Consider the following 138,708-nt stretch of genomic DNA (forward strand, 5'->3'; position numbering starts at 1 on the left):
TTACCAAATATTGACTAATTAGGAATGAATCTCTTCAGAAATCTCTTGATGTTTACCCAAGGTGTTTGTGAAATCCTTGTATAAAAGTGAACTACAGTATATTTCTCATTCATATGCTAACACACAAATGGCCAACAAATTAAAGGAAAAACCAACATAGTCGTAGAGTTAGTAAGGTGTTGAGCCACTACATGCCACCAGGACAGCTTCAGTGCACCTTAGCACAGGATCTACAAGTCTCTGGAACTGTACTGGAGCCATGAACACTATTCTTCCAAAAGATAGTCCCTCAGCTGGCGTTTTGATGGTGGTGGAGAGCTCACACCTTATAAACTTCCATAGGTGTTGAATTGGGTTGAGATCTGGTGAGTTTGAAGGAGTGCGTCATCTTGAAAGAGACCACTCCCATTAGGCTAGAAATGTATCACCATAGGATAAAGGTGATGAGTCAGAATAAAAGACAGTGTTAACTGGTGTCATTGTACACACTGATAAAAACTACGCAGGGGACTTGGAAGATGAAAACCCTCACAGTAGCCATTTGTAGGGTCATTCCAAACCCACATGATGAAAAGCTTTTACTTCAAAGGGCCCTTCTAAATGCTCAACACTGAAGATGTAGACTTAACGCCTGAAATGCTTTGTGCTGTAATTACTCTGAAAGGAGAAATGGCGGTGAGAACCAGTGAGCTTACCTACACTGGACTTGATTTGTGAAGCACTACAGGGGCAAACATACCTTTAGTTAAAAAAAAAAAAAAGACAAAAATCATCCCCCTTGTGAAACTGAAATCAATTGTCCATTCTCTTTGGATTAATGCTGATACAGTATATCACAGTATACTGCAGGTGGGTGCAGTAAAGGCCTGGCAAAGCATCTCAAGGGATGAAACTCAGCATTTAGTGATCTCCATGGGATCCAGACTTCAGGTAGTCATTGACTGCAAAGGATTTGCATCCAAGTATTAAAAATAATCCTAATATTTAGGATTATGTTAATTTGTCCGATTACTTTTGAGTGGAGGGACTCTGTAAAAAACTGGCTGTAATTCCTAAATGGTTAATGCAGTATTTTTTTAAACCCCTTGAATTAAAGCTAAAAGTCTACACTCCAATCACATCTTGATTGCTTCATTTCAAATCCATTGTGGCAGTGTACAGAGGCAAAACTATGAAAACAGTGTACCTGTCCAAATACTTATGGACCTGACTATACTTAAGTGCAGGATCAAAGTCAAGCTCTCATAAGCTCTCATAATGTAAATTCCCCATTTTTACCACTAACATTTGTATTTGTTAACTTCTTAAAATTAGCATACTTTATGAAATAATTGTAGCAGGTAAATGAAATTGGTGGAAGCATGGGGAACTTTTGACTCATTGCTTTTTTTCCTATTGATTATTGTAGTTGCATTTCAGAATTTCTCAGCTGAGCATTAAATCCTGTCTCCATCCCCACCCCATGTCATTATCATGAAAATGCAGCATGGGTCCTAAAGCAAGATTAAGCAATTCCTGATACAGCGTATTAAAGCAGAGGATGCAGGTGCAATAAAAGAAACTGCAACACAATTCAAAGCTGACAGAAATAACAGGGTCAGTGTTTTACACTGCAGCATTATCAGTTCTGGAGGAAACGCAGGAGGAAATAGATTGTAAGTGTGTAGCCAAGCAAATCGCACAAGCCAAAACAGTGATCTGCTTTAGGATACTCAAGGAAAGAAAGAGGTATTGTTCAATATGTGCAGAGTTTCAAGTAAAGTTCACAACATCTTGCTCAGGTCTGCTCAACCAGTCACAGCAAACCCAGAATATTTTTTACACAATAACGATAAATCAATATAGTAATGAAAGTCTAGCATTCAAATCTGCTTTACATAAATATTTTATGTCTTTCTGAGATTCTTGTGAGACTACATATACTGTACGTTCACCCCCCTTGAACTTTTCGAATTTTATAGTGTTACAACCTGGAACTGCGATGGACTTAATTGGAATTTTTACTTGGACGTAATTTACTTGGACGTAATTACTTGCAAATAAAAAAGTGAAAGTTGTGATTGCATAAATACTCACCCCCCATTGCTGCGAAAACCCTAAATTAGTTCTGGTGCAACAGGTTTCCATCAGAAGTCACATAATTATTTGAATGGAGTTCACCTGTGTGCAATTAAAGTGTTATATGTTCTCACAATAAATACACCTATTCCTGGAAGGCCCCAGAGTTTGTTACAGAACATACCTATACAAACAGCATACCAAGTCTGGGACAAAATTCTGGAAAAGTATCATTTAAGGTTTGGTTATAAAAATGTATCCGAAACTTTGAACTTTCAAAAAGCACCATTAAATTTATTATTAAATGGAAAGATTATTGCAAAGCCACAACTCTGTCTAGAGGAGGTTATCCACCAAAAATCAATGACAGGGTAAAGAGGGCATTGGTGTAAACCAAGCACTGCTCATTACATAGAGAACACCATCCCCACAGTGAAACATGGTGGTGGTAGCATCATGTTCTGGGGTTGTTTTTATCAACAGTGGTTTAGAAACTGGTCAGAGTTGAGGGCAATATGGATGGAGCCAAATACACTGCAATCCTTGAAGAAAATCTGTTCCAGGAGCTTCAACTTCCAATAGGGCAATGACCCTAAGCATACTGCCAAAGCTACACCAGAGAGTAAACCCTTGAGTTCAAACCCAAGAACCTGAATCTGTTTGAATTTCTAAGAAAAAAAAAAAAAAAAAGCCCCGACATCGATCAAAATAAGAATCTGTGGCAAGACTTGAACACTGCTGTTCATCATTATTCCTCATCCAGTCTGACAGAGCCTGAGCAATTTTGCTGAGCAGAACAGGCAAACATATCAGGATCCAGATGTGCAAAGCTGATAGAAACATATCCCAGAAGACTTGCAGCTGTAATTGCAGCCAAAGGTGGTTCTACAAAGTGCAAGACAGTGTATATTGCTGTTTGTACCATGTAACCCCTGATAACTATGACTTCAAACACAATGAGGTTTTAATATAAAACTTTAATACTGTTATGTGTTGTGTTTAAAAAAATGAGATGTCTGCACTGAAGAGAATAGAAAATCAGGCACTGCTTATACACTCCACACAATGGTGAGGTAAACTGCGGAACTTTGTTTTCCATGCCCAGAGACATGCTTGACCTCTGAAACCAGCTTTGACCTTTGACCTTGACATTTCACACCCACTAATAATGAACAAATCAGCTGCAAAAAACTCCACATAGTAATTAAACTCTTCATGACAGACTGGTGTAAATTCTTATTATTCACACACCTGGTCTTTTACAGAAAGAATAATAAAATGAATAATAAAATGTTGTGTATAATATAGGATGTTTTTTTCTTTTGTAAGATTTGCAGAGTTATTTATTGCTACCTTTGGCAGAGCAGTCAGATCTTTGCAAACATTTACAAAGCACTGCTGAGCACAGGACATGGATAAACACCTCATTTCCTCTAAGATCTGCAATGACACATTTGACCTGTCAAAAGCTGTAAGAGAAAGAGTCTGGAAAAATGCCTCCCTTTAAACAAAGCGGCAAACAGTGCACAGAGACCTAAGATTACTTTTTCGTTAAGCCGACTGGGAACATGCTTCAAACAATAACAGTAAATGAATATGTTGATTTAAATTAAAAGTCTACATATGTGCTTTGCGTTCTGCTGAAAATGTACTTGCTGTTTGCTTTTATTTGGTTTGATGGAAACTAGGTAATGATTTAATTTCAAACATTATTTAAAATTGTAAAAAAAAATGTTTTTTTTTTTAATCCCAAAGGATCATAATGAAGGTATATCATTAAGATGTTTAGAGGACTGCTGGCTGACTGCTGGCTGTGGCGGATCCTGGCATAGGCCATATAGCAACCCCTGAGCACCGGTTGTCCTTCCTTGGACCACTTTTGGTAGATACAAACCACTGCATACCAGGAACACCCCACAAGACCTGCCATTTTGGAGATCCTCTGACCCAGTCATCTAGCCATCACAATTTGGCCCTTGTCAAAGTCACTTAGATCCTTACACTTCCCCATTTTTCCTGCTTACAACACATCAACATCGAGGACTGACTGTTCACTTGCTGCCTAAATATATATATATGTATGTATATGGGATATAGGGCTTTGTAACTTAAAAAGAAATACTAGAGTGATTTGTGCCATGTGCAAAATATGGTCAGAAAATAATATAAAAGCTTAGCAAATTATCTAATTTTATTTTCAACTGCCTGAAATGGACTTCACCAAATATAACACCTGCTTTTCGGTAGTACTAATTTTTGCCAACAGTCGCCATTCTCAATGGGACTTTCAGGCTTAGTAAATTATTAGTAAAAAAAGAAACACCACAAGTTGCATTTTCATTACGACAGTTTTTTCATGAGGAAGACGCAATTTTCTTTGACATGGTTTTAAAAAGTGCCTTTGATAATTCCTCCATTAAATGCAGTTTGCGTTCCTTTGGTAATTTAATCGGTTTAAAAGCTCACTATGATTCTGTATCAGCCCAGCCACTAAAAATGGGACACCGTGCTTGAGGGACCACCTAATGAGGTTTCCCACACTCCACTTCAACCACCTCATCCTGGACTTGCCCAGAGGAACAAAAGAAGTAAATCAAGCCATACTGCTTCCCACAGATGGGCTGCCTCCTTTTGTCAACGAAAGCATGCAAAATAGTATTTACAGACGACAGATTGAGCATAAAGGGGTTCCTTTTGAAAGCAGACGTATGGAGTGTGTGCAGCCTGCATGCTCCCTGCATCCCTTACATTGCTGTGCTCTTTCACAGCAGCATGTGGATTTCAGAGCCAGCTGGCCCTCCAGAGCAGGCAAGGCTATAAGGTCAAGAAGAGGATGTGACATGCGAGTCATGTTCAGACCCCAAACAGACCCGCACAGATGCAGAATACGTCAACCAGAGAAGCATAACTGCTCAATAAGTATGTGTGACATTTACTTGGATTCTCAGACTTCTTGTGTCATTGCAGTAAAGCACGCAGCAAAGTTGCTGATACTCAGGTCAGAGTCTTTTTTTTTCTCAGCCTTTGTTGTGTTTCTTCTATACTGCTGGTGACAGAACTTAAAGATCTGGCATGGTTCATTGGCAGGTTACACACAGTTGCACAAGATTACACATTGAGATAATATCCTCAGGCAAATCACATGTTTGGGAACTTGAACGAGCATCAAACAATATTTCATGATGTTAACTTAAAACTTGAATGAGAATCAAACAATATTTCATCATGTTATATTAAGACTATAAATGTCATAGTTAGAGGTTTTTAAAGTTATGGGATGCAGGTAATAAAATACATGCAAATAAAGTATATTGGTGTGAACCTTGAGATCATGTGCATTAAGGTAAATTCTTATACGGTTTTAAGTAAGGAATAAAACCTACTGAGGCATGGTGGTATAATAAATAATAATAATCAATAGTAAACAACTGAAAATAATCAATGACAGGGTCATGTGATGCACCCTGATGTGTGGCAGAGTTACTGTTATCATCCTGAAGTTGATTGTTTTCCAAAAACGGTATGTCAAGGAGGGTTTTATTACTTTTATACCACAGCAATTTTCTACAGATCACAATTTTTTTAGTTATTACAGAACAACAGGTCATAGTTATTAACTGCTAAAAGTTACTTTTAATGCTATATAACATCTACAAAACAAGTTAGTTCCAATTATCACTTACATTATAGCAGTTACAAATGATCATTTCACCATCCTCGCTTTTTTCTTTCTTGAAGTTAATGAGACGAAAATGCAGCTTGTCATGAATGCAGAATGCAACATTCTCCATTCTTTGACTTTCTCATAGCAGAAAACTTTAAAGAACAAATTTATCTCTGACTGATGCAAAAGCTTCACCATATCAACGCTTGATATTTTTCTTCATTAAATAACATCACATTTTAAAAATCTATTTTTTCTTATTAGACTTAGACCTGTGCTTAGATCATGTAGCTCGTTTGCCATTCAGGTCCCTATGAATGAACTGTTACTATAGAAACAGTAATGTATTAAAACACACACATTAATATAAACCCGTGATTTGAATTACAACTGGAACTACTGTCAAGGCTGCTCTTATAGAAAATGAATAAACACATTCAACAGCACTGTGGTGTACATTAATTAAATAACATTTCATAAAATGTTTGCAGAGATTAAACAAACTTCTACAGCACATTCAGTTTTGTAAGAAAAAAATTCACCTGCTTTACATGCCATGGTTAATACCCTTAGGCATTGTTAAAAATCCCAAGATGTTCAAATTTTCACACACCTGACTTTCAGTTTCCGAGTTTATTTCGTTGTTTTATTTACAGCGATGATGCCTTCAATGTAGGTTCTGGCCAGGAGGTCTGTGATTTTTTTTATTTTATTATTTGTTCCAGTAATGGAAATTACAACCCATCATTGTTAAAGTTATCATATTTATGACTGAATTCTTATAGTTATTATTACCCAGTTTGACTGGTCCCTTGAATTAAATTCGTTTAATCCAAATTTCAATAACTCAAAAACAAGTAGGCCTATAAATAATGGCAACTTCGACCAATTTGCTCTTTATGGCTATTAATAAATAGCACGAATATTATTGTACAATTTAAAATAATTAGCATAATATTTGAATAGTTGTAGTATGTTCATTAAAATAAAGCACAACGCTAGTCACTGTGCCACCCCCAGCAGAATTTTTTCATATTTTTCCACTTATAGCGTAGAAGGGATCATTTCAACATATAAAGCGTAGAAAAGCGTAGAAGGGATCATTTCAACTGGAAACGAGAACAATACTTAATATCTTAAACTATTTTAAAAAAGAAAAAAAGACCGGACTCTTTCTGAGAGCCTGACATGTGGCAGAACTTCCTGCTAAGTGAGTGTCACTGATATTGCAAAACCTTGGACGAAGCCTGAATATTACTACAATATTCCAATGAGAAATAAGGAAGTGTAGAAGATAGCATGCTTTATGTAGTGGCATAAAAGCATAGTAAGACTGTGTAATGCCCATATAAGAGTTCATCTTTGAGAGCTGAACTTCATGACACAGTTGTAGATGATTAATGCAGGCTGTCAAGAGCACAGGGAGCAAAGATAACAACCTGACAGTAACCCTATTGTGTAAACTCATTGTGTGCTCTCAGAAAAATTAAGAACAAACAGGGCTTGGTAGTCATGGGCTCATTTGTTTCCATGCAGATGAAACAAGACGTCCAAGACTGATTTAGTAACAAGATTTACGCAGATTTACGAAGTGTTGAGCAAACATGGGGCCAAGTACAGTACTGTGGAGGTCTTTATTCTGTAACATGTGTCTCAGGAAACCTCGTCTGACCCGTCATGTATTACTGAGTTCTATACTATACTGTACATCTCACAGTACACCAAGCATTCATAGGCTCAGCATTGCACGACAGGTCAAATTAAAGGCACATACCATGTTTACAAAAGATGCTAAATGAAGTCAATGGAAACTACTTTGGCAAACTCAAGCATAATGTTGTGCCATTACATGTGAAATTCAAAACATTTTGCATCTGGAAAAAGTACAATGAATAAAAATAATGAAAGAATTTTGTAGTTGTTTTGTATCAGTGAGGTCCAGCTCTGTCTGCTACACTATCATGCCACGTATATTATTGCACTTTGATGATTTGTGTGATTATTATACTGTGATTAGATATTATACACACCTTACATATTGCCATGCAATAAAACACTTAAGGGAAAGCTGTTACAGGAAAATAATCAATGATGGAGTGGTGTGATATGGCTTGACTTATTTTCCAATAACAACACATCCTGAAGTATTTGCCAATGATTTTTTTTTTATTCTTTATTAAATAAAGAACATACTTTTTATTTGTTTATAGATACATTTAATGCTGTAAATCATCTATGAAACAAGTTAGTTCCAATTATCACTTACATTACAGCAGTTACAAATGATCATTTCACCATCTTCGCTTTTTTCTTTCTTGAGTTAAGTCTTGAGTTTTTCTTACCTATCATTTAAGTTATAGAAGCTATAAAACAGTTGTTCCCTAACCAGCCTCCCTTTTTTCTCTCTCTTTAAGTTAATAATAATAATGGTAAGAAAAAAAAAATCCTTAATACAAGAATTGCAGCTTGTCCTGTTACTGAAGACTTTCCTGTGTTGGAAGACTTAAAGTTAGAGCTTTACCTCTGACTGTTACAAATTGCTGACACTGGAGACTCTTTAAAAAAAAAAAGTATAAGGTGGCAGTAGCCTTTTACACACGTGTGGTATCATCCTTGCAGGTAGGCACATGCATAATATACACATGCACAAACACTGAGCTATGTGAGGGTGTGCCAGCATATGGATGACATTTTTATAGCTTGTCACATGGATTGTGGACAAACAGGTAGATGGCAAACAGGCAAAAATAATGAGTTTCCTCACCCATGCTTTAAACATTTACATGTTTAAATAAAACCATGATTCGCACAAATGAAAAGGATAATGAGAGGTTTCTTGTAAAATGTATCCATGTGGTATCATTTCTGATGTTAACTGATGTTATTAAGTTGCATTTCAATGAATTCCAGCTGTATTATGACATACACAGAGAAAAAGGTTATAATCAAGCTCGTTCTCTTGATAGGGCTTCTAGCTATTCTGATAATCCCTTTAAAACAGAAAACAGACAAATTCCACCCAACAAACTGTGCACAGAAACTTGCTCTCATAGCATGCCAGATTTGTTAAGCCATAGTGGAGTTGAACAGGTTTACTCAGATAAATTGCTCTGATGACTAGCCCAGGTCATAAAAATCTTGTCACATTTGTCTTGTTCAGGCAAGCTGCTTGGTTTTTGATATATTGATCTAAATGTAAAGATGTTTTGTGTCACAGTACAGCTTGTTCACAGAGAGACAGATTTTAAAATATTTCTGCCAGTCATGGAAATTTTATTATATTGAAAACATACGAACCTGCTTTCTTATTTCCTAGTTGGTCTGGAAAACCTGTCAGATATCACTGCAGCTCAGTTTTGGCAAACAGTCCAAAATTAATAACAGGCCAAAATTTGTTTTTTGTTTCTGTAACCTACCTTCATATCTCAATTTTAAGAAACATAAATATATTTTACCAAAATTAAGTGAAAATATTTTTTATGTACTTTCTAACTTTGCCTTGGCTGTCTGCCTGCAAAGTTCATGTTGGGTAAAGAGCCAGTAAATGGAGCAGGGAAGCCAATGGTAAATGCATTGTTTGCCTAAAGATGTCTAGAACCTTGTTGTTGGATAGCTACATGCCTTAGCAAAATGGACATAAGCCTATCAATTCAGTTTGTAATTTCATACCAGCTGTTAAACTGTCCACGATGCTCCACTTTCAATGTGGTTGAAATATTTCTTATACGTTACTGAGCCTAAGTTTAGGCATAGCATCCTGGAGACAGTGTTGGAGACTGTGTTTGAAACTGTTGGAGACTGTGCTTGAGATTGTGATGGAGACTATGATAGAGAATGTGATGGAATCTGTGTTTGAGACTGTAATAGACTATGTATGAGACTATGTTAAAGACTATGTTGGAGACTGTGCTTGAAACTGTGCTAGAGACTGTGTTGAAGACGGTGTTAAATGTTGTTGGACACTGCCTTGCAGACTGCGTTGGATATTGTGTTTGAGACTGTGGTGGAAACTGTGTTTGAGACTGTTGGAGACTGTGTTTGAGACAGTGTTTGACATTGTGTTTTTGAGACAGTGGTGGAAACTGTGTGGGAGACTGAATTTGAGACTGTGCTGGAGATTGTGTTGGAGACAGTGATGAAAATTGTGTTTGAGGATGTTTGACATTGACATCTAGCATGTTTGAGACTATGCTAGTGACTGTATTGGAGGCTGTGTTGTAGATTGTATTGGATAATGTGTTGGAGACTGTATTGGATACTTTGAGACTATGTTGGATACTGTGTTAGTGATTGTATTCGAGACTGCGTTAGGGAGTTTGAGACTGTGTTGGAGACACTGGGGGAAACTATGCTAAGCTGTATTTCACTAAGCCATGTCTGAAGTGTCTTGCCCAAAATCTGATTTATGATAGTACATTTACCATTAGCCATATATCTTTAGTGGAGGAGCTGTATAGGAAATGTATTTGAAAAGATTAATTATAGAGGTGCATTTGCTCAGATGCCTATAAAATATAGGCTATTTAAACATCGCCAAAATTATAGTACTAAACATGCCCTTTTTAAAAGAGAAGCTTTTTGGCTAACGCCCACAGCAATCACAGCACATGTCATTTATGGTCCCATTTATCTGTTGTTAACAGCATTTATAGGTTTTTACCCCAGTGCTGTCAAACATGTGCAATAACCCACACAGTAATAAATCACTAGGGGAAGTCTTTAAAATGCATACCAGAACTAAGGTAAACTTGGATGAAAGAGAGTTTGAAAATACTACTACATCTGCAGGTTGTCAATGCTACAGTCCCTGCTGCATCAATCCACCCCTGTTAGCCCCGGTATGTCCATTTCTAGCTATGCAAATAGTAGTCTCTTTTTGTATATTTTATCAATATACAGTATGTGGCTACTACTATCTACTTTCACAGAAAGAGGTGGGTTGACTGACTTGGCAGATGTTAGACATTCTGTGGCAAAAGGATGGCACATTTAAAGCTAAGACTATGCAAACAGAAAAGCTTACAGCCAACCAACATCATAGTATGCCATCATTATACCATTAATTTATACTACTTGTGCCTGCATGAAAATACAGCCCTTCAGGTGCTAGTGTATATACATTCCCCCCTGGAAGTACTGGAATGGCAAGGCCAATTCTTTTTATTTTGCTATACACTGATGACAAGACTTTTATTTAATGATATTTACATCTAGAAGTGTTAAACAACTTAGAACATGGCACCTTTGATGGTGCACCACCCAATTGTATATCCCCTGCATCAAGCCAGCAATGCACTGACATTACCAAATTGTGCATTGCTCTTTTGTGATGCTTTGTACCAGGCGTGTACTGCAGCTTCTTTCAGTTGTTGTTTGTTTTGTGGAGTTTCCTCCCTTCAGTCTTCTCTTCAGAAGGTGAAATGCATGCTCAATTGGATTAAGGTCTAAAACCTTCCACTTTTTCTTCTGATGAAGTCCTTTGTTGTTTTGGCAGTGTGTTTTGGGTCATTGTCTTGCTACATGATGAAGTTCTTCCCAGTAAGATTGGATGGTCTGTAAATTGGCAGAAAGAATGCTTCTATAGGCTTCTGAATTCATTCTGCTGCTGCTATCATGAGTTCCATCATCAATAAAGGTTAGTAAGCCTATTCCAGAAGCAGCCATGTTTTGGATCATGATTAGATCCTTTCTTTCTCACACTTGGCCAAGCCATCACTTGGTAGAGGTTAATCTTGTTTACAGAACTTTTGTGGCTCATCTCTGTATTTCTTTGCAAATTCCAATGAGGCCTTCCAATACTTACTGCCGATGAGTGATTTGCATCTTGTGGTATGGCCTCTATGTTTCTGCTCTCGAAGTCTTCTTCGAATGGTGGATTGTGATACCTTCATACTGCCCTGTCGAGGTTGCTGATGTCACTGACTTGTTTTTTTAGTTTTTTCTTCACAGCTCTCACAATGTTTCTGTCATCAACTGCTGTTGTTTTCCTTGGCCAACCTGTTTGATGTCTGGTTGTTAGGATACCAGTGGTTTCTTTCTTTTTCAGGGCATTCCAAATTGTTGTATTGGCTATGGCAAATGCTTGTATAATGGCTCTGGTTGATTTTTCCCTCTGTTCTCAGCTTCAAAATGGCTTGCTTTTCTCCTAAAGACACCTCTCTGGTCTTCCTGTTGGTTTATCCATTTTAACATCCAATGCAGTCTTCACAGGTGAAACCCTGGACTCAAACCAGAGTAGACATTCAGAGCTATTAATTTTGTAAACAGTCAATCTACCAGGGCACACACTGGGCAACAAGAAACACCTGTCAGTCACGTGCTCCAATATTTTTGATCACTTGAAAAAGGGATTGGTTCTAACAAAAGGTGCCATGTTGTAAGTTGTTTAACACATCTAAATGTACATATCAGGAAATGAAAGCTGAAATACTGATCTATTGTCTTATGTTCATTTTTTGACCTCAAACCCAAATATCTCTAGTATATAACAGAAACAAAAATAATTAGCCTTGCCATTCTAATATCTTCGGAGAGAATTGTATCATATGAATCATTACATATTAAGGTGCAGTTTTTCAGACACAGATTAGGTGGAATAAATAACACTATCAGTATCAAAAGCTCCATTGAAATCCCTTTCCAAGTAGCCCTATGCCAAATACTCCTGACTGTCTGACCACCTTCTATGGTAGACGGTCAGAGCGTTCCGATCTCTGCTTCTGTTTAGCCCCCAAACGTGGTATCCTTATCACAGCATCCAGGGCTAAACTGAAGCTCAAACAAAGAGAGGGGGATCTTACACAGAGACTTCAGCATGGCCACCTGTAGGGCATGAGCTTGCTTTGAAATTCAAGCGTCCCATGCTGTGTTGTCATACTGGCGCTATGAGAACAGATATGGCATGTTAGTTCCATTTTCTGGAGCCAAGTATAATGGATGAAATACAGTGCATGCCTGTGCGTGATGGTTCTTGGCATGTTGATAGTACAGAGGCCAGTGGTGGTGCCAGTGTAGGTGGTGAAGTGTCATGTTTGATATAATGATGTCGCCTTTTCTCATACTTCTCCTTATATATCTCTGCTAGTTATGATGTGTCACATTAGCAGTGGTTTTGGTCATGATAGGGCCACCTTGGATTTCATTTCCCATCAGCCCCATCAGATTACATGACCCTGTCACGTGCCTTCTTACTCACATTCACCTGTTTTGTGTTTCACCCTTAAATTGTGTCCCTATTTCAGTTCTGCGGTTTCTCTTTCTGTGAATAGACTAAGCTTCTGTTGCTTGTAGCTTGGTGTGGGCATTGTGCCACATTTCCCTAGCTCTTGTTTCATTCAACTTATAATTCTTGTTTTGGCTTCATTAGTTTTGTTTGTCTTTTGCTTAATAAAAAGCCTGCTCCTGCATCTGTCTCTATCTCTACCTGCTGTCTATGCCATATTTATTTATATATGCCTAATATTCTTCTGGCAATGTGGTTTCAAATTTTTAAAAGTCTTTATTTTATTAAAGATCTGTTACATAATCTATTATATTCCCTGTACCCACCATATTGGCTATTGAATGATTCATAACAGTTACTAAATAATTTATTTAATATTTTTATTATATTTATTTATATTATTTAATTCTAAATGAGGTTTTTTGAATAATAACTAAATAAGTTTAGGTAGGAAGTTTAGGTAGATAATAAGAAATAAATATTGTAATGAATGAAGTTGTATGAATTGTTACAAATTTGCAAGTGTGTGACCGTGGTTGATAAGTACTGATCATTCCTGGGATACTCTCATAAAATACATTTTTAATGTTGTTACAATTTTGGTAAAATTAAACTCACATTAAAATGGTAGATTTTAAACCAAATTTAATATAAAGGTTAATAAAACTGTTTAAAACGATCTTTGCCAGTAGTAATTTGACTAAAAAATGTTTAAATATTAAAGGAAAGTGAAAATACAAAGCTCAAAATGCTTCTCCAATTTCTTTTCCTCCTCACACATGTATACCCTGTGGTGCTAAATGGTGTCGTAACATGATGCAATCTAATCTCCACTCCTGTGTGTGTTCAGCATTAATCACAGGAGGGTAAGGTCAGCGCTAATGTGAGGCTGAGCTGCTATTGCTAACCCTGGAAACCCTGGGAGAAATTAAAACAGGTTAGATCAGCACACACTCCTACAGTCAAAACTGGTACGTATGTTTAAACATAATGCGATTCACAGTGGTGCAGCTCAACACGATGCTGTAAATATAGTGAGTGCTACCAAATCCCACCACCTGCTGCACTATGCACATCAAGCTCTCACTTTCCGAGAGGGATAGCTATTAAATTTTAGATTTGTCCACTCCTGTATGTAGAAAATATGCTATAAATAGTCACTACAGCACATTAACATCAGTAAGAACAGTGGGACAAATAATGGTGAGCTGTGATTGGTCATTGGGAACAGTGGTGATCAGTTATTGCTTATTGGAAAAAAAAAAAACAGGGCTCAGTGATTAGTCATTGGGAACATCGGCTCTCACAAACACAACTCAGTCAGCCTTTCCACTTTGGTGGCGATTCAGCTGAACCTGCTCTTTCAACTCATATAACCAGCAGCTGTGACGTAAGCTGGGGAGCCATATTGAGTGCAGGATAGTCACTAAAGTCTACTCAAAAAGTCTCTAGATTTGTCTTTAGGCTCTTTTCTTGTAATAAAGTTGCTAAAGGAAACAATGCATATAAATATTGCAATAGTGCTTCAGTAACCATTTGGCACAGCCATCCTCACCATGCTCCTTTGACCAGAACAGCTGTTCAAGCAAACTGTTGCAACAGGTTCCATGCAGAAGGACTGCTGCAGATCAAAGATCAACTGGGAGATTTATTTATCTCCATGCACATGTGCCAGGAGCCATGAAGACATCTCTCTTCTTGTTCACCCACCAAGCTCCTGATAATGTGGGCTTTCCTCCTCCAGAGTTGCTGTGACTGGGTTAATGCACGTGTGTTCATTAATTAAGGAGCCTTAAAACCTCCTTTCGGCATGCCACCACAGGCCCAGCAACACAACACATTCTCTTTAGGTCAGATTTTTGACAAGCCTCAAACACAACCGTGTTTAACTTAAAAGCATGTAAAAGTCAGAATTTTGGAATGACATTCAAAAGCGTTGAGCTGTAAATCCTACAAACAGTACTTCTATTTAATATTTGTGCTTACTAGAGTATAATGGAAGACTATTCAGACTTGGTACAAGGACAAATTTACAGGGTTTTGTCTCCTATTATGCAGCAGTGAAGCACAAACAGTAATGGGAACTCCCCAGCTGGGACACACAGCACAGTAAAACCCTCATAACACAGTTGCTGAAATATCCCAGACTAAGCAAAAGCCCAAAAAACAACACAAGAAGGTGAATGTTGCCTAGCACCCAGCAGTTCTTTGTGTTGAGCACAAAGCTCTTAGAAACCGTTATTATGATAACACCAGATGATAGGCTTTTAATAAGGTATTTCCATAACACAAAGTCAGTTCTGAGGTTTTGGGAAGATTGTTGATCATTTTTTCCCATAGCACAATTCTTAAAGATCTGTACTCTGGAGCTTAACTACTAAAGCAGTGGAGAGTGGATCATTCTCACCTCCAGCTTGTAAACCGCATAGCTAAATTCTCTATTAAACAAAATACGTGTCTGCATACAAAACATACTCACCAATTGCATTTTATTTATTTTTAACAGTATTTTTAAGCTATTTTTCACTATTTGCACTGGCTAAGGATAGCCATTCAATTTCGTTGTACTGTACATGTGCATTACAATGACAATAAAGGTCTATCTAATTGAACACAGCTGAAAGTGATGTAGCCCAGGGCATATGGTCATGGTCACTTAATCGGAGCTCTTAAAAAAGGATTTGTGACATCAAGGATAAAAGAAAATATGCATCTACATACATACACATTTTTTTATGTTAAGATCATACCTCTGCTTTTGGTGAATGTTATACCACTTTGTAGTCTTTAAGGGTGAGCAAAGACACACCTGTTTATTTCACTGGCACATAGTCATCAGTAATGGATAACTCAACATCTTGGCACCATTTCCTGAGAGAATTTTTCCTTAGAGAAAATTCTTCACCCACATCCTTTGGATTTAATATTCTTAATGTGTAAAAATGGGTGGTAGAAATAACCAATGGAGCCAATGTTTACTTGCATGGGGGTTGACTTGCATGTGTGAATCTCTAGGTCATGGGTTTTCAACTTTAAATTTGGTCAAGTTACATAAAATTCCTTCCTTACAAAGGTCTGGTTAAGCAGCTCAGGACCGAATGACAACAACAGTTATCTTTTAATGCTTAACCATTAGTGATTAGTTCATTGCTATAAATAAGACACATCAATTTGACATTTTTTTTTTTTTTGGCACCGGCACTGAGATATGTTTTGAATTTCTACAATTGTCTTTAAGCATTTTGTTTTTATCATCAACTTTCAATGACAAGCCATCTCATTGGTTTACTAATCAGAGGGTAAATAATTTTTATTAAAGAATCTTTGAAAGTCTATGAAAACTCTTTCTTCATGAGATTCCTTCATCTAAAGAATTTACATAAATGCATGTTATTGACTGCAGGGTAGCAGGGTTTGCTACAGGTCATGTTTTAAAAACTAGAGTGGCTGAAACACAGGCGGTTTTTCCTCGGTTAATCGGCTCTGCTACAGTACTTTTTGAGTGCTTGCTTCTTTCTTCTGAAATACTTTGCTGTTTCCTCATCCAGACCACAGTCGGCCATTTGACAACCCCTGCTCTAGGGTACCAGATGGCAAGAAATGGGTTTTTAAGCCCTTGTTTCTAGATTTCTGTCACCATTTGATCCATGCATTTGGGATTTCTAGAAGTGGTAATGCAAGCACAAATATGATTCAAAGTGGGTCTGTACAGATTTCAAATGTCAGACCCCCTGTTGCAACACTTCACATCAGCACAGGTGCTTTCATTCCTGAAAAAAAGAGACTAACTAAAATATTCATTCATTCATTCAGATTCGTGTCACTGTAGATCTAGAACCTGTCCCAGAAACACCGGGCATGAGGTAGCAATATACCCTGGATGGGACACCAGTCCAACACCAGGTACACACACTCCCATACACACCTAGGGGAATTTTGGAATATCCAATGCACCTATCGTCATGGTTTTGGGAGGTGGGTAGTAACTGGAGAACATGGAGGAAATCCATGGAGACACAGGGAGAACACGTTATACTCGACACCGACAGTAACCCGAGCTCAGGATCGAACTGAGGACCCTGGAGCTGTAAGGTGGAACACGGCAGCATGATACCTGCAAATTATGCTTACACCTGGAGAAAAATAGGTCCATTTTATAGGCTTTTTTTTTTTTGAGAAATCCGAATATTGTTATATACCTACAAACCTGTTATTTTGTTGCTGATCAAATCACTGGAATCAGCGTTGGAGTATTCAGCCCCTTCATTGCATGACAGAAACATGTTTATTACTTCTTCACTCTTATTCCTTTGATGTAATAGGAATCAAGCCCATTGTCCTTTGAGAAACTGATTTGAAATTGGAAAGCGTCTCTCGTCAGCCTCCAGCTAAATAGCAGCTCAAGTGGACTGCTTTGAAAGGTGATGAAGCCTGTTGCCAGTCACAGGGAAAATAACCGATAGCCTCCATGGTTCTTCTCCGTCATACTGCTGCTTGAGAAGTGTCTGGTAACACATTAAGCTGGTCTGAATGCCTCAGTTCTCCATGCTTGGTGCCTGTGTCTTTCTCTCTTCTGGTGGAAAGAACTTGAAAAGCGTCAGTCGGCACAAAGGGGTCTAGGGCATGACGTAGGGGCTATTGTGCACCATTGTGCTGACTGGCTCTGATGTCTGTCAGCAGCAGACCATCTCTACCTGATCAGTCCACTGTCAGCTAGGGGCTTTGGGTAGCATCAATCACCATGTCGTTTCTCATCTCCCCCACGTCACTAGTTTAGTCACAGCAACACAACCCTGAGTGACCTGCATGCCTCATTCAGGGTCCCACTGCTGATAAGGGATATTTCTCCTCTGAAAAGGGCTGGTTTTTTTTTGGTTGTTGTATTTTCACAATATTACCAGAAAGAGGTTTCATGGATCTGTGTACTAACTACTACATCTCCATGCACTTGCAGTGCAAATATACATGACACAATTTGTTTTGTTGGTTTGTATTTGTGCTCCAGCATATGCCATTTGCAATGAGATTAACTCATGAGGCTAAATTATAGATCTTTTTCTGGCAAGATTCATTTATCTTGCCAGATGATGGTGGACCCAGAACCCTTCCTGAGAACACTGGATGAGAGGCGGGTCTATATCTTGAGACACATGCACACCTATGGCCCATTTAATGTAGCCAATCAATCTTACGGCATGTTTTTGGGAGCTGGGGAGGAAACTAGAGAACCTAGAGGAAACGCCACACAAATAGTAACCCCAGCTTAGGGACCATGAAGCTGTTAGACTGCAATGCTAACACCTATTTTTTGTTTTGAGAGCTAACATTTTATTTTCTTATTCTTTATTCTTATTTATATAACATTATATTTTAGTCATTCTGTAGTTAATTCTGTGGTGATGTAATGTTCCCGGGATAGGCTTCGGATCCACCATGACCCTGACACGGTTATAGCGGTTACTGAAGATGACCTCACAACCGCTGCAGCTATCTGATGCTGCTAATTTATAGTTAGCATTTGTCAGCTATCAGTTATTTAATGGACAATAGTCTAATTGTATTTAATATTCCAAATGAAATGCTGCTTTATTTACAAATGAATATTAGCCAACAAGATCCTAGACTGCTGCTGTAGTTATAAAGTATTATCTGTGTTAGTTCTGTTTCTGATTCTTCAACAGTTGGACTTGAAGAATCTAGTCCAGTCTAATCCATTTCTAAAAAAAGATTGCGTATCACTGTTCACTGTGCCCCATTTGTTTTAATTAGAATACATCACCATTATGTATTTCACCTGTATTTCATCAATCCCCCAGGACTGAATCCTTCACACCCCAACAAACAAATTTTGTCAGTTCTAATCCGACTCAAGGGTCCAACGTTATCTTTTGGGAGATTTGAGTACTTTTGGGAGTAGGCTTTAGCAGCCCACTTTACTCCAAGCCTTTGTTTGTCGACTGCACTTCTCTATTTAGAGCTTAAGCCAGAATGGCCTTTGGGCCTAATGAAGGTCATCTTACTGAGCCGCAGATCAAACCAGAATGGCCAGTATCCCTAGAGGAAACTTAACAGAAGAGCATCGCTTGAGGCTTAATGCTTCTCTGACTACAGGCTTTTTCTTTGCAGTAACATTCCCCAGTGAAAGGCAATGCCAATTTTTCCCTGTCCTCTGCAAATACACTATTGGGCATCAGCATCTATTCACTAAATGTTCAGGTGACACAAATTTGATGTGACAAATTAGCATTCAATCCAACATACCCAACATATCCATCAAATTGTGTACATGAAACAAGTCATGTGTAATTCTGTAAGTAATATGTGATCACACACGAAAGAGCACTTCATGTGAATAATATGTGATAAATAAAACATAAAATATTATTAACGTAAAATATTAACATTAATGTAAAAATTGAATGATGTGGAAAAAAATCACACGTGAAACTAAATTAATCATTTAAAAAAATATTAAAATAAATTAGTCATGTGCGGAAAAAAACATGTGAAAATAAATCAATAATTTAATTTAATTTAAAAAATCAAATAAAAATAGTCATTCACATGTAAAGTGTAGTGTAACAGAAAGAGGTAAATAGTGATATATATTGCAAATAATACAAACTCTCATATAGCGTCCCAAAATGTTCATACTAAATTAACAAAGCCACTAGAAATGTTGAATTTTAATTTGAGAGTCTTTGGCTTTAAATACACATCACTGGAGTTCAGGTCTCATTCCACCTCATTGTGAGTGTGACATTGGCATCACTTTGAAGGTCAAAAGGACCCACACTCCCCTCTGGTGCTATTATGCACATGTTCTGCCTCTTAACAAGAAACGTGTGATTATCTTGAGCTGCTCTAAGGCTTCACAGATCTGCACTTTCATCACATCTGAGAGACACACTCCCGCAGGGCAGAGTGGAACACCAGGAGGACCCAGCACGCCCACTGCATTTACACCATCCCACCTACAATAGAAGAGCAATTAACAAGTCAATTATTCACATGTCTCATAAGTGACTCCTAAGTGTGGTAGAAAGTTGTGGTGAGCAATTTTTAATGGAAGACACATTACTTCATTACTTTTTGATCTTTTAATCAATAAAAGTTAATATATAAAATAAATATTACTCTTATTTTAATGTTCCATGCAAACAAAATGAGAACTTTCAACAAGAAGTTTTCTTCTTTTTTTATGAGTGTAATTATATTTTACATATAATATATTCTAAACAGATACAAGGATGTTTTAGAAAGCTTACCTGAAAGGTTCGGAGGACTTTTGGTTGAAACTAGAGCTGAGCATTGGGACTGGGATCCCACAGGACACAACAAACCAGTCTAGTTATGCATGAGGTTTTTACTTTCATGCGGCCGCAGGTGAGCGGTCAGATATGAAGCTTGCAGGACAAACATGCCACCTTCATTACGTGCATTTACAGTGCTCATTCACTCGTTCTTAGTAACTGGCTGATGAGTGTTACAGTGGTTGAAATTACACTACTAGTTTGTTTTGGGAACTAAATTCAAAATTTATTTTGGGAAATAAATACTGTGGGCAGATGCAAACTAAAGTAATATCTTCATGATTGGGAATTAACAAATAAATAAATAAATATCTGCGCACATCCAAATCCAAATATAGATGAAGATACGGATACAAATGTTAACAGATGGCTGGTTGCTTCATGTCATTATTAAAGTGTGAATACACTTATAAGTACTCATTTAATCAACAAATCATTAGTTATTTAGAACTTTAACATTAACAAATGTTTATTGATAACACTATATGCAGTTGCTAATGTGTCTATACAGTATATAAGGAATAAATATGTAAGGTCAATAAACAAGAATAGCATGTGCTTAAGTGTTTAATTCCTCTTATACCACAGCAATTTGTCAATGTAATATTTTTTTATTTATTAAAGACCAACACATCATACTTTTTCATCTATTTAAAATTTTATTCAGTGCTGTGTAACATCCTTGAAACAAGTAGTTTCTGTTAGTACTCATATTATAACAGCTATAATAGTCCTTCCCTCACGAATCTCTAGCTTTTTTCTCTCTCTCTTGAAGATAATAAGACAAAATTGTGCAGCTTCTCATGTTATCAAGAAACAGGAACGTGCAAATCCCACTGTCTTGAAGACTTTCCCATGACTGTATGTAATGCAAGCACCTAGCTTAGGTCTCTGTTACAGAGCTATACCTCTTACGGAAATGATTTTTAAACACTGACTTATCTTTTAAAGCCCATTTAGTACTGAGTATGGAATATATTCTAAGAGTGCAGGAATACATGTAAATTGTAATAATAATTACACACAGGAGCAACTGCACAAACTCTCATTTATAAACACAATAATTTTCAAGTTTGGTCATAGTTAGTTATGATCCAGTAATAATGTACACACACATATAACAATGAAATCAGTATCACAGTATCATTTTATAAATTTGTTAACTGTCAAATTCTCAATAACTAATGATTTGTTCATATATATTAATGACAGATTAATGAAAGGTGTTACTGACCACATTATAGAAGAATATAAAGGCGATTGAGATGGTGTATATGTATGTTGTGAGTGGTCCAAGATCCCTCTACAGCCTTGTTACAAATTACAAGGATGAGCCTCAGTGCTCTCATTCACTCCATGGAGGAAGGCCTCATTAAATATTTGTGGAGGTGCCAATCATTTTGAAACTAGTTTTGCAGAAAACATTGCACTGTTATTTGTGCTTGATAGTTTTGGGGGGAGATGGTGTATAATTTCAAAACACTCTTGCATTCATGAACAGCACAGATGTCATTTGATGTGCCTAAGGTTGACTCATAGAAAACAAAAAAGGTGAGAATTTATTGACAGACTTATCTGTCCAGTGTGTTTTGAAAGTTGCAAAATTTATGTGTTTAAATTATCTCAGATGATATTTCAATAAGTGGTCATATCTTGTTATAGATAGTGAGCACAAATCATGTTTGTCAACGTCTTGTAATTTGATCTAGCATAATCACACTTTATTCAAGCTTGAATTGCACAACAGGTTTGTGAACTGCTAATATGATTTCAGTTCCCTTTAAGAAACTCATTCCTGCATTTTCAAAATAAAAACTGTTAATATAATTTTTGATACATTCTTGTAGCATGATTTCATAGTTTATTATGTTTTTTTTATGTATTTTTTTTAAATGCATTTTAGTGTATATTGTCTTTTACTGATTGACTATTTGTCAATTGACTACTTGTCACTTTGAACATTGAAGTGAAATGAAGTGACATGTAGCCAAGTATGGTGACCCATACTCGGAATTTGTGCTCTGCATTTAACCCATCCAAGTGCACACACACAGTAGTGAACACACACATACACCGTGAACACACACCCGGAGCAGTGGGCAGCCTTTTATTTTGCTGCGGCGCCCGAGGAGTTATCTTTTACTGATGTTCCCTAATTTGCAGAAATTTCCATGCAAGAAAGCAGACTATTGAATTTGCCACTTCGGTGAGCTGATTGAAGTCAATGTACCTTAAATGATACAATTAAACTAGTGATTATAGCTTATTATACCTCCTTTTGGTGCTCTGCAGTTCCTACAAGTATCGTCCCCTAGCTTCTGATAAATTAGTCCTGTCGTGTCTTTTGGATTTTGGAATAAATAAACTACTTATCTGAGATTATTATTATAGTTAATCTAACTGATTTTACGCTTATTATGTCATCTAGGTGATTTTGATAATTATTATATTTAATCTGTAATATACTCAGGGCTTGGTTGTGAACTTAAATGTCCTAAATAAAAAGAACTGTTAAAAAAAAACCCTCTCTGTGGTCTGAGTAAACCACTACAAGCTCTAATTAACCGTGTGTACACCTGAGAGGGGATTATCTGGGATCAGGTTGTGCTTTGGCATGAGTCTGCTCGTTGCACATTCGTTTTGATCCATCGGTGTGATATGGCTCTCCCTGGCCCGAGGTCAGACACATACACAATAGCTGGGCTGAATCACAGTCTGTGTCGAGACAGAGTAAGACAGCAGAGATTTTGGCCCTTTGACCAAGGTGCTTTTTTTGCAGTCGAGATTCCAACAAGACCTACAAACGTCCCTGGACCGCAGAGTCCATATCAGGGCTAAACAGAATTTCTTTTTATGCTGGAGACATGAGTCACAAGATCCAGACACTGCTGTGTGAGTGTGAGCGTGTGTGTGTGTGTTTGCTTGTGTGTGTTGCTGTACTCTAGACAAAGATAGCGGGGAATTCAGCTTATTCTATTCATTGACCGTATCAAAATAGTGGCAGCGGGGGAGAGGGTTATCTGGTGGAACGTTTCTTTTGATGTAGGGAGTAGGAAATCACAATAATAAACAATAACAGTGAATGTGCCTCAGGAATGTTAGTTCAGCAGTGTTAGATTACCAGTGATAAAGGCCCTTTATTATTTTCCCTATAGAAAGAACCCTAATGTTTTATTTATATACTGTATGGTATAGCAGTATGGCCAGATTCTTGAGCACAGCTAAGTAAAATGCAAGATTATATCAAAGATTGTATGAAAGCCTGGATGCGTTCTTCTCCTAAATTATGATAAAATTGACATGCATATGCTGTATATATAGCTATTCTGTGAAAGCAAATACTAGCTAAAGACCTTGATATTATTCTTGCTTCCCATAGAAGTAACATCTCTAAAATGGTTTATTATAATCACCTAAGAAACATTAGCCAAAACAAGACATGATGCTGAGAAACTAGGGTGTGCTATTATAGGAAAATAATCAACTCCAGGGTGGTAATGGCCCTTCATGTTGCAATCGACCGCATGACACCACCCCGTCGTTGATTAGTTTCCTATTAGAACACATTCTGCTGTGTTTTATTGCTTACTTAACCAGTGTCTGCTGGCTGTCAAATTTCATCTTGACTACAAAATCCTACTTTTAATTCAATTCAATTTTGTTTGTATAGAGCTTTTAACAATGGACATTGTCACAAAGCAGCTTTACAGAAATAAATGGATTCGCAAAAAATATATTGTAAGTATGTGAATTTATCCCTAATGAGCGAGCCAGAGGCGACGGTGGCAAGAGAAAACTCCCTGAGACAATATGAGGAAGGAACCTTGAGAGGAACTAGGCTCAAAAGGGAACCCATCCTCATCTGGGTGCAACAGATAGTGCGATTATAAATAAATCTAAATTTACAACTTATTTGAAATCCTACATTTAAAGCTCTGAATGATTTAGCTCCAGCATATATTACTGTTCTCCTGGAGCAGCATAGCCCATCCTGAGTACTTTGCTCAGGTGATGTAGAGCAGGGGTTCTGAAACTTTTTGGATCCAGGGACTCCTTTAACAGATTTATTTTATGAACACAATCCACACAATCCAATTGTTCAAATATTAGGCTCCTAAATGTGTTACTATTTGTTAGAGTTTTTACTCACAAACTTTCAACTGAGAACACATTAGGTCCAAGTTGACATTTTTTTATTGGCCTACTAGTTTTTGAGTTGAGGTTTGGATTAAACACTTTCAATTCAAGTGATCAAAAATTTACTTGTTGAAGCTTCAAAGTGGCACAAAAGAAACACTATCCTATCATCGAGAGATCACGAGTTTGAATCCTGATGATACTACAGGCATACATGGCTGGGAGCCAAGGGAGCAAAACTGGCCATACTCTCTCTCCCCTGTCAATCACAGTGACACTGGCCAATCATGGGCATCTATGAGCTTATGTATGTGGAAGAGGGCAGATAGTGCTTTCCACAAATTGTGTTACACTGTCCTGAAATGCAGCAGGAGAAACAGGTTGAAGATTGCATGGAATGATAAGGGAGAGCTGGCTGATGGCAGTTGACCAAATTGGGGAGGAAAAAATGGGACATTTTTAAAAAAGAATTACTTAACCTGATTCATTCACAGACTGTGCTTCAACATAAATACATACAGTAGCTTAAACTTTCAATCATTAATCTATAAGCTACTTTGAGATCTTGAACTCAAAACAAAAAATGCTACATAAGATAGTTTAATATTATTATTAGGGCTCGAGGAAAAAGCAGAATTACAACAGCAAAGTTGGACTGTTTGCTTAAATGCACTTGACTAAATCAGCTGAACTCCTTTAAAAACAACTCCTTCTTTCTTTTCCTCCCTGATCACTTCTCTGCCAACATTTTAAAAGCATATCCCCAGGGACAAGAACAATGTGTGAGAGCTGATGCTATCTGTGTTGCTGAGGTCTGCAGCAGAAGGAGAATGGTAGCATTGTACACACTTACTGTATAGTGGAGATGGAGAACAGTGAACAGGGACTTGAGAGAAACCAGAGAGATCTGCCAGATCACACCAATCCCACCAGACCGGACCTTTATTTCTCAAGTAGTGGCAGAAAAAAAGTTTTGAAAAGCTTTTTAAGGTCGAGAGAGCCAAGTCGAACTGGGGGATATGTATGCATACATACCTGCAGGATTTTCTAGAATTGTTACTTTTTGAAAAATGAACATGTTGAAAATGCATATTTGCCCTAATATAAACCGAAATGAAGTGTGTTGCTGCTGTGCTGATCACACACTAGCCTAGACGTGCACACAGAGAGGCAGCATTGTAGTCTGTTCCCTAGAGGCCATGCCCAAATAGATGCTGACATTTCTCCAAGAGAAAAAAAAGCCATGTAAAGAAGTGAAAAGAGGCCACTGAATGCACTACTTGACTCTTCTAAGGTATGGTCATTGGAGGATTAGGTGTGGATGGTACACACATTTCTCCTGTTACACACTGTCAGACTTACCAGACCTGATGTTTGTGGGTCTGGTTTCATCTTGTGTTGAGCCTGTGGATGCAACACAAGCCACTACAATACACAACCTTACAGTCAGTGATACTCAGAATTTTTTTTTAAAAAAGTAATAAATTCACTGTATGGTAATTGTACCTTGGAAATAGTATCATGGTATTCAACATATCCATCGCAACATCCTAAAGTGTCAGTAAAAATCCATATGTTTCTGCAAGGGACTTATTACACATATATTCATATTTCTGGAGGTAGCCTCATGTAAACCACAGCATCCCTGACCAGGCAGTTACTAAAGATGCTGTAAATACATCACACAGTGCCGCACCGCTCTTTGTCTGTCCCATAAGCTTCATATCTGACTGCCTGCTGATACCTGCATGAAAGTCAAAACCCCCCAATTGCATGATTTGTATGTCCTGATGGTGACTTTTAGTCTCAACCAGATTTCCTGTAATCCTTTCTGGCAAAAAAAATAATAAGTAGTCCACCTAATACACATTATCTGTTCAAACCACATAACATAACGTATATAATGATGTCTGCTATAAGAGGCTGGTCTTATAATGGTTTCTGCTCACAGCTTAACCATTTATGGGATTTTATTATTAATTGGTTAAATACTGGGGTGCACATAATTTTTAAAAAAAATTCTCCTATTTTCAGGACTTGGGGTGCCACAGAGAGCAGTGTTTCCTCTTTATTGACAGTTGCCTGTACATTAGGAGCATGCCAGCCAATGTGTGGCGGAGTGAGAAAATCTGTCAGATGTTGGATCCATATGATATACACTGTCACCTCAAATATAAGAAACCATAAATATATTTCACACAAACTATGTTGTTTATACACTTTTCAATCTTCCCTAGCCTTTCTGCAAAGATCATGTTGGTGAAGGAGCCAGTTTAAACAGTCACTCTGCCTAAAGATATCTAAAACCTTAATATACTTTTTATTTAGAGAATTTTTATATTCTTTATATAGCACTGGAGAGAGCTCGTCATTGACCAATGCAAACTTGGTTTGTCAAAGAAGATTCCTCCCACTCTTTATTCTCCCAGAATATCCCATTACTATTTGGAAGACGATACTGATACTCACACTGATACACAACAAAAAGTACAAACAACTTTTATCTCTTGCATCAGACCATTGAGCAAAATAAAGTACATTTTGCAAGTATCTTAAGCCTTATATGTTTGTTTTTTGTGTATGTATTACGGAAGTAATCGAATATGAATACATTATCAGAATGAACAAATAATGTGTTGTAATACACAGATACAAACACAGATAAGAAACAGGAGGCACACTATTCAGATTTTTTTTTTTTTTTTGAAATCTTGCCAGAAAGGTTCTTTGGGAAAAGGTATTATGGGAAATAGAATAGAAACCAGGGAGGATGAAGTCTAACATGTTCTTCCTCCAAGACAGATGAAGCCAGCCAACCACATCTGTTCAAACTGCTGCTCATGCTGTCTCACAGAGAAAGTGCAATCTACCCTCTTCTGAATACATTAGCTCACAAACACCCATGATTGGCTCGTGTCGTTGTGAGCTACAGGAGAGAGAAAATGCCACCCAGAAAACACAGCCAAGTTCGTTCTCTTGAAACCCAGCCACAGATGGCTGTGGCATTGTTGGGATTCAAGAACCAGCCAAATTTGTTAGAAAATATCACAGACAGTTAAAAACAAAAATAAAAACTGCAAAAACTGGATTAAGGATCAGTCCTGCACACATCTCTAGTTGAGATCAGTTATAAACTTGAGTGATGTAGCTGAGGTTGCGGAACTGAACCAGAAGTCACACATCATGCTGACAGTGCTGGCATTTCTACCTCTGGGTCTTTTTTCCCAATGTTTTCTAGTGTTTCTGAAGGCAAAGTGGTAGGGTTCATATTTAATTTAAAAATTAAAAAAAAAAAAAAAACCCTTTTCAGCTTAGAAAACACCTACTTTGGGTTTAAATCCAAATACAGTTACGGATATTTGGAGCACTAAACAGATACAGATAGTGGCATTGCATTACACCATTCATATGTATGTAGCTATAATTGATGTATTATGTTTTTAAGCTAAAGTTAATGCAAGACCAGTTTCGGTTTAATGAAAGATTAATCATAATGTTTGGAAATCACAGCCCAATTTCAGTGTTCATATTACAAGAATTTCGTAAGCAAAGCTTTCATGGGAGCAGCAGGAGACGTTTGTTTGTCTGTATGAAAGGAGGCTTTGTAGCTTGTGTTTTTTTATTCAGGCTTTTGCTGGGCATCCAGCTGAGAGTCCTGCTGCCAAACACCAAGTAAAAGCTGGAACAATGAGACGAGCTCTGGGTCTCTGCACTTTACCCCAAGAGCCCTTCAGAGGACACAAGCGGCGTCTGTTCTAACCTCAGAAACAGAAGATTCCCTGAACCTCAAAATTGATGAGAGGGTTTTTGCCAAAATTCAAATCATACAACATTCAACATAGCAGTGTTTACATTCAGTACTTTTGTATTACTGAATTTCTGATAGCCCTTTAAACATCAATCAGAAACTGATTGCAACTCTGAGATTGGAAATAGCTTTCTTTATATCTTTAAAAGCGAGCTTACAGAGATCAGAGTATATGGTCGGAGAGATCCTTAGTCTGCTTACGTATATGCTGTTGCTCAGTGTAACAGCATAATCTTAGAAATACTGAACGAGATAAGGGGGCATATGATGGTAACATGCATGTTAAAGACCTGAGTCTGATTGTGCAAAATGATTATAGAGAATCATCATTGTACACAGAGTCAAATAAGAAAAGGTCATAGGTTTGTAACTCAATCCTGGTCTTTTTAGAGGAGAATCCATTTATCCATCATGACTGCTGCTTCTCTGAAGTATAACCAGTGTGTCCATTCTCGTCATCTGCTGCAATACTACTCGTATGTATGTGGGCTTTTGTTATTATGTATACCACTCCAGCTGGAGAAACATCCTTTTCTCCAGTAAGGTGTTTGGATTTAAATCAAAGGCAGTAGTTCATTTAGTTTTAATTCCATCAATGTACAAAATGTACTACAGTAAAAATCTAAAAATACTTGGCATCCTTCAAGAGAATGGGCAAATGCAATGGTATGTAATCAGTGCTATGCACATTGATTTAATTTACCACGTCTACCACAGTGCTGCTGAATTTTCCTTTCTGATTGGTCAGAAGGTCTTGAATTTTTCTGTAACAGCAGATTGGATAGTACTTCTGACTGCAAGCTTTATGTTAATGTGCTCATTTTAATACACTATAATTTTTTTCATTATAGTAACATCTTGTGCAGGGATTTAAAAGCTCATGTGTAGTTCTTGATAAGGTAAGTTTTTCTTTGAGGAGATGTTTATTTTGGGTTGGAGTCTCCAGTGTCAGGACTTGCTGTGGTCTAAAGGAATAAAACCGTTTAGGATAGTGTTGTTTTTTAAATAATTATTATATGATTGTATGACTATTTATTATAACAGTCCTGTTGTGTTTTATTCCTTACTTACTGTTTTGCTAAGAAATATTCTCAGTACATCCTTTTAATAATACTATTTTCTTTCAAATAATTGCAACATTACAGATTCTCATTAAGTTTCTTAATCAGTTATTCAAAAATACTTCCATGACAACAAGCTGTTTGGGAAAACTGCACTAAATAACTGAATGAGCCACAAAATACAGCATCTAAACATCACCAAGTGAAATTGTAACTACAATTAGCATCATGTTTTGTGGTCAGATGACAGAGAAATCAAACATTTTGGCCATGAACTCCAGCAGCATGTTGGGTAAAAAAGAGGACGTATAAGGACAAGCCCCCAGACCCATTGTAAAATATGGGAGTGGAGGAGTGAGGCTTTGAGGCTGTTTTGCAGCTGGTGGTCCACGGGCTCTTGTGAAGATTTATGCATCATGAATTCTGTTGAATTCATCATGAACAGGATTGTTTAGGACAAAATCCTCGGCCAAGAGGTTAATGTTTGGCTGTGGAGGAGTATTTCAACAATGACTCCCAAACATATATCCAAATCATTGCAAAAATGGTTGCAAGCAGCCTTCTCAGTCTCTGGATTTGAAGACATCAACATGCACAAACCACAGAACATAAAAAATCTTGAAATGTTTTAGAGGAGTGTTCAAAAGCCTCTAAAACTGTCAGTACCCTTGTCCGATATTACCGGTTTTGCTGTTCATTTTTAGGAGCACAGTGCCATATATGCAGCCATTTATTCTTTCTAAAAAGTAACATTGACTTTTAGAGCTTCTCACAGATCCTTTTTTCCATCAGAGTTGGGCTTTATATCCACCAAATTCATGCTTTTCCAATTAGTTGAGTTAAACTGCGGATGTAAGTGCACCCCTCTCCATGAACAGCTGCTGTAGAATTAAATCGCACCAGCAGAGAGCATTAAGTCTGAGAGCTTTTCAGAGCAGGAGGAATGTTAACCTCATTAGATGCCCATCTATGACTCTGAGGAAGTGGAGGAGTGTCTAATGGGTCCTGAGACTTGATTATCCTTGTGTGTGGCTCACTCGGGTGTAAATAACTAGAAAGGATCAATTTATCTTCACTGGGAAAACCTTTCGGGTTCACGGTTGAAAATGTGCGTATTAACAGGCAGGAAAAGAGCATCTTAAACTACCTCAACTGTCGTCTGTTTAATTTGTTCATAATAACATACTGATGACTTTCAGAGTGTGTGAGTTCAGCTGTGCTAAGAAAGCAGCTGGGTACTGTGTGTGTATGTGTGTGTGTGTGCATGCATGTGCATGTGCGTGTGCGTATATGAGGCTGTGCATATGTGTACATGTTACCTGTGTTGTAGCTGGACACAGCTGGCTTTTCCTCTTTTCTTTCAGTCCATTTCCTCTCATTCACCCATACACTGACCACACACACACATAAACACACACACACACACACACACAATGTAGTGCCTAACAACATCAATATGTTTCTCTAGTCATACACTTATTGAAACAAAGAATGACTGTTTATCTCTTCTGTAAAATTCCCTCTGAATCATTTGAGCCATAAACATGGGTTTCATAGAAGCAGCATTAAAACTGCCGTTCTTTAAGAGCAGAGACTTTTAAACACAGATTTATGGCTATTTCAGTCTAAAACCAGACTAAAATGTGCCCTGAAGCATCAATACTATCACATCACATATTCTATTACTATTGTTTATTCTGTTACTATGTGGCAACATCTGATCAGTTGTGGTTGTAATGGAAACAGAAATCCACACCAGTGAAATCAACTGGGCGTTTTATCTTCAAATATATTGCAACTATATTTTTAAAATATTCAGAATTTTGCTGCTTTTCATTCATGTAAAGAAGAAAACACTTGGGGCCGTGATGTTCTAGGAGAATAGTCAATGACAGGGTGCTGAAATATGTGGAGTGCTGCTAAGTTGATAATTTTCCAAAAAAAAAACAGCAATTTGCCAATGATTTCAGTTTAGTATTAACTAAAGAACATCACCTCAGACTCTTTATCAATTTATAGTTACACTTAATGTTGTGGAATGGCCACAAAACAAGTTCTAATTTGTGTTATAGCAGCTATAAACAGCCGTTCTATCACCAGCCTCACTTTTTTTCTCTCTTGAAGAAGATGATGATTTAAAAAAAAATTTAAAAAATCAGCCTGTCATGTTACTGAGGAACCGCAAAGCCCTCCAACCTGTGTTGGAAAACTTAGTTACAGTGCTGACAGTAAGGACTCCTTACTCAAAAATGTTAAATAAATGCCTCCTTAAAGAAAACTTCACCATATCAACTATTTAATCACTTAAACAATGAAACACTTTTTATTGCAATTTGGAGCATCTGCCATACAAGTTCATGTAAGTTGTTACTATAGAAATAATGCACTTGCTCTGATACATTTTAACATCAAGCTTACAGCCAAAACTAGTGCCAGAGATGCTGTTATAGAAAACTAATCAACACCTTCTGACCTAACAGAATCAAGCACTGTAGTATAAGGGAAATATACAGTATGTAAACCATTGTTAGGAAGCTAAGAACCCTTAACTATCCAAAGTGTAAGCTATCATATGCTGCAATTTATATCATTATGATTAATGTGACATGCACTGGGACAATGTATATTGACATAATGGTTAATCTATCACAGTATATTTCTGTTGCATAAGAGCTGCTGTTAAGAAACCGATGAGTTTTTCCCCAAAAAAAACAGACTTTCAATACAATTAAATTGTATAGCACTTTAAAAAATCATAACAACAGAGGTATATATATATATATACCAATATAATAGCATATTGGCAGTATATCCTAAAATATGACTTGATTTGGACGTGCATTAGATCTGCCCCTGATCTGAACTCTATAAAGACATGTGTGTTTTCCAGCCTGGTCCATGTTTTTTGTTCTAAACAAGCACAATGCTGATTTCCACCCAACCAAAGGAAGGTGAAATTCCTTTCTGCATCATTACACCTAAATACCTCGAGCCTGGGTGGCCACACTAAACTCATTCACTGAAGTCCTATAAATGCTCACACATGCTCTGAGTCCAGTGCTCTTTGTTTAATGCATTAAGAATCTGATGACACCAAGATGGTTCTGTCCGGTTCTGGAGAAGTTTTAAACCAATATTTTATTCACCCCATTTTTCAGATATTCATCTACAGTATATTTTCATATAGTAAACAATCAGAAGATGACAAATGTGTGATGGGAAAGAATGTCTTAATAAATACCCCACTTTAATTAACATAATGTTCACTGGTGGTGTTTTTTCAAATTTGCTTTTTATTTAAAGCATCCAACTTTCCCAGCATACTATGTTTGGTGTTATATTTGCAAAAAAACAGAGTACACAGTGCTTTAGGGCTTCGGGGTGTGAATGACAATGTACTCTATGTGAAATATAATACTTTCTGTAAGACAATCCACTGCACCTGGTCTTTGCCAAGCGAAAAGACATGCTGATCACAGATACAGAGACTACTGTATATCTATAATCACATGCAGATTCTTTCTTATTGCCATTTAATAATAAATGGCAATAATATACGATATTTATACTGTAGTGATATAAACAAATATGGAAACATTATTCAGAATGAACAGATAATGTTCTCTAAACAGATACAAATAAAGATATGAATAGGAGATCACTTTTATTTATTTGTTTGTTTTTGTTTGCAGTGCAGTGCAATGCATTTGCAGCATCCTTAGTTACTGCCTGATCAGGGCTGTGGTGCTTTAAATTAGGCTACTACTTTGTTTATATTTTGGAACCAAACAGAACCAAACAAATAGAACCAAACAAATTCATTAGAAAAAAAATGAAGGGAGCTACAAACAAAAATAATAACTGCGCAAACGAGATTTTAAAAATGGTCTAGAGTACTTACGAACTGAAGTGATGTAGCTGAGGTTAAGGAACTTTTAGCGCTAGAATTCACACACTATGCTGACATTTCTGTCATTTCTATCTCTGGGCTTTTTCTAGTGATTTCCAGTGTTTCCAGTGGATAGTAGTAGGGTTCATATTTAACAACAATAATAATAAAACAGCTTCTGGTTTAGGCCACGCCCACTCCAGGTTTAAATCCAAATACAGACACAGATATTTGGAGAACTAAACAGATACAGACACAGATAATGTCATTAAATTACACTCTTATATTGTATTGTATTGTGTTGTGTTGTATTGTAGGTCTGGGGAAATAAAATGAATATTCATCTACAGAACTTGATACTCCATTCGGAGAGACTGCATTTTACAGAAAGTCAGAATACAGTTGAGTGCAAAAGTTTAAATCTCCTTAGGACAAAAGATTTTATAGCAATAACAATATAATAATTATTATAGCAATAGAGATTTATAGCAACAAGATTATTTTGGTGTGTGTTTTAGGTTTTACAGACATTCCTACTTTATCAAAATATCATAAATGCTCAAATATTACATATTTATAGTGAAAAAAATTCAATTATGTTCAAAATGTTTACAGTTTTGCATATTGTAAATGTAATATACTGTACATATTCTCATTGTATGCCTGTGCTTTGCCTTTACAATTACATCCAATCCATTTCTGAGGAAAAAAAAATCAGTAATAACTTACGCTTATATAGTTTTCTTGCTGCAAAGCACTCACACCTTTCATAAATAAATTACAGGTACATTTTTCTTTTTTCACCTTTCAAGGATGCATGGAGATTTTCCTAATGACTGCAATATAGTTAGATCAGAGAGTTATTTTATCCATGCACATAGTGGTTTGCTTGTTAGTTGTTGTTTTTTTTGTTTTTTTTGTACACAAAACTAAGTATTGGAGGATGATTGTGTGCAGAGTCATTTCTCACTCAGGTTTATTTCCCCCAAGTCACTACAGTTTGTGTTTCTTCATTTAAAAAAACCTGCATGACAGAATCAAATTTACCGATCTGACACTAAGGTGACCTGCATGTAATGAGTCTCTGATGTTGCAATTCAGTCAGCGGAGTGTGTGTGTGTGTCTGTGTGTAGTGCGTGGGTAGTAAGGTACAGGCATGTGAAAGAAGGTGTGATAAGAAGTTGCATAAGAGTTTGTCTTGTATACAAACAATTAAACAGAAGATTATAGACTAGATAGAGAAATAATAATAAACAGTCTGTTATCACTGTTATGGCAGGTTTATTGCTCAAAGCAAGGTTGGGTAAGAATTGTGATAACAGGAGAGCCTGAGAAATGTTTACAGCAGTCTAGAGAATCTGAGTAACCATGTATTTCAGGATCAAATTTGTGGATGCACTAAAATGTTGGAAATTCATTCATTCATTTTCAGTAACCACTTTATCCAGGTCAGGGGTTGTGTTGGATCCACAGCCGATACCGGGAACACTGGGTGTGAGATGGGAATACACCTCGGATAGGATGCCAGTCCATCATAGGTCACCATGCACACACATACACACCATCATTAACACCTAGGAACAATTTAGCATAGCCAATCCACCTACCAGAATGGTGAAAACATGGGGGGACGCTGCAAAACCCTACACAGACAGTAATCCGAGCTCAGGATCAAACGAGGGACCCTGGAGTTGTGAGTTGTCAACACTACCCACTGCACCACCATGCTACCCTTGTTAGAGGTGTGAATGTTGAAATGGTTCTTGAATGTTGAAAATGTTGGCAATTTCATTCAGACAAAAAAAAATCAACAAGCCACATCAACCACTGCACATTCAAAAATAAAACCCTTCCCAAATGATCTCTGTTTGCTTAGGTGTTCGGATACTTTTGCCCAATAGACTTCATTAGAAATGAATAACACAAAGCAAAGTGATGGAATTGGACCAACAATTAGCAACTTTTAAATCACCTGCTGAAATTAGACATAACCTGTTGGATATAATGGCCATATCCCAGACCATCCACATCTTTAGAAAACTGAGAAAACCATTTCAAATTCCACAACATTATTACAAAATAAAATAATATTTAATGAGGAAAAAAATATCAGTTGAAGTTATACAGTCTAGGTACAGTAGAAAAGTACAGTATATTGCAACCGTGAAGTAGATTTATTTGGCTTTCATTGTCTAACTATCAAAGGTGGACAAAATGAGTAGTTAAAAGGCATAATTTAACTGTTGGATAGTGCAGCTTCCACAGTTCAGAATAAGCAGTGGCTATTGATCCACATTATTTGAACCACTGTGCCTAGCCAAACAGTACTGAACAATTCTGCAAGTTCCTGCCTGTTGGTATTGGTGCCATTCTTGATCAGGTACCAAAAAATAAATCCGGAACCTTCGGACTGAACTGGTGGCCAATGGAAAACGCACAGCTCAAGGTTTCTAGTAGCAAAGGTTCCAGTAGATTATGTAGTGAAAAAAGCTCAATGTGTCCCCTGTTACTGATAGGAGGATGCGGGTAAAATCACTTTATCTTCCTGCAACTTTTAGTGCATTCCTCCCTGCTGCACCTTCACAGTTCTGTGACTTTACTGTGCTTGAGTGCACGAGAGGCACCATGTTACACCCCAATGATCCTCAACAAACGTCAGAGAGGAAATAGAGGATATCTCAGCTGCCTTCATCAAAAAAAAATTTGTTAATCACAACAGAGTGCCCAAAATCGTATCACTCTTTGTTTCCTTATGAAAAATTAAAATGCACCTCTATGTTATGCACCACTTGGATTCCAGGAAGAATTCCAAAACGGTAAGAAGGAAATGTGGGTGTATCCTGCAACAAGTCAAAGAAAATATAAAACAACATCAACAGAGAAATAGTTAAGCTCAACATTTTACCATGATCCCTTGGACCTGAAATAGTTAAGCTCAGCATTTTACCATGACCCCTTGGACCTGAAATAGTTAAGCTCAGCATTTTACCATGACCCCTTGGACCTGATTTGAAGAAGACAGTGTATGACATGTGTCAGAGCTATTTCATGGCATGAAGAATGGGGGTTAATATCACAACTAAGAGCATGCAAAAGCAGTGGATATGAAAGCAGTTGGAGGCACTTACAAAGGCAAAGGCTGAGCATACAATTTATATGAGAATATTTAAATTACATTCATTCCGTGCGTGCTATAATATTCATTTTCTTCATTATTATGATAACATACGCTCTAACCATGTTTGTTACTTCAAATAATGAACATACATCTGTGAAAGTTCTTCATTTTTTCATAAGGTTGTGCAAACTTTTGCACTTAATTTTACACTTTTGTGACTAGGTGTTTTTGTGTGGTTTGTGAGAAGACAAGACAGCCTGAAAATGCCCTAAATCTTGGAGAGATTATCAGTGTGTTTATAACTTTATGTCTGATGTTGTTAACATGGGAGTGGCATGTGCCATTTCCTTATTGAGATCTTAAATGTCTGAAGGACTTTATACTATATAAACAGAGTATGAGGTTTAGTAACATGCACCATTCTCATAAATCTGTTGATATTTTATATTTAATCTGTCCATGAAACAAGCTGGAATAAAACAAAAGACAAGAGGATCATCCACTGGGTTATAACTGTAATCCATGTACACTTTTGGAGAAAAGAGTACTAAACTGTACTTTACTCTAAAAGACAAATTACGGTCCATTTATGTGCCTTAAATCTTTTTAAACACTATATATATTTATACACTATATCCATGTTTCCATATGAAAGTACATATTAAAGGTACAAAAACTGTACCCTAGCAACAAGGAAAGGTACAAATCAGTACTATTTTTTTTCTAAGAAAGAATAAAACAATTATTTCTAAAATAAAAAAATAAATAAAAAGAATAAAACATACATTGCAGAATAACGCTACCACTGCAGGTCCTATCCTTTGGTTGTGTAAAAACACATAATTGACAAACGAAAGGCAGCCAATCACAGTGATCTCCTGACCTCCACCTACTGTGTATAAGGTTTTAGAGCACAGCTTGCTGCAGTATATCACTACACACCAAAATGCCAATGCTGTAAACTTGAACCATGGCCTTGTTTACATTTACGGCATTGGGCAGACACACTTATCCAGAGCGACTTACAATTATCTCACTTATACAACTGAGCAGTTGAGGGTTAAGGGCCTTGCTCAAGGGCCCAGCAGTGGCAGCTTGGTGGTTGGAACCTTCTGATCAGAAGGCCAACATCTTAACCACAGAGCGACCACTTCCCACTGGTTGATCCTCAGGTCCTTTTCCTTTTGTTGATGGATGCCAGCTTGTTACAGTGCCATAGTGGCAGGAATTGCACAGTCAATCAGAGATATTGCTTATAGATTCACCTTTTTTTCCTGAGAGGGTTGGGTACCACCAAGAGTACATCTACTGTACCATCAGTATGTATCTTTTCCCTGAAAAAGGTACCTTTAAATTGGACATTACAGTAGAAGCTAATTACCTTTCCAGGTAAAAGATACATCTGAAAAGGTACAACCAACCACAGTGATAAGGAAAAGTACAATTTGGTACCTTTATATCTGAGAATTTATATGCAATGCACTTTAGTCTTTCTCAGTTGTGCTGTTCCATTCTTCGTGTAGGATCACATGATGCCATCTTCTTTACAATCTGAGTTTTGCTAGGACCATGTAATTTGTCATGACCATATAATTTGACCATGCAACTGCCAGTACTAATCTACTTCCAAACTCTTGATAATGTTATAAACACAGAACGGTCTCAGAAATAAAAGTACCAAACTGTACATTTCCTCAAGTTACATCTAGTTTGTATCATTTACCTGGGAAGGATCACGAAGTATACCTTAAATTATCTCTTAGAGTAAAGCTCTAAAGATACATCAGTGATCTTCAGGACCAAACGTACTAATGTTACGCTGGATGTACTCTTGGTGGTACTACCCCACACTCTCAGAAACAAAGGTACCAACTCTCAGAAGCAAACATGATGCTGCGGTGGTGTCATCAAGGGCTACCTTTTGTACCTCTATTTTACCTGGGAAGGTTTATGTGGTGTACCTTTTAATTAGCTTTTAGACTAAAGGTACATTAGTGGTCCTTAAGGTCCAATTATACACCTTAAATTATTTTAAAGGTACTCTATAGTCACATTTCCAGGTAAAATATACATACTAAAGGTACCACAATTACAAGAACAGTAACATCTGGTACCTCTATTTCAGAGAATGTGTAGATGTACCAAGAGTATATCTATTGTACCATTAGTATGCATCTTTTACATGAAAATGAGAATATAGAGTACCTTTAAATTGAACCTGAAGGATTATTGGTGTACCTCTAAACACTAATTTAAGGTACTCTTCATGAACCTTCCCAGTGAAAAGATATACTGTATAAGGCTTTATCTTTTTATATATAAGATATACAAAAGATGTAGCCTTGATCGTTCCACCTCAGCAACAAAGAAAATAATTTTTTAAAATATTATTTATTTATTTATTTATGCATTTGTTCCTTGGTAGGGTTGAAAACTTACTTATGAGGCATATAGTGGGTTGATTTTCAAAATCAACATGTATTCAGAAATCCATAAATGTTTAAATTACTTTCCAAATTCTCCTCCTTTCAAACCCATGTGTGCTTAATGGAATGGAAGTAATGAGCTGCAACCTGAACTGGCTTCCTTTCCCAACCTTATTATCCTGTTATCCACTGACAGATACAATTACAGACACTTTTCCTGGTGCTGCTGTACAGTTTCCTCCATCTGCTTCAAAATAGCTTAGCATTGTATGTTCTCTCATCTCATCCCTTAAAAACACTTATATAGGGAGGTAACAGGGAGTGCTGAAGAGCTCAGAGATCTCTGTACCTTCTTCCAGTGGGATTTCCAGACACTCCCAGTACCAACCCTCCCAGCTAATTCTGCGAAGAACCCAGATCGTTCTCCCACTGGGTTGTTCCCAGTAGACCAGCAGGAGGCATTCAGGGGGTATCCTCATGCGCAAACCATCTCAAATAGCTCTCAGTTAACATAAGCAGTGGCTCTTCTCTGAGCTATTTGAAAAGTGAGCCCAGACAAAACGGAGAAAAGAAATCATTCCGGTTTCCTGACTTCATTCTCATGACCGTGGGTGAGGACGGGGATGTTGACTGACTGATAATTTAAGAGATTAGCCTTATGGCTCAGCTCTCTCTCCAATACTATGGTAAGGAAGATAACCAATGTCACGCTCCCACCTCCTGTGACTTGTAAACAAGATGCCAAGATATTTAAACTCTTAGGAACATGCCATCTTTTTCTGGGAGAGAAGCATTAAATAATAATTTGATAATCAGGCTTGTACATTAAATGTACCAGAAGCCTAATTGTCAAACTCACTATTCCTGTTCTTCCATCACTTTCGACACTTTTATGACACATAAAAAAGAGGCACTGCTGAATTTCCAATATGAAAATAATGTAGGTACAGAGCCATGACCACAATCAAAATTTTAGTGAGGTCCTTTATATCTCCTTTATATCAGATAAATAAACATTAAACATTTTCACTCACTGTCCGCTTTATTAGGAACACCTGTACACCTGCATATTCATGCAATTATCCAATCAGCCAGTCATGTGGCAGCAGCGTGGCATGGTTGTTGGTGCCAGATGGGCTGGTTTGGGTATTTCGGAAACTGCTGATCTCCTGGGATTTTCATGCATAACTGAAACCAGAGTGACGCCTGGCGTTCTCCTGATCTTCAGCTTTCAGTGACCCTCTGCCCATTGTAGACTCAGATTCCTGTTCTTGGCTGACAGGAGTGGAACAAGATACGGTCTTCTGCTATTGTACCACATCAGCATCTGAGATGCTTTTTCTGCTCACCACGGTTGGAAAGAGTGGTTATTTGAGTTACTGTCAGATCGAACCAATCTGGCCATTCTCCTCTGACCTCTCTCGTAAACAAGATGTTTTCTGAACAGAACTGCCGCCCACTAGATTTTTTTTGTTTGTTTTTCGCATGATTCTGTGTAAACCCAAGGCACTGTTGTGTGTGAAAATCCCAGGAGATCAGCAGTTTACGAAATACTCAAACCACACCATCTGGCACCAACAACCACGCCATGGTAACTGAGATCACATTTGTTCCCCATTCTGATCGTTCATGTGAATATTAACTGAAGCTCGTGACCTGTATCTGCATGATTTTATGCATTGCACTGTTGCCATATGATTGGCTGATTGGACAAATTACATGAATGAACAGGTGGACAGATGTTCATAATAAAGACGATAGTGATTGTATATCATAGGTATGTCAAATGTTAGTCTATAATATGTGCATTGCATAATTCTCAACAAGAAGTTAAAAATTTGGTAGCAATGGGTAACTAATTCTGTGGGCAAACCAAACTCAAGCGTCCTCAGTTGGAGCTGCTGTCCTAGGCTGCTCTCAGGTCAGTTCAGGACCAGTTACCACTGCTGATTCAGTTTTTCTGCACAGTAGACTACATTTTACCTCAGTTGAAAACAAAACCCCAAAACTGAGGTCCGGACGTCATCAGAGCTAGTTTAATGGCTAACATTACTTAAAACTTATTTTTTTAATAAATTAATTCATCTATAGTGGAACTATATCTGGAATTTTAGGATTTATTTAACTTAAAATATAGCCTTGTTAAACATTCTACCAGAAGTTGTTTGGTCTTTACAATTAATATTGGGCTTTAATTATTAAGCACAAACTGCACCAGCCTTTTAAAATTGGAATAGTTTAAAGGAAGTGTCTGTGATGTAACCTTAAGAATCACCCTCAAAAATATATACAAATTAACACTGATTTAGTCAATAGTACGATGTGGTACATGTACAAAAAAAGATCTAAGACCTATGCAGCCACCTAACACTAATGACTAAGTGCACATTTGTCAGCAATAGTATAATTAGTGTTTTTATAGTACATAAACAACAGGTGAAAGGGGTCCAGGTGGTGATTATACACAATACAGCAAAATCTCCAGTGGTTTATTAAATCATACAGTGTCTATATTAGTCCAGCTGGATATAAATACAAAAACTCTTCATGTGTTAATTCAACTCTGGGGAATGTTCCTGTCCCCCTGTGTGTTGCTATACAAGAGACTCGAAAACAGGGGCAATGTCCGAGTCCTGGCTGTGCATGGAGCTGAGTCCTGTGTCCGAATCGTCATCATTAGTGCTACATGCTTTAGCTGCAAGTCCTCTGGCCTGCTCGACCCATGCACCATGTCTACTCTCTGAGTCTTCATCCACTCTATCAGTGTCCTTAAGCATGTCGCACCTTTCCTCCTCCTCCTCTTCCTCCTCCTCTTCCTCTAAATCGAGTGAGTCCAATTTTTCAAGCAAATCCCTCAGCTCTTTGTCTCTCGCCCTCCAGATCTCCTGCACCAATTCCAGGTCGTTTCCAACAGTCTCTAAATCTGTGTTGAGCCTCAGGCCAATGTACAAACTCGTGTCCAGTTGAGTCCTAATCCGCTCCTCCTCCAAGAGCAGATCGTCCTCAAGTGACGCGTCCACCTTTGGAGACGTTTCGCATTCATTTATCTCCCACGTTTGATTTATAACCCTGAGTGTGCTATCATTTTCTAAATCCTTGTTAGCCAGCTCCTCCTGCCTCCGCTTCATCCACCTCTGGTTTAGCTCCTCCTGGATATCTCTGGTGATGCTGTCCAGCAGAACCTGGCGATCATTTAGGTCCTCCTGCAGCCTGATGACCTCCTCACACTTTCGGGCGTACTCCTCCAACTGAGCGAGCGTCTGTTCTCCATCGCTGGGGCGAGGATGCCTGGATGCAGCTCCCTCCACCAGGTAGGTCTCCTGGACATAGTTGGCACCATGCGCTCTTACCCTGTCCAGGTGTACCTTGGCTTCATAGAGCTCGATCTCGCGGTCCAGCTCCTGGATGCGTTCCACCTGCTGCCGGATGGTGTGATCCTGCGAGACCACCAGATGCACGAGGGTCTCCATTCTTTCCGCATCCTTACACTGCGCCCGCGCGCGCCTCTTATTGATCCGCTCCAACTTCCTGAACGCCTTTCGGACCACGCGCCGTTGCTTCTCGGGCGACAGGGCCATGGTGGCTTGGCGCACGGTGCCCTCGCGCGCGCACGGGCTCTGCCGGCTAGGCACGAGTCGCGCCTCGGCGCTTCGTGGCGCGCTGCTGGCTAACGACGCGTCCTGCTTGACGAGCACGAAGCGCACATTCTCCTGTTCTTCACCCCATGCGTTCCACAAGCGCAGGATTTTGGTCTTGTTGGGCAAAACGCGCTCGAATCCGCGCCACTTCTCCACAATGCAGTAAGAGCGCGCTGACGCGGACGCGCGCCCGTGCAAGTTTTGCTCCTCCAGCAGGACTTTAATAACGTCCGCACACGTGGTGCGCTTAGACAAACCCGACACGACCTTCTCCTCCCGGCAAACCCACACGGAAATTTTGCACTCTTCAGCCTCCATCTCTGAGACTCGAGCTCATCAGAAGTTTTTGTGAGCTGCCAGAAATCTCGGTATCCCGCAACAGGTGTTAGCAAAAACTAAAAAAACACACTAGGCATAAATCCTGTGAAGAAATGATCTTGCAATATGCAGACTGTTCGAAAAAGTAATGGTCACCAAAAAGCCCCGCGAGCGTCCATGCGTTCGCCGTGACAGAGCGCGCGCCCGATTCACACCGCGGCTCCTGGTCGCGAGCTCACAACGCTGCTGCACCGCTCTGTTTTGATGACGTGATACCAAAGGGGCAAGCTCCGCCCATTTTGGGGGAACTAGTGCGCGCACTCGATCAGGACATGAATTAAATACAACACAAATATAATATTTATAACGACAAACTGCAAATCACTTTACTTCAGATATGTTATTACAATAACAATTACATTTATTTGAACAAAAAGAGGAGTTGGACTATAATGTTAGGGAAATAAAAAAAATCAGAGCAGGGTGATCATAATAATAATAATAATAATAATAATAATAATAATAATAATAAAGATGATGATGTAATACAAGTTTCACACTGCTATATAGAGAAATGCTTTCACTTCATTCATTCATTCATTAAGACAATTTTTAGGCTATAGTCTACTTTGATCAGGTTAAATGTTTTACCATATCATCATCTTTGCTAGAAAAGAATTTTAAAAATCTTTTAAGATCATTTTCATGGCAGCACTGAGAAACACTGAATAGGGTATTGAAGTACAAATTTTAAATCCACCTAATTGCAGTTAGAGAAAAAGCATGTTTTGTGTGATTGAAGATGGAAAGGCGCTGTGGTTGACTGGGTTAGAAAACACAATGTCACAAAAAATCTCTTAAACAATTAAACCCTCTGCTACACTGCTGCTGAATTCTCAAACATGAGTGGTCAGAAGGTGTTGATTAATCTTCTGTAACAGCAGCTCTGACAACAGTGCCAGCTGCAAGGCAATGCACTCGTTTCTATAGTAACACCTCATTCACAGGGATATGGATGGCAGATAATCCATATAATATAAATCTAATGTTAAACTGATTAAAAAATGTGTTGCTATTTAAGAAAGAAAAACATGTAATTGTTCACACGATGAAGCTTTCTGTATTGAAATGTTTATTTAACATTTATGGAAGGAGTCTCCAGTGTAAGTGCTTTGTAACAGTCAGTGATTTTTCCACCATGGGAAAGTCTTCAGGACAGAAGAGTTCATGCTTTAGGGTTTCTCAGTAATATGAAGAGCTGCACTTTTCAAAAAATGTCTTAACTTCAGGAAAGTGGAAAATAGAGAGGTTGGAATGATGGCTTATGGCTGTTATAGCATAAGTTAACTTACTGTAGCATAAGTATACATGAGTGTCACAGGAATTTTCCTAAATGTAACTACAAATGGATAAAAAAATATGATGGGACATTCATTAATAAATAAAACATTGTAATTGTTGTCAAATTGCTGTAGAATAAGATAAAATAAAACCCACCATGACATGCTGTGATAGGAAAATAATCAACATTACCACTAACCCTGCTTCACGTCGGGCCACATCACACCATCCTGTTGTTGATTATTTTCCTACAACAGCACACCCCATCACATTTTATTCCTTATTTGTTCAACAGATCACTGCCAGTTTTTGGTCCATCACTGGCTGTGTGTTTGCTTTTAGCCTTTAGCTGAAGCTTTGCATAAAAACAGATTTTCCACAGAATGTGAGTTATTTTACCTGACCTGCTTAAATGAATGGCATCATTAAAGTTTCTATCAGTGTGTAAATGTTCTCAGGGGCTGAAAAGACAAATTACAACTTACAGACATGAATAAATAAGTAAAATAGCATTAGCACTGACATTAGCGGTGGTTCAGAGAGCTGGACTGTATTTACAGCCATGTAATACGGCCATGTTTGTCATTTGACAGCACATTCTAGAGTCAGTAGACGTACAAACTGATATGGTTTAGGTTTAAGCATTTATTTTAATCCCTTGTAAAAGAATAAAATCATGGAAGTGAGTAGTTTACTAGATATCAGTTTTCCAGCCGGATTTAAATCAAGCACAGGCACTGAGATTTTAAAACTCCAACAGTTTTGAGCTTCTGGTGAGTAGGACAAGTTTGTTCACTAGAATGAATGGATAAATAAAGAATCACAGTGTTAGACTGAACTCTCATAACACATTCTTTGATTCTTACTTTATTTTATGGCATGAAGGAAGTGCCTTCATAGAGAATAGTTGATCAAGCTCGCCCCCTTGTGCCCACCATCAGTATTACTTCATATCATAGATCATCCTTCCATCCATCCATCCATCCATCTCCATTTTCTGTACCGCTTATCCTCCATAGGGTTGCGGAGGGAGCCTGGAGCCTATCCCAGGGAACTCGCAGGGCACAACCACACACAATCACACACACATTCACACACCCATTCATACACTACAGACAATTTGGAAATGCCAATCAGCCTACAACGCATGTGTTTGGACTGGGGGAGGAAACCGGAGAACCCGGAGGAAACACAGCTAAATCCACTGATAAACTAAAACAAGAAACAAGGAAATGGCCACAGGGGTGGTATCAGCCTCAAGAATGATTTTAAGAGCCTGGAAGTCTTCCAAAAAAACCCTAATCTAACAGAAAGGCTGTTCACAGAAACTGCCTCTAATGTAAGGTTGTTGGCTAAAATATTTAACCAAGTAGCAAGTAGACAAAATCTACAGAGCAATCCTGTAACACTTTTTTGATGGTATGTTTCCTGTGTATTCTTTGACTAAAGTGTGGAATAAGAAATAAGGAGATGAGTAACATTGTTGTCACTAGCATAAATTAGCATGTCTTTTCTTACCTTTAACATCCATCCATCCAGTTTCCATACCGCTTATCCTACACAGGGTCACGGTGGAGCCTGGAGACTGTCTCAGGGGACTCGGGGCACAAGGCGAGGGACACCCTGGACGGGGTGCCAAGCCATCGCAGGGCACAATCACTCACTCACACACACACACACACACACACACATACACACACCCATTCACACGCTACGGACAATTTGGAAATGTCAATCAGCCAATCAGCCTGGACTTGGGGAGGAAACCTGAGTACCCAGAGGAAACCCCAGAAACACAAGGAGAACATGCAAACTCCACACACACAGGGTGGAGGCGGGATTCAAGCCCCCAGCCCTGGAGGTATGGGGCAACAGCGCTAGCTACTAAGCCACTGTTCCCCCCTTACCTTTAACATAATTAACATTTTCCTGTGCACTATGTGCTTTTGTATGGTTATATATGCCACGTATTTCATGTTTAATGAATCCATGAACTGCTTCAGCTGTGAAAATTATAGCTAGTTTGCACACCACAATCCTATACTTTCACACCCTGTACCTTAAACATAAACCGATTTAATAGCATTTAGTATCAAAATATATATATTTTTAATTTTATCATTTGGATTGTTCTCTTCATACACTATATTGCCAAAAGTTTCTGGACACATGACCATCACACTTGTATGTGGGCCTTAGATTTACATTCATGGAATTTGGCAGACGCTCTTATCTAGAGTGACTTACATTTATCTCATTTATACATCTGAGCAGTTGAGGGTTAAGGGCCTAGCTTGGCAGTGCTGGGATTTGAACTCAGAACCTTCCAATCAGAAGTTCAACATCAGTGCTAGGACACAACTGTGTGCTGTAGCATTACAATTTCCCTTCACTGGAACTGAGAGGCCCAAATGTTCCAGCAGGACAATGCATCTGTGCACAAAGCGAGCTCCATGAGGACATGGTTTGCCAAAGTTGGTGTAGAAGAACTCGAGAGCCCTGACCTCAACCCCACTGAATACCTAGTAGTATGAACTGGAACACTGACTGCATGCCAGGCTTCCTCACCCAACCTCACTAATGCTTTTGTCCCCATAGCCACGTTCCAAAACCTAGTGGAAAGCCTTCCCAGAAGAATGGTGGTTATTATAAGAGCAAAGGGGGGATGGTCAGGTGTCCACAAATTATTTTTTTGTAGATAAATTACCAATGGTGGATGCAAATATTTGCCCTTGACTCTACATATATTCCCATAAAATTATATAAAGGAAATCTTAAAAAAAAAAAAAAAAAAAAAAAGTGGAAGCTGGAATCTGTTTTAAGGTGGTCCTGTATCTAGTGGCTTTTTAAAAATATATTGCAGGGTATGAAATTATTATTAATGCCATGAAAGCATAACATTAAACTATTCCATGGTTTACATGTACAGCATGGGAATGCTCACCGTATCATGGTGTTGTCTTAAATTCAGGGACGCACAGCCGTTTTTCCTCATTTATTTTATTCAATATGGTATACATACAAAGTATCTAGAAAGCTACAAAATATCTACCACTTTATCAAGAAGGCATCAAAAATGTTACAGAGCAAAGACAAGACCATATGCAGTAAGGAACACGTACACATAGCAGGTTTTCCCGTCTCCTCTCTCTCACTTTGCTCCAACGCTTCACCATCATTAATGATATTAAAAGATCTCACGCCTTTGTACCAAGAAAAGCCAGAATATATAATTTTATACAAAGCACCTTTTTACAAAAAAAAAAAATCTCTGCACACAAACCCAATAGTTTTCTTTTTTTTTTTTAAAATGATACTATTTTGAACTAGAGAATAGTTCACTTTAAAGCCAACTTCTTAAATGGTAACGAACAAAGGAGGTACCAGTACCTACACATAGACAAAAATACAAATCAAGAAACAAAGAGCTAGACTGCTGACGTGCGGTCATCATTCCTCTAGAAAGCGACTGCTCAGTGTCCATTACTATCAAAATTAATGTCCTTTTAACATTCAGCGTACGACCATTCGTATTCAGCTCCCAGGTGAAGTAAAGGCGGGGCGGCTGGGATCGTCTTCTGGGTGGAACAGAAGGTCCGAGGTGCCAGCAGCGCAGCAGTAACAGCATCACGGCCACACGGGGCTTCCGAATATACTGATTTCATCACAAAAAAACCTCGTGTACACGTACAACAGTAATACATGAAAAATCTCCATACGCAACTCACACAATGTGAACCAGAACAGAGAAATAAATGGGGAAATCAAATCAAAATAATTTGTCGTTTTCATGTTACGCATACTAAAGTCCACAGTTTACATTACGCGGTACAACACAGAGATCAATTAAACTATTAAAACCATATGACAGCAGTTTAGAAATGAGTGAAATGAATAACTTGGGTGAATAGTGTTAAAGGATAATGTTAAACTGTGCCGAAGGTTTGTAAAGATTTCAACCAATAAAGTGGACTTTTAAAATCCACTTCAAATAGTGTTCATATATTCTCCTAAAGAAAATGTCAGTTATGCATTCGGATGATAAAAAAAAAAAAAGTCTAGAGAAAATATCAAAGGGCTTCCAATTTACAGTATCAAGCAGTCTTTAACAAGATCAGGATTTTAAAAATCTGGACTGAACACAAACTGAGATGCGTCTCAAAATATTTTACAACAGAACAAATAATTATAATCTCTGATTAAAAGTCGATACATAATATTTTTACTATTTAACCACCGTCCCTTGTCGTTTACTATAAACTTTTAGCAAGGCATTGTGGTGAATATTTGACTTTACATCCACGTATTTGGTTCTGATCATAGTCATGCAAAATACGACTTGTCTTTTCTAAGCTGGAAAAACGTGAACCAAAGGCACTTGTATGCTACAGTGCAGGAAACGAGGAGGAGATTCATCGTGCCTCCAGGGATTTTTTTTTTTTTGGTCTTTTCTGATAAGAAAGGCATGGCTAGTTTGGTAGTGTTTTACTAGATTTCTAGGATGTAGTGGTAGTTTGAGCTGACGTGCACACTAGCCACGCTAGTCTTTTCTCATTAGACCACAAAATGATGATCTTAGTGTTTTCTCAGCTCACGTGAATATAGGCATCCATTAAGGCACTGTGCTTTGTTACGCTTTGGCAGCTCTGTGACTGTACACTTCCATGGAACGACATGGGACGAGGACATGAAAAGTCTTCCAGCTTAGGAAAGAGCTCACAGTTTTAGTGGCATCTTTTTTTTTTTTTAAGGAAAAAAAACAAATCTCTCACAGCCATGGTTAAGGCTCGCAGTTTAGGAGGCCACAGAGGCTTGGTGTTGGGGTTAAAGGCAGCAGAGGACACTGGGATAGGACTCATCAAAACGGGACAGGTATGCGATTAAAGGACGAGCTCTGAAAGAATCTTCCCTGATGTCTGCAGATAATATGATTGTGTCTCATCGAATAAACTGAAAACAGGTTCGCTTGATAAGGCATGTCCCAAAAGAATCCAAGTGCTCGGGACATTATGACAATCAGCTCGCCTCTGGTGTTATATGTAGTGCTTTCTTGCTCCTAGGGTGCTTTCACATGCAGCGTTTAGTCCGTTTGAATCGAAACCTGGTGTGTTTTCACCCTTGGTGCGGTTCTTTAGGCAGGTGAGAACACAGCAATCGGGTGTGGTAAGAAAACAACCAGTATGAGAGCATCTGAGCGCGGTGGTCTCAGTTTGCTTCCGACTGAACTCTAGCGCGGTTTTATTGTAGTGAGAAAATGTGTCGACTCTGAATCGATTTATTTGTTTGTTTATTTTGGCTACGTTCACATTACAAGCTTCATTGCACAATTCAGATTTTTTGCTCAGATCGGATGCGTCTGTCTTGACTGTTCACGTTCGTGACCTACATCTGTCTTTATTGTGAGCACATCTGTCCAGCGAAACGTCCCGCATTCGCACATAGATTACTTGTTTCACTTGTTTTCAACTGTTTCACTACACTACTCAGTTTGAGTATTTTCCTTCCAGGTTTACTTAATCGATTCTACCGATTATCCTTCCACTGAATGTAGTCACTGCTGTCACTGTCCTACATTGTTGTTTTTGCACACTGCTGACACTATCGACAATGACCTGTGCATGAGCGTTGTGAAAAAGCCAAATGAATTCCATTCTGACCATCCAAATTCATGTCGCATAGTCATTAATCAGACATGCATCCAATCTAGAACCACGCATTGGCAGTGGGTCAGGTCTGATTGGAAAAGATCATATTTTTGTGTCTATACAGTCCTGAAAAAAATCAGATCTGTGTGACATTAAGGCAAAAATATCATGTGGGTCATTTTTGTGATTTCTACACATTTCAACTTGACTTATTTTGTTGACCTTTTTTTCTGTCGCCTTATTTCTGACCAATGAATGAAAAACGTATTTCACAAATGTTTTCAGCCCTTCGTTTGATTCGTGAAACTATAGAAAACATACCAAAAGTATTCAATTCACTCTGACTTGGACTCGACAAACGGATTAATAGGTGTGAAAGCACCCTTAGTGACTCGTTTAACCACTAAAACATTAGCGGGAATTACACTGCTCAAAAAAATTAAGGGAACACTTATATCACACATTGGATCTCGATGAACAAAATGTTCAAGTTGAAAATCTTTACTTATATACATTGTGACATTTGTTGAGAACAAAATGATGTTGTAAGGGTCAATGGAAGCCAAAGTCATCAGCACACTGAAGGCTAGATTCAAAATCACACTGAAAATCAAAGTAAAAAATTGAAATTACAGGCTGATCCAACTTGCATGAATTTCATCACAGCAACTCATAATGTAAGTCAGTAGTGTGTATGGCCCCTACGTGCCTTTATGCACTCCCGACAATGTCTGGGCATGCTCCTCATGAGATGGTGGATGGTGTCCTGGGGGATCTCCTCCCAGACCTGGATCATGTCCAGTGAGCTCCTGGACAGCTACTTGGCGGCTTCGACACATAACATCCCAGAGGTTCTCAATTGGATTCAGTTCTGGGGAACCTGACGGCCAGTCAGTGGCATCAATGCCTTCATCATCCAGAAACTGCCAACGCACTCTGGCCACATGAGGCCGGGCACTGTCTTGCACCAGGAGGAACCCAGGGCCCACTGCACCAGTGTAAGGTCTGACAGTGGCTCTGAGGATTTCATCCCGGTACCTAACAGCAATAAGGGTACCACTGGCTAGCATGTGGAGGTCTGTGCGACCCTCCAAGGATATTCCTCCCCAGACCATCACTGACCCACCGCCAAACCAGTCATGCTGGATGATGTTACAGGCAGCATAACGCATCTCCAGACTCTTTCACGTCTGTCACATATGCTCAGTGTGAACCTGCTCTCATCCGTGAAGAAAACAAGGCGCCAATGGTGGACCTGCCAATTCTAGTGTTCTCTGGCAAATGCCAATCGAGATGCACAGTGCTGGGCTGTGAGCACAGGTCCCACTAGAGGACATCAAGCCCTCATGCCACCCTCATGGAGTCTGTTTCTGACAGTTTGTTCAGAAACATTCACACCAGTAGCCTACTGGAGGTCATTTTGTAGGGCTCTGGCAGTGCTCCTCCTGTTCCTCCTCACCCAAAGGAGCAGATACCGGTCCTGCTCCTGGGTTGTTGCCCTTCTACGGCCCCGTGCATCTCTCCTCGTGTAACGGCCCATCTCCCGGTATCTCCTCCATGCTCCTGAAACTGTGCTGGGAGACACATCAAACCTCCTTGCGACGGCACGTATAGATGTGCCATCCTGGAGGAGCTGGACTACCTGTGCAACCTGATTGGATTGCAGGTACTTCCTCATGCTACAAATAGTGACAAGGACCCTAACAAAACACAAAACTAGAGACAAATCAGTCAGGAAGGATAAGGAGAGAGCAACTGTCTGTGGCCACTACCTGCAAAAACTATTCCCTTTTTGGGGGTTGTCTTGCTGTTGCCTCTCCAGTGCACCTGTTGTCGCTTTCATTTGCACCAAAGAAGGTGAAACTGATTCACAATCACGTATGCTTCCTAACTGGACAGACTGATATCCCTGAAGTTTAATTGACTATACTGTAATGATTAAGTGTTCCCTTTTTTTTGAGCAGTATATTTGCAGTATAGCAGATATAGTAGAGTATTGCAGGTTAGACACATGAGATCTTTCAAGGGCTGGACTTTTAAATTCCCTGAATGCTACAGATGCCGAAATTCAGTAACTGTATTATTATTATGATTATGATTATTATTATTATAATTATTATTATTATTATTATTATTTTGATGGCCTCTACAGTTATTCCTCTATAATCAACCAAATGTTCCAAAATGAAATACTTTTTTAATCTTTGGAAAGACTACAGGTATGTGGGTATATACATTTATACACAGACACGTACACATTCATAGACAGTATTTTATATGAACCTAAAGGCTAAATCTGCTTTTAAGGTGTACATTAGAATAGGTTTAAAACCTAAAACATTGTCTTTCTCAGCCAGATGTAGTCTAATTCAAGCCAACCTCGAAGTCTACCGATACTGCCACTTTATATATACACACAACCTACAGAGAAAAGTCGATTAGGCTTCCTTTAAAATGATTCTTTCCTGTATCAAAACATAATACAACTGTACCGTGATTCACAGCTGCAGTCAAAACATCGAACACATATACATTAATAAAGACTGAAAAAAAAAATAATAATAAGTGTCACCCGGATGAGAGCTCGAATCGCTGCGGGTGAGTGTTGAACTAGAGGCACTGCCACTTTTTTATTGAGGTTCAGAGTCTATAGGACAGATCTGCTGGCTGGCACGAGCTTCATTCTTTCACCAGTCTGTAGATGTGATGCTGAGCGCCGTGCTCGCTGTTCGACACCTCAAACACACACGCCATGCACAGCAAGGTCTCCTGTGTGTCTCTGTTTGTGACCACCTGTGGGGAGAGAGTGAGAGAATCAGAGGCACCGACACTTAAATAAAGCTGTTCTTCAACTGAAATCAACAGAATCGAAAAGAATCAAGGAGAAGGTGAAGAGTCATGTGATGTGTTATCAGATAACTCACTTTTCCTCACACACACACACACTTGCTCACTAGAAATCCACAGATCGCAGTTTTTAAACATGCTTTTGTTCCCAAATTATGAAAAAAAAAAAAAATCCGAGGTATAACACTAACTGAAAATGTGTCAGATTTCATCCAATCCAGAGTCTCAAGCCAGTATCCGATCTCAGAATCCGATCATTCTCAGTATCGGATTGAAGCATCTCTTTTCTCACTTCACACTGTTATTTGAAACATTACATAAGCTAAATGTTAAAATCATAATCATATCTAAATGTTAAAAAAATCTACACTATGTTAACTTTTTTAAATTAAACAATAACAACCACAATAAACAGTCTGTGTCCTAAGATTTACATGAAAATGTATGATGTAAGGAGTTCATTTCCAACAGGCATCTTTTCCATCCTCATTATGTCACACCCTATGTAGCAAGCATACAGAGTGAATAAGAAGCCATTTAGAAGCCTTTTCACTCAATAGCTCTTTACAAAAGATATAGATAGTCCTAACACACTAATTAGTATGTCAAAATAGTACAAAATAGTCCAAAATGGTACACCAAGACCCTTGTGGAGCAAAAATCATTAAAATGTTTCCAGTACGGCCCTTTTCAAGAAGTTGACATAATTGTTGCCTTCTATACACAGTCAGTCTGTCTGTGCCAGTATAAAAAAAACACTTATTAATAACAGGTTTGTAATGATGCATCATGATATGATGGGAAAAAAGATGTTCACCCTGGGAATGTGTGATTCACACTGATTCACACTGAATCAGCGTTCTATTGCTTATGCATCTAATCCAGTTGCACTGTTTGAACAGCAGAGGTCCCAATCTGCGCAACCCACAGAGTTAAAGTATAATACATTCATACTTTTTAGTACATTTTGTTTACAATATTAAACCTCTGTTTGCAGCAAATTTTGATTTATTCACTTTTATACAGACAGAAATGCACATTGTTCAGCTTTACTTATGATTCAGAAACAAAAAAAGGAGTCTTTCCAGTGTTAGTTTTTCAAGTTTTGATCAAAATATTCGGAGAATTGAATTGACTCATGAAGCCAGTATCGTGAATCGAATCAAACTGTGACCAGAGTGTAACGTTACACCCCTATTAAATGCTAAATCTTTAAATAATTAAATTGATTTGGTATTTGTAGATGTGAAGATAAGCTTCTGCACCCACTCTATCATCTTTTCTACCATCAAGTAATTCTGCATTCGAGGCAAAGCTGCAACTTGTACTTCCCCACCTACAACTGGCAAAAGCAACCGTAAACACCCCTTCTTCTCAACTACCTGGTCCTTCCCCGTTCACGGAGTGATGTCAAATCAACATGGCCGCTCACACTATGAACAGTGTAAAGTACTCTTTCTCCTCATTTATATTAGTTTATAGCAGTATTGGCTGTAGATTAGTTAATATACAGACACAGTACTTGGTTAAATCCATAACACTGACCATACTAATCACTGTTTTGAGAAGGTAATCATTAACATTAGTACTGACACTGCACAACATTAGTTTTAGTACTAAAACACTGTACTGCAATTTCAGTCCAAAATGTTGCATGAAGTTCACTATAGTAGAACAGAACCAGTAGATACTCAGGCCTGTAACTGTAAAAGTGCATTTAAAGTAGCTTTTTATGAGCTCTACATGATCTAACACGGCAAGCAAAACACACGCTTTCGATGAGGCGTCCATGTTTTTTTTTTTTTTTTGTCCACTTCGCACAATGAATGTCCCAAGGTTAGAAAAGACGTATGACGTTATTACAACTTGCAAATTACCAGGTACAAGGCACCATGAATGCAGCATAAGTCCAGCAGCCCTAGAGATTAGATTAGAGCCCTTTTAGGGACATGGAAGAGGACGAGGATGAGAATGTGAGGACTACAGAGAGAGGAAATGATGCAGAAAGATCCAGGAAGCACAGCTGCGTGGAAGAGAAATGGCTTTTTAATCCCTGCACTGTTGCTGGTTACTGAAAAGAATGCCAGGAATGCTGACCCCTCTCCATCCAGGAGAGCAAGTGTTTGACCCACCAACCTCTCCTACGGGCCGAGGTGGGAGGGGCCTGGAGGTCAGAGGTGGAAAAAAAAAGACCCAGTGACTCACCAAGAGGATTGTGAAGTTCTCCAGCACACTGTTCATCATGTACTTCTCAGGCAGGTGTTTGAGCTTGTGGATGAAGTTAATCATGTATTCGCACATGGGAGAGCGGCTTATCCGGTACACGAAGCGGCCGTTCTCAAAACGAGCATATTCCGTCTGGACAAAACGCAAAATAATTATAACCATCAATGCTAGACATAAACAACAATTCTTCTTCTTCTTATTATTATTATTATTATTATTATTAATTCTAATCATTATACTAATTGTATTAAGATTATATTAGAATATTATAAAGGTTTTTGTTATTTTAAGTAGTTATAATATTAGAATTATTGTATAAATAATTATATTTTATTACAGTCACAGTATTACTATTAACACTACTACTACTACTACTACTAATAATAATAAAAAGTTAATTTTTTTATATTGTCTTTCTCAGATCTAAGGTCACTTATCCAAATCAAAAATAAGAAAAAGAATTTGTCCTTTATAAAACCATCATCACCCCTCATCCTTTCTTCTATTCTTTTGTTTTGTTTTTTTGTCTTGTCTAATCCCACCATAACTCACATCCTGATTAGCACTAAGATACACACATTGTGTGTAAAATCCTACCTCCACTTTCTCCACCACCTGCTTGCCGAATGAGCAGACTTTAGTGGAGCAGGTGATGGTCATGTTCTCCGGGCTCTCGTACTGGCTGGTGACGCCATAAAAGGCCCCGGTTTCCTCCTGAACGTTGCAGTTCAAGTCGGCCTGAGAACAACCAGAAGTGTAGAAGTGTCAGTATTGGCAACAGTGTCGTTGTAGAGCTAGTAGACCGATAAAGCCTGCACATCAATTCAAAAAAGGCACATAGAGTATACTAAAATATGTATAGTGTCTGGTATACAGCTGCCATCTAGTGGACATGATGTGTAGTGCAGGCTTATTGTAAAGACTGACAAAAAAAAATAAAAAAAACACCCTGAGTTGTTCAAATGCATTAAGGAGTGAAATAAGGAAATATCACAGTGAAATCTGTATCCCTTACATCTGTACTTTGTCTTATAAAACACTATTCATGTTCAGCACTGCACTGAGCTAACAAGCCGGCCCTTTACACACTGCCAGTTAAATAGCACCTTATCAGTGTGGCCTTTCAAAAGCAGATGATAAAAAATATATTAAATGGAACGTTACTTAAAAGCTATTTTCTCCTTGTGAGGGGAAAAAAAAAAGCTCTCAGTGGCCTGTTCTCTTTCATTAAGACCTGATGGTCGTTATAGAAATTACTAAGAGGGACAAAGAATAAAAAAACGTAAATATTCCGGCATGCTCTTCCTTAATTAAAGCAGCCCCATTAGATTTTCACATAATATCCCAGAGAGGCATTATTGTGCAGATCCAGGGTTTCGTTTGAAATTCAGATCAGCTCGTCACTTCAAACGGAATTTGAGCAGGCTCACACTCACCGACGACACAGCCCACTTTAACGATTGCCACTACTTAGCATTTGGTTTTGGGTAAAACATGTGCGACGTTTAAACAGCTATTAGCGCTGCAAGCCGGGCCCCTCCTGATTGTTTTGAAATATTACACTGAATTAGCGAAGGCTTTGATCTGGCACTTTTCCTGCTTATGCCACGCCAAATATAGCAGCCAAATGGTCCGGAGCATATGCAAACTCAGACTGAAGTGGTCTGTTGTATTCAAGCAGGACTGGGCACGAGTTCAAAAATTCAGCAAGGGCACGGAACAGTGTGTGAATGTACAAAGAGTGAATAATACACACGCAGATGCTTAGCTTAATAAGTAGATTTCATATACTGTAAATATGCAGCGTCACTGCAAATCAATATAACGTTCTTCTGACTGATCATGTTTATCCTATGATGGGCGTGGTCTCTTCCAGGATGACACCACCCCCAAAACAGGACACGTCAACGGCTTGATGAGGATGTAAATGATGTAAATCATATGCTTTGGCCTTCACCGTCACCAGACCTCATCCCAGTTGAACACTTATGAGAGATTTTAGAGCAGTGTATTAGAGACCGTCTCTACCACCATTATTAAAGCACCAACTGAGTGAAGATCTTTTGGTATAGCGGTGTTTATCGCTCCTGTACAGTTCCACAGACTTGTAGAGTCAATGCCTAGGTGCACTGAAGCTGTTCTGGCAGCTTGTAGTGACCCAAAACCTTACTAAGACATTTTATGTAGGTTTTTCTTTTCATTGCCCATCCACTGATCAGCCATAACATTAAAACCACCTGCCTAATATTGTGTAGGTCCTCCTTGTGCCAACAAAACAGCTCCGACTCATCGAGGCATGGACTCCACAAGACCTGTGTCACGAGGTGCGCTGTGGTATCTGGCACCAAGACGTTAGCAGCAGATCCTTTTAAGTCCTGTAAGCTGCGAGGTGGGACCTCCATGGATCGGAATTGTTCGTCCATTCACATCCCACAGATGCTCAATCGGATTGAGATCTGGGGAATTTGGAGGCCAAGTCAACACCTTGAACACTTTGTCTTGTTCCTCAAACCATTCCTGAACAATTTTTTGCAGGGTAGCAGGGCACATTACCCTGCTGAAAGAGGCCACTGCCATTAGAGAATACTGTTGCCATGAAAGGGTGTACTTGGTCTGCAACAATGTTGAGCTACGTGGCACGTGTCAAAGTAACATCCATATGAATGCCAGGACACCTTCTTCCACTGCTCCATGGTCCAGTTCTGATGCTCACGTTGGCGATGCTCATTGTAGGCACTTTCGTCAGTGGACAGGGGTCAGCATGGGCACTCTGACCGGTCTGCAGCTGCGCAGCCCCATACGCAGCAAGCTGTGATGCACTGTGTGTTCTGACACCTTTCTATCATAGCCAGCATTAACTTTTTCAGCAATTTGTACTACAGTAGCTCTTCTGTGGGATCAGACCAGATAGCCTAGAATTTACTCCCCATGCACATCAATGAGTCTTGAGTGCCCATAACCCTGTCACTGGTTCACTGGTTGTCCTTCCTTGGACCACGTTTGGTAGGTGCTAACCACTGCATAACGGGAACACCTTGATGAGGACCTGCTGTTTTGGAACTGACCCATTCATCCAGCCATCACAATTTGGCCCTTGTCAAAATCGCTCAGATCCTTACACTTGTCCATTTTTTCTGCTTCCAACGCATCTGCTTTGAGAACTGACTATTCACTTGCTGCCTAATATATCCCATCCCTTGACAGGTGCCATTGTAATGAGATAATCAATGTTATTCACTTCACCTGTCAGTGGTTTTAATGTTATGGCTCGGGGTATATTTTTGTTGTATAAATCACAGAACTGATTTATATGGGCTGTAAGCTTTATTACTGACTGTTACTTTAACACTTAATTATAAAGAGAAAATACTATTAAAATAAACAGCCTAACCTGCATAATTCTAAAGGGAGATACAATGCTGTCTGACCTCCAGTCCACTTACCCAGAACTTTATGAGGAAGAAGGAATTCTGAGGGCCTTTGCCAAAAAGCTCCTTCAGCCCTCCTTTCTTCTCTGGGAATTTGTCATAAATTTGACGAATGTCCACCGACTCCAGCAGGGCATCGCTGTAGGAGTGATTTGTCTGACCAATGTGTACAAAAAGGTGCTTGTTGTACTGCAAAGGAAACAAGACAGAGACTCAGAAACTGGAAAACATGATGCTTTTTTAAATTATAAAAATGCATAAAAATGTCCATGTTCCCTTAACACATTAAATTTGCGACATGTTTATTCTCCTAAAGCCTTCATATGAAATCATAAAAGCTAAAGGTCTGACAAATAAGCGATGTCATCTGTTATCGATAGTGAAACAAAACCGTCTGGAGAATGCAGACAAACTGAGATGGATCGCCGCCATCCCAGAAATCATAAAAAATGCTCTGTTCCTGCTCAGGGTCGGCATTTTGAGGGACAGAAATGTATTTGGCCTTTCCCTCCGGCCTTGTCTCTCTCCTTCTCACTGAAACGCACACTCCACACCCTGCCTCAGACAAAGATGGCGTCATGTGTCGGTTGCATGAACGTTCATTCAGATGTTTCAGTAAATTAGCAGCAACCAATAACGTGTGTAACAACCATATCGTGTATACACAGTCTGAGAAACTCTTTTTATCAGAGGAAATCTGGCTTAAGGCAGATTTGGTTTATTCTACCTTCCAAATGGTTTATTCTTCCTTCCAAACAGGCTTCTGAAACAGAAATGGGCGGGGCATGTCAGAAAAGTTGATCTCAGAACCACATGTCCAAGTTGGATGACCATCTCCAGAACTTGGTGATGTATGATGCATAAACCCTACGTTTTCTCAATGTGTTAAAACCTATATACATTATATGGCCAAAGGTTTGTGGACACCTGACCATCACACCCATATGTGGGTCTTCCCCGTAGAGTTGCCACAAAGTTGGGTGCACACAGTTGCGTAGGATGTCTTTCATACAACTTCCCTTCACTGGAACAAATGCTGTGTTCGTGGTACCTTGTAATTGGTAATTTGCAAGTTGAAGTAATGTCATTTCCCACCTCAGGACGTTTGACATGCGAAGTGGAAAAAAAAAAAAAAACATGGAGGCCTCCATGAAAGTGTTTTGTCTGCTTTGTCAGAGCATGTAGAGCTCATAGAAAACTACTTTAGCTGCATTTTTTCAGTTACAGGCCCAAGTGGCTACTGGTACTGCTCTACTCTAGTGACTTTCAAACATTCATGCCACATTTTGGACTTAAATTGCAGTACAGCAACAACAGCGGACAACAGCGAGTACTTTCACAACAAGATAGTCAGTGGAAAATAGCAAATAGCATTAGCAACAAGCTAGCCAGCTAATGTTAATAATAACTCTAATGTTGATGATTACCTTCTCAAAACAGTGGTAGTATGGTCAGTGTTATAGATTTAACCAAGTACTGTATCTGTAAATTAACTGATCTTCAGCCAATACTGCTATAAACTAATATAAAAAGAGAAAGAGTACTTTACGTTGTTCACAGGCACTCCGTAAATGGGGAAGGAACTGGTAGTTGATAAGACAACCCTGAGTGAACTAGTTAAATCTGCAAGTTAAGGGGGCGTTTACGGTGGTTTTTACCGGTTGTACGTGGGGAATTACAAGCTGCAACTTCACCTCGAATGCAGCATATGGTCCCCAAACCTATTCCAGTATGACAATGTGAACAAAACAAGGTCCATAAAGACGTGGTGTGTTAGGGTCAGAGTGTAGGAACATGAGTTTCCTGCACAGAGCCCTGACCTCAATCCCACTGAACGCCTTTGGGATGAACTGGAACACCGACTGCACCCCAGACCCTTAGTGCCTGACTCACTAATTCTCTTGTGACTGAATGACCACAAAGCCACGCTCCAAAATCTAGTGGAAAGCTTCCCAGAAGAGTGGAAGATCTGGAAGGGGATGTGCAAAAAGTACATATGGGTGTCAATGGTCAAGTGTCCAAATACTTTTGGCCATATATTGTATTAAATCAAATTTTGCATCAAATTTTGTATTTTCCAGGTTTTGTATTGCAAATTCCACTCCATTAAACCAAATCTCACGTTTTATGTTGGCAGATTTTCTTTTGTGTTGTCAGGTTATATTTTGTTTTCAGATTTTGCCTTATGTTTTTTAATTTTGTTTTGTGTTTTGAGATTTTTTTTGTCTGATTATTTTTTTGTGTTCAGGTCTTATGATGTCTGATTTTTTTGTTTTGTCAGATTTTGTTTTGTGTTGTCAGAGTATTTTGTGACATCTGACGATTTGTTTTGTCAGATTTTCTTGTGTTGTCTGATATTTTTTGTGCTGTCAGATTCTGTTGTGTTGTCGGATTGTGTTTTGTATTGCCAGATTTTTTTTTTGTCCCACATTTTTAATTTTGTTTTTTGTTGTGGTAGTTTTGTAGGATTTTGTATCTCTCAGCCACTATATAAAATTCTATTGTTCCGAGTGTTCCATACATTGAATTGTCCTCAGAAGCACTTCAGAAGAACCCATCCTTGAGTGTTATTACTCACTGATTCCGGCTCCCTCTGCTGCTCCAGAAAAGCTGAGAATTCGACCAGCCTGAGTTTGCTGGTGCCGATGGAGCGGCCCTGCCATGCTGGTACTGTGGGTGCTGGTGCTGCTGTGGACTCGTAACCTGCTCAAACACACACACACAGAAGTTAGCATTGCTCATTTAATGACCCACCTGTATTAAAAAGAAATACAAAATATGACCTACTTGAAATTGCTGTTGTGACGGTGGGCTGGATGGGGTAGGCCTGCTGTGCAAACGGCTTGATGCTAAAACAGGAAAAGGAAGGCTCAAGACACACAACTCTGAAGGTTTTGCTCTGCATATCCTCTTATGTGAGTCAAAGAAAGGAAATAACACACATACTAATATATAAAATATAAATAGACAATGGAATGCATGGGATACAGCTCCTCCATTTTTTTTACCCAGTAAAAGCACATTTTCTTGTTTTATATTGGTTCACAAGACAGAGGTTTACGAGTTCACGGGTCAAAGTTCACCTGCAGGTCATCACAAAGCGAAAGTAGCCACTTTCATGAGGCATGAGACAATACTCTAAAGCCATGATACGAGATATCCTGATACAGGCTTCACGAGACTATATCGACATGAGGTGATACTGACACAAATAAAACATTGCATTTTAATACATTTATTTTGTATGACAACAAACTAAACCCCTGAAATATTAATCCATTGTACTGTACGAAAAGTAGATCAGGATTTATGATATAAAGTGTAATTTTCCACTATTATTAGCATGTTATTTTAATCTTTTTATAAATGTTATAAATGTATTTCATGTTAATATTATTACTATGGAAAGATCGTTTGGAGGTAGATTAGGCCTTAAATGATTAAGCTAAATAACAAATTCTTGTCATCACCACTACTGCTGTCTGATATCCACTTGAAACGCACAAGCGTGTCACACTTACCAATTTAAATGTAAAGATGAGAAAAATAATCGTGATCTTATTTTGTATTACCTCATCCCTCTGAAATTAATTTCTGGTTACGCCACTGTCAGCACAACACACAACGTACTTCTGAATTCTCTTAGACACGAGTGTGACTTACATGAAGCGCAGCACACAGGCATCGATTTTAACCTGCGCTCAGCCGCAGCAGAAACCGAAGTTCACGTGTGTTTGACACGCTTCCTCCTGATTAGCTTAACATTTTGGACAACTAAATATGGATGCTTCGAGGCAGTTAGGTTCTCACTTGCTCGGTATGCTACTACCTCTGCTGCTGCCACCTAGTGTGTAAGTAGACATAGAGCTCATAGTGAATATTAAACAGAAATAGTGCGATGCATGATACGAGCAGCAAATGCGTCTCGCCAGTATTTTGTACTGCGATATTCGAGACAACGATATTCTGTCTCACGTCCTGCGTCCTTTCCCCTTCGGTGAACTGGCTTTTCCGACAAGTGAATTTTATTAACCTTTTGTCTAAGTATCAGCATAGCAAGGGGTCAAAAATCAACAATTGCAGCAACAACTAGGCATAAATAACAACAAAGCGTAAATATTGGCACCTCTGTATTATGGGGTATATGGGGATGTTAAAATAGGTGATGAAATAGTGATGATTGACACAAATTGGGAAAAGCAGGAAAATTAACAATAACAAGATTAACAATAAGAAGCAAAGTGTGAGTGCAGTTTAATCAGAGGTAGAAAGATACAGATGGAAGGAAAAAAAGGAAAAAGAAGAGAAATGCAGATATACTCACTCTTGTGAGGATCCTGGCTGTCCCGTGGATATCATGCCCTGCCAAAACTAGAGAATTAGATACATAAATAGACAACAAAGCAAAGCCTATCCGCACTCACACACACTTTCTGCAGGCCTGTGATACTCGGATACTCTGAGTGTTAGCCCTCTTCCTGTAAACCCAGGTGTACTATGTGCCATGCTAGCCTGTTATCTGGACTACAGCAGTGGTGTCCTTATCAGATGTGGATGTGTGCAGTAGATGTGGACATGCTGTGTGAGTGTGTGCACGTGTGTCTGTGTGTGTATGTGTGTAATGAGATTGGGCTTTCTTACCCCAGCCGCTCCAGGGAAGGCGGGTCGAGGGATGCCTGGCAAGCCCAGCTTGTTGTGGATAGCCGTGGCAGAGACGATCTGTGCTGAGGACATGGATGCCATGCTCTGGAGAGCTTTGTCCTTCACGGTCTGATCCTGTATAAAAAGCGGTTAAGATTCAAAGAAGATGGCAAAAAAAAGTCCAGCAGTAAAAGGGAAAGATGTGCACGGCATTGTACGATACGAAGACCAAGCCAGTCAAGCAAAGGAGCTATAAAGTTCATCGGTCCATGGCCATGAAAGCATTCGCTTTGGAAAGGAATGTGCACCACAATCAGACCTGGCGATTGATTAAAATCAGTGTTTGTGCAACTGCTGTGCACTGAGAAGAATGTCTTTCATATACTTAAACTCGCATTCATTAGCCAAATAGGAAGTACATACATTAATCTGTGTGTTAGTGTTATCACCAGAAGTGTCCGTCTCTGACAAATAAAATGTCTTTAACAAGCAAAAAGTAAGCAATAATAACCTTCTTTTCTCCGTGTTACATTTTCCCTCTACATTGAGCCATCAAGGCTGCCGAACAGAGTCAACAACACGAAGCTAATGGTGAATGCAGGCGTGGAGGACACTGTGGTTAAGAGTCTTTCTCCTTTATATACTGACTCATTAACTCGAGCTTTAATCTTCTTGATGAGGCTAAAGGCTAACTCTGCACATAGACATTCAGGTTTGTCTTCGATTCAAGGCATCTTTACAATTTTGTGCACATCAACATGGCAAAGGTTAATTAACAAGCTCCAAGAGCCGGGCACAGACCTGCGAGTGCACAAAGGCTACAAAAGACATCCTTCCTTATGCCAACATGGTCTTATTAAAGTTAAAAAAAAAAAAAAAAAAAACATTGCTCCATGCAATGTTGAGAAAGCACAAAGAGCTAGCAGATAATAACTCTGGAGAAGCAGACAGAGCTGAATGCTAGCAGGCCAGTGCAGCTGTGATCGAATAGAGGCGGTGGGCGTGAGCTGGAGGTGAACATGCTGGCAGAGCTGTGTGTTGTTTGTGTGTGTGTGTGTGTGTGTGTGTGTGTATGTGTGTGCGTAGGTGTGGCCTGGAGAAGAAGCAGGCACGCAAAAAAGCAGAACACAGACAAGACAAGCATACTCAGGACAAAGTACTTACCATGCTCGTCACCTAAACAGAAACAGACAAGGCTTCACTGTAATCATACGTTTCACACACTGCTCACATCAGCACACAGCACGGACATGCGCCGTCATGTTTACCAACGGCTGGTTAATTATCATTTTTCAAATTAACCAACCATAGATCACCATAGGGTCCAAAAAGTCTGAGTCACCTACCAAGAACTGTTCTTTTATAACTCACTAGGGCAAAAGATTTGCATATCCCTTGAAAACAACACTATGTACTCATCAGAGAATTTACACAGAAAACGCTAGAGACTGAAAACTGGTGTGAAAAACAAAAAACATCCAGTGGAGTAGATGTTCCACTGGCGGAAATGCCTCGTTGATGAGAGAGGTTAGAGGATAGTGACCAGATTGGTTTGAGCTGACAGGTAACTCAGATAACCACTCTTTACAACCATGGTGAGCAGAAAAGCATCTCAGAACGGACATGTTGTACCTCGAGGCAGATGTTCTACAACAGCAAAAAACCACATTGGGTTCCACTCATGTATACATAGTGCACATTTGACAGGTTTATGTTTTTTTTTTTTTTTTTAGATTTATTAACAGTAAAACCTGTAAAACATGCAATATAAATATACTGTTGGTTTTACTGGTATTTATTGTCACAGGTACAAAAATATATTAAGATATTTACAGTGAAATCATCATGGGATTTTTTTTTCCCTCCAATAATTTTTCCTTCCACTCTTTGGAAGTGTCTTTGTGTCTACATGTTAGTATGTTATTATACCCTTGTTCAGCTATGTGCAAGGTCAACAGGTCATGTGACAGCTGTTTTCCTGATTCAATTGACCCCAAACTTGACTGTTAAAGCAAACCACATGAGAGTTTGAACTCTTCATGCTTTAAGTAAAACACAGTTTACTTGAAGTCATTAGTCATCTTAATCAGGCCATGTTGTAATGCGGAGGTATCAAACACAACTTCTGTCTGGGCCACATCACCCTCTTGAACACCAATAACTGGCTCTGAAAGTAGAATAGAATGATTCCTAGGAAAGTAGAACAGGACGAGGTAAAAGAAGGACTAACAGAAACTACTCAAATGTATGCGCTATTGGGCTGATTAAATGTTTTATAACTGATTAAATCTTATATATACACACACACACACACACACACAGTGGATATAAAAAGTCTACACAACCCTGTTAAAATGGCAGGTTTTTGGGAATTCATATGGGATTCATATGGGATTATCTTTGCTAAGAACATACATGTCCTTAGTCTCCCATCGCTTTCTTCAAGCTCCATCCTTTTCTTTTTTTCAACAGAGTTGTAGGTCTCTACACTGGGCGATATATTTTGGGATTTGGAGTCAATTACTGAATCACACTGAAGGCTGACGTGTTTCTGAATCATTTTTAGACATGGGTCTGACTCGCATCAAAAGCAGGAGATAGACGTCGACTTCCACCAGAGTTTCAGCACTGTGAGATGTGAAGCCATGCGCTCTGTGCTATGGATTTCTGTGAATTCTAGAAGGTGTAACAATGGTGAATACTAGTTACTATGGGCTGTTTCAGTTTTATTTATTTAAGTTAACATGGGCCAAATGAAACGTGTTTGGCCCACAGGCCTTGAGTCATGAGTTAATCTTGTGAAGATCTTTTGAAGGAAACATGGGGGATGTAAACATTTGCACTCAGCTGTATATCAGGAACCTTCATTTTTGAAAAAAAAAAGCTCTTGTGCTACATATTTCAATCAAATCATAACATGTATGATTCGAACAGTAGTTATTAAAAGTCGTTTCTTAATGACTAAGACCTGTTGATGAATCAGAACAGTCCTCTACACATTACTCATGACTAGTTATTAGGAAATGCATGTTTTCTTTCCTTAGTGATGAATGATGTAATCATGTTTAGCAGCTTTTCATACATGATGAAATAAGAACCGCTCTTAGTAGCCGACTCTTGGCAGACACCAGACTTTTGAACCCTACTGTAACTGAATCTAGATCAATACTGAGGTTTAAATCAAACATCATATAACATTCAGGATCAGACTGAAAGTCATGAGCTGAGTAATCTTAAGGAAGATTTGCAGCTGATGATATGGGGGCTTTAGATCATTGTGGCCACCTTTCATTACAAACTATCCCCCGAGAGCAGCGCCGTAATGACTGTCATTTCACTCAACATGTCTCGGATAAAGGGACGCCGGGACGGTTTACTCTAATGCACCGGGAGCCGGCTCAAATTCTTCCCTGCTTCTAATTTGCTTTAGATGAGAGGAGACAGAAAGCTGTACAAAAGGCGGACTGCTTCTAGTCAGCAGCCGCCGGTGGCCCTGAAAGATCAGCCATTCATGGTGGAAAAACACACACACATATACACATATACACACACACACACACACACATAGAGAGGCACTCATGCACACACTCATACAGGGACACAAATGAAGGGTCATTAATCCTTCTGAGTAAACTGGGAACTGTGGAAAAGTGTGCCGGGCAAAAGAGTTTGTCATCTCTTTACAGGGAGAGGGGAGAGAGAAAGGAGAGATAGAGAAAGGGAGAGAAAGAAGGACAGTGTGGAAGAAAGTCAGAAAGAAGGCTGATGAACTTCAAGGTCACCAATGTTCAAAGGGAACCCCTTAAATAACAGGTCAATTTATTATTATATTATACATCGTACAAAAGGCTTTTTAAAAAAAAAAAACAGAGGTGGCCTTTAGAGAAAAAAGGGGGTAGGATGAAGTATGAAGGGTGTGTGTGTGTGTGTGTGATGTTGAGGGAGGGATGGGGGGATTTCAATAGTTTCATTAATGCAGCATGAGGTAAGCATTTGACAGCCAGAAAAAGAGGGCAAAGAGAGCGAGAGAGCGCCTGAGAGAACCCCACGTTAAGCATGCGAATGGCTCTAATGGTCCATCTTTAGGCCCGATCTCTCCACGGAGGATTGGGGAGGGGAAAAAAGGATGACTTCATTACAGCACGGGCAAGAAGGCAAGTGTGCATCGAAATCCCAGCCTCGGGTTGGAAAGGTCACGCCCACGAGCATGAGGTTAAGCTTAACTGCTGACCGTCTTGACTTCTGACCTCAGCAGCTCACGGCCAGCCCAAGCGCTCTGCCAGCATGCCTCCGAATATCTCAATGTCAACATACTCCAGAACATTACACACTCACACACATGCAAGGTCATGCATTCTGTACACTAGCTAAGAGTCATCGGCTTTGATTTCTTTCGTTCTATTTGTAAGCTATAAATATGTTCCTTGCCCCAAATTTAGATGAAAGAATAATCCAGTGTGCTGGATTTTTTCCCCCCTCCACCCACATTGCCTGCTCTCTATTCAGGTCAGCTTTATAAGCTAATAATAAAGGCACTCAAACTATACTCGTACTACAAAGAGGTCCCAAGGGTTAGGTAGCTTCAAAGCAGATGCACTTAGTGGTCAATGAAGGCACAGCAGCATAAACAGTCATAAAAAGAGAGACACTAACCACCAAACGGCCGCAGTGTAACAGACAAAGTGTGTGTGAGAAGGAAAGAGGTAAAGAGAAGGTAGAGGAAATGAATTATACATGCTAAAGCACACACACATTGACATGCAAAAGGTTATAGGTTACACGAAAACCAGGGCAACGTGGAAAACAGGAAGACGGCGTGGCAACCACAGGGCCGAAAGCAGAGAAGCGCATACCTTTAGCTTGGAATGAAACTCGCGAGATTTCCGCCGGGCAAGAACCTGAATGTGACTAGACACCTGTGGGGTCAGGGAGCGGGGGAGGGAAGACAAAGGAAAAACACAGCCTGTAACCATAGTGATGAAAAACCCCCACCCCCGCGACGGGGGGCGGAGTCAGACCTACCTTGATGGCGGCTTGGATTTCACGCACTTTCTTTCTTGCTAAGACCTGTATGTGACTAGACACCTCCATTTTTGAAAGAAAAACAAAAGAATACAGAAAAGTAATTACACTTTTTTTTTTCACCGTAAGAACACTCAAGGAAGGATTTAACAGCAGGGCTTACTAGGAAAAAGGAGAAGCGCGGCCCAAGCTCGAAGCCACCAGCCGCACCGGCTTGGCTCGCCCTGGCTCTTAAGTGAGCTGATTAAAGAGGATGCAGGCTCCTTAAGCACATTAAGAAACAGCAGATGTGCTCAGCTGCACGCTGAATGAGAATGGGCATGTCTAGTAGCCTTTAGGGACTGAGCGCTTTACCTAGCGGCCTGTGTAGCTTGCACTTCTGCTAAGCGCTGCGTCACTGTGATTGGGGAGGTTGAGTTCCAGAGAAAAGGGGGAGGATGGAGAATTTGGCGTGCTAATAACGGCTGCCAGTCAACACTCCATCGCCACAAAGTCACTTGCGCATATCTGAGTGGTGCAAGTGCTCCTTTGACCTTTCCAATTTAATTACAACAATCACTTCAGCTAAGATGGAGCTTATGCAAATCAAATTAGGATGTAATTGTGGCCATGTTAGCACATCTTTGTAATGCTGTTACCTCGCTCTTTGCTTGAAGTACCCATGAAAATGACATTTTAAACCATTAAACATAATCTATGTAGGAAAATAAATTGTCTAATATTTTAATGCCTAAGAAATGACCTTAGAACACTTCTCAATAAAAAGGTAAGGATCTCTGAATTAATAACTGATTTGAAAATCCCATCCAAAAGAGCTAGCTGGATTGTTAGCTAGCTGCTCGTAAGCTAGTTCACATCAGTTGTGGGATCACAGTGGGACAGGAGATTGTTCATCACTAAGAGAAACAAACTTTAGGAGTGTTTTAACTCGCCCAGTACCCGTTTTTGGTTTGATTTGGGTGGGGGACAATAGAAAAGAGTGCTTCTTGAAGTGTCTCAGACTTGCTCCAGCAATATAGGAGCTGCACAATAAAATGAAAATGTCACAGCTGGTTTTCTTCAGTTTGACAAAGTAGCTAGAGTGTAGTTAACTACTTTTTCTTAGTAGTTTGTAGTGTAGCTAGCTACTTTATCTAAAGGCTAGTTCAGCTGTAGCTATTTTTAATCATGAGCTTGTAGCAAGACAAGTTACAACTACACACAGTACAACACTGTAGAGGATGTGTCTCCTTACTCCTTGTTCCCTACACAGAACCATTTGCACTATGTTGTACTCTAAGATAGATGTAACTGAACACGGCCTTTAATAGGTAATGAGCCTCTATCAAGACTGACTGAATGACTAAATAGGTGTGTGGGGTGACTTTTTTCCATTGTGAGAGAAATTGATTTATTGCTATTTCATCTTTGAGTGTGTGTATGTGTGTGTGTGTGTCTTGGCCAAAGCCCCAGTTCAGCGTCGTGCCGTCATGCAGCTGAATAAAAAAAGCCTGCTGGAGGAGTCTCTGCATAGTGCTCCACTTCCAAGGTCACATCAGTCCATTTACTCCCAGCCAGGGCATGCAGCAAAGCTCCATGCTTGTGTGTGTGTGTAGAAAATGTTTATTTTATATCTAAATGCTATGTGAGTCTATTTATAAGGATATATAACAGTGTGTGTGTTCAGTGAGTGTGTGTTGGCTGGGTACTAGAATCTGTTCCATAATCTTTTATGCAGAAGCTCAGGCAACAGGCAGGCACGCTCAACAGAAATGGCCTTCCTTCGTTATGTGCATGCGGCGCTGCTTCTTACCTGCTTCCTCGTCCTCGTCTTCCCAGTCCGCAGTTTGATGTATCTGGCAATCAGCTCATTCCGACCTGAAAGTGAAACAAAGTGAGAAGAAGACATATTTGTGATGTTGGTCCTCACATATTCATGATCAGATTCCCGTCTCTGCATTCAGCCTCGCTATGTATATTCTTCATTATGACCAGCGTACAGGGCTGTTTTCTGTCCCCCAAGCAAACAAACATGTGTCATTTAAATGCAAACGCACGCCACACATGGTATTAGCATGAAAAAAGCTGTGTGACTCTATAGCCTTTCAAATTAATTTAATTTAAGGCCAATTTCTTCAAAGCCTCACGTCGTGAAAGGAAACAGATCCCGACATTCATACTGTTACAGCCTATAATGGCAAAGGAAATATGTCCATTTAACGCAGTGTTGTTCTCGCTAAATTATAATTAAAGCATGGCTTTGTAGTGATTTCCAATTAATGGCAGCTCCAAACATTCTTCTGCCCTCGGCTCACCCCTAATTGCCCATGCGAGGCACAATGACCCCTGCTTAGCCTTTTCATATGTTAATAACATGCCGCCACCTCAAAACTATTACGCAAATTATAGGTACGGAGCCACTCTAATTACGTGTCCAGCTGTATCCAATGGTTGCCATAGAACTGTTGTTTTCAATTTCAAATCTGGGCCAGTGTAAGATAACCAGCTTTAATAAACAGGCACAGTGTGGATGTGGAGTACAAGTTTTACTTTAACATTAAACTATTAAGCTGTTTTTGAGCCTGTGCTGTAAATAGTCTAGATCAGGGATCGTCAACTGGCAGACCCAGCAAAGTATTTCAGTGCACCAAACTGAGTACTGGAAAAAACTGGGTGTAGTTGAGCATCTCTAGGTTTCTAAACACGAACCAGCTCGGATCTGTAGCAGATTCTCTGTTGCGACTAATAACGTGCATTTATTTAAATTATTTAGCTGAAGGCAAATCATCAGACCAGAGATTTTAGAGACAAAGTGAAAGGGAGGATCGATCATATATATGGAATATACACTGTATATGGTCTATAGTGTAGACTTCAGTACGGGAGATGCTGCTGGCTGTGGCAATGCTAGGGTGTGTGAAATGAGGGCACACACACACCAGACACACACACACACGCGCAGGCTGCAGCCTCTGCCTGCTGTGCACAGGGTGAGCTCGCTGTGTTCAGGTGGGCTAGATGAAAGCCAGCAGGGCCGGGTAATGCCTCTTGAGCTTCTGCCATTACACACCTGTCGCGTGAAAAAGAAGCTCTCTCTCTCTGTGTCTGTGTGTGACTGTGGGCACTGCACTTTGCCAGCTAAAGAAAGACCACCTTTCCATCAAGTACTGATATTCACACATGCCGCAGCTATGCTCTTTGCTTAACAAATAGCCTCCGATCAATGAGGCATTAAATATTAATACATCCAACAGATCTAAAGCAATTTAAAATGATATAAAAGCTTCTGTAAATTGTGGGATTTGTACACGATACAGCTCAGGAGCATTTTCAGTCTTTATATGCTCAGTCACAAAGTCAGAAAAAGACAACCAAAAAAAACAAACAAACAACAGAAAAAAAACACGCCACTTAAGGCCCCACCCGACAGGTGTGCACTGCTGCCTAGCCTCAGGCCTGTGTGTGTGCTCGAGTTTTGGATGAGTCAAAGTGTGGGGGCAGTCTCGCCTACTTCTTCGTTAAGGCTGTACCAACAGTCATGTGACCCAAGAACAAATAAACAGCATCTGGGAGATCTGCAGCTCCAGCCCGCCACCCCAGCATGCCTACACTGTAATCTCTCCCAGATGAAGCCGGGGCCCTCACCACTTTCAATAATTCACACACTGTGTACACATAACATGACAATAAGGCCCATTCATGCAGACGCCCCATTCCTAGATCAAAGCTCACAATCGGCCAGCTGTAAGCATGCTTACTGCTGAATAATTCATTCTTTTCACCGGCTTGGAGGGAAAAAAAAAAGCCACCATGCTCAGCGGGACCGGGGCAGTGTGCTTTCTCTCCTATGTTTGCAGTGCAAAACAACGCTGGCACAAAGGAAAGTGCACAAAAAAAGAGGCAGGCCAAATTCAAGGCCTCCAAATCCCCTGCCACACAAGCTACCCCCCATGAAGTTTAGCTTACAAGCTAATCAGCACTAGTGTTTTATTTAAGAAGAGAGTAGAGCCATTACACGTGGCCCAAGTTGCCCCTGCCCCGTGGAGATTTCTTAATAAAAGTATTAAAAGGAGGCTTTTTCGATGAACCCGGCATGTTCGGCATTAATCTCTTAACTGTACTCTGTATTAATCATGACTCACATAAACTCACTGATGTCCAAAGGAAAGTTTTCTGGCAAAGTTTAAGGAACTTATTTTTTAGGAAATAAGATTTTTTTAAAAAGAGAATGTTTTCAAACCATTAATCGACAAATGCTAAATGAGGCTGTCTGGGTCTGACAATTTAAATTTAGATCTTTAGGCTTTTAATCCTGTTCAAATTTGGGTAGACATCCTGACGTTAGTCCCTATTGCTTCCACATGTACTCCACAGCCTTGGTCCTTCTTATTATTACATGCTTTCCAGGCACTTGGCAGGGGAAAAGAAATGTAGCTGCTTTCATCAGTGTATTTCATTTGTAAGGTACATATTAGCATCAGCCTTGCTAATAAGACAGATTTAGCAGTCAGCTAGTTGTATCTCTACACAGCACCTCCTACTAGAAGGGATAATGTTTAAAAATGGACTAAACCCACTCCTATTAAGATCCGTCAGGTGGGGAATTGGTTTAGGATGTCAGCCCGTAAAGGAGATCCCGTCACTTTAAACAGCAGGGGAAGGATTAGGTATTTATGAGGTTACCCCAAAGATTAGAGTCCTAGCTTTTGGGAGAGAGTGAAAGTGTTTTCTCCACCCTCTTTGGTAAGGGAAAAAAGTGGTTGTATCTGAATAAGTCATGGAGGTCTGGAGACATATCAATAGCCCTCAAACGGCAGTGGCCCACAATGGAGCCTTGAGGCACCCCCACCACCCAGATTGGCCTCCAGCAGCTGACTTCTCTTTCTATTAGAAATACAGATCTACCCCCTGTCCGAGGCCGCTGGATTGCCTCCCTTTCCCTACTCCCTGCTGAGGGGCTTTCAGGACACCCTCCACAGTGGAGAGACTCCCTTAGCCTTTACCCTTCATATGCAGAGAAAGAAAACCTCAAAGCTTTCTGTGCTTGCATTGGAGGTGGTTTTAAATCCAGCCGCCAGGCAGGCAGAGGCTCTTTCTCAAAACTAGGCGGAGCACTGATTATCTGCACGGTTTGAGGCTGAGATGTGGAAGTCAGCTGAGTGGGGGGATAGCTAACTGCTTTTATTGAAAAGTTCCCCCTCTTTCACTTTATCCCTCCCTGCCTCCCTGCTTGCCTCTGTCCAGACCCTCCCTCAATCAGTAGGGTTTACACAGCTGCTCGCTCTGCACAGCTACCCTTGACTACCCCCATTGCAGCTCTTCTAACCTCCACCCCCTGCTGCTTGCAGTGGAGGCCAGTGTGATTTACAACATATTCACTTTCCACTGGCACTTTCTGACCATGTTCCATCACACTCCTTTCATTTGGGGGAAGATTTCAACTGGCCTGCTTTTAATTCACTCCTCAGTGAGTTATTTCCTCTGGGTTTTTTTTATTGCCTCTTTCTCAGGGTCGCCCAAGCAGTCCAACTGGCACAGTGCGAGCAGTTTTTGAACTTTTATTTCAAAGCATAAATTTGTAATCTTAATTAATGTGTCTAGACTCGCCCACTATTTGAGGTCTGCTCCAAGACCCCAAGTCTTAAACTGAAGTGCCACTAAATGAGCAAGTCATTACAGTAAATAAAAGAGAAAATGTGTCATATTATGCACTTCATAATCACCATCACGCCAGTTAAAGGACTGCTGTTCAAACTCCAGATTTGGGTTTTGGGAATGAATTGGGGGTCAAGAAGATCCCTGGATTAAGCAACACGTGGCATACCCCTCCTATTTCCTCCCAGGTCTCAGCCGTAGTCCTCTCCAACATTGCCAACGCTAATATCCGTCTTCCACTTAAAGAGGATGAAAGAAAACTGCCATTGATTCTGCACCCAGGGAAAGGGGGGCAAATACGGTCCCATCTTACTCCCTGCCATCACAACAAAGCAGAGATGATTTAATCAGAGAAAGACTTCAACGATAAACAGTATCCTCATTTTCTTACCACATATTCAAGCATTTTCGTTGCATGATTTGATTGCTAACAACATTGCTCTGCAACCTTATTTTGCAAAGCACTTATTTCCTGTAGCAGCACTTTGGTTTAACAGGCAAGAAGATGCACACATCTGGTCCAGCGATGATGTCAGTGCATGCTGGATTGTGCTAGCACAGGGTGAAAGTCAGCCAGCAGTACTTGCACACATGCAAGGCATCTCTTCATGTGGCTTTTTTCCTTGCACAGCACTCTGGGACATAAGAGGTAGTTTTTCAAATCATTCAAAGCTTTGGTTGATTTCAGCACCACATCCAAATCTGTCATTAATTCCCATTAGGTTGTAACTTGGTAAGTGTTACTTGTGACAGAGGAACCACAATCACAATTTTGACTGTGTTTAACCTTAATTAGCCCCCATGAAAACTCAACATGCCCACTGGATATAAACTAAGTGCAATTATCTGAGACAATGATGTAGACCTTGGGCAGGTTTTTTTTTTTTTTTTTTTGCAAAAAACAAAAGCCTTTAGCAGGATCTCTCAGTGAAATGTGGGCATTAATGGAAAAAGAGTTGTCAAGGTTGCTCTTACTTGGCAGTTTGTAAAATAGGACATTACCATAATTGTCTAGAATGTACATGTATAGTGAATCCAGACACGTTAGTGCAGGAACATTAAGTCGGTTTGGTTTGTTCACAATGAAAGCAGTGGAGACGGCTGTCCTGTTCCAGTGTGGGGTATCAAGCCCAGACAATACCCCTGCTTTCCTGTCATGCGTGATAGATGACTCAAGGGTCTTGGGCTTCCATTAGCATTAGAATGGACTAAACCAACAATATGGAGGCATTCAGGCAACCTCCAGACTCCAAGGGTCACTGGCAGAGTTTGGAAGCCTGACTGTGTTGGTGTGTGTTTGAAGGTGGATAGGAAGCCTTTTACTCCTGTGAACAACAGAGTTCTAGGAAACACTACTAGTGAGGATGAGAGGCCGTTTAGAAAGAAAACAAAGCAAAGTCCTTGTGCCTTGAAAGCTGAACAGGATAGAGATCTGACATTTAAATGATGGATGTCTTCAAGTTTCCAAATTAAATATCATATTGAAGACCAAAAAAGTATCCAGGAATTTCCTCAACAAAACCTTTTAGCAACATGTTGCAATTGTTGTCATTCACTTCATTTACGTCGAAAGCCTATGCACTTTAAACAAGTCCCGCATTTGACCCACATTTATAAAGCTTTTTAGATTAAAAAGGACTAAACCAGTCAGCCCATCTATTTAATCAAATTCAGAGGGACCAGGAAAGCCAAACAAGAGGCAACAGCTCTTGTTCTGAGATGCATGGTAAATATGACCTCTTGAATAAGTATGGCTTAATAGGTTTTGTAGGTTAGCGTGTGCTGCTCTCAGTTATAATTAGGGGAATGGGAACAAGAGCTAAGTGCGCCCGACCAATGAAATCCATTTAGAAACTACACTGGATAACAGCTGCTGAGCCCAACATCTGACTCCTGACAACCAGCTGCCGAATATGGCTAGCTTAGGCTCCCAAATGGTGGGGCCCCAGGCTTTAGAGATGACCAAGGCCAAAGTCACCACGCCCAGTGCTGTGGCAGTCACACCCACACCAGCCTTTCTTTTTGGGTCACAATGCTGCACTCCCAGTCACCCCTGCCTTTACAAGCTCAAGGTTCAAGCCTACATGTTTTGCAAAGTGACCTGGTGAACTGTTGGCCTGTTGAGAGTTCTCGGTCTACTCAGGCCGTGGCCCCCCGTGCCATCTGCTGCTCACTGTGTGGAACAATGTCTTGCAATGTCTCGATGTCTCTCATACACTTGGTCTTCTCTTTTAACCGTAAGTCATCTCTTATTAATGCATAGCCAGTGTTGTATTTTCCTGGATGGGAAACCATAACCAAGGCTTTTTCTGTAAATAACATTTAGCGTGTTTATTCTGCGATTCCCACAACTATTCCTAAAAGCATCTTGATTATTCCACAGAAACACTTCACACCGAAAAGACAAATATATCAATAGCCAATACTTACATACTCTGTTATGTTTTGTCTCAAAGGTGCCCAGGGAAAAATTAGTAATTTTAGACTAAAGGGAATGCTGCATGGAACAAAATCTACTTCTTGAATCTCTTGAAACTAGACTGATTCAGCACAGCTCACCTTTAATCCCTGTGCCTTCCAACGGCCCACAAAGCATTAATTCTTGGCCAATCTTCAACCAAGCAAGAAGTTCTATGAAAAACATCTCAAAGCAAAAAAAAAAAAAAAAGCAACAAAACCACTTCAATTCTATGCAACCACACATAAACCAAAAGATGAAGGCTGGTGAGAAAATACAACCCAAGTTTCCTGTGATTCTCAGTAGAGAGCGTTTATAGGAAGCAAATTCGAAAAGCTCTCGCAGCTGTGGTCTAGAGCTAGCAGAGATCAGAAAGTACTACATGCCAGAAAGAAACCACTAACGTTTCACATTCCACCATCACACCTACTGACTATATACACCACTCAATCACTGTCACCCTAAAATGCTGCTCTTGTGCAGCAAATAATGGAGTGGTATGCAAGCCGGATTCACAGTTATCAGAGCAGTAAGGCAGCAAGCTGTGAGATCTCTCTCAGTCACAGGACCTCCTGATAAAGGTCAGAGAGCAGTTACTTATGAGATAACTTACTATAAAATAAAGTCGAGAGTCAGTGTTAGATTTAAGACTTAATAATAGATAATCCGTCTTATGAGTCACACTTGACTGCAGATCATTTCAATTCTCTATTAAAAGACACTTAAGTGTAATGAATACCCTTTTAAAAATCAATACAAAGTTTCCAAACACAAAAATGGAATCGATAGTTAACTCCCAGTGACCCGGGTTAGCGCTAAAAGCCTGAATTATGGACGTTCAGGCGGACGAAGAGTGTCGGGAGGCTGAGGATTAATGACGAGCATCCATTGTGAAAACAGACAAGCCAACGGCAGAAATCTGCAGGTGCTCACCCCAAGCCTTCTCAAGACAGAGAGGATTACATTAGACGACCTCTCGTAAATCCCCAAAGCACAGCCACAGGTGGGGAGGGGATTCAACTAGGCCATGTTTGTCCTTTCTCTCTCCACTCCTCAGTGTTTGTCAGCAGAGCAGAAGCCACTCCAACCTCGCTGAATCTGCGCAAGCTCCCAGAAGGCCAATTAATGCAGCCAGTCCTCCACGGCCTTGCTCTATCAATTAGGAGGCGCAAGTGCAACATCATCATCACATACATTACAGTTGAGGCAGGTCTGGTCAGGGGGTGAGAAGAGGCTCTTTCAGAAAAAAACAAGGGAGGGAGGGAGGGAGGGAGAGGGGAAATGCAAGGCAGTAATGAGGAGTCCCAAGAGGACCGGAGAAATGGAGGAACTCAAGTCCTGCTGATGTGTGAACACGCCACCGACTAGCACCTCCCAGCACGCACACAGTCAGACGCAGGGTTAAATCAATATTTTCAATCTCTCAGGATCAATCCTGCATCTGAACATGAAGAGAAACCTGTTAGCAGTGACCAATATGTGTAAATGAAAAGCCAAACTTCATGACCCTGATGCATCACGTACACATACACACACACACCCATGTCGCACACCCTTCAATTCCCGCTCTGGTTCTACATGCTCCAGGCCTGAATCAATGTCAAACTCCCCCAGCGAGCTTCACAGCTGCAAATTGCATGGGAATTTGTCTCTTTTTTCTCTACTCTGGCTTTAGCATTCCAAATCAAATGCTATACCTGTTAAAAGTCGCAAAAACTCTCAAGAGTACATCTCAGTAGTGCATTTAGTGGTTTAAGGTTCAGAAATAACAGGCAGGTAAAATGATCCAGAATCCCTTCATTTCAATTACAGCAAATCATTTATTTCAGTAGACTATGTCTTTAAATGGTACAAAGCGCCCTGTTTTAGACACACAAAAGCAGCCAATTGGAGCTGTGCAACCCGAAACCAGTTGCTGAACAGGCTGTCTGCTTTGCTGGATTCAATCCACAGCCTCTCAAACGCTAAGCAACACTCCTTCAGACCTGCTTTCTGCTGAACTGCAAACGTAGATCACACAAATCCCAGCAATCGAGTACAAAAAACAAATGCTGTGAACATCCATGGTCTTCGGTTTCTTAGATATTATAAACTGCTCCAGTGATTAATGTTTGAAATAAAAATTAGACTATAGACTAGAGGGATTATGGACAAAAGAGCCAATATAAACAATGCCAATGCAGGTAAAAAGAAATACTGAAATATTTTGTGATGTGTTCAGCAATTATGCTGCTAATTTTTTCTTGGTGCTGCATTTATTTTAGCCGTTCTCTTCTGTGCTGAAGTCAGAGGACAATGGACATTGCTCAGTTACAATAGCATTTAATAGGAGTCAACAACTTCAAACATAAGGATAATGCTCAGATTTTACTGTTAACTCCTAAAGACAAGAGTGCAAGAGCTTCTTTTCTCATTCACCATCCTTCAGTGATGCTCAACGTCATATTAATGAGAAATCCAATATACAAGTAACGCAGATGTTGGTGCAAATAGTGCTGGGCGATTTTGACGATTAATTCAGTTTTCAAGTTCGAATTAATGTTTTAACCTGATTTTCAAAATGTCCTAATTGGGATTGTAAATGTTGTATACATTATATACAGTACTGTGCAAAAGTCTTTGGCACATGTGAAGAAATGCTGTAAAGCAAACATGCCTTTATAAATAATGAAATTAAATGTTTCTACATAAAAAAAATACTATGAAGAGCAGTTAACAGTAATAAATGAAACAAAGTCAATATTTGATGTGACAACCCTTTGCTTAAAAAAAGTAGTACAAACATTTTTCTGTAATATTTAATTTTGTGCTGGAAAACTAATGTTTGGAAATCTAAACTGTTTTTTGTACTGACTCGATAATGTAGAAGTCATAAAATAAAAATCTATAACAAAGTTTGTACTAAAAAAAATTGCCTAAGACTTGTACAGAAATGTATGTGAATATTTAATTTTTTTAATTAAAACATCCATAAATGCTATTTAAAAATTTAAACCAATATGAAGGAAAAACACAGCCTTCTTAAGCTGATAAACGCCTCCTACAGCCTGCGCTACTCCTAAACACTACTAGATTTATTAAAACAAAAAAAAAGAAAGAAAAAAAAAGCTGAGATAAACAGGCAGCACTTTGCCAAGGACTGAGCTCGTTCAAATAGGTTCAAATATCACTTCAGAGATATGGAATTGGTACAGGTTTGAAAAGTCAGATGAACAAGTTCATGTAAAATATAATGCTGCATTTCATCCTAAGTGGTAATTTGCCAGTCGGAATTACGCCACTTTCGACCTCGGCACGTTCGACAGACAAAGTGGGGAAAATCGGCGCCCCCAACATATTTTCTTTTTAAAGCGGCAAACTGTATAGTCAGTGTTTTATATTTAACAAACAAATATGTCTGTATGTTGATTAAACTAAAGCTAATACTTGTATATCCAGTATAACTCATTTAAAGGTAAGAAGTTTTACTTTGTTTATTTCTGATGCTGTACGCAATCATGCTGATTTGATGTCACTCTGTAAACGGGTAAGGAATTCGGATTTGAGAAGAATACCCCAAGTTGACTTCTCAGATGTGGTGGCATTTCATGTCACGAAAGATATGGTCCCCATTTACACTATCGAGAAAGAAGGGCTCACTGAGTTGTAACAGAGCCATTCAATTAAAATAGCCATTATTTGCTCTATTTGCTATAGATGGTGGTGTTACTATTTTTGCACATCTACATTTTTCAAAGTCCATTCTAATAAATAAAAAATGTTGGGTGTAAATGTTGGACTCAAAGTTCCAGAATGCAATGCAGCTATATGAAACAGCAGAGACTCGGCTTGGCTGGTTAGCAATCTATGAGATGATGAGCACAATAGTGTTCATTAGCATGAAAGTTGAAGCTTTGGAAGCCAATCTGTTTGAGCAGAGAGTACAGATGGAGAGGTGAGAGAGGTGGACAGACTAAAGGAATAAAGTGCTGCTGGATCACTCTCTTTAAGTACTGAAGAAGTGAGGGCTAAATAGCACTGGCACCACTATGAACGGCATTGTGATTAATGTGGGAAACGGTTAACCAAAGTGAAAACAGACCAACATGCTCACGAAAGAAATTTAAACTAAAAAGGCAACTCTTTCATTATAAAATAAATCTTGGACAAATAATCTTCATTACAAAATAAATCTTGTTGATCAGGTTTTAATTATAAAAAATTAATATGCAAGTCATTCAGGCTGGATTTTCCTTTCACTTGTATGTCTATGTGGTTCTTGTACTATGGCCATTTACTTGATAAAGAGAAAAGAGTAAAGTACAAATGTTTTGTACACTCCTAGATAAATTTGAAAGTTCTCTTTATCTTCTGTAGCTTTTGCAGACTTTACGTGATAAGTGCATGCAGTTTCGCTAATAGAGCAATACTAGATTCCCCAGCACATTCCAAACTGATGAGGAACCCGTGTGAAGTTTGAAGCCGCAGAGTGCTTGCAAAGCAAAAAGCCAGACAACGGTCTTCTGGGAGTGAAAAACAAGCAAGCCTTATTTTTTTCTTGCTCTGGAATTCATTAGGAAACTACATTTCAGATGGGTTGTATTTTTACCAATGTCAAAGTTGAAAACGGACTGAGGATTGAAGAGACAAAGCCCTGTAGCTTACAAACATCTTTTGAGAAAAGGGTTGTCAATAAGATTACATCTCGCAGTGTAACCAAACAGCAGATACGAATGCCTCTGGCGTTTGGTTTAAGGTGGGCAGTCAAGCATGGGATGGGCTGGATAACCTGAAGCACATGTGCTTTCACCTGGTCAGTCCAAACACAACTCATTTTAAAAGAACATAGCTGGATCAAAGAAACATATCTACAGTGTCACAGCAAAAATGATATTACAGTTACAAAGGGTTGGGGGTTGATTATTTGGCTCTCAAATCTTGTCATGGGCAAATCATTTCATGTATATAATTAAACAAATATTGCCTAGAATAAAAACATACTTCTAACTTCTGAAACATAACCAACTAGAATATCAGAAGTCACAAAAACAAGAGATTAGTAGTCTTCAAACATGAGGAACCTTCATGGCTTTGGAGCAATAAATTACACAGAACAGACCCAATCACTGGAACCAACACAAAGCCAAAGAAAATAAAACAGCAATTCTGTTAAAAAAAGACAAGTTATGATTCAAAATAACCATTCTAAAGGTATGGTGGTTAAATCAATTGGTCTGCACCATAAACAATAAAAAAAATAAGAGAATGGACGTGTGACCAGCACATGGGGATGAGTTTTCAGATGGGATCATATGTTTTTTTCCTACCATCTTGGTCTGCTTCAAGCATGAAATGGACAAAACATCGCCAGGAGAAAACTAGTGGTGCTGATAAACACCAGCACCACAGTACCGGATTCTGAACTTTCATACGTGGTTAAACTGGGTTACTAATAAAATAGTAATGTGTTAAAACAATGCAGTGACAAACCTGTAGGCTGGAATGTTTTCATTTTTAAAACAATACAATCATGACGAAAATGTGGTAACTGACCAAAGACACGTTAATACCACAGGATAATGCAAGATAAATCAAGTTCAAGGTACCAAATTTATTTCTATATAATGATGACGCTGTGAAAGAATTGCAACTGGATGCAGATGCAAATTCCCTTTGCTTTCTAGAACTAATAAGAATCTGTAGCAGGGATAGATCCACCTGTCGCCATTAAAAAAAAACAAAAAAAAAAACACCATGTCTTCAACTATATTAATTATATTAACCCAACCTGTTGGCTGCACTGAGAAAGACTCAGTAACTCATTTTCACACAATGAAGAGTAATCGCAGTGTAATTGGAAACGTGTCTTTTGCAGGTGTAAAAACTACCGAGCTGCTACCAAGCCACAATGGCGTGCCGATAAAAGTGAGGGATCGTATAGGAGGTGTGCGTGGTGTGTCTGTGTGTGTGTAAGAGGCTGAAGTTCTCCAGACTCCATTCGCGGAGTGAATGCAGGTAGCCGAGGGAGCCTGAGCGGATCCCAGAATTCCTCATTATCCTCACAGCGGGTGGCCGGGTTTGCGGCAGCGGTCCACGGGGGAGGGCAGGCTCGCTTATTACGCTTAACTGAGCCACAGCAGCTCTGCAAACCAAGTGCCACTTAGTGCCCGTCTGAGATGGCCGCCTGGCCCTGATGAGATGACTGAGTGTGCGGCGTGTCAGTAGCAGGGCAAAAACAAATGCCTCATCAAAGTGGCACGATCACTTCTGATCTGTTCTTAGCTATTATGCACGGACCTTGATCCTGACGCAAACCGTCTTACAGCTTTGGGTCGCGGTTGAAAAATAGCACGATATGATTAACGCTCGCCACCTCCTAAGCAAACAGATGCACTGTAAAAGACTGCTCGGGTGGCCAGGGCCTGATAGCAGCCACTAAAAGCACCCAGTTCCTGAAACAGATGGTCCTTTCACACATAATAATCATAACAGCCTGCATGTGCTCCTGAGCATCATCCAAAACATACTGTGATATTTAGACTGCTCTGAGGAAGTAGACTCTGTAAAGCTGGTTGTAGACTGAGCCATTTTTCAGATTATAACTTTTACATTGTATGGGATGCCCCGAATGAACTTGGCTGCATTTTATAAAATACAGAATGTACAATAACGTGTTCTTCATGTCAGATTCTACAATGCAGATCCTCTAATGATAGACCTGTGTTTAAAGAAAATCATTATGCTCTGCTTACATCATCAATCACTGCAATCCGGGCTCGCGCAGAAAACGTCACATAAACAGAAACATTCTTCAAAGTGAGTTTGAGGTAATAAGGATTTTCTTGTCCATTAACATGTTTTGTTGATGTTTTGCCATGACCACGAATGTATCTGCTGCCGTCCCACGAGTTTCTCGTTATCGAATTCCGTCCTCTTATTGGTGGCTTTAAGACAGGCGTCGTAGCGTCGTAGTGTGTTTAATTTTTTTAAAAATTCTGACACTGCTCAGACTTTCTGAGACTGACGATCTCAACTTATGACCAAAGAAATCTTTTTCTTGTGTGTTTTTTTGTATGTGACAAAAACATCGGGACATCAAGTCGTACAGTGTAAACCTGGCTTAAGAATCAAAATGTGAGAAGTTCCTGGAGAATTTACAAATTTACAAAGATGCTTGATAAAAACTTCGAGCCACATTAGAGAGAGAGCAGCTTACACGGGTGCATTATTCAAAGCAATTTGACACAAGGCGCTCCCGCACACACAATAACCCCCATTAAATACATTTTCTCTGATCTCAATGTCCCATTTTGCTTTTCTTGTCATGTTTCACATCTGGCCATGTGTGCAGTGATGTACTCCAGAGGGTATGTAATTGCCTGTGGCCAGGCTGAATGGAGGCTTGCAAAGCAGGTGAATTATGTAAGTGCTAGGTCTTCGGCTCTCACTGCTGAGGGTTCTCGTCTTTTTCTTCCTTTTTCCCCCCATGCTTCTCTCTCCACAAAGCAGAGGTTGTGATGTTTTTTCGCTGCTGTCACAATTAACCTCAGAGGCTGGGCAGGGAGCCAGCGGCAAGCCCTTCAGGTAAACAGTACGATAAGCTTAGCTACAAAAAAATTAGACATTGTTTTGAAGCGAGAGGCAGTTGCTATAGTAACTGTTGCTAATTAACTGCATTCAGCCAGGGGAACAAAGGGCTTAAAGGCACTCAGGACAGCAGAGTGCACATGTGCAATCCCTCTCTTTCTGTTGCTCGAATACCTGTGTCTCTCCCTTATTCTGCCCCCGCCCCTTAACGCACGTCGGGAGAAGTGCAGCAGCCGACATATCAAAGGCAGACACTGATTGTGGTCTGGTGTCCGAGGCCTCGCCTTTCTAAAACAAATACCGATCACGGTGTCCCGGGGCCAATCAAAGTGCTTCTTCAGCTTCGAGGGCCACTTGAAGCGGATCTCATTCTGGAGAGACGGCCCACCAGAAACAGCATTTCAATAAAGCAATGACAAGAAAGAAGACCATTTAAAATGATAATACAAAAGACCAGCAATTTATTCCCTACAGTAATGTGTATGTGTATATATAGGAGACTATAAAGGTAAACAGTTGCTCATATGTCTGGAAGGGATATAACTGAATATGAACACATTATTCAGGATGAACAGATAATAGGAGGCGCATTATGCGTTTTTGCCAGAACGGCATCTGGTTGTGACTAGAGCTCTGGGACTGGGATCCCATGGGATGCAACAAAAAAGTTTTTACTTTCATGCACGTGTAAACAAGTGGTCAGATATAAAGCTCACAGGACAAAGAAAGACCACATTTATTAACATGTTCATTCATCCTTAGCAACGTTATGGCCAGGGTCACAGTGGTTTAAATTAGGCTCCTAGTTTGTTTATAATTTGGGGAATATAACATCTGTTGTTGAGAACTCGAGTGATGTAGCTGAGGTTGAGGAACTGTCAGAGCCAGAATTCACAGACCATGCTGACAGTGCTGGCATTTCTACCTCCAGGTTATTTTTTCTAGTGTGTTCCAGTGTTTCCAAGGATATAGTGGTAGGGTTCAATTAAAAACAAATGTTTAGGCCATGTCCATTTCAGGTTTGAAGATACAGATATTTGGATCACTAAAAAGATAAAGCCAATGGAATTACTTTACACGTCTAATGTGTAGCACGTACTATGACCCTGATTCTCTTACTCTTGGCAAACTGTTGAAAACATTAATGCAACCCAGATGAGGTATAATTCCAGTAAATTAAATGAAGAGAGTCTTCATTATAGGTCTGACTGCAAAGGTGGAGCAACAGTGAAACTAATGATTGAGAAGGAGTGTGGAGTCATGAACTGTGTCATCTTTGACTAATTTAGGCTATAAATCACACACTGAATGTCACAAGAAGACTGCAGTCAGACATTACAACACATAACAAAATTCGCAGAAATTAACGCAAAATCAAGCAAACTCGGGGGAGCTTGCAATTTTTCAAAGTTACCACAGATTTTCCGCAGATTTGTGCCAAGACGCGTCATGTGACATCATCACAACGCACATTCAGTCAAAGCCCTGTTTGATTTGCGTGTGTCGAACATGAGCACAGCTAAAAGGTCTCATTTACCAACAAACATCACTGCGAACGACCGTGCAAAACAATTACATGCAACTGCAGTTTCGCAAATTCAAGTAGTTTTCCGCATAAAAGCACAAAAAAACTCCACAAATTACATCACAAAATTTTGAAAAAAGCAGCGAAATCAAGCAATTTTGGCCGCAACAATAAAAAAAGGAAAAAACTGCGAAATCCTGTATGGACTGATTTATATCTAATTGTGCACCTTTTTCTTGCTGAAAAAAGTACTAAAACAGTCATTAGGAAAACGGCAGAAAAGAGAAAAATCTAGCTAATCTAGCTAATGCCTGTAATATTCTACATAAACAATACATTGTTTAAAATGTTTCCTTAATACCTTTAAGCTCATTTAAACAGAGATTAAAAATAAATATGCTTTCTGGCAAGCCACATGTCCTCCTGCCATCCCAGATACTCCACAAGCACTGACATTAACTAACTTAGCTAGTCTTGCTAGTTAACTAGCTTGCCTCTGTCACAGTACAAGGCAATTTTCATTAAATTTTCATTGTTATATTAATAGTTATTTATTTGGTAACAGCCAATTCCACCAGAATGCGCATACTGACTAACACAATTTGCTCATCACTTCACAGTTAGCTAGCTAGCTTAGCACACAGATGCTGCAGCTAAAAGTTTCTGGATATCACAACATCCTCTAATCTCAGCTGGAGATTACACAGTGACTAAGAGTTCATCACACACAGCAAATACATTTGTAAGGTAGTACAGATAAAGTATAATCTTATAATCTTTTGTTTAGCAGAATTAACCACCTGAGAGGAGCTAGCCACTTAAAAAAACATAGTTTGGATTGCAGAAGCCTCAATAGCATCTGTAGCCTCACTAGTACTTAGCCTCAATACTATGTGTAGTAATCTGTTGATTGAAAAAAAAAGTCTGTAAATGGAAGAAATAAAAGGAAAAGACGAATTTTTGTTCCCGGGAAAATGTTAGCACTTGGTGTAAAATTAACTGTAGAATACATGTTGCGAGACTCTTCATGATTTGTATGTTTTCTTATCAAAGTGGAGTTTAATTTTTTTTTATTTTGTTACAGAAATACCTTACATTTAATATTAAATTCTTAATAGGAATGAATTAATAAATGTTTCAACCCACAAGGTCTTTAAAATATAATGCAACAGTTTATGCAGCAGCTCTGATTTGTAGGAATGACTCTGACATACACAACACAGGTGTTGACTCATTCTGTGATTTGCACACACACACACACACACACACACATATATATATTAACACAATATATTAACAAATTCCGGATTTTTAATTTGCTCGGCCTCCCCGCTGACAGACGGCCCTGCTTGTTTTGACAGTTGTAACGGCCCTTGTTAATGCTTGAGCGAGTGCATGGGTCACAGTTCACGGTGCGATGGTTTTGGCACTAGGAGCCCAGCGACAGCTGCATGGCTGAAAGACGAGCCCGGCCCCTACAAAGAGCGCCGAGCCGCAATCTGCCGCCTTCAGCTCTCCGCCGTTCCCGCCAAACTAGTTTCGGCAGTGAAAGAATGGCACAGTGCCGGAAAGAAAACAACGCCCACACTCTGCCTTTCAGACCTGCCCTCTCTGACCCTGTGTATACGCTCAACCTCATCGCTGCAAAATAAATAAATAAAGCACACCTATTCTTACCGGTCGTTCTTTTTCCCCGCACACAAACTTATAGCACTGTGTAAATGAGACGCTTTCCTCTCCAGTCACACCAATATGGAGGGTTTCAGCTCATTTTGAATGTCCATCACTAGCAAGGCAGTAGCAAGGGAAAGGCCATGGAGTGCACATGCAACCAGACACTCTGAACATCTGGCACAGCTGACCTCTGCTCAATCCTTACACGGGTCACAGTGAATCGAGACCAACACACAGCCTTCACAAACACATAGACACACTTAAAATAGCATTATAACAACTTAACACAACACTAAGCTGTTTTTCGTATCGCTTTCATTACTTCTTAACTTATTACAATTAATATTTATTTTATTTATTTTTATATTTATTTATTCTTTTGTATTTATTATTGCATATATTCATCACACACAAAAATAAGAAATATTTTATAAATATACAATTATAAATATTGATATTTTATACTATTATGTATTTTGTGTCTAGCATGTGGTGGCATAGTATCCGCTAATTAACTAATCTATTTATTTATCTGATTATACTTCATGTTATGTTTGTGAATATACTTTATTATTTTCTTAGTATTTTATATATTATTTTTCTTTTGTAATATGCGTTTTGTGTCTATTAGTGTCTAGCATGTGGTGGCATAAAAACCTCTTATTTTTATTTATTTATTTATGCTAAAAAATTTTGCTATCTCTAAATCAGTGAGCACTGGCGGCTCTTGTTCTTGCCGTTAATCATTTAAAACTCGCCAGGCCAAGCCATTTGTCATGCTTTAATCCGAGGCAGAGGGAGAGAGTGTGAGTGAGTTTCTCTGGCACTCCTGGTGTACAAGGAGAAGAAGGAGGGGCTGCAGTGTGTGTGTGTGTGTGTGTACGTGTGTGTATGTATGTGTGCTGAAAACCTCTTTGTAGCGGCAGCTGAGAGCCATCGCTGCGACTCCTAAACATTACATTTCATTTGGCCGGAGAGGTCACATGACAGCTGCAAAGGACGCCCCCCGAGGGCCTTCGGCTTTCACTTGACACTGACAGGCAGCGAGAGACTACGCAAGAAAATCCATGCCCTCTTTCCATGACATCACCCAGCCAGGGTTTTTGGGAAAGAGGGTGGGTGGATAAGAGTTGGGGGGGGGCACAGCTGGTGGCAGCCATGGTGCCATCTGCTCCTGACTAATAGTTCATGCTGCTTTACTTATAGACTCCGAGCTCTCCACAACAGCCAGCAAATAAATACTACTGCTGAGGTCCGCAGAGGCCAGACGGGCTAACACATTAATTTACTGACTAACGATTAGTCTCATTCTTCTTCCAATAGCTGTGGACATTATTGCTTTAACGAATCAGTTCTGAGCTCTATTTAAACCAAATTGGCTTTCCTGTTCATTCTTTTTTTTTTTTTTTTTTTTAAAGCGTCCGTCACTAGTAAATCTAAGCCGGACCTCTAATCGTTCCACCACTCAGTCTTCAGGGGCCAGAACGGCTAGCATTAATTCATTCATCGAATGAATTATTCTCATATTCATCGTCCACACGTTGTTCCCTCTGTTTAACTCCTCACAGCCCAGCATCCCCTCCTGGATTAATCGTGGTGCCCAGCAGGGTGGAGGTTACCTGGTGGGTCCATGTCACATGAACTCCATTGGACTAATTTAATTTGAAAAATTTCAAAGGACCTGTCCAACGAGGTGTGATATCTCTAGTGTGGAATCATTCATTAGCTATTGGCTGAAACGTCATCATCTTGGCTTAATCTGTTTACTACTGTAACATGGCTGTAAAGGTCATTTTAAACTACCCGGTGCATCGTATCGTCATCCTAATTATTCAGGGGTGGACAAATAAAATTTATTAGCTAGCACACTGGGCAAGCGGAAGCTCCAATGTACTGCCCAGTCCCTTGTTCTGGTTGCCCAGAAACCTCAGTGATTTGGCTAGAACATATGTAATAAAGTACGGCAAGCTAATGACTCAGGCATAGCCATTATCCTTTTCTAAGAAAGTGTCTGAGATAGCACATCATGTTTAGACCCGCGACAAAAAAGCTACCAAGTCACTGATCAACGTTAAACCACGAGCTGACAGGGTGTTGTGCTAGCTAGAGAGTTAGATGACCTTTTTTTATTCAACCTATATCCACACCTTGAACAATTTTCGGGTCACCTTGTGGGTCAGTTCTAACCAGTCTGATCACTCCTTAGTGAAATTTAGTGAAAAAAAAAATTTTTTTTTTAAATAAACAGACCGAAAAACTACTAAAGTACCTATTTTAGACATGTTTCGCGTTGAATACTACGAAAATTGAACCAGAGGTCTTACCATACATCTTGCCTTCATCAGAGAGGATGATCTTGCGACGGCCACAGGGTGGGTAGATGGCAAGCGCCTCCTGGAAGCTCTGCTCGATGTCAGGGCTCCAAACACCCTCGGCGTCATTGTCCATGGGCTTTTCGGCAGAGTCGCTCATCCTCTCCATGTCCTCGGCAGGACTTTCGCTGCCGCTCCAGCTGCTGGGATCAATTTTGGCGGTTGGGACCTCCAAGCCGAAGCCTGGAGCACACTAGGGTGAGACCTGACGGAAAACGAAAACAAAAATAGTGGTCAGAGGTGGCTGAGTGCAGTCCCTGGCATACACCAGTAGCAGCATGTCATGAAGTGTTTTACTCCTCTTATACCACAGGAGTTGGCCAACGTCTTTTCTGTTTCATCTGTTCATAGTTACATTTAATCTAGCCTTCTCTAGATTGAAGTTAGTTATAACAATTACAGTAACAGTTAGTTAGATGAAGTTAGTTACAACAATTATGAACAGTTGTTCCCTCACCAGCAACTTTTTTCTCTCTCCTGAAGTTAACAAGCCAAAAAACCCCACAGCTGGTCATGTTAACGAGAAACCGCAAATCACAAAGCCATCTGTCCCATTGTGGTATAAACAGCAATGCTCAACATTCATAATATTCAAATAATAGTGTAATAGTAGAAAGAGTAAAATAACAGTAGATGAAGGCTCCTCAATTGAGTTGGACCAGGTGTGTGAGTAGGAAAAGCACCTGGCCCTCCAGGACTTGAAAATACCACCATTACCCCCCTGTCGTATTTGTGAAGAGGCTATCTACGTAGGCAGCATTTTTAGGCGGTTTTTGCACCCTTCAATTCAATTCGATTTTATTTGTATAGCAATTTTAACAGTTGTCACAAAGCAGCTTTACAGAAATGTATAAATTCAGGATATAAATTTTAAATTTATAAATTTATCCCTAATGAGCAAGCCAGAGGTGAAGGTGGCAAGGGAAAAATTCCCTGAGACGATATGAGGAAGAAACCTTGAGAGGTGCAGAGATGAACCATGCTCATATAGGTGACACCAGATAGTGACACCAGTGTAACTATAAATAATTCCCTTCAGTCAAACAATGTCCCATTTGGAAGGGAACCTAAGGGCAGCGGTTTTTAAGGGAAGCATTTGCAAGTAAATGCATGTTGTGGCCACAGCATGCTAGAAACAATCATGTGTAATGACCCAAACACAATTTTTATTTATTTTTTAAATATTACTTTATATAGAACACATGGAATCATGGTATAATACGTTTTATATTCAGCACTGGCTAATCCCTACCTACTCAAACAGGTCAGGACTCCAGGCTAAGCTTGGGAATGCTAAGCTATTTTGCGAATTGCAACACATGGTAATACTGGTTCTTTTAGACCAACAAGGTAAAACCAACACACACATACAATCACTTGAACTTAAAAAAAAAATCAATATTTCAGCAAAACAGCAATTTTGTTAAGGCCAAGAATGTAAATGTTTCATTTTAATTGCCCCCATATAGCAAAAACAGTTAAAATAGCTTCCGAATTTCCCCAGATATTAAGATCATGTTTCTATTTTCCTCAGATGTACTTTCAATGGACTTCTAGAAAGATCCAATTGCCTTGAGAAATGAGCTTGGTCGAACGAGGAGGCAGCAGACATATAACCTTAAAACACTCTGCCAAAACCACCTGGCATCTCCTGTAAAGCAGCAGACTTTCTTCTCTAAAAGGCCTTTACAGGCGAGCCAATTTCAGCCCAGCTGTCCGTCCCCTCTAACCGCCCCTTAAATCTGGACGGAAATCATGTCAGCCGCTTGTGTGAAGCGCAACACGGCTGCTCGCTAAACATCCAGAGCACTATCAGTAACTCCAAATGGAATTTAAAAAAAGAACTCATAATGTAGGCAAGTAGAACCTGGTTTTCTTGTTCTGATTTGGTTGAAGGCAAGGCCTTCGTACTTGTTGCCTTCTGATAGCTTAAACACAAGGTGCCCAAAGTCTAAGAATAGTCATTAGAGCAATTCGCCAAAGCGAGTCCATTCGCATGCTGAAGATTTTATACTTTATACAGGCACACAAACCACTGACAAGCCAAATGTGTCAAAAATGTGAAGACTTTTGGATGTTGTCGCAGCCCCGTCCGGCCCCCACCCCCATCCCATCCTCCAGACGAGCCTTTCCTCCCTCGGCTTGCTCCCGTTCAGGCGACACAAGCTGTTGTGGGACTAGCAGCATATGTTTCTTCTAGAATGTCAGTTCATGAGGGGGGAAGGGAGCAAGCTGTTGAGGGAGGGGAAAAAAGTGAGGGGGAGGATGGGCAACTCGGAGAGAGCGGAGGGAGCTTTTCCTGAATTCCGTTTTTGTGTGCTGAATGCTGACGCTGCAGAACTGATTCGCAGACTGGTGAGGGGGGGAGCCTATCCCGTTCTGACCACTAAATGGTTCAGGCCTTTTCTTTTTGGCCCTGCTTCGCACTCCCCCACCCTGCCTGCATAATGAACTACACTGCTAATCACTTCCAGCGCCGCGACAAGCATGTTGTGGTCATTCGCCATGGTCGATCATCTTGCGAACGCGCTTTAAGCTCATCGGCAATGCCAACTGTGTAACGATGCCGACGAGAGTCCAGCCTGGACAAACGTGTTTACTTCCACATAAAATGATCCACTATGAAAAGAAACAAAATCTGAATCTTTCTCGAGAGGCCTACTTTCACGAACGCAGTGTCTGGGCATGTCTGTATCGTCTGCTAGGCTTTTCCCTGTAGAACAACTGTGACATTTCAGTGTATTATATGCTCCAGAGGGGAATGAAGGGAACCAGAGTCCCTACTTCTACAGGTGGTTGCCCTCATCATGACATGAGGAAACAAATACCACCATGTCGCAGCAGGCTATAAATGAATAAATCTCAGCTCCCTGTTTAACAACTTCACATCCGGAACCTGACTCGAGGTACAGAACAGAAAGATTGTCTGTTTGGAGGCTCACACTATACAACATACAAAAACTTTATTCATATATTATACCACAGCACTGTTGATTTCTTCAATCTTATTGGTCAGAAGGTGTTACTAATTTATTAATTATATTTTTTTTACAGTCATTCTGACAGTAGTTCCAGCTGTAATTCAAATCACACGTTCGTATCAGTGCACACTATTTAAATATAAAAAAAATAAAAGTAGTTAAATATTAATATATATTGTATTGTGTGTATATGGGTGTTTGTTTGTTTGTTTATTTATTTATATATTTATTATACACACAAAAGTTTAAAAATAAAAGTTTAAAAATATTTTTTATTACATTATACTTTTTTTTATATATATTTTTTTTAATTGTTTAAAACATTTCAGTATTTAAAATGCAATTTGCATGTTTAGTATTGTGTTTAGTATTTAAAAACTAGTTTCCACTTTTTCTTGCCTTAACTTTTTAAGCCCCAGCTTATCATTCAGTTACTCAACTTAAAGCTTATTAGTCAGTAACTACTACGAATTATTCAGCAGCTACAGTGAAATTAATGAGGAAAAAACAGGAATGCCATTCCGAGAATGAGGAATGCAAGCCTGGACAAGCCAACAGGTCCTGGGAGTTTAAGAGGTTATTGTGTATTCTACCCATACCCCCCCCCCCCCACCACCACCCACACGACACCACACCACACCACACCACACCACACACACACCCCAAGTAAACATCGACATGAGAACATAGAAGCGTGAAGAGCGAAATCAGCTGATTTTTATGCATACTGATCATTTGTCTGCAAAATGAACAGCTTTTACACTCAGACACGTCTTGACTTTGACCCACAAGCCGAAGCCATTATGGCAAGAAGAAAAGTCTAGAGTATTTTGGTCTCTTGAAAAATGCTGCTTCATTATGCTATTGATTTCATGCACAAATAGCTTTGTATTCATAAGTCAGCAGTATCCAGCCAACCGTATTATTACATTAGACAAGCTACATACACATTAAACACATTAAAAATGTTTCCTTTTTACAAGGCACTGGCAAGTGATTTTGATATATAGGTTCAAGATTGACTCCAGGCGTTTCGTGACACTCATATAGATGGCGTTAAGGCCACATCCATCAACAGGAACAAGCGTTAAAGAACATTCCGGGCAGAAATCAATAGTCTAAAAACAGCCTAATTATGGGACATGGCTTTAGTCCCTCTGTGGTCATTTACGCTTCGATAAATCAACTTAACTGATTTACCTCTGCCACAATCTCATACGCAACATGGCCCTCGGGAACTTTCTTCCGAGTTCAAGAGCTCTTCATGATTGTATTACATTATCATGCATAAAACCTGAGCATGATTTAGGCTTGATCTAATATGTGCTGGTGTTTCATATTTTCCTTTCCTCTGGATTAGAACTACTCTAAGCATCAAGGATTTAGAAAACAAATACGATTTCAGTTGTTCTTATACAATACTTGTACACCTTAGGATAAAATGTAACTGGGTGTGCTTTCACATATGCACTACTCAGTCCGTCTGAACCAAACCCAGGAATCGCGAGTGATTTGATTCTAGTGAGAAAGCAATTCAAAGTGAACCAAATACACCGTATTTTTGGGCTGCGACATTTTTTCATAGATGTGAGCTGATAAACTGACGCAAACTGAGCCAATGGACAGAACTGTAGTGCTGCAGAACTATGACATGTTCTGTATAAGAAACTCTCTACAACAAAAAGAGAAAATAAATACTGGATGTGACAGACAAATGTTTTCAATTAGTGCTGTCTCCATGTCCTTTTTGTGTTTTCTATGCACACTTGGTAATGATTTGGTTATTATCACCATATTTCCATCCAATGAATGAAAGTTTATGGGTACGTTTTCAGCCCTACACACTCCTCAGCCTTTTTTTTGCTTTTTGATTTGTTAATGCGGTGTGAAACTAAAAACAAACAAAATAGCAAACAAAACCAAAAGTAGCAATTCTTCTCCCATTCAGACTTAGGAAAAAAAAAAGACTAATAGGTGTGAAAGCTCACTAGGATAAATGGCTTCTCTGACCTCACAAAGACTTAAAGTGTAGATCCTATATCTAATTATGACTGCACCCTGAACTATTCGGCACAAAGCTGTGAACTCTCACATGTCCGCTCTAAATAGAGGCAAACTGAAGGTACACGTTTACCAAATCCACTTGTCTGTTTTGTGAGAAGAAAGCATTGTGCGCCTTGAGGACGGGACTCTGTCTTTCAAATGCCGTCCCAGTACACAGGATATTTATTTCAATGAAATAATCATTAAAAATCATTCTGAAACATCTGTTTTGTTTCAGATGAACAGACGTACATATGGACACAGGAATGTTATTACTACTGACCAGATAAACTGAACCTGGACTGCATTTTAATGTGAAAGACTTGTGATTTGTGCAATATGGCTCCCGATAAAGCCAAGCTCCATTCCGTTTGTCTAAGCCTTGATGACAGATGGGAGCAACAATATACTGTGTTTACTCTCCTCTCCGAGTGTGTCAGACAAACAGGCGACACTGATATCCTTCCAGGGACAAGCAAGATGACAATCCTGCAGGTCTAATTCATCAATTCATCTAGCAAATATGGTTTCAGACTGATGGAGCCGTGTGACGTGTTATTGCAGTTTTTTATTACGCATGGAAACGCACCAAGTATGCGCCAATTACCGGCTATATGCTAGGTCACGATGTTTACCTCGTCATTATCACAGACGCTTCGAAATATCCTCAGCATTCCACTAAGAAGGTGGCATAAGGACAGATTCTTCCCAACCTTCCTTCTAATGCAATTCCATAATTCTGTTTGTCAAACAACAATTCGCCAACAACCTAAAAAAAAAAAAAAAGCAGACTGCTGCTCCAACTGAGGAATTTTACTATAATGTAGCATTTTTTAAAAAATCACGTAAGATAAAAATAAAACAAGATAGGGCATGCTGTTATAGGAAAATAAGCAATGGTCAATCCTGAAGCGTTTAACACAACAGCAATTTGCCTATGATTGCATTGTTTTATTTATTAAAGAATGGCACGTCATTATCTGTTTATAGCTATGTTATAGTTCCTGTTATCACTTATAACAGGTATAAACAGCTGCTCCCTCAGCAGCCTCTCGCATTTTCTCTCTCCAGAAGTTAGTAAGACAAAAAACAGAGCTTGTCATGTTACTGAGAAACCACAAAGCACAATGTCCTCCATCTTAAAGACTCCCCCATCACAGAAGTATTAAATCTTAAAGAAATAAGCTTTACTTCTGACTGTTACAAAGAGCTTGACACTGGAGACTCCTTCCAAAAAGGCTAAATCTCACCGGAGAAAATTCACCAGATTAGAATAGATTAGATTCAACTTTATTGTCATTGTGCAGAGTACGAGTACAGAGCCAATGAAATGCAGTAAAGGATTTGGCAGCGGTGGTATTCGAACCCACGCCATCGAGATGACTGGAGCCTAAATCCAGCGCCTTAGACCACTCAGCCTACATACACTATTCCAGTACAAATATATAATATTAAAGGACTCGTTGAGCCAAAAATCAAATTTACCCAATTTGGTGACCAAAGATGGCTTCTTTTTTGGTCGCATAGACTTAAATTAAGCTCCATCGCAAAACTAAAGAAGCAAGCTTATCACACCACGCATGTCCTTACTGATCAGTCACATTTGAAGTAAATGGGAAATTGCATAATTTCCTTTTAACCACACTATTCCCTTATTGCTTATTATGAACCATTGGCATTTACTGCAATTCTATTTGCATTGGGCTTCTTTATAATTAAAAACATCCCATGTCACTCATTTTCATTCTTTGAGAATAGAAATGAATGTTTCAAAGGAAAAAAAAAAAGTTTCCCGCTGAGAAACTCTGGCAGATCTCAAACTATCAGAATACACAATAATACCCTTATTTAGTGAGTGAATGTTTTGATTTGGCTAGTTTAAAGAGTTTTTTTTAATGTACTTCAATATGATCATCACAGGCAATCAGACTGCCATAAAATGAAAACACTGATGGGAAAGTAGATTGGAAAACAAGTCCAAAGATTTTTTGAAAGGTTGCTCACTTTAATCACCATTCACTGCAATTTGCCTTTCAACATGTGGAGAAATGTAGTTACTGTCTAATCGAAAAGAGATCTTGTAGCTTATTCATACACACTGTATATACTTCCTATAGTCAAAGTGTAATGCAACACGTTCTGCCTGAATTCACTTCTTTTGTTTAACACAATATTTGAACTGAAACATACATATGTATATGTATAAATGAAATTCTCACCATTTCCCAATAGTACTAAATAAACATTAGATGAAAAAGCAGCACACGGCAGCAAAAATAGTACTAATATAGTAATAATACAGCAAGCATACACTCGTAGCTGAAAATATCTTAATCAGAATGCACTGTGGTTAAACTGCCTTATCATGCTTTATTTAGAACAATATAAATAAAATATATCTACTATAAATAAAACGATTTCTCCTAAAAACTTCAGATATGGTTTGCTGCCCACTTTTTAAATAGTTTAATGATAGAAAATGAATTCCTGGAAAATGAGCCTTAAATATCATCCTTCAAAAGCCCCACAGCATGTTTCACTGAATAGGGTTTTATCACAGGCTTTGTTCTATGCACGGGGGGGTTGAAGGCTGTGTACTGTAAACTGTATTAGTGCTTCCCACACACACACACACACACACACACACACACACACACGCACACACGCACACCTCCTAGGCACCATGCCCAGGGGAACTTGCACTCCAACACACTGTTCCTGAATTTAAAAAAGGGCAGAGCTAAGCTGGGTCAGGTTCCAAGCGACATTTTTCCAATCTTCAACTGTCCAGTTTTGCTGCGCCTGTGCCCACTGTAGCCTCACGTTTCTGTTCTTGGCTGGCAGATGTGGTCTTCGGCTGTTATAGCCCAACCTCCTCAAGGTTTGACATGTTCAGAGATGCTTTTCTGCTCACCACGGTTTCAATGAGTGGTTGTTTGAGTTACCATAGACTTCCTGTCAGCTCAAACCAGTCTGGCCATTCTCCTCTGAGCTGTCTCATCAACAAGTCGTTTCCGCCCACAGAACTTCTGCTCAGTGGAGGTTTTTGTGCCTAGAGACTATTGAAAATGAATACAAATCCCCAGGAGTTTCTGAAATACTCAAACCAGACCATCTGGCACAGATAACCATGCCATGATCAAAATCCCTGAGATCACATTTTTTTCCCTCGTTCTGGTGTTTGATGTGGACCTTAATGAAACTCTTAATTATACGCATTGCTCTGCTACCACATGATTGGCTGACTGGGTAACTGCATAAATGAGCAGGTATATGGGTGTTCCTAATAAAGTGGCCATTGAGTGTATAGGCATATACAAAAGAAGAAGAATTAGAATCAATAGGGTAGATAGGGTTAAATGGTTTACCGCCTTTAATTATCCCTTTCTTAGTAAATCACAGATGCCAGTTAACTAACCACATGCTTATAAGAGCTCCACCTTCAGAGCAGTGTGTGTGTGTGTGTGTGTGTGTGTGTGTGTGTGTGTGTGTGTGTGTGTGTGTTGGAGGTGCTCAGCTCCTCCTGAGGCTAACTCCCTCTCTGATAATGTTCTGTGCATGCTGTGGCCAGGATGTGCCCCAACACGCCTCTTTCACAACTCACTGCTATGCACACACACGCCAACAGTTCCAGGACTGGGGATTTGAATGTGAAAAAAGAAAAAAAAAAAAAGCAAGCAGAGCTTAACTGGCTACGGGCCTGTGACAGTGTTTCTGCTATCGGTTCTACTTGGCTGATAAGACACTGATGGGTCAGACAAAAACAAGGGGGTAAAAGAAAAATCAGAGAGACAATGGGATTTTCATCCACCCTTTTTTTCCCCCTTGTATGTAATAGGAATGGAGATGCTACAGCTCTGATGTAGCTAAAATCAGATCACTGCTTTTAATCGTTTGTCATGTAAACACTTTCGTTGTATTTTCAACCATCGAAGAGTTATCTGCAAATTGTTACATTTCGAGTGGTCCTACTTAATTTCTGTTTAAAACACAGCAGCACTAAAGATGAGAAGATTTTGAAAATGGTACATGGGTTCAGAACAAAGGTACACTTTCCAACTACTTCCCAACTACTACGCAAATCTGAATGCGCACATACTGTTGAGTGCAAAAGTTTGCATACCCTTACCCTATGGTCACACTAGTAAGTGACTGTTCATTTTTAGGTATATATGTGACATGGACATACAACCAAAATGCTGTGACAAAACGACAGCACGATAAGCGATATTCAAATAGAGACCTTTCTTGATCCCATGCAAATTAGGTATGACTCAGTTAAGCAACAAATCCAAGCGAATGGCTTGAATGATCCCTCGAATCCACCAATTCTGTGGTGCGTGTGGTCTGATGTTTCGTTAGTTCGCCGTTCCCAACTTTAGTTCTTACGTGAAATTAGTTTCCATTTACTGTTTGACATGCAAAATGGAAAGAAAAACTGAATGGATAACCATGGATTCATCTTATCCTTATATATGTATATATATATACACACACACACACACACACACACACACACACACACACACACACACACACAACTTCTCGTTAAATCTGTGTGAAGACATTACAAAGAAAAACAGAGCCTGGAAGGACGTCGCAAAGATAGTTGGTTCCTCTGTTAAGTGTGCGTAGCTAGTACAGATAGCTTGCTTTGCTAACCCGCCTGTGTAGCTAGTACGAAGTTTAGCATGTACCATGTAAATAAAAAAAACATTTTCCAACATATTAGTGCATTATTTTATTTGTGTTTAATTAGTTAGCTTTAGAAGGTATATTTTATATAGGTACAACCGTTTCTCATCGTAACTAAAAAAAAAAAAAAAAAACAAGATACAAGCTAGAAGCGACATGAGCGACTTTTCACTTGCTAGAACGCAGAGCTAGAACACAGAGTTGATGAAAAATGATGAAGGAAATGAAGCAAGAAGAAAATAAATTTTAATTATACCACCAAAAATTTTGTGTGTTCATGAAGGAACGTCAGTGATTAAAAAAAAAATATCCAAAGCGCATTTTAATATAAAAAGAAATTGGAAAAAATTTTCCTCTTCCTGAATGAGATATAAATATTCACTAAACTTTGGAATTTAAATTTTTTAGTAGATATGGTATTTTCATTTTTTCCATTCAAAAACTATTGTGGGATACAAAGTTTTGCACTCAATCGTAATAAAAAATATGATAAATATTTCAGAAGTGGTGGAAAGTGTTTTTTTTTTTTTTTTTAAATTGATGTTGTGGGTGCTCGGTCTCTCCATGACACTTCGGCTGGAAGTCTACTGATTACATGTTCCTCATAATTCTCCTCTTCCTACTGCTTGTAGACCCTAACTGGTTGAAACATGGCAACTGGCAAACGTTTTCAGTTTGCTTGCTTTAAATTAGTGAACCATTTGGATGGAAACCTAGCGTGCAAGCAAGAACAAAACCGCCTCAGAAAGCTCTTAAGGGAAAAGAAATTGACCAATATGCAAGACTCAATCTGGACAAGATCAAGCGGAGAGCAAGAATCGCTGCAGCTTTCGGTCAGTCTTGTGGAAAGTGAAGACCAACATCAGCTGTAGGGCTGAAAATGAGAAGCATGTGACAGCCCCTGTAGAACCCGAAGCTCCAAACTTTATACTTCTCTTTAAACAAAGGCTGCAGTTAAAGACCAGAACCATCTCAGTGCTAAGTAAAGCTCCCTGAACTCGATATGATAATTCACAATATGATAGAAAACTCAATTAATGCGTCCTTTGAAAGGCTCCTCTTTTGAGAGGCTGTTTGCATTTGAATGGAATATTTCTGCTAGTGCGTCTCTTTTGTGTACTGGCGTCTGCTTTGCTCTTAGGTACGCAGGTCCTTTAGAGCGGTGGAGTGGACGGCCGTGCGCTGCAGTGCATTCATTAGAATCATATCAAAAAGTCTGCCCTGTGGAAAAAAGAGCCCTATTTACTTGCTCATTCATTTAAGGCATATGTCTGTATGGCATCATTATATCCATCTCATCATTTAAACACAAAGCTTCGCACACAAAGCTGGCTCGAGAGCACATGCGCCAAACTACAGTGATGGATTCTGAAACAGGATAAATGGAACTTTTAAGCCCTATTCGGCCGGGATTCGTTTTATATGGAGAGGTGGGATAACGTAATAATTCCCAGAGCTTCTCTGTGATTTTTAATCCTGTGCGAACTGGTCACGTCAGCTATTTTCCCGACTTATTCCGGGACTGCGCGTTCCCGTGCCGGTGAAGATTACAGCGTCTTCTATCTTCTATAAAACGGCCTGTAAAAATAACTCCAGGTTAAACTAATCCCATGCCAACTGACCTTTAGGGAGCTAAATCCTGTAAATAGGTTGTGCAATATATAATGTTAAACCACAGCGCTGTTGAATTCTCAATTCTGATTGGTCAGATTAATTTTCTATAACGGCAGCTCTGAGCCGTTCCCGCACTCCTTCTTCTATTATCTTGTCGTCTTGTCAATACATGTATAACTGTTGATAGTTTTCTGTGAGATGTTTATTTAGCATTTTTTGGAAGGAGTCTCCAGTGTCAGAGCTTTGTGATGGTAAGAGGTAAAGCTGTAACTTTGTTTTCCACCACGGGAAAGTCTTCAGTACAAACAGCTTTGTTGTATCTTTTTTCAACTTTTTTCAACTTTTTTGAACTTGAATAAAAAAAAAAAAATGTGTAAGTGATAAGAGGGACTTGTTTTGCATAAGTTTCACTACAATAAATAGATAAAAAGTATGACGTGTTACCTTTTAATTAAGTAGAATTGTAATCATTGTGAAACTGCTGTGGCAGAAGAGGAATAAATCACATAAGGATGGACTGTTCAGGTAGCAAGAGTAACTCTGCTTTGTGTCAAGTAACATCACACCACCCAGTCATTGATTATTTTCCTATAACAGCACACCCTGTGGTATTTTATTCCTTCACATGCAGTACTGTGAATTCAGATACTGTCATTATTCCTGTGCTCCATTTTTCATAATCAAGCTGACATTCCAGGCTAGTTTGAGCTAGCTAACTCTTTTGACGTCTGACATGTGATTTTTTAAAATCAAAATTCCCCCTAATGGGAACAGCATATGCAAACATTTTCTTTCAAATGCACACTTATGATTACCGTATACTGTGACAGAAAGGCATTTATAAGAAAACCCAAATTTTAGATTCAACAGGTCTTCAATCATCAGCACCATGTGCTAATCCTTAATTCAAGGAACAGAATAGATGACAACACAGCTGCTGGTGTGCACCAAATGACGCAGCCTCTCCAATTATAAGGTCCCGGAATCACACAGCCTTCACAATGCACCTCTTCATGCTTCAAGTTTGAACATGGACTCGGGCGCCTCTGGCAACAGCGTAGTAACACCATTCAAAAACGCGTGGTAAGTGGCTCTCCTGCTGACCCGACTCGTCTTTGCCTTTGGTCACGAGCTTGTCAAAAAGCAAAGGGTCTGTTCGAACACTAATGATCACAGCTTCTATGAGGCAGGAACGCCACCTGTGGAAACTGTCGCAACCTCAAGAGATAATTGTGCACTCCTCTCCGGCTGACTCGGGCTCCATGGAAATAGTCTTATTAGCGCGATAAAAAGGAGGGGGTGTGGGCAACAAGTGAATGCCGCAGCGAGAGACAAGCCGTGGCTGTGACACGGCATTATGGGAGATGACACTTATCAACGGATTACAAGAAGCGCTACGGTCGAGGCCGAGCTGGAATGCAGCTCCTTAAATTAAGAGACCCAATTTCAGCCGTCGCACAAGGCCAGGGTAATGAAATAAAAGAGGAGAGGTCCGAAATGTAATTTTCTGTGTCGACTCCTTTTGTGTGATTATCTCAGAAGGTGCAGTGATCATTCCGTGAATGGCTTTCTCCAACTCCGTAATGACCCCTAGTAGTTAAGGTCTCAAAGAGAAGAACTGCAATTACCTGGTAATTACCAAAACGCAAGGCGCACAGAGTATTTTAGAAGTGTACTACTGCGGCTAGTTAATTACCGCTGTAACACTGAAACTACTCCAGGTTTAGCACAAGTAGTAACCGGTTACGCATATTTACTGCGAGATGTAAATATCCGAGATTCCACATGCTGTAATAAGCGCATACATAATCATAAAGAATGTAAAATACAGGATGATAAAAAGGTACAGCATACAATTAAAATAATAATGATAAGATGCCTACAATGTTTTTTTAATTAAGTCAATCAGTTTTCATAAAATAGCACAAAGAATTAATCGCTGCCAATAGTTTTTTTTTTTTGTCATTTTTCATTTTTTTCATTACTTTTTGTACCACTGAATAAATTGTATTTATTTATAATTATTTTAATTTGTGTATTTGAATAAAACTTATTTATGTATTTGTTTGTTTTTATAACTTTGAAAAAAAACACTGATATGCCAAATATTTTTTATATTAAGATTATTGGGTGAAAATAAAGAACTAAAAAAACCAAAACTAAACCAAACTAAAGAAAACCAAAACGTTCGAACAAAGGCCAGAAATAATGCACGTGTGGTACAGCTAGTGCTCAGAAAAGCAGGATGAGTAACAACTTGCCTACAATAAATTCAGGGTTTTCACATTTGATACACACTTTCCAGTCCAAATCGCAGCTCTAAAACCCAATAATTTCAAAACAGCCATATTTTAACAACGCTTTTAAATTACCATTACTATTAAAATGACATGTCAAGATGTTACGCCACGATACACTAACAAAAATATTCCAATTTTTAATATATCACTTTCAGAGAAAAAACCCACAAATGATGGACGCAGTCTGTTCGTTTGGATAGAATGTTCCTCCTGGCTTTGTAAACACGTCTCCGTGCTCTTAGCAAAGCTCAAATCAGAAAGCAAAAGTCCAGTGGAGTGGACAGCCAGAGATTCTTCTCCTACTGGCAGCGCCGAAGCGTTTATTTCATACCTCTTTAAACCCACAGAGCTGGATGCAGTGAATCCGTCTGATGCCATCCAGCTCAAACCTCAGACCCAATGCCTGCTGCTACTACAGGCCACTCTGGGATCAATTTCTGTTGGCCGGGGCGCTGGATTGATTTACAGGGCCTGTCAAAACAGCTTTCTCCACCTGCCTGCGACGTGCAACAATCAGCCGCACTGTTCAGCCCATTACACCGCTGCTGCAGATAGGGCCGCAGGGACGCTCTCTATTTACGGCTCACGGGCTGGATGCTGGAGCTCAATACTCCACTCCTAAAGTGTTTTCTATTGTGGCATGCAGCAATCATGACACAAGATAACTAAAATAGCCACATGGGCTGGGCTGTCCAACGGGGAGAAAGTTACACCAGGTGATTAGCTGTAATTTGTGTAACTGCAGTCAGAATTAGCTGGCAGGTTTACCATCCTTTTATAGAAGAACATTCCAGAAATAGGCGACATTCCAGCATTGCTTTCTTGTTACGCAGACGTGTTACGGCACATCGGGACGGACGAGGCGGCGCTTACGAAGCACAGGAAATTAAAGCTGTAAATAAGCACAGGAGGAGATAAGAGATCTTTGGACATTTATGAGGAAGAAAGATATCTGCCTCTAGCCCCCCCTCAAAGTTCCTCCATGATAACAAAAAGCCTCCATCTACTGTGAGTCACTTCTTCCTCCCGAAGCGCTAATGGCGCAAAAGTCACGTGGTGACGTGACCATGTTTAGAGGTTCCTCGACAGCGGTGGGGGCCGGATCCATGGAAACATCATGGTGACATCCAGTGTCAGGTCATGGGGGATTAATGGTATGGAAAAAGTGTCCTTTGGAAAAATGTCTGTCCTCTATATATTCCGCTACACTCATGATGTATTTTAAAGAAAGACACAAAAGATACACTTTATTTGAACATTTTTTTTAAAACATTAAACAGAACAAATTACGTAAATACTAGTTAGTTCTATTAAAGGCTAATATTTAAAAAAAGCTGACAGTAAGTTACACTGACCTTCCTATTTCTGTGAAGATTTCAGACAGTTATCTGCTATTAACCAATAAGAAAAGTCGGCTTATCTACAGAGGAACTAAATATTTAAAATATCGTACCGTTTAATTTTAACTGAGTGTCTATTTCCACTTTTCACGCTAACTAAACTTAGGTTTTGTATTAAACATTTTTATAACTAAGCATTAGCAAGTTAGCCTAACGTTTATGTACACTAGTAACCGATGGTGGTAGCTAAGACTAGACTATTATAAAACCAGTAAACCAGTTACCAGTGGCATCATCAAGCTAGCTAATGTTATTCTAACTATACTATTGTGTAAAGCATCAAGGTTGTTAGCAAACTAGCTAAGATTAACTACTGTAATCTTTAAACCAGTAATCAAATGTTCTAGAAAGCTAGCTAATGTTAGGCTAACAATTATATTGTGTATAAGTAGTAGCTAGTGACCAATGTCACTTGCAAGCTAGCTAAGGTTAAGTTAACTATTATATTGTGTAAACCACTAACAAAGGTACTAGCAAGCTAGCTAAAGTTAGGCTAACTATTATATAGTGTATACCAGTAACCTATAGCAACCATTAGTAACCTAATGAGCTATCTAACATTCAGCTAACTTATATTGTGTAAACCAGTAACCAATGGTGCTAGCAAACCAGGTAAGATCAAGCTAACAATTGTATTGTGTAAACCAGTAACCAATGTCAGGAGCAAGCTAGCTATTATTAGGTTAACTAATGTATTGTGTAAACTAGCAGTCAATGGTACTACTACAACAGGTCTTGCAAGCTACCTAAAATTAGCTCAACTTTTATATTGTGCTAACCAGTAATCAATGGTACTAGCAAGCTAGCTAATATCTGGCTAAGTATAATACTGTGTAAAACAGTAACCAATATCAATATTAGGCTAACTTATATAAGCTAAGATTAGGCTAACGTATATTGTGTAAACTAGTAACCAATGCCACTTATAAGCTAGGTAACATTCAGCTATCTAATATATTGTGTAAACCACTAACAACGGTGCAAGCAAGCTAGCTAAGGTTAGGCTAACTATTATATTATGTAAACCAGTAATCAACGGTGCTAGCAAACTAGCTAATTAGCTAGGTTTTGTAAACCAGTAGCACTAGCAAGCTACCTGAAAATTGCTTAACCTTTATAATGTGCTAAACAGTAATCATTTACACTAGCAAGCTAGCTAACTTCTGGCTAACTATAATACTGTGTAAACCAGTAACCAATGTCAAAATTAGGCTGAGTAATATATGATAAGATTAGGCGAACATATATTGTGCAAACCACTAACAATGGTGCTAGCAAACTAGCTAACATTAAGCTAACAATTATATTGTGTAAACCAGTAGCACTAGCAAGCTACCTAAAAACAGCCTTTCATAATGTGCTAAATGTTAATCGATGACACTAGCAAACTAGCTAACAATTAGCTAAGCTAGCAATTATATTGTGTAAACTAGTAACCAGTGTCAGGAGCAGGCTAGCTTACATTAGGCTAATTATAATATTGTGTAAAACAGTAACCAATGGTGCTAGAAAGCTAAGATTAAGCTAACTATCATATCGTGTAAACCACTAGTCAAAGGCACTAGCAAGCTAGCTAGGAATATGCTAATAACTATTATATTATGTAAACTATTAAACAAGGTTGATAGCAATGTAGCTAAGATTAAGCTATACAGTATAATGTGTAAACAAATAGTAAACTAGCTAACATTCTGCTAATTATAATATTGTGTAAACAGGAACCAATGACAATAGCAAGAGAGCTAAGATTAAGCTAACTATTAATTTGTGTAAACTAGTAATCAATTTTGAAAGCAAGTTAGCTAACATTAGGCTAACTCTAATGTTGTGTCATTAAAATGAGTAGCCAGGTGCACTAGAAAGCTAGCCAGTTTTTTTTGTAACTTTGCTTTTATAACTTTTATAACTTTAATATGCCATGAATTTCTTCACCAAAACACTAACACACTCTGGAACTTCTCAGAAAAAAACCAGTTCTCAATCTCTCACCCTCCATCACAGTGAGCTGCCAGACAGAGACACAAAAAGACAAAGCCGTGCAGCTCTCTGCCTCCGTGTCCGTAGTGTTGAATCAGAGAAGAGTCATGTTGAATCAGAGTGTCAGTGTTTACTAAGCTACAGCCGCACCGCAGCGAGAGTTCAAACCGTCTCTGTGCATACTAATGCTGCCAGAGATCCTCCATCGCCCAAATCACAGGCCGGCTCTAGGACTCGGCCGGTCACAATAACAATGCGGCGTCCATTAATGAAAGGTCTGCTCGGGATTTATAGCGACGCTGGAGCGGGGAACACTGAGCCAGCGAGCCCGGACGCTCAGCGCTTGAATACGGACCACAAATTATAAACAGTTTGAGTAAATGAAGTGAGCGAGTGGCTTTGTTGCACAGGCGTACATCTTCCCGTCGATGGTTGCTCTGGGAAAGGAAGTTATTGAAGCCTGGATTTCCTGCTTTCAGCTGCGGCCAAGAACTCTGAGGTTTATGGCAACTTCTGGAACTGACTCATCTAATGATTCATGGATTCGATACTGTTTTCATGGTTTGCCTACACAGAAACTTGGGCCATGCAACCTTTTAGGGTGAAGACAAGTCAGAGAAAACGGGAAATAACTGAACAACAATGTTAGGACATGTTTGTGATTAAACTAATGGTTTTCTTATGTATCTATGACTGTAAATGGCATATGGTTTTATGTATAAGACCCCAAAAAAAAATTCAAAGAAAGTAGTGTTAAAAGTTAGAATGTTTTTTTTTTTTCAGTTTTCATTTAAGAAAACTGTAATCTGCAAGTTGCTAAGCGAAAAAGATATTATGTCAGAGTTTATATACCACATTATACCACAGCAATGATGAATTCCTGAATCTGATTGATCAGGAGGTGTTGATTAATTTTCTGTAACAACATCTGCCAATAGTTCTGACTGAAAGGTTTATATAAAGGCACTCTTTCTAATACATTATTGTTTATATAATATCAGCTAATTCACAGGGACTTGCACATATTGTAAGACTTACAGTGGATATAAAAAGTCTACACACCCCTGTTAAAATGACAGGTTTTTGTGAAGAATGACACTAAGATAACACACGATAAATCAGATCTTTTCTCACCTTTAATGTGCAATTTCAAAGTATACAAATAAAGGGAAAACAGACACTTCTGAGGGGAAAAAAAACTTACAATAACCTAGTTGCATAAGTGTCTATACCCCTAAACTAATACTTTGTTGAAGCACATTTTGATTATATTACACCACTCAGTCTTTTTGAGGAAGTGTCTATCAACGTGGCACATCTTGACTTGGCAATATTTTCCCACTCTTTCTTGCAAAAAAGTTCTAAATCTGTCATATTGTGAGGGCATCTGCTGTGCACAGCCCGCTTCAGGTCACCCCACAGATTTTTAGTTGGATTCAGGTCTGGACTCTGGCTAGCCCATTCAGAAACACTGATCTTCTTTTGGTCTTAGTTGATTTGGATTTATGCTTTGGGTCATTGTCATGTTGAAAGGTGAAATTCCTTTTTATCTTCAGCTTATTAGCAGACACCTGAAGGTTTTGCACTAAAATTAGCTGGTATTTGTAGCTATTCATGATTCCCTCCATCTTGATTAAAAGGCCCAGTACTGGCTGAAGAAAAGCAGCTGTAAAGCATGATGCTGCCACCACCATGCTTCACCGTGGGTATGATGTTCTTTTGGTGTTGTGTTTTTTTTTTTTTGGCACCAAACATACCTTTTGGAATTGGTCTCATCAGACCATAACACATTTTGCCACATTGTTTGGGGTGATTAAGTTGAGCTTGGATGTTTTTTGTCAGAAAGGGCTTCCGTCTAGCCGCCCTACCCCACAGCCCAGACATGTGAAGAATACGAGAGATTGTTGTTACATGCGGAGAGTAATCAGTACTTGTCAAATATTCCTGCAGCTCCTTTAATGTTGCTGTTGGTCTCTTGGCAGCCTCCCTAGTAAGTTTTTGTCTTGTCCGTTTGTAAATTTTGGAGGGACGTCCAGTTCTTGCTAATGTCACTATGGTGCCCCATTTTCTTCATTTGATGATGGCCTTCACGGTGTTCCATGGTACATACAATGCTTTGGCAGCTGTTTTGTACTCCTCTCCTGATTGATTCCTCTCAAAGTAAGACCCTGTACAGGCTTTGTCTGTGAGCTGAAACCAAGATGTGAAGAAAATCTTACAGAAACAGCTGGTCTTTATTTGGGGTGTGCACACTTATGCAACAATTTTATTGTAACTTTTTTATTTTTCCTATTTTTCCCTAAAATGTTTCTGATTATTTTTCACATAACTGTTATACATTGTAATTTCACATTGAAGGTGGGAAAAGTTCTGACATGATTTATCTTGGTTTAATTTTTTCACCACAGAAACTTGCCATTTTAACAGGGGTGTGTAGACTTTTTATATCCACTGTATAATAAACATATTAAACAGATTAACAAAGAAAAATGTGTAATCATTAATATGGTGAGGCTTTCTGTAAAAAGTATTATTTAACATTTATGGAAGGAGTCTCCAGTGTCAGCGAATTGAAACTCATTATCAGTAAGTTTTCCTCCACAGGAAAGTCTTCAGGCGCTTTCCAGTTTCTTGGTGACCTGACAAGCTGCGTTCTCTGCCTTCTAACTTCAAAAAAAAGGAAAAATGAGAGGGGGCTGGTCCGGGAACAACAGGTTATAGGAGCTATAACACAAATGAACAGTTTTGCATACGTTCCACGACATTAAATGTAACTTTAAATGGATAAAAAAGTATGCTGCGCTGTTCATTATTTAATAAAAAATGTCCCTGCTGACAAATTGTTGTGGAATCAGAAGAATAAAACACTTTGGGATGTGTGTTATTGGAAAATAATCAACATTGTGGTGGTAACAATAACTGCACAACCGTCAGGCTGCATCACATCACCCTGTTGTTGATTATTTTCCTTTAACAGCACGCCTTAGTGTGTTTATTCCTTACTTATTATACCAATCATATAATTTGCCCCACTTTTTCTTATTAAATACTTCTTTATTTGACACTTACAACATTTTTTGTAAGTGCTAAATAAAGAAATCTCGGACGTCTCCTGTGTAGCGCAAAACTACATACCATAATACACATCATGTATTACATACCGTAATACACATCATGTATTAAGAAAATGTCGAGAGAATTTTTTTGCCCTGTCGCATAATCTTAAGTTAATACTTAGATAATACCCATTACAAATCCAAAGAACAAAGTGTTAATCCTTGATTATATATAAGTGAAAGCAATAAAGAAAATTACACTTCCCAAAAAAAGGTCGTTAAGGCCAAAGTGTACCCAGGAGTTTGCTGGCAGTTTATAGCTGCACATTTACATTTACTACCAATTTCTCTTTTTTATGGCAATTCTGCTTTAAGGAGGCTGCAGTCACAAACAGCATCAGAGACACGGGTCTACTCCGATCTCCTCTGCTCATTCGCTAACACACAACGGTCTATGGTGCATTCTCACAGTCATACATGCACCACGAAGCCATGTTTATCATGATACAATCATGAAAGGGAAAAAAAAAAAATTTTCTTAAGCTACGAAATAATTCAAATTTCACAGAGACTACATCAACGATCAAATCGTTATTCAATACAATAAACTAAAAATCGGAAAAGCAGAAACATGTATGACAGAACATTCCCCTTTGTATTGCTATGTTGAATTACAGAGAAATAAAATATAGTTCTGAAGCTATGCAGTAACCTGCTTTGTGTATGAAGGGCTCTGACATGCAATATCCTCAACCAAATGTGCACAGTTCTGCATTCACAATTCTCAAGGTTTAAAGCCTATTATTAACTGCGCGACCCATTAACTCGCTTTAAACAACATTCGCAGTTAATTGACTCTCTATTAAGCTAAATAACTAACATTCATTTGTTTTTTTGGGTGGGTTTTTTTTTTTTTTGTTTTTGTTTTTTTTTCAGAACAGCACTCATCACTTCTTTAGAATTAGATCCGCAAAAGCGGCTAACCTTGGCGAGGAGTCCAAAGAAGAACTCTTGTGTTGGTGTACATTCTTAATGCCAGCAGACAAAGCATGTGTGTGTAGATGCACCTCTTTAAAAACTACTAACACACACGCACACTAGCATTTCATAATATAATTCTAATACGAGAAAAAGGGAGTCAGACTGATGCACATGCACCAATGGAAAAATAGCTCCAGAGTCTAATTTAGGAGGAAAACAAGACGAAGCCAGGTCTGCTTGGAACACTTAATTACGCTTAATAATGTGCAATCATATCAGTTTCATTCCCTTCACAAATGCCAGCCCTGAGACTTTATTAAGTCATTGTAAAAACCTTATAATACAAATGGAAAATTGATTTCGAAATTAGAAACAACCTCGAGTCTGACTCTGCTTATACACACGGACGAGTGGCTTTAAATTTTTCTAAATCTTCAGTTACATTTTGGATGTTTATTCTAGATGTGTGTGTGTGTGTGGCAGCCCGGGAAAACCCTTCATATGCACACAATTTGAGTTTCTACTATATATATATATATACACACACACAACAGGGTCCAAAAGTGTGAGAGCACTAGTGGAAATGCTTCTGTTTGGCAGAACAAGTGAACACAAAGGTTTTCATTACAAATGATATTATCAGCAACAACCTGAGTGAAAAGTAGAACCTGAGAAATATTTACATGAATTTCAAAATGTCTTAGTACTTAGTATGTCCTCTTTTTTTGCTATAACGACAATGCGCACTTGAGCTGACACACAGTCCACGAGTTTGTGTAAAACCTGATTTTAGTCAATTTTAGATCAGATCCATTGGAGGGTCGTCTGAACACGTGCTTCAGAGATAAGAAGAGATAAGACTCCCAGAAAATCTGACCTTTTGTACAAAAGGAGTTAACATAATCAATATCACAAATTTGCTTACTTTTCAATAGTGACCTAGAAATTGTGCAACATCTTGAAAGCTGAAAAGTCAAGATGTTGCACATTTCATTTTAGAATTCAAAAACCTGTTTATCTCCATCTCCAATCTGTTTATTTCCAGTTTTAAATAATAATAATAATAATAATAATAATAATAAATCCCAGATTTTCATTGTAGTCTCAGACTTCTGGATTCCACTGTATATATTTCTGAAACTACATGGTTTCCTGAACTGAAATATCTTTTGCATGTATCTCAACCACAAGTAAAGCTCTAGCATTTTAAAGTCTGATTAAAAGTGAAAAATGAAATTATTAAGACTTTTTTTTTGCAATTCCACTGAAAGATGTCCCTCCCACCTCTTCATTTAAAACCTAATCCACTTATGGAAAAAAAAACATTACTGTCACATTTTAGAGAATTATAACTTTACAATGGGAAATGAGTTGTCACTGATTATCAGCATCGCCCACATCAGTCTCTGTCTCATAACCTGAGGTAAAAGTCACTCACGGCATTTAAAACCCGAGCCTCACGGTTGTTTCTTCACCATTCATGCTAACATTCGTGTAAATAATCATTGATTAATTTACTCAGTTCTGCTCTGTTGGCTAAATTTCTTTATTTATTTACTTGCATCTTTCATTAGATCTTTTAAACATTTAAAGATTTTGTCCAGCATCATCTGTACAGAGTGTGTAAGTGCTCTTCTCTGTTTTGATGATGATGTGACGGAGTATCGCAGACCTTTTGAGAACGAGTATCTGAACACAATCTGAATCATTTAAGCTTATGTCTATTCCACTGTGACGCATAGCTACCCAAAAACCTGATAAAATAGTCTGTGTGGTGGGGACGAATCACATAGCTAGCAAGGTTTTAGACATCTTTTAAGGGTCACCTTACATATGAATTAGAAATTTGAAAAATTCTCATTAATACAGAAAACCAGAGCTGACGTTGCAACAGTTGAACTCACAGGTCTTCGACTAAAACACAGATGTAATTACTGAATTTCATAGTGTAACACTAGCCTTATATACAGTGGCTTCCAACTACCTCTAATATGTCATTTTGTATTAGAAAGCTACATGAGACCTTTACGCCAAGTGAAACAAAACCCAGAAAACGTGTGTTTGCTTCTGGAAAGAGTGAACAAATCTCAGTATGCTTAAAACCACTTTTGATCAGTTCAGACCTTTATTTAGACCAGCTGCCTTCATTGCTGGGAAATGTGCTGATGAAAAAGGACAGGAATAGCATCACTCTGCACATCAACCAAAATATAATATGAAAACTCAGAAAAGGGGGGGGGGGTCAATCCTGTCTCATTTGGGCCCGCAATTATGTCAAGGTTTACAATCAGCATATTCCAAGTCATTTAATATTTTCCATCCTTTTTTTTTTTAGCCCACCGATCTCTCTCCGATTCTGCTCCGACCGCAGATAGATTCTAATAGGAAATGATGTGGATGGTGAATAAAGCAGACAGGACGTGGCTGTTTGTGTTGGGCTCCGTCCCAGCAGAGTTGAGCAGTTCACGTTGTCCTGTGACCGCAGGACGAGAGGAAAAGCGAGTTAGTTGCTTCTAAAAGCGGCGCGGACGCTTGTGTGTGGTTCAATCATACGTGTTGAGGTAAACCCTCAGCTCCTTGCATACAGCCATTATGAAATCTATTTGTTGCTTGCTGCTCACTAAGTGGGTATAAATGATTTCAAATCGATAGATGAATAGACACAGATGAAGGAGCGCCAAAAATTCTGCACAACAGCTCACTTGGTTTTTACATTCAGTTCATACTGTCATAGTAATTTACCCACATTTATTATCGTGCTATTATACACCAGTACTGTTGAATTCATGAAATCTGATTGGTTGTTGATTAGTTTTCTCTAACAGCGACTTTGACAGTGGTGCAATCTATAATTCAAATCAACAGGTTTTATTATTATTATATTAATGCACTCTTTCTAATACGTTACTGTTTCTGTAGTAAAAAAATTACGTAAGACGTTTCTGTTAGAAGACTTCAGTCAGTATCAGTGCTTTCAGTTAAAGCTGTTCATTAAGTTTGCCATTGCAAGGGAAGATTTCAAGACAGATGATGATGATGATTATTATTTTTTATATTAAATTATATGATATTAGTTCTACCTTCAAGAGAGCAAGAAAAATGAGAGAGAGGATGCAGAGATTGTTTATAGCTGTTATAATGAAAATATTATGATATAAAATATTATGAGAACAGGAATTAATTTGTTTCATGGACACATCGTAACATTAACTGTAACCACAAACTAATAAAAGTATAATGTGCAATTCCTTAATAAATACAAATGTAATTGTTGGTAAATTGCTGTAGTATAAGAGGAATAAAACCTCCGAACATGCTGTTTAAGGAAAATAATAAACTTCAGGGCGATAACCTACAGAACATGTATTAATCGCATGATGCATATTTTAACAGCAAACGTTCTCCACTGAAGTCACTGTGTACAGGAATTTCAGTATGGATATAAATTGACTCATGAGTGATTTCTAACCAACCTCTCATTTGATTGGGGAAAAAATATGGCATTATTATTATTATTATTATTATTATTATTATTATTATTATAAGCATACCACGACCACCAGGTTCACAAAGACGAACCTAAACTTGGATATGTACTAATCACACCTTCAGTTTATTTAAAGACTGGAAACGACAACTTTTGCCAAATGCAAATTCATGCTGAGCAACAAACAACTGGCAACTGAAATATGAGGCGTATTAAAATGCCATTGATAAGTTAAGTGAGTAGATATCTTATCTGAAGCATACAGGAGCCATATGGTGCCACTGCCAGCGCCGCCTGTTGCTGGCATAACAATGGCCTGGTGTAGACAGCAAGCGCCAGCCGCGGCTTGACAAATGGCCGTTAGCCTGCGTCCTGGAAGCACTAAGAGTAACGTTCATATTTGCATTTTTTCCCCTTACAGGTGCAGAAGGCGACTAAACCAGATGTCAACTTGAGCACAGCACTGTTTGCCTTCTGCAGCTCAACAGCCTAGTGTGCGTGCACGCGCGCACACACACACACACACACTCCTCCCCGGCTCAGCAACAGGAAAGACAATAGGGTCTCTCTGTGTTGCGTCCATTCCCCCACAATCCTCCATTCCCAGAGGTAACCCAATCCACTATGTCGGAGCAATGCACCTATTCTCTTCCCATTTCACAAGTGAAAGACTGCATTCTTTTTTTCTCCAGCCATGCTCATAAGCACCACTCAGACAGAAAATATAGAAATGAACAAAGTTTTCACCTCCTGATTCAGATTTATTATTAAAGCCCCCACCACCCACACACACAAAATAAATGCACAGATATGACAAAGCAAGGGGTCCAAGCACTATTTCAAGATTGCAATTCGCTCTGAAGGATGGGCGTTAGATCAAATCTGTTATCTTTTATTTAATAAATATAACCACATTCGCACTTCCTGTTTTTCCCTTGTATTTGTGTCAAATAAGACAAAAATCACATATACGGCAGTTTTAAAACAGGCGAACAATTTCTAACACTGCAGTCTACGGCTATGGAAGATGCGATACATATCCCAATATTACTTAATATCACACTGTATAAATGCCTAGTGCTCATTATGCGAGCAATGAATGAGAGATAGATAGATAGATAGATAGATAGATAGATAGATAGATAGAGGTTTGGTTTTTTTTTTTTTCAAATTTTATGGTACAAGCCTGGTTTGGCTTTACATGCTTAAGTGAACTTGAAAGAAAAGTGATGCTATGCTATTACATACGCTCTTAGGGGGGGGAAAAAGGGTACTAAACTCTACCTTTTCTTGCCGCTGCGATGGTACCATGAAGGGTTAATCTTTGGCACCTTTATTGTGTAAAGATTTTTTTACCTGGTAAGGTGTATGAAGTGTATCTTTAAAGTATTAACCTATAATTAAATGTACATCGGTTGTCCTGAAGTTGCAATGATGTACTTGACTTTTTTTTTTTTTTTTTTTAAATACAGACTACTACAATGATGTTACCATGTATAAGATACACACAGAACAGGTACAAAAGATGTACTCTATAGGTGACCACTCCAGTGATAAGGAAGAGTACAGTTTAGTGTATGGAGAGTGTACTACTACACACATACCCTGGTCATATGTCCGAGAAAAATAGTATTTGATCATGTTTTATACATAAACATGTCAGATCTGTACATGAACATGCAGCCAGGTTATTAGTGTCACAGCATGTTTCGATAATGATGGAGTCCCTTCTGCATGCTTTCAAACCCATCAGTGTGTGCAAGCTGTCCAAAAAAATCCACAACTCACACCTTCAACAGGTCTTCTTCTCACTGCATAAGCTAAAAACGTATCACATACTGCTACTGCTGCTAAACCATATTTATCCTTCTGTTCAATCCTTTCTCAAAGAGCGGCTTTGCTTTCCAAGATAAGGTCACGTCAGGGGTCAAGTCTCAATCTGTTTACTGTAGTCAATGATGACGGCCCAGTTAGAGCAGACAAACACCACATTGTGTCTTGCTGGACTTTCTTTCTTTTCTTTTTTTTAAATAAAGGCCACAGTGAAATATAAGGCAATAATTAACTGTGAGAAAGGAGGCTTAGTCCCAAATCACACAATAGTGGAACTTGTTTTCAGAAAGCTGAGTGAGTGGGACAGTAATGCAAGTCCTCTTCACCGAGTATTTCCTTTAAGAGCTCCACAGGGACTTCGAAATGAAATATTACATTATACAGTATTATATACTCTTGGCTAAATATTTAAATATATGCTTGACATGTGGGGTGTTATTTTAATTTTTAAATCACCTCTGATTAAATAGGAGCCCTGAAGTTGGGTTAAGTAAAGTGTAAATGCTTACATTTTCTAATAAAGCACTTTAAGTGTAGTTACTGACTGAAAATTAGGATAAAATTCAGTCAAAACTAAAGAAGTTTATTCAGCTTAATGAGTGAATTTTAACCAGGAGAGGAAAGTGCAAAGCTAAGCATTAGCTTAGCAGAAAAGAAAAAAAAAACAACAAAAAAACTAGAGCAGAGCTCTGAGCTCCTCTACAGGCCTTCTGCTAAGTATCCACATCTTTTTTAAAACAATAATAAACTTCAAGTAATTTCACGACTTGTACCCTGTTAGGACACTAACTATGTGTGAAGCACAAATCCTCCTGTTTTGTAACAAAAACTTAAAACAGTGACACTTTTTTTGGGAGTAAATGTTAGCTAAAGTGCTACTCTGTTACCCGACACGGTCTCGCGCGCAATGTGTAGCATTTCTCCTGTGTTGTTGTTGTTGTTTAAAAAAAAAAAATCCACATAACCAGTGCAGACCTCATTTCATGTCTTGTCGTCTTCCTTAGCAATGAGAAAAAAAAAAAAAAACAAGCTGATCTTTCGACATTTGGACACAGGAGAAGGCGGGCAATCCCAACAAAGGAAATGACAAACCCAAGGCTGAGCTGTTCTTCCTTACTGCAGGTAAATAAAGCGCCTCTGATCTGCTGGATTCATGGCGAAATCTGACTAGAACAAACCACATAATCCACTGAGATGCAGATTGAGCTCAGTAAAAGCCTGAAATAATGGACTTCCCGTCCTCAAACGCAACAGCTTGCCATGAAGTTGCAAAGAGCGCTCGTGAGAAGTTGGAGGAAAAGCACTGATTATTAAACAATAAATGTCGCTATGGAAATGAATCGACCTTTAATAAACACTTTGGAGTCGTGTTTTTAAGGAGTGCAAACAGTTTGACTGGTTAAATGTGAAGAACACTAGTACTAGTAGTGGTGGTGGTGGTGGTGGTGGGAAAGCTACAAGGAAATGTGGAAGCTACTTACGGTGAGGATTTTAAGAGAAGAAGAAGAAGGAGTAGGAGTAAGCGTAAGAGTAAGAGAAGAAGAAGAAAAGACGCCAAAGCAACAAGTCTCTCCCGGAGCTGTGTTCTCGCAAAGCGTTCCGAGGAGATCTGCAACTTCCGGCAAGGCGAACTGTGGGAGAGGGGAGAGAAAACAGCAACATTTTGGATCCGTCATCCTGTCCCGGAAAAAAAAAAAAATCCAAATAATTTACCATCCACACGTTTCCGACAACAAGGCGAACGCATTCAGGGAGCGGAAACTGAGCGATGGCGCGCGCGCAAGCGGGTTCTCGAGCAAAAAATGTGAAAAATGCCAGAGATTTGCGGTGCCATGTCAGGCGGGTTACAGCACTGAGTCACAGGCTTGCAAAGTGAAAGCACCCTGTTGCAGCAGCGTCGAGAAAACCCTGGAGCACAGAACTAAAATCCGTCTGAAAACACTTTCAGCCCGTCCTACTCTCGCGACACTTTGGTTTTCTTCCTAAACTGCGCTACATATTTTTTTTTAAATATATATATTGACGACATACAAGTTTGCATAATAACCCGTTTATTAACATTAAACTTACCTTAACGTCCGTAATCGATATATTTTTAACAGCTCCGCCCCTTTTGTTGTTGTTTTTTTTTTTTTTTTTTTTTTTTCCCTAAGGTGTGAGAATTTCTTTTACAAAGTGCGTAAAGTTAGTGTGGCGGTTCAGGGCCGGGCGGGAATGCGAGCGCGGATCGCCGACACACCGAGAGATGCGAAGAATGCGCGGAATGAGAGCAGGAATGAAATGAACGCAAGGCGTCGGGTTCGCGCGAGAGGGCGGAGCCACGGGGTGGCGTCATCCCCCAGAGCCCTGCGAGGAAGGCGTGGCCACGTCCATAAGGATGACTTCACAGGACAACGTCGGCGGGATGGTCCAATAGGAGCAGGCCGAGGTGTGCTTCACGGTTCAAATGAATGCAGATTACATTTTAGCTTTATTAACCTCTCAGAAGTGGATGGAGAAATAATTCCCCAGGAGTGTGACACATCAAATGCCCCAGTGCGCAACTTTTATTCCACTTAATGTTTTCAAAAATAGACTCATGTGTAGGCTTAATGATGAAATGACTGCCTCTGGTTCTGATAATGTTCTGTTTCATTCTGCAGTTTTGGTTTAAGGAAAAAATTGTGTTAGTCGTAGTTCAGTAAGAGCACAGCCTGCTTTCTAAAAAATGATGCACTGGTTAGCCTAGCTTTAGGGGTGCTATTACTTATGCACTGAGAGGGCATTTCTCAAAGTGACACCCAGGGACATGAAGCATAGCCAAGAGGTCTGTTTGTTTGTTTGTTTGTTTGTTTGAGTTACAGCTGTGTTAATATATTTATTATTGACTGGTTATAGTTATTACCCTGTTTGACTTCTCACTTGTGTTTAATCCAAACCTTAATAACTCAAAAAAAATGTATTGTCTAAAAAATATAGTCAGCTTGAATCTAACAATTTTCATTTTAAAAAATGTGTTCTATCGGGGGAAAGTTCAGGAATAAAAAGCACAACCGCTCCATTAAATAGCCACAATATTATTGTATACAATTAAATGATGTAAATGAAATACTTGTACACTGACAGGGTCTGTGAAACTTATTTTACAGTTAAAGGCTGTAAAAAGAGTGTGAACCCCTATGATATGGGAATTCTGGACTAATGCCGATATCAAAGTTAATTTAAAACAAATGAAACCAGGACAAGATCCACATGGATTAGAATTACTAATATTTATTTGTGTAACATTGTTTTTGCAAACTAATCATTTATACATTAAAACTAAAGATGTCTGCTGAGCTACAAGTATATCTCTCAGGCTGTGTGCTCCTTAAATGGACAAGGCATTGCTTTAAATGCACTTTAAACACTTTATTAACTTAAAAATGAGAAAGATCGAGCTATAATTGTACTATCGGGTGTCACCCAGATGAGGATGAGTTCCCTTTTGAGTCTGGTTCCTCTCATGGTTTCTCTTCTTGCCACCTCAGGGAGTTTTTCCTTGCAATGGTTGCCTCACACTTTATTAGTAAAAATTAAAATTTTATATCCAGATTTTTGTAAAGCTGCTTTGTGACAGTGACAGTGACACTGAAAGTGCTATGTAAATAAAATGTAATAATAATAATAATAATAATAATAATAATAATAAATTAACATGAGTAATAACAATAATAAAATAATATCTGTCAAAAATCAGTGGGTTAAAATGAAGCTAAAGAAATGCCCTGTGATGGACTGGTGTCCCATCGAGAGCGTGTTCCCGCTTTATGCCCAGTGTTTCCCGGGATAAGCTCCGGATCCACCGTGACCCTGACCACAATAAAGCAGTTACTGAAAGTGAGTAAGAGACTGAGAACGAAGTTAAAGCAGTGTTCTCTTATATCAGTTTGAATTATCGGTTAAATCTGTGCATACTTGTGTAATTCCATTATTATCTAGCATTCCCAGTTCTTGCTGAAACTGTAGTTAGGAATCATTCATGTGTAATAAGCTCTGCAAAAAAGGTTCTGAGATGCACTTTTAAGGGTTTTCTATCATGCAGAAAGTTTCTTTGTGATAAGAGTGTACTTCTCAATTTTATTCAGTGTTTTAAGTTCAAAAATTCGGCACCCTTTTTCATACGAAATACATAAAATTCACACACGGGAAGCTGAATCTGTTCAGTTTACTCATACCTTTCTAATCTTGGTTTCCCAGCATGCTTCCACTGCAGGCCTGTGATCTGTGTAAGCCTTCTGTTTTGAGACCAAGATTTTTTTTTTTTAAAACTCTAATCATTACACCAGTTTGGCAGTTTGAGAGGGAAGGAGGGAGAGAGGGTTATGTGTCAAACAGTTCTTCTTCGTCATCATTATCATCATCATCATCATCATTTTGTTGTAGCTAATGAATAAGTTGTCTAAGCGCATGATTCTGTAAGTACAATCGCTACTGTACCATCGTTCTGTAGTATTGACAGTCAGCCTGCTTTCCAGTGTTCTCTTATCTAATCTCCTGCTCTCGTCTCACAGGTAGTGTCTGTTCTTTCAGCACTTTAACTATTATGCATCAGAAGAGGGAGGTTTATCTATGCAAATGCCACAGAGTCCTAGAGGAGCCGGTCTAAATCCACCCCACCCCCTCCATCCCAGCCAGGAGCAGGGCACTAAACACCTGCGTACAGTCACAGCCCTGATTCATTCACCGTTACGGGTCATCTGCCAAAAGGTTTCATGCGCTCCTTGTTAAACATTAGCTTCCCGTATCCAGGAAGCTCCTGCGCAGGATCCCTGCATAATAGCAGACTGTAAACTGCTTCATAGCCTTACACAACAGCTTGTTTTCATGGCCTCTCTCAGGTGGCAGATTGGATCAGGGTTGAGGGGCCAAATGAAAATCTGAGAGTGGTCGGGAACTCAGGTGGAAATGCGGTTTGTGAGGAGCGAAGCCATAAGAAATGGTTGCAGTTAAATAAGGCATAGATCTCTGTGCTGTCATTTTTGCCCTTCAAACAGGCGACATTACGAGGGTGCCTTTGTTTTCAGAGAGGCACGGCATATTCAAAGTCTTCCTCCATAATAAAACTAAAGCAGCTCAACATGTAGATCAAACGTTGGCGTTGTGAGACTAACAGATTGGACATGAGCGCAAGGTCTAAGCCTTTGTAATCTTTACAGATTACAGTTTTCATGACAGAAGCTCATTTGAGAAAGCAATAAGCTCTCCACATTCAACTATCATTCTGCACCCTGATTCAATCAATTTCATATAACATACACCTAGGCAATATATTTCACTATCTCCAGATATGCCCTGGGCTTTACCAACTGTGACATATTGCATGAAACAGTATCACGAAACAATATCCCCTTGTAGGTCATTTGGTTTACATTATACAAAATGTCATTTAAATCCACAGTTGTCAAAAACAGTTAGGTGAAAACGGGGCCTGATCTGAAGGGGATACAAGGGTATGCCCCCCAACACCCCCCACCCCCTAGTTAAAAAAAAAAAATCTCTTTTGAAATTAATGTCTTTTTTGGTATATGACTTGGGATGTTAATATATTACTGTCATAGCAAAAGAGCGTATGATGCTAAACAAAAGCCCAAAATCTGAGTATCATTTAATTATCATGTCACATTAATCGCCAACTTGTTAGCTATTTTTTTTCTTTGTTCTCCTTGTGAAATTGATTTCACAGCTATTTTGAGCAATTAAATAATATTGGGGGGAAATCCTGCTAGCTATATTATCTAGGGTTTTCTTTTTTTTTTCTTTTGAGCTAAAAATGACTATAGTACACATAAAGAAGAAAAAGATTTGAGACGGAATCAGAGCTGAGCTGTTTACCGTACATTCTGATGTGTCTAACCTCATGTTCCACACACACACACACACACACACACACACAAACAGCTAATACCAGGATCACCTGGCTTACCGCTGGGTGTGGCCTTGACACAAAGCAGTTAATGCAGGGCCGAAACCTGAGAGGGTCTTGTGTTAGTGAGGTGTTTGGGGATGGGGGACCTTTTTAAAAAGGTGTGTGTTGGGGTGGGAACCTTTAAAGAGAAGTGTTTGGGGTGGTCTCCACTTTCAGCAGGTGTGAATAAAGTGATAATGGAGCTTGAAAATGGATCTCACACCTTTCTAATTTACGTAAGAATATGTGTAATATATATATATATATATATATATATATATATATATATATATATATATATATATATATATATATATATATATACATACATACATACATATGTGTGTGTGTGTATGTATATGTATATATTGTGTGTGCTGTATTATTTTGTAATTGCACCTAAGTTATCAGCTTGAAAGCGCTGACTGTGATAAACCTTGTGTGTGAATATACAGAACATCAGTGAATGCCAGAATTACTGTAACGTATGTGAATATCATGTTCTTTTTTTCATTTCTCATCAATAAAAACTGTCCCCAAAGAGCATGAATACAGACACTCTCGCTTTCTGCTTTTGCTGAGGGTCTTTTCCATGTCCATTATAAGCAGTGCAATCTGATTTGGACAGATACAGCCCCAAAGGCCTTGTGTGTGTGTGTTTTGAAGACTGGAGCATGTCGCTCTCTTTGCCGCAGGGGGCAGAGGCGGAGCAGTGAGTTGGGGGTTGGGGTAGGTGGCTTGGCCTGCTTTAGTTCATTTCGCCATTGCCTTGTGACCTCGGCTAATCAGGAGGCCCCTGCGAGGCCAGGTGCAGATCAGGCCAGCCTGCTCACACAGCCAGCACTGATTGGCTTTAGCAAGAGATAAGGTTCGAGTCCGCCAGATTCAGCACTCGCCTTGCTGATAAAAACACAGAGCTTCATTTCAGAGTGCTGAGCAAGACGGGAGGGGGGTTTACTCACCCAAAACCAAAACCACCACGGGGGGTCCTTTCATCAGATTTATATTCCTTTTATGTAGCCCTGTAATCATGCCCATTGACTTTAGAATGGCACGTGTCTGCCCAAGATTTTATGCAAATTAATTGGTTAATAAATAGCTTTATTAATGGTGATAGTTTTATGGGACACTCTTCATCTAGCTTCCTAAACTTTTTTTTTTTTCAGTTTGAAAAGTCTGAAAAGTTCTAGGTAAAACCTTGTCTCACCACATGATCGTTAGTAACCACTTTATTCAGGTCAGGGTCACGGTGGCTCTGGAGTCTATCCCAGGAAGGCTGGGAGCGAGGCAGAAATACACCATGAATGGGATACCAGTCCATCCAAAAAAAGTTACAATGTCCCTGGTTGTAACCTTGTCACTTAATTTGCTACTGGAAAGCCTTGATATTTCTAACTTTAACTGATAGCCTAACTGGCAATGGTATAAATGCTAGTTACTATGTTAACAGTATAATAATAAATACTTAGATTATATGCTTGGAGATTCAGCCCGTATTAGCACTAACTGTGTAAATACAGCACTGCTGAAGCTTCGTGCTCCAGCAAGGAAGAACAGCAGAGGGTCAAAATACTTGAGAAATTGTGCTTAGTTACTATACTTCAGTAAAGTATTATTCTGCCATTTCTTTATACTTTACATTGCTATTAATGTGACAGAATACTTGTACTTTGACTTACATGACTTACATTTAAAAAAACACTTTTTAGTCCTCACAAATCTCTTCTTTCATCCTGCCAATGACCTTACGCTATACATCATTTAAATGAGGCCAGTTTAGCATCCAATCATTTCTGTTTAGCATCCAATCTAAAAGTTCATCAAGGTAGAAAAAAATGCCAATTGTGACTCGTGTAAAATGGTGGTGTCTCGTTTGTCACCCTAGATACAGTAGCATGAACTCCATCTAATTTGAAAAAGCATGCTGAGGTTTTGCTAATCTGCTAAAAAAAATTATCTGGCTATATTTAACTAAGCTAGCCTGTTTTCTTTGCTAATGCCAGGTTAAACTAGCAGCACTTCCAGTAGCTAGCATAATTATCTAGGCAAGCGAGTCAAATTCTAGCTAATGCTAAATACTGGTTATTTACATGATATTTTACTTTTGATTAATTTTTTAGTAAGCTTTGTACCATTAGCCACACATATGACCAGCAGACTTAGAGAGATTGAATGATGTTTTCAGCTGCAACATTGTTTATATCAGTTAAAAACATTTAATTGAGTAGATTTAAAAGTTTTTTGACCTTCACTTGAGTACATTTTTTTTGCTGAATACTTCAAGTTTTACTTGAGTAAGATTTTGACACGTTATCTATACTTTCACGTTTGTGTAATTTCTCAGTACTTGATGAACAGTCACTACTGTTAAAGGTTGTGAGCTCAAGATTCTGGCATCTTTAGACCTTTACATACATTTTATTTGCATGATGCCTGTCGGTAATTGAAATCCCTCTGTCAGTTTTACATCAACACTAACACATCATTAACTTGATGTCCTGTCACCATAACATTTTTAAATACAATGTCATGACTTGTGTACTGAATGTCCTGAAAAAGGAGCGTGAGAATATACATCGCCCTCTTGTGGACAGCTCTAGAGGCTTTGTGGATGTGAGTGAACTTTGTGAACCTTAGGGCCACCATAAACTATGCAACATACCTTGAAGCGTCAACATGCCTTTCATTCCAATTAACAGGATAATAGAGCTAGGAAAATATGTCTCATTAAAAATTTGTCAGGAATGTGTTTGGAGTTGAAAAGTATGGGCCAGACTTAATCTGCATAAGAGGAAGCCAGGTATTCACGCTGTAACCTTAAACAAAAAATTCATTAAGGAAAAATGTTGATTAGATGACATTGTTGATGTTCCTCTCCACAGATGCTTTAATCACATTCTTCTGTTCAGCGCCTGAAAGATAAAAGGCACACAACTGGCACCAATACGACTAGAGCAATACAGTTAACAAAATTTAATTAAACCTGATTAGAATATCTGGGCTACATGCTTGTGATGTCAGGTTTATTTGAATTTAGGGAAATACAAGAAGCTTCAATGTTGCTTTTTTTCCCCTTTTCACTAAATGAATAAATTTGAAGCAAACAGTGTGCTGACTTGACAGTGTGAACACAAAATGCAAGTCTTGTTCTTTACAAATGTGAAATTATCTTAGAACTCAGCATGGAACTAGGTCATTGAAACCACCCATTGCTACACTTTACCCAAAACCCAGGAAGAACAGTAGTCTCCAGGCAACAGGCGAGGGTTTTGATGTCCAAATGTTTGCGCACTAAATGTCTCTTTAACTCAATTCTGTAATGCAGTGATTGAAGATATGGATCTCTGCTGCCTTTGATGGTCGTCCTGGCACTCACAGGCATGTGGTCGGAACAATCCCACACTGTGGACCAGCTATAAATAAAACTATATATATATATATATATATATATATATATATATATATATATATATATATATATATATATATACATACACACACACACACATATGAGTCTGTTTCCGCTATTGTTCCAATGATATAGGAGGGGGAAGAAAAAGTCTGACGGACGGGTCTGATCAAGATGTACTTGGGTCTAACGACTGTGTATGATTCAGAGCGAGGAGGATATGGGAGGGAAGAGTGTATGCAGGCTGAAAGCCACAAACCACATTAAGGTGGTATATTACATATATTAGAAATTATATACATTTACATACTTGCCTTCATGTCAAGACCTTCAAATTATAAGGTTATAAATCTGACATTGTTTTGCTTTAAAAAAAAAAAAAAAAAAGACAAAAATGAGTTGTGCAGCTGAATATATGTGAGAAGCAAAAAATCTTCATTAAAAGTATAAAAATATACAATTAAAAAGTTGTATTTGCTAACCTTACTGAGATTTACATCCTTATGTGAGGAATAAAACACAAAGACATTTAGCATTACTACCACAAAGTTGATTATTTTCCAATAACACTGTGTCCTGAAGTGTTTAATTGCTCTTATACCATGGAAATTTGCCAAAGATTAATATTTTAAATTCATTAATGGAAGACGCATCATGTCTTTTAACCATAGGTATATTTTATATTGTGGAACATCCACAAGACAATTTTATAGCAGCTATAACCAGTCATTCCCTCAGCAGACGCTCCTCTCTCTCTCTCTCTCTCTCTCTCTCTCTCTCTCTCTCTCTCATAGTTAATAAGATTATTTAAAAAAAGCCTCAGCTTATCATGTCATGCTTAACATGTTGGAAAACTTGTACAAAGCATTGACACTGGAAACTCCTTCCATAGATGTTAAACATCTCCTAACAGAAAACATCAATATACACTATGTGGCCAAAAGTTTGTGGACACCTGACCATAACACTCATATGTGTTTGTTGAATATCCCATTCTAGATTTATTCCCCTTTGCTGTTATAATAAGCTCCACTCTTCTGGGAAGGCTTTAGACTAGATGTTGGAGTGTGGCTGTGGGGATTTGTGTTCATTCAGCTACAAGAGCATTAGTGAGGTCAGGTACTGATGTTGGTGAGGAGGTCTGGGGTGCAGTCGGTGTTCCAGTTCATCCCAAAGGTGTTCAGTGGGGTTGAGGTCAGGGCTCTGTGCAGGACACTCAAGTTCTTCCACTCCAACCTTCACACACCATGTTTTAATGGAGCTCACTTTGTGCACAGGGGCATTGTCATGCTGGAACAGGTTTTAGTTCCAGTGAAGGGAAATTGTAATGCTATAGCATATAAAGACATTCTATACAATCGCGTACTTTCAACTTTGTGGCAAAAGAACCACATATGAGTGTGATGGTCACGCGTCCACAAACGTTAGGCCATATAGTGTATCAACAATTATACATTTTTCTTTGTGAAATAACATGTTATTGAAACCTGTTTATAATTAATTTATAATTAATTTATTTATAGAAACAATAATGTCTTAGAACTGGCGCATTAATATAAATCTGATTTGAATTACAGCTGGAACTACTGTCAGAGCTGCTGTTATAGAAAATTAAAACACCTTCTGACCAATCAAGTTTGGATATTCAAAAGTGCTCTCGTATAAAAGATTTTAATATCTCAGAATAATAGGATTGTCAGAAAGAACCTTATAAGTCTCAACGTATTTTTAATATATCAGGAAAATTAAGGATATGCAACATCTACAGAAATGATATCTTCAATACATCAATGCATGTGATACCAATGTTTTTTCTCAAATCAGTTTTATTTTGAATAAAAATCTGCATATTTTATCACAAGTTAATCAACAATTATAAAAGCTCTTATATTGAGATAAAATTTTAAATAACATATCCATTAAAGGCACAGTTTGTGATTTTTACTGCTATCTGCTGCCTGCGAGTCAAATTATAATTACAGTGAAAGGATTGACATGCCTTCGTATTTCTCCCAACTGATCATTTGGATTGCCTTTTGAGGAAAAGGGGCAGCTGAGCACACCTGGAGGGCGGAGCTAATTTCAGGGGCACAGGGCAGCACACACCCTGGACAGGGTGCCAACCCGTCACAGAGCACAATCACACACACACACACACACACACACACACACACACACACACACAAACCCAAACCCACTCATACATTACAGACAATTTGGAAATGCCAGTCAACCTACAACGCTTGCCAGTGTGAGGCAACTGTGCTAACCACTAAGCCCTGTAAACCCTCCCCCCCCCCAGAAAAATGTTTAAAAAATTACAAACTGCACCTTTAAATAATATTCAGACCAAATTACGTTATAACTGCTTATTTATAGCTCCCATAATACAGAGTTCATAGCTCCCATAGTAGAGATTTCCCATAGTAGCAGTGACAATGTACTTATTCTCATATGAATGTTTCTGACTCTTTTTTTTTCTTGGTCTTACAATTTTATAGAAAATATCAGAACTTTGTAATCCATGCAGGTGTAAACGCACTCCCGAGGCATGTTAAGAGGACGCAATGGAGGAATCAATTACTCGTAATGACCCGAATCTTAAGCACAAATCAATATCAGCCTGGATGAGACACTCTGTTTCAGCCATTGTGTTTGGGAGTAAACAGTGGGGTTTAGGTTCTCTAGAGCTCTCGGCTGCACTTGGTGTCATGAAGGGGACCAGAGGAAAGGTAATTGCAGTAGGGAAGCTAATGGCTATTCAGGACACCCTAGCGCTGGACAATTACACAGGTGGTCTTCGCTGTTATTTAGGCTCTCAGAGGCAGCCGAGTGATGAAGACGCCCTCGGCTCTTAATCTCCCCCCCGGCTCCAGTCATATAATGGGTCAGAAAATGTAGCAGAACAAAGGTTTTTATCGAAAAGACCATTGTCGGAGATGGCACTAACAGTGAAATTCACATTTAACACAGCTGGCTCTTAATGGGGCCCAAAGAATATGACAGGCAGTGTGTACTTTTTTCCAAAAATGCTTCTTTTGACAGTGTATTTTGGGATAAAAAGTGTGCAATTTGTAAGTGTGAAAAAAAAAAAAAGAGCTTACAGGCTGGCACCGGAGCCTGCAATTCATCTGGGCCAGTATTTTAGTTCCACAAAACCTGCGTGAAAGTGTGACTCAGTCACAGGTGTCTCACATAAACACACAACTTTGCTTAATTAAGTTATTCAGCTTGTTAGGTGCCTGAAGCCAGACAAAAAAAAATCTGCAAATTAAAAATACACAACTGATGAAACATGGAGGTCTTCAATGAATCACACAAAGAGAAGCGCACCCTAAAAGATCCACATTTTCTATTATCCCTTGACCTCCATTATAACCTTTGTTGGGTCCAATTGTGCAGTGCTGCACCATTACACACAGAAGAAAATGTGACCTCTGCTTTTCAGAAGAGCTTCCCTTCCACTGTTTCAGTAACTAAACCCAGATTTCATCATGCAACTTTATTGCAGGATGAAGACTGCCGGTCTGAGCCATTAAAATGAAACATTGCCTCTGCCTTAAGCGAGCCTTTTGTTTGAGGGGTTAAATAAAATGCAGCCTTTGGTCTGAAAGTTATTAAGTGTGACTGAGCGATCAAGATCAATTTATTCCTCTTCCATTCGTTCAAAAGTACACACAGGACAGTCACACAAAATGGTCAGTGGTGAATGAGGAGAGCACAAGGACAGGAATTCGCGACAGGAATTGAGAGGAAAATCTCAGCCCGTCAGGCCCCACACACTGCATTCAAACCTCAACAGTGAAACAAACGATCGCTCCGACCTTCACATTAAACTGCACGAAGGAATCCTTTTTTTTTTCCAGAATAGCCACATTGCATTCTTACAAACTAGTAGCAATCGTCTGCTTATGGTTTGAATTCTATGATTGCCTTGGGGGTGGAGAAGGCAATTTCATGTCTGTTTGCTTCAGATCTATAGAAGTTTCATACAAGCAGAAAAAAACATTGAAGCCTATTCAACAGCACAATGAAGTGCCTGAACTAGATAATTTGGTCTGTTCACTTAATAGAGAGCAAGACAGATTCCTCTATCCCAAACTCCATGCAACAATTTAAAATAAAAAGTAAAAGACCTTGCTGTTATTTATTTCTTCGTTCTCCGTCATATTAAGTGATAAAATCTACAAAACTGGAAGCAGTGTGGCCGTCACAAAGGGAGAACTGGAGAAGCTGTCCAGGGCCCAGTCCAGATGAGGACACATGACAGACACTGATATGTGGAACAGACCTATGTGATCGAAATATGTTGTTCAAAAACAGGCTTTATCCTGGGCCTGGAAATGATACTGGATGGTGAGCCTGATTGGAAGACATGATTTGCAACAACTCTGATAATCACTTCAGATTAAAAAGCCAAAAGAAAATGGATGAAATATAAAAAATAAGAAACACACTTAGCATTATCCCACTATTTGTTTCATCACTCAATCCTCCATCACTGTGTAAACTAAAATGAAAATATTAAGATTTCATAGCATGTTGGATAAATACAGAGCAGACTCTCAAAAAATACTGAATACTGAAATAATACTGAACACTGTAAATAATAATCCACAAGTACAATAATTAAAAAAAAACTCGGCTAATACTGATAAGGATGCCATTTCCGAAGTGAGTACTGGACCAGGACTTCATTCCACGTTCCTGTACTTGGTAAAGAGGTTGTAGAGGACACGTAATGTGGACTTCAGGTCACAGTTGACAATGTCTGTGAAGACAAAAAAAAATGTAGATAGGTTAAGGTTATGCTTCAATAGAATGCTGTGAGTTCAGTCGATGAGCAGAAAGCCATTGTTTGACATTTAACTCTCAAGTGCCTCACTTGTAAGTCATGGTAAAGTGTTTTGAATAAAAGCATTTGCTAACTGAATACATGTAAATATAACTCTTAGGCTCTGATTTACTAAGATCCTAAACAAAGAAGCTAATTTGCATGTACAATCTGATATAGAGCAAACAGAGCTGGGGGCGTGTTCTGGGGACTTTACAAAACAGGGCGTGAAAACAATATTTAAATGAGTTTTTTTTTTTGCAAAATGTTCTCGATAGTGATAGCCATAGTGAATTTGGATCTCAAACAGATTCAATGTGATAATGTTCATTGAAAATACTGTTCAAAATACAATATAAATTTAAATGAAAACTTTGTAGATGCCATTCTGTTCTTGATGTATATGTAAAGAAAATACTAGTTACATATGTAAATGTGGATCTCTGTACCTCAGGGTGGTGAATAATCAACTGAGGAGATATGCATGCATGCTATCCTACAACAATCAACAATACCTAGAACGTTCTTGCCGGTACCATCGCAGCTTCCACCAAGGAAGAGTTATACAGAGTTCATAAAACCACAGTTACATACTATATGTAACTACTGTTCTATCTGACAACTTCGAACTCCCAGGGGTGGTGTATAACAACTGGATAAATTCTGCCAACGATCTCATGGGGGAACAGGATTCATCCTAGGAACATCCTAGGACTGCCCTGACAATATGAATTGTCAAATCTGACGAAAATCTGGTGACACCCAGGTAGCAGCGGTACAGACTTACTGGAGGGGTACACCTATAAATAAGGCCCATTAAGAGGGGATGCTTCTTGTACAGTGGCAGGTTGTCGTAGGGGCTACATGTCCACTACCCAGTGGAGTGTCTTAGAAATTAAAACGCTGGTTTGAAGACAGCATAGCTATCTAAAAGACATCACAAGCCATGGACAGGCCACAGCAAGTCACCTTCAAGGAGGCTTTAAGAGACACCAACACAACAAGGTATGTGCCATGGGAGGCTCCTAGAAGACCATGGCAGATGGTGGCACCTTGCCCCTGGTCTAATGTTAGTAATAAGCCTATGGGACCCCATTGAGATATGCCATCCATGGAGTTGTGGTGAGCTGCAATCTTTGCCACAAACACCTTCAGGGTAGATGGAACCTAGGAAGTGGAAAATGTACAGGGTACTGTTGATAAATGACCACCATTTGCAGAACAGTTTCCAATTAAGGAAATACAGCCCTATGTGCTAGGGGCTCTTGCATTCAGAAGTGTTTCTTGGATTGCTACATCTCAGTCCTCATTCCTCAGCAATTCAGTCAGAGGGGCCAAACCCACAGATACTCAATATCCATCTGGGACATCAGATCTACTTGTGGAGGAAGCTGCCAAGATATTCTTGCAACAAATGAAAGCAGCAGTGGAAACCAAGGTCCTGACAACCATCTTGAGGCCAGAAGTAGGACTTTGTGACCTAGTTGCTGAATCTTCCATAGAGTAAAAAGGTCTTTGCACTGTGGTATGGAAAGCTTTGTGGTCACAGTTGCAGTGCAGAAAAATGGATTTGATTTTGTTGGTTGAGGTGCACCCTTGTGATCTTCAGGGTGGCTGCCACAGCTTCTTTTGAGCCTGCCATAGGTACATGCAAGCTGGCAGGAAAAGAACCAGAATCCTTTCCCAGATGCTGCAGAGACTGGAGGAGTTGAAACTGATGATTTACCTGTTAGGTCATCATCAGCCTGAAGGAACCTCCCAGATACAGCTGTAGACTTAGCTTCCACACAAGAGAAGGATTACTGGCCACTGAGTTATAAGGAGGGTTATGCTGAAGAATGCAAACCTCCGAGTTACGTGGTCTCAGTTGCTGGATCACTGATTTCAGCTAAACCATGTCTGCTGCCATGAGAGTCATTTGTCTAGAGAGCAACTCAGACTGCTTTCTGGGCTTCAATGCTTATCAGCTGTCACCGGGCTTGGGCGTTTACAACCAACAGCCTGTTTAGACTGAGGCTTTTGGGCCAGATTCAGCTCTGAGCCAAGATTCAAAACTGCCAGCCAAGCATGTTGTGTCTGTACTGACATCATTACGCTGTCAACACAGGAGTTGTCTGAATGTCTGAATGGATGTCTGAAGCAGACACAGCTTCCTTAAGATTGTCAACACTAAGGCACTGGGTAAATAGCTGATGGGCATTGTGGTTTTTCAAGAGATTAAGACATTGTTTGTATAAGCATCCTGTAGCATGGTTAGCAGCGGCTGCCTACTCGGTACAATGTGGACTCTGGGGGAAATCCAACCCACATTTGTATGGAGGGAATACCCATGCCCAAACAAAAAGCTGTGAATTAGCAAGAATTAGCAGTCAGCTAAGAATAGCAGACTCAGCAGTTAACAGAGTGTGGTATGTAGTGGGAGTACCAGCTCTAACTCTGACACTTAGCAGCAAATGTTAGCCACAAGCTCTGTTAGCCTGTTAGCAGAGCCCACAAGAATGTGAAACAACTGAAAAGAGAAAACACAGAGGGAGGAGCAGCTGGCGGGAAAAAATGAGTGGTGTTCTGCCTTTCACTCAATAGGGAATCACTTATGTAGCTATTGCTATGCAATAAAATGTAGGCGACTTAAAAACAGAGAGATGAGCTCAAAGAAATTATACGGTAAAAGATATCTACGAAACCCAGACAATGTTACCGACACCGCAGAGAGAAGGGTTCACCTCCCCCACGCCCATAGCTATCTGAGATCTGTATATATATCTGTATATCTATATCTATATATATATATATATATATATATATATATATACATATATTGTATGTCAGTAAAGAAAGAAGCATATTACATAAGAGACACTTTTCAGACAAAAAAACATAATGAAGGCTGCTGGGTTTCGCTGCAAAAATAAGAAGCAAGTGTGACAGTCAAAGTCTCCAGAAGAACTGTGGCTGCTTCTGCAAGATGCTCAGTAACACTTGCAGCTCATTTCCTTATAAACCTACATTAACTGTACCTGAGACTACTATTTTTTTTTTTAAAGCAAAGGATCATCACATCAAATATTGGCTTTGTTTCATTTATTACTGTTTACTGCTCTTTATAGCTTTTTTTAAATGTAGAAACATTTAATTTCATTATTTTTGAAGGTATCTTTGCTCTACAGCATTTCTTCGCATGTGCATATATAAACTGTGTTAAGTGCAGAGCAGTAGAACACACAAGGGATGAAAACCAACCCAAGGATATCATAGGTGTTGTCATAGGCATTATAGTATAAATAATGCTAGTATAAAATCTAGTATATAGTATAAATATCTAGTATAAAACCAACTTTACTGCAGTAATATTAACAAGAAAAACATTATAATTACTTTGTGAAAATGACACATGATTTCAAGAAACTTTAATAAAATAATCAATTTGTGTTCAAACGGTGGACGCAGGTATACACAATTTTAATACCTGCCCTTCAGTCATATTATTTCACACACTATCAAGATTTTACATGTTTTTATACACATATATCTTTAGCAAATCAGAGCCTTAGTGTCTTAATATCCTGGATCAAGCTGTGTTCGCTTACAAATGCTTACCGGTGAAGTCCAAATAACTGCAGCCCACACAGTGATTAGCTTCCCAGTCATTAGAGTGGAGCCATGTTCAAGAAAGTCATAATAGTGAAACGATACACATGGCAATAATTATTACTACCATAAACTGTGGTTGCGCGTCATCAGGTAACTCGGCTTAACATTTTACAGAATGTTCAGGCTTCTAAAACAAGTCGCAGTGTTTTGGATGTATTTTGCTTGATGACTTTAAGACTGATGTAAATAGCGTAAGAAAACATTGACACAAACCCTCGGGCCTTGGTTTTGGCTTCTCCAAACCACCATCTTGCATCAGCTCAAAGGAAAATGAAACGTTGTGCACCTACAATACAGAAATACAAACCTTCACTATCTTATTAGAAGTTAAGAGCATAAATGATTTGTGGCATCGACCATACTTTTAGTACATCTAGTCATCAGCTTCTTCCAGAGGATGTGTGTCCTTGGATTCATACATACACTATTGAATATGATACATTTGAAGTGATAGATTGCACATTCTGAGTCATAGAAAGTCTCTGAGTCTACATTCATTCAGTCCAGTTCAAAGTGCTATACCGTACATTTCAACAACAACAAAAAAAGCAAAATACTGAAAGAATCACCAAATATGGTAAGGTCCAAAGGATTTAGTTCACTATTAAATTAACTCCAAAACTTAAATTAATTTTACTTCATGTGAATAAGCATAAATAAATTTTATATAGAATATATTACATTTTTTTCAGCTTTTTGAAAAAAAAAAAAAACATATAGATGATTAATATGGTGTTTGCAATTGAATTCCATAATGCATTCAAATAAATACATGTAGGATACTATCACACAGATAATTTTCTTTATCTCTAAAGACTAACACCTGATACTGGCTCATTAAGTGTGGTATTATAATTGCTAAAACTTCCACAAAACAGTCTTTGTGGAATAAATGTTTTTTTCCTTTTTTTGTTTCCTTGCTGTTTAAGGAAACCATTTTGTCTTTGACCTTTGTACATGATTGTTCTCTTCCTCTCTTTGACATGGTTTGTATGACTAACAAAGACTTCATGATCTTCCAAAGAATGAGGGTGATGGCTGTTTATTCTACCAATTTCCTCAATCCCACCCACTAACTAGCTCTCCCCTATCACATGACCGCTACAAACCAGGGATAGTGAGGGCTAACATGAAGGCAGCCACTGCATCCTTGTGAATTGCTGCTCATACTGCATCACAGGGCAGCTAAACTCAGTCAGAGGAAAACACTGTCTGCCTACATGAGCTCACAGATGAAAACGATTGGTTAATAACACTCTGATTGACAGGGGAGAGATCAACACCGTTCCTTCCACTCAGAAAGCCGCACCGATTACGCTCTCTTGAATAGCTGTGGCATCTATAGGGATTGGAACTTGCGATCTCCTGGTGATACAGTGAATGCTTTTCTATTGTGCCACTCAGGAGCCATAACTGCATTAGTGAAGGTTTACAGTATACCCTCCTGGAATATACAGCTAGTTGAACAGACAAAGCACTTTAGCAAGCCTTTTCTTGCCAGTAATGCAGTTGATTGAAAAGGCTGGCATCCCCCATGGTTTTTATATGAAAACGAAAACATTATCTCTGTTTTATAATTTATCTGCAAAAAGCAGAATTCCAAAACAATTCAAACATAAGGAAGAATACTTTTAAACGAGTATACAGACGTTTGCACTTTAGGCATACTGCATGATCAGACAGATTGGTGCAATAAACAGAATTAATAGCAGTACCTTATGGTCAAAATTGTCTGGGGTGAGGAAGAAGTTGTAGAGAGGAACAAAATATCCTTCCAGGAGCCCCATCAGCAAAACCAAGTACACACCATCAGCAAACTAACGATTATAGAGAAAATGATGAATATAGATCAATATAGATCATTATATATTCTCTGACACTGGATGCTAGGCATTTGGTCAGACGTTACCTGTGTGTCCAGCTCAGACACCTCCAGATTCAACTTGTTTAAGTGCTTGTTCACAAATGTCAAGAGAGTCTGGAAGAGAGGCCATATGGTTTAAAATAGCCGTCAGATATGACATCTGTTAATGAATTCTAATGAACTAAACACACTTACTTTTTTAACCACGTTCAGCTTGTCTGGTGCGTGATCGAACAAGGTGTCGAACGCATCACGCTCTGTGTGTGGAAGTGAAACAACAGACTGATTGGTTTATTCTTCTTCGGTGTTAATAGAGACATTTACATTTAGTTTTGCATTGGTGTTTATGGGCTGTACTCAGAGTTCAATAGTAGCTAGGAGTTAATACAGAAATGGCGCAGACCTCAGCCGTAACTACAGACATAAATTACAGGCTATTCAGAGAGCTGAGCAAGAACTGTGCACACGGGACGGACTCTGAATAAAACAGAGGTATGTCTCTGTATGTGCGATTCAGAAATTGACATTTTTCTTGCACTATATCAACTCGAGCCAGTAGAAGTCTATGTCCACTATCAGACAGTTTGAGGTAACCATAATATGTCATGCTGAAATGTAGATTTTGGGCTGTGAATGTACTAAAAAAAAGCTATGAAATGCCATAAGAGGCCAATATTAAATACAGAAATACCTAAAGTATTTTATTAATTTGACAACTCAAAATAGCGATTTAAAGTATGATAAATCGCTATTTTGAGTTTTCAAATTACTAAAATACTTTAGGTATTTCTGTATTTAATCCTCTTCATCCTATGCATACATTGATTCATGGCCTATAAAGTTCACATGGCTGCATTAAGTTGTACACACAATTAAAAATTAAAAATACGCAGTATAAAAAATGCTACATAATAGGATGTGCTAGATCAAGTGCTATTTTATAAGCTGCCAAATAATGGGGGTGGAAGCCATATTGTTAAATTAAACCAAATTAATCCTGGGAGGTGTGAACTACACACAGAAAATCGACTTAAGTGGGAGTGTAACCCGAGTCTGAATACTATCCCCATGTTAAATATTTATCTAACTTTGGGACTTCAGTAGTCGTCTCTGAATACAGCCCAATGAGATGTTTCTGTTAATCATGTGTGATACAGACCATGCCTTCCAGAAAGTGCCCTGAAAGAAAACAAAAGAAACATTTCAGTTTAAAATGAGACGATCAAACAGTGACAGATTAAGATGAAAACATTCAGGGAAATGTAAGGACCTTATTATATGGCACAATATAATATTAAAGTAAGGGAGCCCAAAAAAGGCAAAAAAAAAAAAAGGTTATCCAAGTAAAGGTACAATCAAACAGAGCTAGATTTTAGGATTCTGGCCTGGTGGACATCTGCCTACCAGCGCCTCGTCTTCACGCTCAAATCTGCCTGGGCAGAGGCATGCCACGGCAGCTGCTGCCCACATGCCAGGCAGCAGCCAAAAGCCCTGAGCCTGCCCCTATCTGGGCAGTTGATTTGTGCCTGCTGGAGCGCTATTAATCAGAGCTCGGCAGCAGTGGAAAGCTGGCAGGAGCAGAGCGCTGGTGCTTGGGCCCATCTCGCCACAAAGCTGCTCATCAGCAAGGAGATCCAGCTCCACACCACTCCCCTGCTCCTTCCCCAGGGTCTGGCATGTCACTGCGTGTTTCTCACTTTTCAACTCTGCAGACACTTTCAGGTTCCAACAATCAGACAGGCTGATTTCCCACCATTTCCAAAAATTAGCAATAAATATTAATTCGAGGGATATATTGCAACGTTCAGCTGTTTGTCACCCTTTTCTCAATCTTTCGCTACCCATCATTTTTTTCCCCTGGAGAATCTAATTTGTCCTTTTGGAAGATATCAGCAGATTCAGTTTCACTTGCACAGCTGTGGCCAGTTACTGACTGGAAAAAAATACAACAGTAATGACATACTCGGTGTTGCCAGTAATTTCCTCTAAGACCTGCTGAGACTGAAGGATGCCCTCACGTTTCTGGGAAGAGACAAAACGTAAGTAAATTATGAGAAAGTAAAAGAAAATAGATTCCCATTAGCATAGCTTTAATGTGCCAAGATACTGCAAAACTTTTAACAAGTCATATAAGAAATCATATAAGAAATGCCAACTGAGTACCTGAACCACAACTACTTGTATAGACACATGGTCTGGGAGTCGGATTGGAGCGCGGAAGTGCTGAGACAGAGCCACCAACAAGTGAAGTATGGCGACTATGCTCTTGGCATGAATTGCTGAGAAAAACAGTAAAGATAAGGCAACATTATAATATAAAGGCTTAAACTAACAAACCTAATTAGACAAAACACCAGTTTTTACACACAGTGTTGGTCTTCAGCATTAAACCAGACAAAAACCTGAGCAGACATGCTGCAACTGATTAATCCGAAACATGAATCTATTTACAGTCAATGTTCCATTTGATGTTCCTGGAGGACACTTTGAGTGTGTCATTGATCTTTTCCAGGACAGTCTGAAGCTTCTGCTTCTGGGCAATCTCGGACTGTGTAACCTCAGCGACATTAAGCTTCTCTCCTTCCAGCTTCTCTAAACAAACAATAACAAAATAACAGGCTTCCTTTCACATCTCAAAGAAAAGTGAAAATAAGAGGGTTTTTTTTTGAGTGCTGCACCAAAAATAGGTTTTTTTTTTACCAAAGAGCTTCTGAAGAACCTGTCCATCATAAAGGTCCTCAGCTAGATCTTTGACGATGATTCGTTCTCCTACTAAAACATCATTGATCCAGTCGATCAGCACCTGTGTCAGAGGTCATGTGTGTGTTAGCTTCACAGCCATTCAATCCACGTGGTTAATTCTCACTAAACTATGTAACGAATAAAACACGAAGATGTGTGCTAAGTCACAAAGCTTTTTTATATACCACATAAAAAAGTTTTTTTATTATACCACAACGATTTGCCAACAATTACACATTTTTTTATTTATTAAAGGACAGCATTTAATGTTGGGGAACATCCGTAAAACAAGTTTATAACAGCTATAACCAGCCTCTCTTTCTGCTCTTCTCTTGATGTTAATAAGACAAGAAATGTTTTGTCTTAGTCTAGGGAGCAAAAGTGGCTGTGCTCTCTGGGTGGGAGGGATCTTATACTCTCTCCTCCCTGTCAATCAGAAAGACACTAGCCAATCATGAGTGCTTGAGAGGTTATGTATGCAGAAGAGGGCAGATAGCGCTTTCCTCTGAGTGTGTTATGCTGCCCTGTGATGCAGCAGTTTGAAAAGATGTTGTGGCTGCTGTTATAGAAAATAAATCAACACCTTCTGACCAATCAGAATCGAGAATTCAAAAGTGCTGTAGGATAAGTTGTTATATCTTAGTTGTTATAAGATCCTGTGACAGTTCTTATCACACAGGAAAAACCCCAGTGCTGAATTAACACCTACAATTATTATATATGTTCAATTGGACACAAATGATAAATTTGTGAAATAACGCTCTAGCTGTTAAATCCACACTGGGGATTTTGCTGTGAGTAAGTAATGAATCTGTCTGAGCAATTTACATTCAGGTTGTATGTTATGATAAAGTTCATTCACTACAACAAAGCCAACAGACCTT

The 138,708-nt window shown here is 39.2% G+C and overlaps 3 protein-coding genes across 11 annotated transcripts in view; all 3 read right to left on the reverse strand.

Annotated features, from left to right (window-relative positions):
• Nucleotides 1–41,084: 41,084 nt before the first annotated feature.
• rassf10b (Ras association domain family member 10b) lies at nucleotides 41,085–43,107 on the reverse strand. The gene has a single exon (XM_026930382.3). It carries the CDS (start codon nucleotides 42,650–42,652, stop codon nucleotides 41,291–41,293), a length of 1,362 nt encoding a protein of 453 aa, XP_026786183.3. The 5' UTR covers nucleotides 42,653–43,107; the 3' UTR covers nucleotides 41,085–41,290.
• Nucleotides 43,108–46,975: 3,868 nt separating this feature from the next.
• Nucleotides 46,976–117,664, reverse strand: tead1b (TEA domain family member 1b). Of its 9 annotated transcripts, none has more exons than XM_053238313.1 (14): nucleotides 117,469–117,664; nucleotides 88,984–89,236; nucleotides 69,595–69,659; nucleotides 67,803–67,865; nucleotides 67,634–67,696; nucleotides 63,945–63,956; nucleotides 62,781–62,915; nucleotides 62,464–62,501; nucleotides 60,927–60,988; nucleotides 60,718–60,842; nucleotides 58,155–58,328; nucleotides 55,309–55,449; nucleotides 54,691–54,843; nucleotides 46,976–52,431 (listed from the first exon to the last, which is right to left on the reverse strand). In XM_053238313.1, the coding sequence occupies exons 2-14, from the start codon at nucleotides 89,138–89,140 to the stop codon at nucleotides 52,318–52,320; spliced, it is 1,302 nt and encodes a 433-aa protein (XP_053094288.1). In that variant the 5' UTR covers nucleotides 89,141–89,236; nucleotides 117,469–117,664; the 3' UTR covers nucleotides 46,976–52,317. The 9 variants fall into 9 exon arrangements, with proteins under 9 accessions (XP_053094288.1, XP_053094287.1, XP_053094290.1 ...); XM_053238312.1 differs by having other exon boundaries at nucleotides 62,464–62,510; nucleotides 117,469–117,662; XM_053238315.1 differs by having other exon boundaries at nucleotides 62,464–62,510; nucleotides 67,830–67,865; nucleotides 117,469–117,657.
• Nucleotides 117,665–126,441: 8,777 nt separating this feature from the next.
• parvab (parvin, alpha b) overlaps nucleotides 126,442–138,708 on the reverse strand; it is an 18,337-nt gene continuing 6,070 nt past the window's right edge. Inside the window, exons 3-13 of the mRNA XM_026930511.3 lie at nucleotides 138,706–138,708; nucleotides 137,783–137,885; nucleotides 137,534–137,674; nucleotides 137,246–137,361; nucleotides 137,046–137,104; nucleotides 136,242–136,261; nucleotides 135,278–135,339; nucleotides 135,128–135,196; nucleotides 134,934–135,035; nucleotides 133,432–133,504; nucleotides 126,442–129,504 (exon numbers count right to left, since the gene is read on the reverse strand). The exon at nucleotides 138,706–138,708 is cut by the window's right edge and continues 68 nt beyond it. Of these exons, the coding sequence (XP_026786312.1) occupies nucleotides 129,428–129,504; nucleotides 133,432–133,504; nucleotides 134,934–135,035; nucleotides 135,128–135,196; nucleotides 135,278–135,339; nucleotides 136,242–136,261; nucleotides 137,046–137,104; nucleotides 137,246–137,361; nucleotides 137,534–137,674; nucleotides 137,783–137,885; nucleotides 138,706–138,708 (825 nt within the window). The 3' untranslated portion in view covers nucleotides 126,442–129,427. The remainder of the gene's footprint in view (nucleotides 129,505–133,431; nucleotides 133,505–134,933; nucleotides 135,036–135,127; nucleotides 135,197–135,277; nucleotides 135,340–136,241; nucleotides 136,262–137,045; nucleotides 137,105–137,245; nucleotides 137,362–137,533; nucleotides 137,675–137,782; nucleotides 137,886–138,705) is intronic.

This window comes from Pangasianodon hypophthalmus, chromosome 11, assembly GCF_027358585.1.
Source record: "Pangasianodon hypophthalmus isolate fPanHyp1 chromosome 11, fPanHyp1.pri, whole genome shotgun sequence".
Lineage (NCBI taxonomy): Eukaryota > Metazoa > Chordata > Actinopteri > Siluriformes > Pangasiidae > Pangasianodon > Pangasianodon hypophthalmus.

Excerpts from the sequence above, each read along its gene's own strand:
- tead1b (XM_053238312.1), bottom strand. The coding sequence starts at position 89,140 with ATGGAGAGGATGAGCGACTCTGCCGAAAAGCCCATGGACAATGACGCC. Across the intron at positions 60,989-62,463 it reads CAGCCAGGATCCTCACAAGA|CATCAAGCCGTTTGCACAGC; the intron begins GTGAGTATATCT and ends TTCCTGTTTTAG. Across the intron at positions 54,844-55,308 it reads AGGTGGTGGAGAAAGTGGAG|ACGGAATATGCTCGTTTTGA; the intron begins GTAGGATTTTAC and ends CGTTTTGTCCAG.
- rassf10b (XM_026930382.3), bottom strand. The coding sequence starts at position 42,652 with ATGGAGGCTGAAGAGTGCAAAATTTCCGTGTGGGTTTGCCGGGAGGAG.